General features: G+C 42.0%; 3 protein-coding genes and 1 long non-coding RNA gene across 5 annotated transcripts; 2 read left to right on the top strand and 2 right to left on the bottom strand.

Annotated features, from left to right (window-relative positions):
• Positions 1 to 282: 282 nt before the first annotated feature.
• tti1 (TELO2 interacting protein 1) lies at positions 283 to 26,452 on the bottom strand. Its single transcript, XM_033041610.1, has 8 exons — positions 26,391 to 26,452; positions 22,620 to 24,956; positions 14,422 to 14,586; positions 10,069 to 10,220; positions 8,514 to 8,654; positions 7,005 to 7,209; positions 5,170 to 5,257; positions 283 to 1,781 (listed from the first exon to the last, which is right to left on the bottom strand). The coding sequence occupies exons 2-8, from the start codon at positions 24,907 to 24,909 to the stop codon at positions 1,601 to 1,603; spliced, it is 3,222 nt and encodes a 1,073-aa protein (XP_032897501.1). The 5' UTR covers positions 24,910 to 24,956; positions 26,391 to 26,452; the 3' UTR covers positions 283 to 1,600.
• A 30-nt stretch (positions 26,453 to 26,482) lies between these two features.
• On the top strand, positions 26,483 to 58,475 carry rprd1b (regulation of nuclear pre-mRNA domain containing 1B). Of its 2 annotated transcripts, XM_033041611.1 has the most exons (8): positions 26,483 to 26,933; positions 33,523 to 33,652; positions 37,227 to 37,360; positions 42,433 to 42,597; positions 46,695 to 46,804; positions 48,801 to 48,927; positions 49,656 to 49,831; positions 55,354 to 58,475. In XM_033041611.1, the coding sequence occupies exons 1-8, from the start codon at positions 26,783 to 26,785 to the stop codon at positions 55,501 to 55,503; spliced, it is 1,143 nt and encodes a 380-aa protein (XP_032897502.1). In that variant the 5' UTR covers positions 26,483 to 26,782; the 3' UTR covers positions 55,504 to 58,475. The 2 variants fall into 2 exon arrangements, with proteins under 2 accessions (XP_032897502.1, XP_032897503.1); XM_033041612.1 differs by lacking the exon at positions 42,433 to 42,597 and having other exon boundaries at positions 26,501 to 26,933.
• Positions 40,652 to 41,139, top strand: LOC116986254. Its single transcript, XR_004415445.1, has 2 exons — positions 40,652 to 40,948; positions 40,994 to 41,139. It is a non-coding gene; the product is annotated as an uncharacterized LOC116986254 (long non-coding RNA).
• A 26,479-nt stretch (positions 58,476 to 84,954) lies between the features above and the next one.
• On the bottom strand, positions 84,955 to 103,174 carry LOC116986064 (protein-glutamine gamma-glutamyltransferase 2-like). The gene is made up of 11 exons (XM_033041244.1): positions 103,165 to 103,174; positions 100,889 to 101,068; positions 98,735 to 98,974; positions 96,194 to 96,312; positions 93,220 to 93,348; positions 91,538 to 91,715; positions 88,542 to 88,668; positions 86,105 to 86,208; positions 85,390 to 85,632; positions 85,077 to 85,141; positions 84,955 to 84,987 (listed from the first exon to the last, which is right to left on the bottom strand). Exons 1-11 carry the CDS (start codon positions 103,172 to 103,174, stop codon positions 84,955 to 84,957), a joined length of 1,428 nt encoding a protein of 475 aa, XP_032897135.1.
• Between the last annotated feature and the right edge of the window lie 18,722 nt (positions 103,175 to 121,896).

Here is a 121,896-nt window from a genome sequence, read left to right as displayed (position 1 = left end):
CCAGTAAAGTGCTCAAGAGAATTTCTTTGTCCAGAGAAGTTAGAAAGTGGAGCTTGCTACCACTTGAATTAATCGAAGCATATATTATGAACTACATAAACCTATGAGGAATTTAGAAATACCAAGAGGGGACCAGATGAAATAAGGTGGGAGGATGCTCATGTAGATAAATATATATCCCATAAACATAAATATAGTCTAACTGTGTTGAATGTTTCTTCTTGCGTTATATATTCAATTCCCTACATAATCTCTCACACGTTAAACAAATAAAGGTCACGCTTCAAACATTAAAAATCTTTATTAAAGTCCACAAGCTAACTTATGGAAATGCTTTTCCCCCCCCAAATCATGTACAATGGGGGTGAAGTCCTTTAACTTTGCAATAAAGTAATTTCTCTTTTCACCTCTGCGGCTAACATGTACTCATGCCCACACAATTCTGCTTTACTGCTGCCACCACCTGCTTGGTATTAGAATTAACATAATTGGATAAAAAAAATATTGGAAGATGCTGGAAGCCAGCTTTTTACAGTCAAAACTGGCATTAAAAGCAGAGCAATTATTAAAAACAAGCTGCTTTACAAAAGGTGTAGGAGTAACACATGTCTTACCACCTCGATCACTTCACCTTTTCTCAAGGCACGTGGGGGTTTGAGCAATCAGGAGAAATTTTCATAAACTCTTACTCATGTTATCTGGTGCACAGTTTAATAATTTGTAACTTGCCTCAAACACCAGAAGGGGCTGCTATAACATCCCTGTTTCAGGGTATCCTGAAGATAACCAACAATCTTGAAGTCAAGACATTTTAAGTGTGGAGCTACCAGATTTGCTGCGTTTGCAGTAAATGAGACAAAATTGCTGCATTAATGAATGGCAGTTTGTACTTAAAACTTCAAACTAAAAAAAAATTGTTAATCAGTATAGTACTTCCCCTCAGATTCTAAAATGTATCTATCTTTATGTAAGATGCTTATGTGAAGCAAATATTGATAAGCTTCTACAATAAATTATCTCATTATATTCTGCAGCCCCATGGATGATAATGATAAGTATCCTAAAGTTGGTTCAGTCGTTTAATGACTCAATTCAATCTCAACTTGAAGTTCCTTTAAGATCCTGAATGCAAATGCAAAGATTTAGACAAGGTTAGTGCTGTTACAAATATGTCAACCCATGCATACCTGCATGTTAATCACACACCTTCTGTATCTCGAAAGTGCATAATTTATTTATGGAGAGAGCCAAAAGGCAGCAAGAGAAGGCGTCTGGACCACAGTATTTCAGGTGCAGCTTCTGCAATAATTTCTATCCACTGAAATTGAACAAACAAGATCACTGACAATTACAATATGCAAAATCCTTCTGTGAGCCATTGTTGCCATGCATCACCGATGATCAAATTGTCTTTTTTGTAAATCTTTCATGATGTTGTTGTCAAACAAGCCAGGAAACAAGCCATTGGGACGAAATTATGCATCCTTCCAAAAATAAATGCTTGCCCTCAAAGGAATTAATACACCAACAAAAAAGTTGGTTGTTTGCATGATACTGAGAGCAGCTTTAGTTTCACACAGACATGGTAGCACAGCCCATGTCATAAATTATGCAGAAGTTGAACAACGTTATCCATGAATTCATTCCTTTGTTTACCCATTCCAGAGAGCTGGATGGGCGGAAGGCTAGTATGTGGTGGATTGTAAACATCTGGGCAATAAAGTTCATTCACAATGAGCCAAGTCGCATCAGGATCAACTTCAGCTAGATGGTAAAAAACACTGGTGAAAGAAAAGAAGATGTTATACATACATGAAAGATATTCTCATTTGATATCAAGCGCAATAATTTTATACAAATTAGATTGATGGTTTATTTCTACCAATTTTCTTATATTTGCTCAGGTCAGTGCCAAAGACTTATTTATTTCGGTCCACTCCTCTCTTACACCAGGCACTGAGAACAATTACTGTATCTCAATCTCGTGGAGATCAGCTAATTTGGCAGAGGCTGAAAGCTCCATTGCCCTCCATAATGTTTGGGACAAAGATCCATCATTTATTTATTTGCCTCTGTACCCCACAATTTGAGATTTGTAATAGATTTGAAAATCATTTTTATACATTTTGGTTTCACCATGTAGAAATTCCAGCTGTTTATACATTGTCCCCCCGTTTCAGGGCACCGTAATGTTTGGGACACAGCAATGTCATGTAAATGTAAGTAGTCATGTTTAGTATTTTTTGCATATCCTTTGCTTGCAATGACTGCTTGAAGTCCGTGATTCATGGACATCACCATTTGCTGGGTGTCTTCTCTGATGATGGTTTGCCAGGCCTGCATTGCAGCCATCTTTATGTTATGCTTGTTTTGAGGGCTAGTACCCTTCAGTTTTCTCTTCAGCGTATAAAAGGCATGCTCAATTGGGTTCAGATTGGGTGATTGACGGCCACTCACGAATTGACCATTTTTTAGCTGTGAAAAACTCCTTTGTTGCTTTTGCAGTATGTTTGGAATCGTTGTTTTGCTGTAGATTGAATCGCTGGCCAATGAGCTTTGAGGCATTTGTTTGAACTTGAGCAGATAGGATGTGTCTATCCACTTCAGAATTCATTATGCTACTACCATCAGCAGTTGTATGATCAATGAAGATAAGTGAGCCAGTATCTTCAGCAGCCATATATGCCCAGGCCATAACACCCCCACCACTGTGTTTCATAGATGAGGTGGTATGCTTTGGATCTTGGGCAGTTCCTTCTCTCCACCATACTTTGTTTTTGCCATCACTCTGATATAAGTGAATCTTCATGTCATCTGTCCACGACCTTTTTCCAGAACTGTGGTTGCTCTTTTAAGTACTTCTTGGCAAACTGTAACCTGGCCACCCTATTTTTGCAGCTAACCAGTGGTTTGCATTTTGCAGTGTAGCCTCTGTATTTCTGTTCATTAAGTCTTCTGCAGACAGTGGTCATTGACAAATCCACACCTGAAGAGTGTTTCAGATCTGTCGGACAGGTGTTTGTTTTTTTTTCTTTATTATAGAGAGAATTCTTCTGTCATCAGCTGTGGAGGTCTTCCTTGGCCTGTCAGTCCCTTTGCGATTAGTAAGCTCACCAGTGCTCTCTTTCTTCTTAATGATGTTCCAAACAGTTGATTTTGGTAAGCCTAAGGTTTGGCTGATGCCTCTAACAGTTTTATTCTTGTTTCTCACTCTCATAATGGCTTCTTTGACTCTCATTGGCACAACCCATGTTGATAAACAGCAATAAAAGTTTCCAAAGGTGATGGAAAGACTGGAGGAAAGACTAGGTGCTGAGAGCTCTCTTATACCTGCATTAAGGAGGCAACTAAGCACACCTGAGGAATTACAAACACCCGTGAAGTTATGTGTCCCAAACATTATGGTGCCCTGAAATGGGAGGACTATGTATAAACACACCTGTAATTTCTACATGGTGAAACCAAAATATATAAAAATGGCCTTTATTAAAATCTGACATGGCCTTTATAAAAACGTGCACTTTAACCACATGTGATTTTTTTCTATTACACATCTCAAATTGTGGAGTACAGAGGCAAATAAATAAACGATGGGTCTTTATCCCAAATATTATGGAGGGCACTGTATGTGTGTAGGAAACTGCAGATGCTGCGCATTCTGCAGATGCTGAGCATTCTGCAGTTTCAAGTGCAGTTTCATGCCACTTCAAGCAGGGTGCAAAGCCACCAAATTCAAGTGCAGTTTCATGCCACTTCAAGCAGGGTGCAAGGCCACCAATTTCAAGTGCAGTTTCATACCATTTCAAGCAGGGTGCAAGGTCACCTAAGACAGAGAGTCGTGACCTCTCCCTCCCCCATCTTGCAGAGACTGAGCCACACCCCACACTTCCGGGATTTATAGTCCCTCCCCCTGGAAGGGGCATGGCCTTCATGGCATGATTGACGAGAGAGAATCTCAACAATTTTTAAACATTAATAAGTCTTATTTTTCATCAATGCGAAAAATCCTATTGTCCTGCGCAGCGGAGGGGGACTCTGAGTAAGATGGCCAAAAATCACAGCCGTAAGTGGTAGCGTTTTTTCTAAAATGAATATGCAGTGCAAACAGGAAGTGGTCAAGATTTGAGTTTTAATTATATAGTAAGTAAGTTTTATTTATATAGCACGTTTTAAGTCAACTCGCATTGACACCAAAGTGCTTTACATAAATTAAATAATAAGTTTCCATACAAACCATAGAAAAAGTTTTAAAAAAAAAAAGAATAAAATGGACACATTATAGAGTTCAACACAAACGTCCCCCCACAGCAGAATCAAAAATTTCCACTGTGGGGAAAGGCACCAGAAAGTTAAGTCCTCTTCCTCTGTGAAACACCCGAGGTCGGGGCCCATTTGTGGCCTTGCAGCCAGTCCGATGATTTTCAGGGCCCTCTTGCCGTGAAGATGGAACTTCAGCGTCGGGTGAAACATTCCTCAACGGCTTGGAAAGTCTGGAGCGGCTGCCTCCTCCCCGGAGACCGCGGCACTCGTAGTCCTCAGGCCGCGCCGGTTGGAGCTCCGACCCTGGTGAACTCGATCCCTGGCTCTGCAGCGCACCAAATCCAGCGCCGCCCGCGGCCAGACGCCCGCAGCCCCAGCTCCGCGATGTTGGGATCGACGGCCACAGCGCTCCGGAGCTTACCGCACGGCGACCCGGTAAGGCATCGCCCGCTCCGTGTTGGTATCCCAGCGCTGCACCGCCGCCGCCGAAGCTGTAGTCCCGCCCGGTCCCGACAGGAAACGCCACTCCATTCTCGATGGTAGGCCGCGAGGACGGGGCGAAGAAGCAGCTTGGAGGGATGCTGCCTCTCCGACCAGGTAGGTGACTAAGAAATAAAGTTTCCCCCTTCCCCACCCCCCACATAGAAGACCTCCACTAACATTTTTTAACAGGACTTAAAATAAAATAAAATTTTAAAAAAAGTGTAGAGACGGACTGCAGACAGGCTGCCATACACAGACGGCGCCCACTCCTGCACATCCGCTATCTTGTCCAGGCAGTTAAGATCTTTGCAATAAGATAAATGGATATAAAAAAAATAAAGGCAATAAAAAGAGTATAGGGAAGCACCTCTCTTGTTGAAGGATAAATTCTTCATAAATTATTTAAATTTGTGATTTGTGGATTACCTGCAGGCTGCTTCCTGAAGTTTCCGTGGCTGCCTGCTGCTCAGGTATGGTAAACAGGTGCTAGCTACCACATCGAGGTCACTCTCACCTGCACAAGAAAATATGTATTTTTATCCCCTGTCAAGGTCAAAGCTTTTTTATGACACTTCAATATTTGACCAGATACTGGATATTATCATTTTGAAATTTTTTATATTTGGCACAATATCAACATCAAGGTCAGTTCCGATTTAGGATGACAGTTGATAACCGAAACCGATTATTGAAATTAAATAAGGTAATATGCTACATCGGTCATTCTTCTTTCCGCTGAGTGAAACAGCTAATGATCACCTGAAAGCAATAAAATGTGCAGATGCTGGAAATACTTGGAAGATCAAGCACCTAAATTGGCGTGAAAGAGGTTAACAACGACATTTCAGAATGGCAACACTTCATCGATCCAAAATGTTCACTCCGGAGAGTGTAACAGACATGTTTTTCTATTCATCATTTGCAGCTTTATCTGTAATCAATCCTGTTCCCATTGTGCAGCTAACTCAATGTTTAAATTTAAAAAAGTCACTCCACAGTTCAAGTATTTGTGGCGGATCAGATACCTGTTAGATACATTCACCTCTTAATCCCGGAGATAACATGTGAGTTTTATTTTAAATTGTAACAAAGAATTAGTACCTAATTAGTGGTGCATGCACAGCTACACAATGTTGTGTTCCCACAACTTAAGTGACAAGTAAACAACTTATTTTCTAGAAGGAAATATAATGTTGGTAACATTTTGAGATTTAACGTTAATGAGGAAAAAGACCGTGAACTTCTCTGAACATTGTCACTAATTTTGAAAAGGTATAACGGTCATTGATTAATATGGATTTTAAGAGGTAATCATCACTCTTTGAAACATAGTTATGAATAAGGATACGTTCAGAACTTGGGGAAAAGTACTATACTGCGGGGACACTAATTACCACATTAGGCAGGAGCTTGGAAGAGTAAATTGGGATCAGCTGTTATTTGTGCAAGTTCACATCTGTCATGTGAGAGCCATTTACAGACCAGCTATTCAGAGTCCAGCACATTCCAGTAAGGTGGAGACACAAGGATGGAAAGATAAGCGAAGCATGGATGAGGGAGGTTGGAAATTTGGTCAAAAAGACACAAAGCATATGTAATGTTTAGGAAGATGAAATAAGTACCTTTAAAGAATTTAAAGATACAGGGGAGAATTCAAGTGGGGAATGAAGAGGGCCAAAAGGAGCCATGTAATGTCATTGACGAAGGTAGGAAGGAACTGCAGATGCTGGTTTACACCGAAGATAGACACAAAATGGTGGAGTAATTCAGCGGAACAGGGAGCATCTCTGGATAGATGGAATGGGCGACGTTTCGGATCGAGACCCTTCGAATTAGTTTAACAAGAATTCTAAGGCTTTTTAAAAACAAAAGGGTAACTAGGGCAGCACCAACCAAGGATAAAGGTAATTTATGCTTGGAGTCAGAGGAAGTAGGCAAGGTACTAAATGATTACTTTGAATCGGTATTCACGAAGGACATGGAATATAGTGATATAATTGTGGTGTATATTGACACCCTGCAAAGGGTTGAGGTCCCGACCACAGGGGAAAATGGATGAGGACTGGCCAAATTGTGTGCCTTCCACCACAGTGATGGATGTTTGTGGTGTGATGTTTGTGTAAATTTTTATTGTGTATTGTGTGTTCTTTTTTTTATTGTACCGCTGCTGTGTGCAAGTGATGAATAAAACTTGATTGATTGATTGATTGACAAGCCATGGTTCAAGAGTTCAAAAATTTACATCAGAAGCACATACTTACAAAGTTCCAATTTCTCACATAGTTTTCCAAGGCCCTGAAGCACAGCTAATTGAAGTTTGTAGGACAGAGTGTGGCTATAAATGGGCCCAGCCTTGACACTGGCCTTGGCTTGACTTGCTAAAGATCTGGTCACGTTTGGCAAAATGTCTTTAGAAACTCGGCTCCTCAGGAAATCTCCACCAGTATCAGCCAAGGTGCACAGCACCTAGAAACAAAGGTGGAAACGACTCATCACCCAGGAAACAATCATGACAAATTTGACATCCAGAACAGACTTTAATATTCATTACTTTTCATTCATAGGCATGCAAATGGTTGGTAAAGAAGTCAGCATAAAACACCTGGAGTATTGTGTGCAGTTTTGGTCTCCTAATTTGAGGAAGGTCATTCTTGCTAATGAGGGAGTGCAGCATAGGTTCACAAGGTTAATTCCCGGGATGGCGGGACTGTCATATGGTGAAAGAATGGAACGACTGGGTTTGTATTCACTGGAATTTAGAAGGATGAGAGGGTATCTTATTGAAACATATAAGATTATTAAGGGATTGGACACGCTAGAGGCAGGAAACATGTTCCCGATGTTGGGGGTGTCCAGAACGAGGGGCCACAGTTTAAGAATAAGGGGTTGGCCATTTAGAACTGAAATGAGGAAAATCTTTTTCACACAGAGTTGTGAATTTGTGGAATTCTCTGCCTCAGAAGGCAGATTCACTAGATGCATTCAAAAGAGAGTTACATAGAGATCTTAGGGCTAGCGGAATCGAAGTGTATGGGGAGAAAGCAGGAACGGGGTACTGATTAGACAATAGACAATAGGTGCTGGAGTAGGCCATTCGGCCCTTCGAGCCAGCATCGTCATTCACTGTGATCATGGCTGATCATCCACAATCAGTACCCCGTTCCTGCCTTCTCCCCAAATCCCTTGACTCCGCTATCTTTAAGAGCTCTATCTAACTCTCTCTTGAAAGCATCCAGAGAATCGTCCTCCACTGCCTTCTGAGGCAGAGAATTCCACAAATTCACAACTCTCTGGGTGAAAAAGTTTTTCCTCATCTCCGTTCTAAATGCCCTACCCCTTATTCTTAAATTGTGGCCCTTGGTTCAGCACTCCCCCAACATCGGGAACACGTTTCCTGCCTTTAGCGTGTCCAATCCCTTAATAATCTTATACGTTTCAATAAGATTCCCTCTCATCCTCCTAAATTCCAGTGTATACAAGCCCAAGTGGCTCCATTCTCACAATATTTGACAGTTGCGCCATCCCGGGAATTAACCTTGTGAACCTATGCTGCACTCCCTCAATAGCAAGGACGTCCTTCCTCAAATTTGGAGACCAAAACTCCAAATGGTTGATCAGCCATGATCACATTGAATCAGCTGGCACAAAGGGCCGAATGGCCTACCCCTGCACCTATTGTCTATGTATCTATATATCTTACTTTGGTTTACATGAAATCATGCGAGGCACATAAATTCACCAAAGGCAATTGGTAGGAAATATCATTTTACCTTGAATGCCCTGAGGACAACGAGGGATTCATCATTGATCAATCTTTGTACCAGTGGATTCCATGCACGGTGTATCATTGGAAGCAGTTCATTCAGATTATTCTGAAGAACAATCACACACAGTTCCAAAACATCCAAGACCTGTTTTGTGTAAAAAGATTGTTTCAGATCACTAAGTGATGAGGCGGTTGGTTGAAAGAATTAGTCAAAACAGAGATACGCTATATATATTCATTGCATTTATCTTGCAATCAGAAGCAAGCACTTGCTATAAAGACATTTTTACTGTGCTCAGACAGGCTGATTGAAATACACTTGTTATATCTACGTTATGGATCCATAAGATCTGCTGGTTCAAATCTTCTGAATTTAAGTATTTTAAATACAGAAGTCCCAAGCTTATTGCCTGAGCAATTCCCACATTCTATGTTCAACTCCACATATAATTCAGTGGTGCAAGAATAATTTGCTGCATTTTTTTCAAGTTTTTCCTCATTTCAGTTCTAAATGGCCAACCCCTTATTCTTAAACTTCTGACTCATCCCCATCAGTGATACGCCCCACAACAGTGGTGTCGTCAGCGAACTTGATGATGGAGTTCGCACTGTGGTTGGCTACGCAGTCATGAGTATAGATATACACATTTCCACCAATACGAACAGACTATGGTCTGTGGATGAGGAAGTCGAGAATCCAGTTGCAGAGGGATGCGCAGAGACCCAGTTCTGCGAGTTTGGTAACCAGTTTGGAGGGGAGAGCATATACATTTTAATCAAGTCATGATGTTTATCTTTTACATGTACAAATTAAAAGTAAACCATCAAGACTATTAATTTCTGGACCACAATTCCAAGAAATGTGGTCAAGATATTAGAGGAAAAGCACCGCAATTTTGTATATTACACAACTACATTTTAATGGGGGATTCTAGTGGAGCTAATGCAGTGACATAGAGAATTTTGGAAAGGAGCAGTGGCCCCAATGCATGCTATAAGCCATAATTATCATTGAAGCATGCATGGCCCATAACTTTGCAGGCTCTACATGGAGAAAACGGTTTACGACGTGCTTCAATATATCTTAAGATACCATCCTCGTCTTTTGGTTTGCTGATTTTATGTCTGCCAACACCTCCTCCCAAACATTTATCCCAACCTCCCTTCCTGCCAGCAACCGATGTCCTCCAACCTGCTTGTTGGTCCACCAAAATTCAACTACTGAAAGCACCTCATAGTCACTGATCTATTTCTAGACTTGCAACTGACCAAAGCCATTCCTTAAGAAATGGAAACTATTTTAATTTTGAATAAAAGTAACTTAAAGATCAAATCATACTAACGACATGAGCGGGAAAACATACTAAATAATTTCATCTACATGGGGATTTTTCCACTCCCAAGTTATCTACATTCTCTTTTGTACAGAATCGCAGATGATGCTTGTTTTTACTCATAGAACCATCTTTTATGAGACGAAAAATAAAACCCTCAAAAGATACTCAGAAAACGTTTGAAAATTTTACATTCTATCTTCCAGGTACAGAAAAATACAAGACCTTCAGTCGCAGTTTAATGTTTTTGTCTGATAAGAGATGAATGCATCTTTCCATCACATCCTTGGCAATGCGAATATGTGCTGGTAGCTCTTTCTTCACATCAGGGGGGTCATAGCTAGCGTTGGAATCAGCTTGATTGGGAGTTTCACATTCTAAAACAGAGCAGACATACCAAAACATTTTGTTATATCAAAACATCAGCAAACCATTTTATAACAGTGACCATCAAATAAACCAGGCCCTGGTTTGAATATCGGACCTAATAATCCAGACAGTGGTAAATTTAAGATAATTGGTGTTGTCTTTCACATTAAGTTATAAATAAAAAGCAAAAAAGATCAAAACAGAAAATGCCATTCAGCAGTTCCAAAAACGAATCATTGACCTGAAATGTTATTTCTCTTCACAGATGATGCCTGACCTGCTCAGTGTTTGCAGCATTTGTTTTGATCTCAGGTTTTCTTAATTTGCAGGTTTTCTCTTCAAAAACATAAGATGACATTAATGGGCATCTCTTGGTCTTTGGCTATATGCACGTGTAGATCAACATTTAATGGGTTTATTCGCACAATATTTCAAAAGGATTTTCTAACCAAAGGACACAACCGTGCACATGAAGAGCATACATATAGGTTTCTGCTTAACTTTGTACTTTGCTAAAATTTAAAAAGTTTCGGATCTGAAGGGCTTCAAAGAGGTTTCCTTGGAAATCAATTTCTTTTGAGGCTCCAATTGCATCTTTCTTCTTCAAATTGCTCTGCAGTCTGCAGCTTCCCAAAATAACAATTTAAAATATTACATAGTTTAGGTGTAGAGCACAGCAAACCTCTGGACAGTAATGTTGGAGAAATTTTGGCATTTAACAGCACGGACGCTGACACTGCACTAAGAAATGAAAACACTTTTTAACAACCACTCATTCTCCTGAAATGAATTATTTTCCGTATTAAAATTGGGGTCTGAAGCAAGAAACTCAGGCCAGTTAGCTTAACTTCAGTTGTAGGGAAATTGTTAAAAGCTATTATAGAAAAATTAATAACCGCACATTTTGAAAAGTTCAAGGTTACCCGACCACGCCAGTGTGGTTGTGTGAAAGGGAAATCATGTTTGATCAATTGGAGATCTCTGAAGTAATACGAGTGAAGTGGATAATGGGAAACTGATGAGCATGGTAAGATTTTCTGAAAGCATTTGGTAAGTGCCACAAAATAGCCCCGAATATAATAATTATTGGTGAATTATTTAATTCACCAATAATTATTAATGGGTTGATGGGTTTGTGGTTAAGTTTGCGGACAATTCAAAATACGTGGAGAGGCAGCTAGTGTTGAGGAAGCTGGGAGGCTGTAAAAGGACTTGGACAGGTTGGGAGAGTGGGCAAAGAAGTGGCAAATGATTACAGTGTAGCAAAGTGTATGGCCACGCACTTTGGTAGAAGGAATAAAGGCGTAGACTATTTTCTAAATGGAGAGAGGATTCAGAAATCGGAGGTGCAAAGAGACCTGGGAATGCTAGTGCAGGATTCCCAAAAAGGTTAATTTGCAAGTTAAGTTGGCGGTAAAAAGGCAAATGCAATGCTAGCATTCATTTCAAGGGGACTATAATTTAAAAGCAAGGCACTGGTACGGCCATATTTGGAATATTTTGAGCAGGTTTGGGCTCCATATCTGATGAAGGACATGCTGACTTTGGTTTACGAGAATGATTGAGTTAACATACGAGAGGCACTTGAAGGCTCTGGGCCTGCACTCACTGAAGTTTAGAAGGTTGAGGGGGGATCTCATTGAAACCTACTGCATAATGAAAGGTCTAGATTGTGTGAACACGGAAAGGATATTCCCAGTAATGAGTTTAGAATTTGAGAGCAGTCTCAGAATATATATGATGTTCAAAATTTCTTAAGCCTGAGGGTGGTGAATCTGTGGACCTCTTTGCCATAGACAGGTGTGGAGGCCAAGACATTGAGTACTTTTAAGCTTGAGGTTGATGGATTTTTGATTAGAAAGAGCGTCAAAGGTTACAGAGAGAAGACAGGAGAATAGGGTTGAAGGGGAAAATAGATCAGCCATGATTGAATGGCAGGGTAGATGCGGTGGGTTGAATGGGTATATTTTGCTCCTATGTCTAGAAGATGTAATGAATAGTATGTCAGTGCTTCAGGCAACATATCTGGAGAGAAGGAATAGGTCACGTTTCGTGTCTGAAGAAGGGACTCGACCCAAAATGTCACCTATTCCTTTTCTCCAGATATGGTGCCTGGCCCGCTGAGTTACTCAAGTTTTTTGTGCCTAACTTCAAGTTCATGCAGACAGGATCTGGCCAGGAAATGAGAAATCTGTGGGTAACAAACCAGCGGATAGTGGCAACAATGAGTTGAGTTGAGACAATAGCAGACGAGTAACATGTTATGGAGGTGGAATGTGGTGGTCTTGGTGACAGACAATGTAGAAGTTAGAACTTCGGTTCCCAGTGATTTTGGTCTTAATGCCCATGGAAAAAGGTTGTTGGAGGCCATTAAACAAATTTCATAGCAGATTTCAATAGCAGTAATTTTAAAGATTCAGTTGCATGAAATCTCAACAAATAAAATGGCTTTCTATTTTATTAGTTGCTGCGTGTAGAGACGTGTTCAGCATCACTGTTTGAGAGCTATTTGGCACTGGTTTATTATTATCACGTGTACCAAGATACAGTGAAATGTTTTGTGTTATCCATGCAAATACCATTTGTGAGAACAACGGGCAGTACAAAAGAAAAAAAACAGTATAGAAATATCATATTACAGGTACTGAGAAGGTGCAGATAGCAAAAAGTGCAAGGGCCCTGATAAGATAGATTGGATTGGAAGATCGAGAGTTTATCCTTAGCATATGAAAGGCCTGTTCAAGTCTAATAGTAGGACAGAAACTGTTCTTGCATCTGGTGATACATGCCCTCAAGCTTTTATATCTTCTGATGGGAAGAGGAGAGAATGACCAGGGAGAAGAGAGACTGACCGGGGGTGTGAGTGGTTGTTGATTTTGTTGACTGTTTTCCCAAGGCAGCTAAATGTAGATGGAGTTGATGGAGTTGATGGTGAAGGGGTGAAGGACAAAGAAGCTCGGTTGCGTGACAGACAGGGTTACATTCACAATTTTCTGCAACTTCTTGTGGCTAATGTAGATGTCATACCAAGCTGTGACACATCTAGATATGATGCCTTTTATGGTTTTGGTGTTATTGCAGACACGCCAAATTTCTTTCTGAGAAAGTTGAGATTTTGGTGTGCTTTGTTGATCGTAGGGTCAATGTCGTTGTACCAGGACAAACTGTCATGATATTTATGTTTATTTATGTGTGTACTTCATCCTTTTTCATGAAGTCGATCACCAGTTCCTTTGGTTTTCTAACACCGAGGGAGAAATCATCTTGACATAATGCTACTGAGCTCTCAATCTCCTTTCTGTACTTTGTTTCTTCATTGCTTGAGATACAGCTCACTACCGTGGCGTCACCTGTAAACTTTAAATGCATTGAAAGCAAAATTTGGATGCATCGTCAGGAATGTAAAGGGAACTCAGCCTTGCAGGGCACCAGTTTAACAATTATCATGGAAGATATTTAATAAGTCGAGGAAATATTAAATCATACAGAATTTAATATTTGGTATAACAAAGCCTGTGCATTAACAAGCACTATATCATTCTGTTAGCACGATGTTCACTAAGTTTTGTATTCCCTCTCAGTAATCCAGAGTTAATGGAAAAATACTCTTCTGAAATTAGACTGAATGTGAAGGATGGTTGATATGTGAAAAAGACAAAAAGTAAGCTGATTAAGACACTGTGTGGGTCTGATATCGGGAATTCTCTCTACATCACATTGAACAAATCGTATGACATTCAAGAATGACTGCATAAAAATAACTTAAACAAATATGAAAGGTGGAAATAAAATGAGAAAGGAAAAGGCAGATTATTAGGAGGCACAATGAAGCAAAATATGATTGTAGAAATGCCACTGAACAGTTGAGAAGGGATTAAATAATTCACTAAAGTTGGGGGCTATTCAGTCATTGCATCCTACAGCTAATAGGTTAAATCATGGGAAAAGCTTGCACGTTTGAAAAAAGCTGACTGTTCATACAATCTGATTGAATTTTAAAGTAATTCCCAAAAAGATAATAGTCAAGCTAAAGCTCGCACAATATAATTTTTAGAGTATTAGCCTGCTACATAAACATGAATGGAGCACAGTCTTCTAAATGACAGGTGACTACTTTCACAGTGTGCCTTGAGGATTATTTTTTCTATTTTAGCCAGGATAAAATGACACACTTTCACTTTATGGGAAAGGTTTTGTCCAGAAAATTACCTGCTTGGTCCAGATCGATCCCTTCAATATCCCCCTCTGCTAGACGTTTTAGGTTCTGATATTGCTGGAAAAAGCACTGGATTTCTTCTGCTGTGGTATCAGATCTGCTGGCTTTATGAGATTTCCCCATTTTCTGAACAGGATCCATAGGTGGAAACCAGCAAGCTGTATTGTGGTGAACGGTTAATAGGTTATTTTATTTAATATTTCAGTAATATCTGACAAACTGAATTTATGATTTCTCAATTTTCAAAAGTCTTTAAGTGCCAAATAGTTAAACAGTGAAAAATATTTATCTTTAGATTCACATCTCTATAAAATTCAGCAGAGACTATCTGTAATGGCACAAGAGTTTAATAACTAGAGCAGGTAATATTATTAAAATGAGGGTATTCTATTTTCTATAAACACTCTTGATCAACAACATTAAAAATACTAGAAATGCAAAGACAATATGTTTAGGCATCGCCAACATCAAAAATTATGAAGGGACTAAATCACATGTGCTGCATCTGAGGAACAGGAGCATTAACAGATGTTACGTCAAATCTGTCAGATTAATGCGTAGGAAGGAACTGCAGATGCAGGTTTAAACTGAAGATAGACACAACAAACTGGAATAACTCAGCAGGTCAGAATGCATCTCTGGAGAAAAGGAATTGCTGACATTTTGGGTTGAAACCCTTCTTCAGATTAATGTAACAGGTAAATAAAGGAATAGCATAGTCTGATGGAATCAGCATGACACGTGTACAATTGTGGGAAAAGAGACTATTGGGCAGCAATGTGGCACGTGATGAGGAAACTTAATTAAACAGCTATAAACAAGATGCACTATCAAATATGGTAGGTTGTGACATTCATTGAGGAATCTCAAATAAAATGTGAACACAAATAATATTGTATTGTCTGGCCATTATGTTATAGCCGATGAGGAAAGAGGCTTTTGACAAACGAAAAGATGTCATCCAAAGATTAAATGACAATTGGTTTAGCCAATTGCAACAAAGGTGCCAGGATATCATTACTTTATCTATGTCAGAGGTTCAATAATCACTCTGAACGATAATCTTTCTGCTTGTTTTGTTAATGCAGCCTCAAGACCACAAAACCACACTTTAATAAAGGTGAAGTAAAAGCTTTACTTTTACAATTGGGGAAGAAAGCTTAGTAGGATAATGAAAAGTATATTCACATGCTAGGGGATAGGGATAGTGGTGACCACATGGATGAATGTATCGAGCTGCAAGTGATGGGAGCTTAAGGTGGTATAGGAATTCACGTTAAGAAACTTCCAGAAATACATCCAAAAAGGGCCGGCAATCCTAACTACATCCTCGTCCTTTGAAGCTTGTAACAAGCATGTACCTTTCAGAGACGGATCAAGAAAAATTATCAGTCACAATACAAGAACATCTCTTCTTCAAATAGTGCCTGTATATGCAAGCATAGACACTTTTAGTTTAATTGGGGGGAGGGCGGCTGGAAATATATTCACACAAATCAAAGGAAAGAATGCTCAGCTGTTGAAAAATGGAGTTAACCCAGAAAACCAGAGTTCCGCAGGGGTCATGCTGGGGCCGTTACTCTTCACGGTATATATTAATGATTTGGATGAGGGAATTGAAGGCTTTGTGGCCAGGTTTGCAGATGAAATGAAAATAGGTGGAAGGGCAGATAGTGCAGAGAAAGCAGGGACTCTGCAGAAGGACTTGGATAGGTTGGGAGAAGGGGCAGAGAAGTGGCAGATGGAATATAGTGAAGCAAAGTGTGGAGTCATGCATTTTGGTAGTAGGAATAAAGACATAGATTATTTTCTAAATGGGGAGAGAATCCAGAAATCGTAGGTGCAAAAGGACTTGGGACTGCTGGTGCAGCAATCGTAAAAAGTCAATCTGCAAGTCGAATCGGTAGTAAAGAAGGCAAACGCAATGCCAGCATGTATTTCATGAGGGCTAGAATACAAAAATGGGGATGTACTGCTGACGCTCTATAAGGCATTGGTCAGACCGCATTTGGAGTATTGTGAGAAATTTTGGGCACCATATCTGAGGAAGGATGTGCTGGTCCTAGAAAGGGTCCAGAGGAGGTTTACAAGAATGATCAGAGGAATGAGTGGGGTAACTTATGATGAGCATTTTGCCTGAGTTCGCTGGAGTTTAGAACAATGAGGGGAATAACCTCATTGAAACGTACCGAATAGTGAAAGGCTCGGATAGAGTGGATGTGGAGAGCATGTTTCCACTAGTGGGAGGCTAAGACTAGAGGACATAGCCTCAGAATTCCTATAGGAGATGAGAAGGAATTTCTTTAGTTAGAGGGTGCTGAATCTGCGGAATTCTTTGCCACATATGGCTATGGAGGACAAGTCAATGGATATTTTTTAAAGCAGAGATAAATTATTGTACGTGTGTCAGGGGTTATGGTGAAAAGACAAGAAAATGGGGGTTAGGAGGGAGAGCTAGAGCAGCCATGACTGAATGGCAGAATAGATTTGATAGGCCGAACGGCCTAATTCTGCTCTTATTATTTATGACCTTATGAAAACAACAAATACAAGCACACCTCTGGTGCCCCCATTGAGATGAGAAATTTCTGCCCATGAGAAATTTCTCTCTTAATTTTTTTGACATTATTGTTGCTTTCCTAAGCACATTATTCTCAACATTAAACTCCCTCAAAACCAAAGTCACAACTGAGCAACAGTCAACATTCATCTAAAGAGATTTTCAGCCACAGTGATCTGAAAAACAAGCTTTTATTTTACTCATTTAAAAAAAAAAAAAAAAGACGTCCTTATTTAAAGCCATGATATCCTACGACTTAAAATAAAACCACACATCTGGCTGGACTACTTTTCTGGTGGAGGTCAGGGTCACAGACATTCTGAAGCTTAGGACCCGTGGGATCATTCAAGGCAGCAGCTGTCTCTGCCATTTTCAGTTTGCCCCTCTATTAGGAAAATTATGCTGACTCTGTATTCAAGTAGACTATATCCATTGCAACATACACAGAAGCAGGTATTCATATCCTTGACTCTTTCCCCTCCACACTTAATTTTCTGACTGGAACACTTAGCTGCAAACAGAGTGTCTTTTGCACTAATGAAGAAAGAATCCACTTCCAATTCTTCAACAAGCAGACCAATAGACAATAGGTGCAGGAGTACGCCAGTCAGCCCTTTGAGCCAGCACCACCATTCACTGTGATCATGGCTGATCATCCACAATCAGTACCCCATTTCTGCCTTCTCCTCATATCCCTTGACTCCGCTATCTTTAAAAGCCTCTATCTAACGCTCTCTTGAAAGCATCCAGAAAATTAGCCTCCAATGCCTTCTGAGGCAGAAAATACCACAGATTCACAACTCTCTGGGTGAAAATGTTTTTCCTCGTCTCCGTTCTAAATGACCTACCACTTATTCTTAAACTGTGGCCCCTGGTTCTGGACTCCCCCAACATCAGGAACATATTTCCTGCCTCTAGCGTGTCCAATCCCTTAATAATCTTATATAAGTTTCACTAAAACCCCCATCATCCTTCTAAATTCCAGTGTATACAAGCCCAGTTGCTCAATTCTATCAACATATGACAGTCCCTCCATCCCGGGAATTAACCTCGTGAACCTATGCCGCACTCCCTCAATAGCAAGAATGTCCTTCCTCAAATTTGGAGACCAAAACTGCATACAATACTCCAGGTGTGGTCTGACTAGGGCCCTGTACAACTGCAGAAGGACTTCTTTGCTCCTATACTCAACTCCTCTTGTTATGAAGGCCAACATGCAATTAGCTTTCTTCACTGCCTGCTGTACCTGCATGCTTACTTTCAGTGACTGATGAACAAGGACCCCCAGATCACATTGCACTTCCCCTTTTCCTAACTTAACACCATTCAGATAATAATCTGCCTTCCTGTTCTTGCCACCAAAGTGGATAACCTCACATTTATCCACATTAAACAACATATGCCATGCGTCTGCCCACTCACCCAACCTGTCCAAGTCACCCTGCATACTCCTCACAGTTCACACTGCCACCCAGCTTTGTGTCATCTGCAAATTTGCTAATGTTACTTTTAATCCCTTCATCTAAATCGTGAATGTATATTGTAAATAGCTGCGGTACCCCACTAATCACTGTCTGACATTCTGGAAGGGACCCGTTAATCCTTATTCTTTGTTTCCTGTCTGCCAACCAATTTTCTATCCATGTCAGTACCCTACCCCCAATACCATTTTGCCCACTAATCCCCTATGTGGGACCTTATCAAAGGCTATCTGAAAGTTCAGGTACACTACATCCACTGGCTCTCCCTTGCCAATTTTCCTAGTTACATCCTCACAAAATTCCAGAAGATTAGTCAAGCATGATTTCCCCTTCATAAATCCATGCTGATTCGACCGATCCTGTTACTGCTATCAAAATGTGCTGCTATTTCATCTTTTATAATTGACTCCAGCATTTTCCCCACCACCGATGTCAGGCTAACTGGTCTATAATTCCGTTTTCTCTCTCCCACCTTTCTAAAAAAGTGGAATAACATTAGATACCCTCCAATCCACAGGAACTGATCCTGAATCTATAGAACATTGGAAAATGATCACCAATGCGTCCACAATTTCTAGAGCCACTTCCTTAAGTACCCTGGGATGCAGATCATCAGGCCCTGGGGATTTATCAGCCTTCAGTCCCATCAATCTACCCAACACCATTTCCTGCCTAATATGAATTTCCTGCATCACCCTAGGTCCTCTGGCCACCAGTACATCTGGGAGATTGTTTGTGTCCTCCTTAGTGAAGACAGATCCAAAGTACCTGTTCAACTCGTCTGCAATTTCCTTGTTCCCCATAATAAATGCACCTCTTTCTGTCTTCAAGGGTCCAACTTTGGTCTTAACTACTTGTTTCCTCTTCACATACCTAAATAAGCTTTTACTATCCTCCTTTATATTCTTGACTAGCTTACCTTTGTATCGTTTCTCCCCATATTGCCTTTTTAGTTATCTTCTGTTGCTCTTTAAGTTTCCCAATCTTCTGGCTTCCTACTCATCCTTACTTTTTTATACTTCTCTTTTATTTTTATACTCCCCTTGAATTCCCTTATCAACCAGATCCCCCTCAACACCCAAGAGCACACTTCATTCTCCCATCTTTGCAATATCCACACATTTCCTTTAGTTGAAGGTGTTGCTTGTACAGTGGTATGCACGTTTAAGAGCTTATCATAAAGATCACTTGCTGTGCTATCTGCTGAGGACAGCAAGAACTAATACAGTAGGTAATTCTGCACTCCAATCAATGCCAGTTACATCTTGACATTATGTAGAGAAACATGCCAACATTCCATATCCTCAAAGCTATAGTTCTTGCTCTTTGTCATTTTTATTATAAACAGGTGGGGTGATCTGCCACTGAGGAATTTTTTGCCCCTTCTCCAATATTTTTGCACTTGTTCAGTGACATGCTAGTCTGCTCAAGTCTCCGGAATGGATCTTAGTTTAGTTTATTATTGTCACAAGTTCCGACGTATAGTGAAAAGCTTTTTGTTGTATGCTATCCAAGCAAAGAAAAGACTATATACGAGCCATCCACAGTGCACAGATAAAGGATACAACATTTAGTGCAAGATAAAGTCTGATAAAATCCAATTAAAGATAGTTCAAAGGTGTCCAATAAGATAGTTGGGAGATCAGGAATGCACTCTAGCTGACAAGAGGACTATTCAATCGTCTGATTACAATTGGGAAGAAACTGTCCCTGAAATTGGAGGCAAGCGTTTTCTAACTTCTTTGTTTTTCCAAAAGGTTCCTTTCAGTAGTACTCCTTGCAGGAGGATTAAGGCATCGTACATGATAAAACAGACCACTCAAGCAGGGACATGCACATTGCCTTTTCACCAGCTGCACCACCAATTCTACAAGGGCACAGTTAATCATGGACTGCAATGTCAGTGCATGATACGCAATATCAGGTGGCTAGCAACAGCGATCCGAGGGCCATTAAGTGTCAGGAATGACCAGCCTAATATTTAGGACAAAGCTGAAATTGGTAGCAATGCAAAGAAGAAACAAATTATATGAACATCAAGCATCATATTGGAAGGACCCAAGAGTAAATATATCAATGTGGAGGATCTGTGGCAATGGGCAAGGTATAGGTTTTAATTGTTACTGAAGTAGGCCTCAACTTTATACTTTATGGCTTTGATGCGAGTGACTCATCTTGGAAGTACAGATGTGAAAATTAATTTAGCACAAGTTACATCAAAGCACATGTTTAAGTTACTTAATATCACTTTATGTGTAGAAACATGTTATTTCAAACAAAGAAAAAGGACCTGCAACAATTTCACAATGAATTTGCACAAAGCACCCAACTGCAATCATCAAAGGATTTTCCATTAAACTCCTTCACACTGTGTAGTTAAACATTTGCATGACAAAAAATGTCATGGTCATTGCATTTATTTTAAACCATTAAATTTAAAAGAACCAAAGTGGTAACCATCCACTTTATCTATTTCTACTATTAGTTCAATGTAGAGTACTATCTCTCTCTAGTGGCGAATCCACATATTGTCATTTGCATGCAATATTATAGATTAATAGACCAAGTGGGACCCGTTGGGTCCCTGTCACATGGGAGGCCTGGTCCCCCAACGCAACCCGTTCCCCAACTCAATATTCCACCACTCACCCACAGCCGACAACTGCGCAGGGGCTGCTCATTTCTCCTTATGCACCCTCCCTAGTTTTTAAACTTTAAAAAAAGGAGGGGGGGAGGGAGAGGAGGAGGGGGGAGTGGAGTAGGGGGGGAAGAGGAAGAAGGGGGGAGAGGAAGAAGGGGGGAGAGGAAGAGGGGGGAGAGGAAGTGGGGGGGAGAGGAAGAAGGGGGGGGAGAGGAAGAAGGGGGGGGTGAGGAAGAGGGGGGGAGAGGATGGGGGTGGGAGAGAGGAGGGGGGGGAGAGGGGGGTGGGGGAGAGGAGGGGGGTGGGGGAGAGGAGGAGAGGGGCGGGCTGCGGGCCCACGGTGAGTGGGCTGCTGGGCTCACGGCGAGCAGCGACCAAATAACTAAGAGTCGGGGGGGGGGGGGGGGGGGGTGACGTAACCCGCAGTGTGTGGAAAACAGTGCGCACAGGCCGCGCGAGCAGACCCACTGTGACGTCATCAACTAATTTATTTTCTAAGTTATTTGTAATTTTTGAATATTTTCATAAATAACTCGAGAAATAATGCATGAAATTTTCAGATAAGGCGATTTTTGACCACGGCATAAATCTCTATCGGAATATGTAAAAATTAGCGAGTCGTGTTTTCGAGGAGATGTGAAAGAGAGAGGAGGGGGGTGAGAGAGAGGTGGGGGGTGAGAGAGGAAGGGGGTGAGAGAGGAGGGGGTTGAGAGGAGGGGGGTTGAGAGGAGGGGGTGAGAGAGATGTGTTTGGTTGGGATAATGGTATGAAAAGAGCTACTGTTGATCCCATGGACGGAAATCCTGGGGGGTACATGGGGGACATGTCCCCCCTATGCTTTGAGAGGTGGGGGACAATACCCCCCATGTTTTGTCATCCTGCAGCTGCTCCTCCTCCAACTTCATCTATTGCATCCGCTGCTCTAGGTGTCAGCTGCTCTACATCGGTGAGACCAAGCGTAGGCTTGACGATCGCTTCGCCCGACCGCTCGGTTTGCAATAATCAACCTGATCTTCCGGTGGCCCAGCACTTCAACTCCCCCCTCCCATTCCGAATCCGCCCTTTCTGTCCTGGGCCTCCTCCATGGCCAGAGTGAGGCCTACCCTAAATTGGAGGAGCAGCACCTCATATTTCGTTTAGGCAGTTTACACCCCAGCGGTATGAACATTGACTTCTCCAATTTCAGGTAGTCCCTGCTTTCTCCTCCCCTTCCCAGCTCTCCCTCAGCCCACTGTCTCCGCCTCTTCCTTTCTTCTTCCCGCTCCCCCCCCCCCAACTCTCTCATCAGTCTGAAGAAGGGTCGCGGCCCGAAACTTCGCCTATTTCCTTCGCTCCATAGACGCTGCCTCACCCGCTCAGTTTCTCCAGCATTTTTGTCTACCTTCAAGTAAATGTATAATCTTTTTGCTTAGAGCAGTATTTAATATACACCATCTTAGTTATTTGGCAAGGCATGCACAAATTTACCACATTCTAGTATGTATATTTTACTCAATGCACACCACATACCTAAGGCCATTAATAGGGAGTGGAGGACAGTGAAAATTAGCTGAGCTTTTTCATTGTGATAAAGATCAAGTGACAAGAGCACATCCTGAACCACATCATCAACCAAAGGTAGAAAGCTGGCATCAGAATAGCTAAACATGACGCTGATAACACCGGGTGTATGAGGGTGCTGAACTAGTCTTCTCAAATTCAGTGAAATGGTGTTCACTAAATAGTCCAAATTCTGATTTATCAGTTCACGAATTGACTCATAGTCACAGGCTTGGCATATGTCTACCAATGTACCTCTGGCCATTTGACTAATAAGTAAAGTTTCAGCTCCAACCTTTTCTAACACTGGGTAAAGAGTAGTCATTAAAAGCAGACAGAATCCCTTATTTAACACTCGAGCAAAATAACCAATCCCTTCAAGTTGGATGCAGATTTGCCAGATATTACTGTTCATAGTATGAACTGTTAAAGTTGAGAATTGGGAATAACTGTGGAATCCTTCAGTAAAATCTTGATATCTTGGTTGGTTTTTATCAAGGCCAGCTTCATATTCGGACTCCAGACTTGTTACCAAATGCCAGTTGTTCATACTTGTATATTCCTCAACAATAGATGTGATGACTGCCTTAAAATCATCTGTACTAACTGGAGTTTCTCGTTCATGCAGAATACACACATCTAATCCAGCACTTCCCAGCAATAGTTCATTAATCACCAATGCAGCTTGTTTTCTGTACATTGCAGACTCTTGGTATAATTCCATAAAGTGATCCACCAGCAGATAGAGATTACCATAATAACCCAAAACCCTGCAAATCTGCTGAAGCAATGTAAATACACGTTCTTCGTTAAAATATTTGAAGTATTTTTTCTGTGTAGCCGGCTTGTCCAATGTTGAGCAGGGTGTTGGCTGCTGGAGACCTGCAGCTTCAGAAGTCAATTGCCTTTCTTCCACAATCCGCACATCCGTCACATCCAATTCTAGGATTTGTACCAGTGCTTTTGAAAGACGCCCAAGATGAACCGTTGAGTTAAGAACAACATTGACTTTACTGCCTAATAATTTTATGTAGCCAAGTAACAAGTTTAATGATGTCAATTTACTCTGGTCATCTTGAGTTCTCATGAGTCTTGGAAGGGCTGTTGCAAGTGCATGCAAATTATCTGATAGCACATCTGCAAAATCTTTGTTTTCCCACACCACGCACTGCTCAGAGACATGTCTCAAAACCTGAGTACATCTTGTTTGCACCTCTGGTCTCTCATCACCTACGAGTCTCACAAGAACCTCCAACAGATGGCTGATGGATTCCTTGAGTGATTTGTTACAGTGTGACAACAAATGATGAACCAATTCAACCAATTCTAACCGTACTTTCCAGTGTTGGTTGCCAGCAGCACAACTGCATAATTTCTGCAAAAGCACCTCTAGTTTGCTTGCAGTGCTATTTACCCATTCTGGTTTTCTGCAGATTACAAGTTCAGCATGTTTACTCGCTTTTGCAAAATTCATTTTCTTGTCATGAAGGATGTTGTTGGACAGTTGTTCATTGGCCATGACTAAACACACCACCTTATACCAAACTCTGATGGCATAGGTTGTTACTAAATGACCCTGTTTAACATCTCCAGAGATAATGCGCGTCATTCCTAAAGTGATCCCAGGCAAAAACGAGGCAAGTTGATTTCCAACCTGAATCAGTTCACTGTTGTCAAAAGAACAGTGCATTTCAGAACAATCACATTGCAAAATCAGGGTCAACAAACATTTCAGAGCAAGAATCTGAAGCTGTCTTGATTTTTCATGTTCAGCGATGGTTAAGAGCACTGAGATAACAAATCCTTGGACAGGTAGCATGTCTGGCTCATACAAACTTAGCACAATGTCACCATAAGCTGAGTGCAGTAGGGCATCAAGTCCTTTGACAGCAGCCATTTTAAGCTCTTCCGAGATTATGGTCAGCTTTCCATGGTTGCCTGGGGAGGACAGGCAAAGGGTCAGGTCAGAGAACAGCTCACAGAGGAGCTGCTGTCTCCGCACACATGTTCTAGAAATAATAAAATGAATACACTCCATGACAATTTGAAGAAATCTGTCTTGCTTTGGACCAGGTGTCTTCAGTGCAAATGTAAGTGGAAACAATACATACTCCTGCAGATCCTGTAATGCCGCATCTCCAACATTCTGCAGCTGTGACTGAAGGCACTGTACATTAGTAATGGTCTGTTCCTTCGTTATCTTAACACATATTGGACGCAAGGCACTAAAAGCCTCCTTTGGCGTGTCAAAGATGGCCATAATGTAACCCTTCTTGCCTCCAAAGCTTCATCAGCTGTTCTACCACCCTGTAAAATAAAATGTAATGTTCAATGTGTTGAGCATTTCATATTACAGAATTAGAAATTAATAACAAGGACAAATTTATTATTAAGCAGTTGTATTAGCTAGGTGACATTATTTAGAGTAGCATAACAAGGGTAAAACCAAACAAATACAAAACCACTGTTATACCAATTTGGAATTAAATCTTGAATTCAGATAAACAGTTTGTTGCCAAATGCTTCAGTTTCAATGTGTTCATGATTTGTATTTCTCGTTTCTATCTCTAACTGTATCCAACCCCTTCATCCCCAAGGTTCTCCTCCCTTCCACTCACGCACTCCACCTCCAACCCACTTTCCTTCCCCACACTGTCCCTCCAATCCCACTTCCCTACCACTCTCCCCTTTTACACTCCAACCTCCCCCTCCAACATACATCACCTCACCCACCTTCCCTCCCTCCCTCTTCCCTCCCTCTCTCTTCCCTCCCTCCCTCCCTCAACCCTGCTCCCCTCCCTCACCCTGCCCCAGCACACACCTCATCCTCCCCCCTCATACGCATCCCCTTCTTCCCTCTCTTCCCCACCCTCCTTTACCCTCTCACCATACCCATGCACACACCTCATCCTCTCTATTCCTCCCTCCCAGACCCATCCTCTCCCCGACCTAGCCTCTCCCTTTCTCCCCCACACCCATCCTCTCTCTCACTCACTCACACACACTCTCTCTCACTCAATCACACACTCTCCCTCTCTCACTCCCACACACACGCACGCGCGCATCGCGCACACGCACGCAAGCAACACGCACGACACACAACACCCACGCGCGCGCACACACACGCACGCACACGCGCACGCACGCACGCACAGCCACGCGCGCGCACACACACACTCACACACACCCACTCTCTCTCACACTCACTCTCTCTCACACACTCACTCTCTCTCACACTCACTCACACACATACTCACTCTCTTACACACTCACTCTCTCACACACACTCACTCTCTCACACACACTCACTCTCTCTCACACACTCACTCTCTCTCACACACTCACTCTCTCTCTCACACACTCACTCTCTCTCTCACACACTCACTCTCTCACACACACTCTCTCTCTCTCACACTCACACACTCACTCTCTCTCACACACTCACACTCTCTCTCACACACTCACTCTCTCTCACACACTCACTCTCTCACACACACTCTCTCTCACACACACACACACTCTCTCTCACACACTCACTCTCTCTCACACACTCACTCTCTCTCACACACTCACACTCTCTCTCACACACTCACTCTCTCTCTCACACACTCTCTCTCTCACACACTCACTCTCTCACACACTCACTCTCTCACACACACACTCTCTCTCACACTCACACACACTCTCTCTCACACACACTCTCTCTCACACACACACTCTCTCTCACACTCACACACTCACCTCGGTCCATCCCCGGCCACCCCATCGTTCACTCTCCGACTCCACTGCGCACGCGCCGATCGCGGCCGCTAGCTCCCTGCGCGTGCGTACTAACCTCGCTCGGCCCGCGGGTCCAGGCGGGGTTTCCCGCTCATCTCCCATCTCTCTCTCTCTCCCCCGCGCCCCACAGCCCCCGCCCCGGGTGGAGCCGCCATGGGCGAGGAGGCTGTTTCCAACCGCCGCCGCTCGGCCCCTCGCTCCGCGCGATAACCCCGCGGCGCCCGCGCCCTTTGACCTCCGAGGTGAGAGGTGACGCCGCCATTTCGCCAGGCGGGAGAGTTGAGTGCGAGGAAGTCGGTGGCCGAGAGACTCGGCGGCTGCTCGCTGCCCCGCTCTGCTCCTCCCGCAAGGAGATGTCCTCCTTCTCGGAATCCGCGCTGGAGAAGAAGCTGGCCGAGCTCAGTAACTCTCAGCAGAGCGTGCAGACTCTGTCGCTCTGGCTCATCCATCATCGGAAGCACGCCGGCATTATCGTGCACGTCTGGCACCGGGAGCTGAAGATAGGTGAGCGAATGGATCCCCGGTTAAGGGCAGCCCCGCCTCCAGTCTGAAGAAGCATCTCGACCCGAAACATCAGCCATTCCTTCTCCAGAGATGCTGCCTGTCGCGCTGAGTTACTCCAGCATTTTGTGTCTATCCCCCGTCCTCCCCCCATACCCTAACGCGCACAGCGAGCTCCCACACTTACACCGGGTCATCAGCCTTCATTTTAAGGGTGAACGGGAGGGTGAAGGCAAGAAACAAGTAGCCCTCCTCAACTCTGTCGGCCAGAAGGATCCCCACCCTATCCATGTGTAGGAAATACATGCAGATGCTGATTTACTCCGAAGATAGCCACAAAATGTTTGAGTAACTCAGCGGGACAGGCAGCATCTCTGGAGAGAAGGAATGGGTGACGTTTTGGGTCGAGACCCTTCTTCAGACCCATTCCGTATCTCCAGAGATGCTACCTGTCCCGCTGAGTTACTCCAACATTTTGTGTCTACCCAACCTACACATGTGCTCCAGAGATGCTGCATGAACCGCTGAGTTACTCCTGTTACTCTTTTCTTTGTAAACAATATCTGCAGTTCCTTATTTCTCCATTTGGCATATTACCTGCCAGGCCTCGTGTTGCCCCTCCTCTCTAACTGCCCTTCCTCTCTAACCCCCCCCCCCCCCCTACCCAGGGTCCCGATCTGAAACATACCCTATCCAGGTTCTCCTGAGCTGCTGCCTGGCCCACTGAACTACCCCAACTTCTTAAAGCAAAACAGTATATTTTCTGGGAGACGAAACTGAATGACTACGTCAGTGTGTCCCCCACCCTCACATCAGTCTTCCCGCGCCCCCACCCTCACATCAGTCTTCCCGCGCCCCCACCCTCACATCAGTCTGAAGAAGGGTCTCGACCCGAAACGTTGCATATTTCCTTCGCTCCATAGATGCTGTCTCACCCGCTGAGTTTCTCCAGCATTTTAATCTGACTACATACAGAGGATACTTAGAAGCACGGGCAGCATCTGTGGCGGAGGATTCTAGGTATTGGAATCTTGAGCAATAAATCAAACTGCCGGATGAAATCAGTGGGTCAGGCGGCATTTTTGTTTTCCAATTGCCTTCAAATCTATGGAGAAGGAAAAAGAGGGTCGCGACGCAAAATGTCACCTGTTCCTTTCTCCAGAGATGCTATGTGACCCGCTGAGATACCCCAACTTTTGGTCACCTATTCCTTTCTCCAGGGATGCTATGTGACCCTGTGAGTTACTTCCAGGTTCAGCGATCTTCAGCATCAGGATGGGGTGTTGCGATGGGGAGAGATTGAAGTTAAAATGTTATTCAGGTTACTGAAATGACTTAATCGATTATTTTTAAATAACTGCAAACACATCTTTTACTTCCTGTTGCAAAGATTAAACTGATACACACCACCTGTGACATCCCCTCAGTACTACCGTGGATTGTCAGTTCAGGTTTCACTCGAGAAGGATTTGGACCCCCCCCCGATAATCTTTTAACTTTTTTGAATGAGTGGTTTAGATGGATAACAACTGCTACTTGGTTGTATTCCAGTGTGAAACCATTACGTTTTATTCCTGGGTTTTATTGTGGTCCGACTAGAAGAAACCATTTTTTTAATGTTTGAACTGAAAATGTTTGAAATGGATATAGCCCAATTATTATATTAGCACATTGTCAAGCTGGTACTGTTGCCCATACTACACATTTCTGCAGTGGTGCCAGGATTATTGTACAACATTCTTGTGAAATAGAATACTTTTGAAACTAATGGTAATAAGTATATTTCAGTAATTCAATTGTAGAAATTACTTCAAACAAGTAATTTGCGTATTGTTATAACTGATGTGCTTGTGATGTAGTATGTGAGTTTCTTTCTTTAGCTTTGGAAATCTACTTGCATTGGTCTATTCACACCTTTGATGGGGGAGGGATGGGAAGAAAGACAACATTTCAGCAAACATCTTGGGATTCTATTTCTTGTTTCAACTATGACCAGAAAAAATGGAAAAACTAGGAACTGTAGATGCTGATTTTACATAGAGTGCTGGAGTTAACATTGAGACATTGAAAGAAAGACACAAAGTGACCTTCAGGAAGCAAACCTCTGTATGCAATGATGGTGCTGAAGAAGAGATGGTTAAAAACATCAAGTTCCTTGGATTAAATATCACCAGCAACTTGTCGTGGATCACCCATATCGAAGCAATGACCAAGAAAGCACACCAACGCATCTACTTCCTTTGAAGGCTTAGGTTGTTCGGCATGTCCCCAGCCACACATCAACTTCTACAGATGCGCCTAAAAAGCAGTTTATCAGGATGCATCGCAGCATGGGTTTAGGAACAGCTCCATCCGAGATCTCACGAAATTGCCGAGAATTGTGGACGCAGCCTAGACCATCACAAACCAACCTGCCTTCCATTGACTCAATTTACGGCAGCATAATCACGGACGAGTCGCACCCTGATCACTCCCTCTTCTTCCCACTCCCATCATGCTACAGGTACGGAAGTATGAAAATGAACACCTCCAGATTCAGGGACTGAATTCTGGGTGAGCGTTGTGCCAGCACAGAAGGGAGCCCCCAGCGAGCACTGCGCCAGCACAGAAGGGAGCCCCCAGCAAACGCTGCACCAGCGCAGAAGAGTACTCTTGGCGAGTGTTGCGCAACTGTGCTGTACCGGGCCCTGCCGCCGGTGCGGAGTTGACCTGGGCCGGGCCTGGCCACTGCAGAGCGAGGAGAGGCGCACGTGGCGGGAGAATCTTGCGGAGCGCTGCGGCCTGTGGAATGAGGACCCGTCTGATTGGTCCAGTTCACCCGCTGGAGACTGGGGACTCGCCCAGTAGGCCTGACTCTCCCACCGCGGTTGTGGACTCGTGCCGCAGACCGGAACCCGCCAGGTAGGCCCAGCCTGCCTGTCACAGACTGGGGGATCGCCCGCCATGGACGGAGGACCAGTGCTGTGAATCGGAACCCGCCCAGCTCGCCTGCTGCAGATTGGGGACCCAAGGGAACCGATCTGGAGGGCTGGTGAGCAGACTGGCTGCGGGAGTGAGTGCAGTGCCTCGACAGGGAAGCGGGCCAATGGAGGCCCCGCAGCTGCCTGGGGCTCGGTTGGACTGGGCGCTGCTCCAGGAGTCCAGGCATGTGTATCAGACATGGCCCACAGTGATGGAGCAGTGGAGGAGGACACCATGGCTATGCTTGGCCAGGTCGACCCTGCAATGCCGCTAGGGCAACAGATGATCAGATCAAGATCCCTACGCATAACAACTTAAACGTGAAAATGGCACCAAACAGGTGACTGTATTTCGTTTCAGAGTACTATTGCTTTACACGTACTGTATCTGAGATGCTTATTTAATACGTATCTAAGTGCTTATGTATAGTGATATGTACTGACTGTATACAAAAATGAATTTCACTGCACCTCGGTACATGTGACAAATAAAGTAGCATACCATAGTTTCTTCCCAGCTGTTATGACGCAACTGATTCATTCTACCAACAAATAGAGAGCAGCCCTGAGTTATTACCTACCATTAATCCTGTAGATTAGGTGTTTTGCATTTAACCAATAATAGTTATGTCCTTGAATGGGTCAACTGTAATTTTAAAATTGATTGAAACTGAAAGAATTGACATGGTGGATGTAGAGCTGATGTTTCCCCATATACGATAATTTAGAACTTGGATGTCACTGTTTAAAATTAATGAGGGACCCATTTAAGACATAGTGTGTGGGAAAGGACTGCAGATGCTGGTTTAAATGGAAGATAGACACAAAATGCTGAAGTAACTCAGCCGGACAGGCAGCATCTCTGGAGAGAAAGAATGGGTGACGTTTCGGGTTGAGACCCTTCTTCAGACTGATGTCAGGGGAATTGAATTGAATCCTTTATTTGTCATTCAGACCTTTCGGTCTGAACGAAATGTTGTTGCCTGCAGCCATACATGTAATAATAACAACACACAATAAACACAAATTAACATCCACCACAGTGAGTTCACCAAGCACCTCCTCACTGTCATGGAGGCAAAAGTCTTAGAGTTACTGTCTCTTCCCTCCTCTTCTCCCTCTGCGCTGAGGCGATACCCCACCGGGCGATGGTAAGTCAGTCCCGCGGTTCAAGCTCCGCGGCCCGGGGGTGGTCGAAGCTGCCGCCCTCCAGTCCAGCAGACGCAGCTGTTGCCACGGGAGCTCCGGAAAATAGGCACCAGCCTGTGCCCTGCGAGCTCCCGACTATGTCATCCACTGGCCCGCTTTCAGGTCGCTGCCGCCAGAACGCCGCCTCAGCCACCGGAGCACCGTCTCCGCCCCGCACCGGGCCGCCCACACGGCAGCGTCTCAGCCCCGCACCGGGCTGCCCCCACGGGAGCACCTTCCAGCTGGGAGCCGGTCCGCCCACACGGGAGCACCTTCCAGCCGGGAGCCGGTCCGCCCACACCGGAGCACCTTCCAGCCGGGACCCAGGCCGCCCCCACGGGAGCGCCTTCCAGCCGGTAGCCGCGCCGCCCGCACGGGAGTGTCTCAGCCCCGCGCCGTTCGCCCTCGCCGGAGCGCCGAGTCGTGCCGCTGCCCGAACGTCGCCGCAGCTCGAAGACGGCCAGCCTCGCTGGCTCTACCTCCGGATCCTCGAGGTTGGTCGCAGGTTGGAGGCCGCCAGCTCCGCCATTAGGCCTCAGCTCAGGCGGGGGAAGAGAAGGGGGATACGACAAAAAAGTCGCATTCCCCCGAAGGGAGAGACAGAAAGCCCTGTTTCACCCCCCCCCCACACATAACACCACCTAATAACCAAAAATTTAACTGAACTAGACAAAAAAAACAACACAAAAAAGTAAAAACAGACAGACTGCAGGCGAGCCGCAGCCGTTTCACAGCGCCGCCACTTCCGGAACTTCAGTTGGCAGTGGGCAGTACAGAGATAAAATGCAGTCGGAGACAGTAAGACTGGTATGAGGGAGGGGGATGGAGAGAGAGGGAAAGCTACTTGAAGTTAGAGATGTCATTGTTCATACCACTGGGGTGTAAGCTACCCAAGCAAAATATGAGGTGCTGTTCCTCCAATTTGCGCTGGGCCTCACTCTGACAATAGAGGAGGCCCAGGACAGAAAGGTATGGGAGGGGGAGTTAAAGGGTTGAGAAACCGGGACATCAGGTAGGTTTAGGTGGACTGAGCGGAGGTGTTCAGCGAAACAATCGTCGAGCCTGCGCTTGATCTCGCAGATATACAGGAGTCCACACCTGGAACAGCGGATACATTAGTTGAGGTTGGAGGAGGTGCAAGTGAACCTCTGCCTCACCCGGAAAGACCGTAGGGTCCTTGGATGTAGTCGAGGGGGGAGGTATAGGGACAGGTGTTGTATCTCCTGTGGTTGCAGGGAAAAGTTCCTGTGGAAGGTGTGGTTGGGGTGGGAAGGGATGAGTTGACCAGGGAGTTGTGGAGGGAACGGTCTCTGCGGAAAGCAGAAAGGGGTGGAGATGGGAAAATGTGGCTAGTGATAATGGAAGAGGGGAACCCTAAAGATTGGGGACTTCTCCGATGACCTGTTATGGAACACCTCATTCTGGGTGCAGATGCGGCGTAGATGGATGAATTGAGAGTAGTCTTTACAGGATGCAGGGTGGGAGAAAGTGTAGTCTAAATAGCTATGGGAGTCAGTGGGTTTGTAATAGATGTCAGTCGATAGTCCGTCTCCTGTGATGGAGACGATGAGATCTAGAAAAGGTAGGGAGATGTCGGAGATGGTCCACGTGGATTTGAGTGCAGGATGGAAATTTGTCGTGAAGTTGATGAAGTCAGTGAGTTCTGCATGGGTGTCGGAGGAAGTACCAATGCAGTGGTCAATGTAGCTTCGGTAGAATTCGGGATAGGGCCAGTGTATACCTGGAATAGTGATTGCTCGATGTACCCTAAAAAGAGGACAGGCATAGCTGGGGCCCATGTGAGTGCCCATAGCTAAGCTTTGGATTTGGAGGAAGTGGGAGTAGTCGTTGTTAAGGGTTAAGACCATCTCTGCTAGGCACGAGGAAGAAACTGCGGTCGAGGAAGAAACAGAGGGCTTTAAGACTTCCTGGTGGGGAATGGAGGTGTAGAGTGACTGAATATCCAAAGTAAAGATGAGGTAGTGGGAGCCTGAAAAAACGGAAGTAATTGACGATGGCTTTCTGCCCTGGGCCTCCTCCATTGTCAGAGTGAAGCCCAGCGCAAATAGGAGGAATACCACCTCACATTTTGCTTGGGTAGCTTACACCCCAGCAGTATGAACATTCTCTAACTTCAAGTAGTCCTTGCTTTCCCTCTCTCTATCCTCTCCCCCATCTCCTACCAGTCTTACTGTATACAACTACAATTTATCTCTGTCTGAAGAAGAGTCTTGACCCGAAACGTCACCCACTCCTTCTCTCCAGAGATACAGCCTGTCCTGCTGTTACTCCAGCATTTTGTGCCTATCTTGAGGGACTGACTAGCCTTGTTCTCCCAATTTTCATGTTTAAACCAACTGTTACCAATAGTGCAATTATGTTTGTTATCTATATGAATGTCTGTATATTTTACATTGACAGTAACTTTTTTCAACCACATCTAGCTAAACCAAGCAGGAAATTGACATTCATCTATCTGGCTAATGATGTTATTCAGAACAGTAAGAGGAAAGGTCCTGAATTCACCAAGGCCTTTGAAGGAGTTCTAGTGGATGCATTTTCACATGTTGCCAGGTATGGTTTTTAACCTAAATCAAAAATATTGACAAATGATGGGGGGGGGGGGGGTGTTTGTCAGTAGGAAGGAAGCTGCCTTGAGTTCCTGTCTTCCAAAGAAGCTGGAAATGTCCTTCTTGAATGCAGACTCATCTACTGAGGTACAATTAATCAATTTCCACAGACAGAGCTCTATATTGGAAACTAGACTAAGTGGCACCCGTTGGGTCCCAGCTTCACACGGGAGGGCTGGTCCCCCAACGCAACATTCCACTTCTCCACCAATTCCAATACACACACACACACACACACACACACACACACACACACACACACACACACACACACACACACACACACACACACACACACACACACACACACACACACACACACACACACACACACACACACACACACACACACACACACACACACACACACACACACACACACACACACACACTCACACACTCACACTCACACACTCACACACTCGCGCACACATACACACTCACATACACACACCATAGATATGACAGTAAACTTTCTTGAATCTACTCACACGGCTGAGTGCGGCCTCTCCACTGTGGGGCTTCCGCAGTCAGCAGCGCATCCTCAATCAGCGTGACCTCTGCACTTACTGGAAATTACGCAATCAGCGCGACCTCTGCACTCACCGGAAATTACGCAATCAGCGCGACCTGTCCACTAAGCGGAAGTCACGAAATGAGCGGGATTTTTGGACTAAACACAGTCGGACCTAATAAAACATTTATTCCTTCCAAACACAGTCGGACCTAATAAAACATTTATTCCTTCCAAACACAGTCGGACCTAATAAAGTATTGCAGTTTCAAGCACAGGCAGGGCAGCAGGCCAAACAACTCATGGCATTGTCATTTCATTTCATTTCCAATTGAGCATTGCACTTTCAAGCACAGGCAGGGCAGCAGGCCAAACAACTTATGGCATTGTCATTAAGGGCTAACAAATCATTTATTGCAAGTACATTGCAGGCTCACAGTTCAGTTGATTCACAGCTTAGAATGACAGTCGTGGCCTCTCCCTCGCGATCTTGCAGAGTGACTGACTCGCGTCCAGGCATCTGGGGTTTTATAGTCTTGCCCCCCCCCCCCCCCCCCCCCCCCCCCCCCCCAGAAGGGGTGTCACCTTCATTGCGGTGATTGACAGGTGATCTCAATGTTTTTTTTAAACACTCATAACTTTTTTATTTTTCATTGATGGGAAAAATCCTTGGGACTGGCTCAGCGGAGGAGGACTGAGTAAGATGGCCAAAAATCACAGCGAAACAGGGTAGCGTTTGTTCTAAATTCAATATACAGAGCAGGCAGAAAGTGGTCAAGATGAGACTTTTAATTATATAGATAAAGACGCTGCTATAATTATAAAAATTAGTGTGGTATATTAAGTGCAGTTATACTTAAGGAATGGCACTGATATTATTCAGTGAATTTACTTCACATTAAAGTGTGAACTGTGAAGATTCCTTGATGTATCACAGTTTTGCATTATTTTACATAGTCTGAAGGGCCTCGTTGGGCGAGAGCCTGTAAAGAGGTTGTCTTGTCGTGGTCGGGTCGTGACGCAGCGTGATGTATGGTGACGCGCGGTGTTTCCCTGTCGCCCCTGGATTTTGGAATGTTCAAAATCTAGGGACGACATCTGGGTGTCTCATCATGTCGTGCGCCCTGTCACACGCTGACGTATGCTGCCCCACGTATGTGATGCCTGGTTAGGGTTGTGTTTAGGGACCACAGATGGGCTGTAAAATATTCTTCCTTAAATACGTGGATTTTAAACATTAATATGTTAAAATTAACACAATAAAATCAATTGTGCAAATGAAAAGATGTCCGAGTCATTCAGTTTTATTCACAGATGTATTGGTCCGCTTCCAGATCCAATCACCTTCTCTAACTTTTCACAGGGATGGATTCAGTGAGTGTAGACTGAACTCCCCTCTCCCATCAACCCCTCTTCCCCCCTCCTGCCCCCATCCCTCCTTCTCCACTCCCCCCCTATCCTTCTCCCTTCCCCCACCACACCTTCTTCCCTTAACCCCTCTTCCTCCGTTCTCCCATTCTCCAACCCCCCCCCCCCCAAACCCCCCCCACTTTCCCTGACGCCCCCCCCATTTGTGGACCCAACCTGTGACAGCTAGATCCCACTAATAATACTGCTCAAAGATCACGTCCCTGTTTTAGTAACATTGACTATGAGATAAATGCAGGTATACATGCCCGCCCCCTCGCCTTGCTTCAAAATGGGTGGTGGGTATTTAGACTCAGTGGCCGGAGCGGGAGGGTGGCACTGGTACATTGACAACATTGCCTGTACCCAGTTGAAAAGCCCGCTGCCTCTGGGGGTTTGGAGAGATCATTGGAAGAGAGATCTGCCTCTGGGCCAACTCGTGGCCAACAGTTTAGTTCCCATGAGGAGCAGGCAGAACATTGGGGGTTCGAGTCCAACCCCTGGGGCCCCTGTGTCACATTTAGTTCAGGGATACAGTGCCCTTCGGTCCATCGAATCCGTACTGACTAGCGATCCCCCGCACACTATCCCACACACTCTAGGGACAATTTATAGCTATAATATTATAGGGCTAGGGTTAGAGTTTCCTCCCGCATTCCAAAGGTGCACAGGTTTGTATAAATTGTCCATAGCGTGTGTGGTATAGTGTGCGGGGGTCGCTGGTCGCACGCTGGGTCCACAAATGGCTTGCGTCGGGGTAAGTGGGGGGGGGGGGGGTGGAGAATGGGAGCAGGAGGGGAGAAGGGGATGTGAGGGGAGGGGGGGAGTGGAGAACGGGGAGAAGGGGGGAAGGGAAGAAGGGAGAGGAGATGGGTAGGGGGGAAGAGGGGAGGGGAGAAGGATAGGGGGGGTGGAGAAAGAGTGATGGGGGCAGGAGGGGGGTGGATGGGAGAGGGGAGTTCAGTCTACACTCACTGAATCCATCCCTGTGAAAAGTTAGAGACAGTGATTGGATCTGGAAATGGACCAATACATCTGTATATAAAACAGAATGGCTCAGACATCTTTTCATTTGCACAATTGATTTTATTGTATTAATTTTAATATATTAATGTTTAAAATCCATGCATTGAAGGAAGAATATTTTACAGCCCATCTGTAGTCCCTAACCCTGGCCATAACCCTAACCCTAGCCCTAAGGCTAACCCTGATCCTAACCCTAACCGGGCATCACCCGCAGGACAGCACACGTCAGCGTGTATATCGTACTACTTGATGGTTTTACGGGCGTCAGTCACTAACGCTCGCAGTCGCCGAATGAAAACGCAAAGTGGGACAGGCCCTTGTGAGATAGGCGGGCTTTGTAAAATCTTCTATACTCCTTCAAAAAAATCTTTTTTATAAAAATGTTAACAATTTAAGCCCAATTTTTTCAAACATTTATTCCAACATACATTAATTGCATTCTTTGCCAAACCTTACTGATTTGTCAATGCTAAATATGTTTCATGTGCCACACTACCTTATCAAGTGCCCCAATATTAGCCGAATTCACTCAAAATGAAAATGTTAACCTTTATTTCTCCTCTTTTCCTAGAGAATCTGAGCAAAGCTGTAAGAAGCAAATGGAACGAGTTCTGAACATATGGCAAGAAAGAGTTGTTTATGAACCTGACTTTATTCAGCAACTTAAGTTAACTGTGGATGAGTCCAGCAGTCCAGTTTCTGTAGGTATGTTCATCATAAATTGAAGTTAAAGTGGTTACCTTGCATGCAAAAATCTGAGTCGGGCATGTTGCCATTCTCGTAACCAGTATTTGGTTATATTAAACTGCTTGTTAACCTTTATTGTAAAGTGAGATTATACAATGCAGTTGCATGGGGACAGCTATTTAAACCAACCAGTGAGCCTGTTTAGAAATAATTACATTTGGTGTGTAAGTATTTAAGAAATCTTACTTGTATTTCTTCGAGCCAGATTCTGTGTGTTCATTATTGCAATGTCAGGAATATTTGAGAACCAGTTGTTCCTGGTCACAATCTCCATGTACATAGAGTTGTGGTTAGCAGATGACAGTCTGTTTGCTAATCTATCCTTTTAGAAGGAAACTGTGGAGCCAAATATATGATATCTTTTAATTTATAGTCATAATAGAATTGGGAATATTCTCAGGATAGGACTCCTAAATTTGTTGCAAGAAGAAATGGGAAAATTTACATCCTACATGTTGAAATGCTTCCCCCTACCAATCTCATTAAAGAAAATCAAGCAAGATGAAATACTTACCAAGAATAAGAAAACTAAGAGGAAAAAATACAATACTGGCATAATATGTTTTGTGGATAATGAAAAATGCCTAGGCATGGATTATTGCTTGTACAGCAGGTGGAGTTAATCAGGTAGACTGATTTCTGGACAAATTGGGACTTGGTAACTGATCAGTATTGATTTGCATAGGACTATTTGAGTACAATTGAATGGAAAATATTAGAGTTATTTTAATAATCGATTTTTAACTGAAACAGTATTATGTTAGCACCCTTTGCATGTTTATTTAAGTTAAAGATAATTGCAGAAACAGGTAAAGTGTGACGTGCTGTGTTATGAGCTACATACAGGAAGCAGTGATGAAGCCAGATGAAATGTGAGTTGAATATTATTATAATGCCTTTTAATAGTGATTTGGGTTTTAAATGCCCAACCAAGTAGATCTATCTTTAGAAAAAAAGGTTGTGTGGGGACACGCCATTAAACTATGGTAAAACAAGTATTTTAAACTTGTTATAAAGTTTATTTTGCACAATGAAGTTAAACTCCAACTTAAATTAAAGATTGAGCAAAGCCAATCTAATTGCATCCAGCTTGCCATTTATTCGATGTATTTTTTTTTTTTAACAAACCAAATACACTTTGTTGCTGTGTAAGGCTGAAAGAAGCACACAACCATTCAGTAATGTACTGGAAATAAAGATGTACTAAATTTGAAAGAATTTGAGAGCCTTTAATCATGATGGTTTACCGTAGTTTTAAGCTGCATAATTATCATAATCGGATGGTTGAATTGTTAATTGTGTTATCAAGCCAATAAATTAAGCATTTTTAAAAAAAAACACCCTGTACATGGAAGGGAAAAATATTCTTGGTACAACATTTGGATTTAACAATTTCAGAAATGATTTATTGGCAGCTAAAATGACTATCACAAATCCCTTATCAAAACTATTAAATGTTTAAAAAAAGTTGATGGGAAATCCAAAATAAATGTTATCTAAACTAGTGATTTGAAGCAAGGAAGTGAAGTGTGGGGATTACATGCTGGTGTCTATGAAGTTGCATGAACAATGCTATAAATAAAGTATTTGGAGAATGTGATGATGAGCTACAATTGACAGTAATATTTAATCATAAGATCATAAGGGATAGGAGTGGAATTAGGCTATTCAGCCCATCAAGTCGACTGCCATTCAATCATGGCTGATCTATCTCTCCCTTCTAACCCCATTCTCTTGCCTTCCCTCCATAACCTCTGATACCTGCACTAATCATAAATCTATCGCTGCCTAAAACATATCCAGACTTGGCCTCCACAGCCTTCTGTGACAAAGAATTACACAGATTCACCACCCTCTGACTAAATAAATGTCTCCTCATCGCCTTCCTAAATGAATGTCCTTTATTTCAGAGGCTATGATCTCTAGTCCTGGACTCCTACTAGTGGAAACATTCTCTCCACATCCACTATCCAAGCCTGTCACTATTCTGTATATTTCAATCTCCCCCCTCATTCTTCTAAACTCCAGTGAGTACAGGCCCACACATTTTCATCATAGGTTAACCTACTCATTCCTGGGATCATTCTTGTAAACCTCCTCTGGACCCTCTCCAGAGCCAGCCAATTCTTCTTTGGATATGGTGCCCAAAATTGCTCACAATATTCCAAATGTGGCCTTACCAGCGCCTTATAGAGCCTCAACATTGCATCCCTGTTTTGTGTGCAAGCCCTCTTGAAATAAATGCTAGCTTTCTTTACTATTGATTCTACTTACAGATTTGGAACCCAGCACCAGCTCTCCCAAGTCCCTTTGCACTTCCAATTTCTGGATTCTCACCCCAATTTGAAAATAGTCTATGCCTTTATTCCGAATACCAAAATGCATGACTCCACACTTTGCTACACTATATTCCTTCTGCCACTTCTCTGCCCACTCTCCCAACCTTCTTCGTCCGTCCTTCTGCAGAGTCCCTGCTTTCTCTACACTACCTGCCCCTCCACCTATTTTCGTATCATTCGCAAGCTTTGCCACAAAGCCTTAAATCCCCTCGGCCAAATCATTAACAGGCAACGTGAAGCAGCCCCAGCACCGACCCTTGCTGAACTCCACTAGTCACTGGCAGCCAAATAGAAAATCATGTGAGTTTTCCATTACTTTGTTGTTTAGAATATCCATCGCCTTCTCTCCATTATATTTATAATTATAATACAGAAAGTTAATCAGAAGGTTGAATTGATAATTGTGTTATCAAGCCAATAAATTAAGTAGGTTTGTAAAAACTCAATTTGCTTTGATATAACAGTAGTGTTAATTTTATCTGTACTTTGCTAAAAATAATGTTTTATGAATTGGTTATAAAAACATTATTGCTCTGATGTAACTAAAGATATAACAAAGAACTTACTTTTACTTGAAGTTATGTGTTACACCTCCATTTGCCTCTTATTTGGGAAATATCTTGGACTGTTAATGTTACTGTTCTGTGGTAAATGCTCGAAGGAATCCAATTGTTCAAAATATTGTAAATATGATGTGTCGGGTAATGCATATTAGTGTGTTTGCCTTTTCTGCTTGTCATATCATTCCAAATCAGGATTATTTCACTGAATAATGTATGCTATATTCATCACTTGAAAATTTTGGCACGGTGACGCAGCGATAGAGTTGCTGCCTCACAGCGCCAGAGACTCTGGTTCGATCCTGTGGGTGCTGTCTGTATGGAGTTTTTAGACCTTATAGAGCCTCAACATTACATCCCTGTTTTTGTATACAAGCCCTAACAAGCGAAGTATAATGTCATCGGGGCTATATATGAGTGATTTATTAATACTTGTTTCTTGTCAGAGTACTAATTTCTGAAAATCATGATGGATTATGCTGTAAATAGTTTGATCAATGGAAGAACAAAAAATATTTGATAACAATGTTTAACTGGAGCTGTGCTTAGTCATACATTGCTTTCCGTTTCACTGTCATTATTACTGCAAAATCCACTATACATTCAGGATAGATTGATAAGCTTTAGAACAGAGCTCCTCGAGAAATGTTTTGAAAGATAAGCCGTAACAATATTAGTAATTGAGATGAGAGGAGCAAAGTTATGTAACTTTGTTTTGAAAGCAAAGAAACTGGAGCTATAGCTTATATGGAATATTAAACCCTGATACCCAAAAGTACAGTTTTTGCAATAAAATGGTCTGACCACAAGGCATGATTATATGACTAGTGTAAAGCATTAAAACCCCCCCCACAAAATGCTGGAGTAACTCAGCAGGTCAAGGAGCATCTCTGGAGGATATGGAAAGGTGACGTTTCAGGTGGGGACCCTTCTTCAGACTGATGCTGATCTTGTTTTCTATGCAAGACATGAAGGGAAATCCTCAGCCCATTTCTTTTATGAATTTGTAATGCATGTATAATGAATTAAATTAAAGAAGTGGGGTTGGCTGTAGTTGAAACATACAATTGCTACAAAAATATGCACAACTGAATTGGGCAAGATGTGCAAAGGGAAGTAACAGAGGGAAAGACTGTTGCAGCCATTGTTAAAACTATAATCAAGAGCATTTGGTTTTATTTTTCCTTGCTTTCCCCTAAATATAAATATGTCTACTGTTGAATCTACACAGCATTTATTGAGAACATTGAAAGTTTTTCTGTATTGAACAAGCTAACTGTAATGAAATGTTGTCAAATTTCTCAATAAATTTGGACTGCTGTATTGAGACAGCAAACCGTATAAATTGCACTTCCATTGATATAAAATCAAACCGAATGCTTCACAGCCAGTGGTACTTCCAATCTATTTTATTGTCTGCTTTCACTGATTTGGATTTAGAAGTTGGCAGCAAATTCTGAACAAAATCGGTCAACAAACATTTTGTATGGCAAAGTATATTGTGGCCATATGAACATTTAAGTTCTCAGTATAAACTAATCAGGATTATTTCTCAAAAAATATTAGCAGCTACTTTGAACATTCAATACCATTGCCATCTTTTTCCCACGTTACTTAAACCGACAGAAATTGGGTGATCTGATGGGTAAAACAAGCAAGATAATTTTTATGTATAAAGAAGGAAATGCAGATGCTGGCTTAAACCGAAGATAGACACAAGAAGCTGGAGCAACTCAGCGGGACAGGCAACATCACTGGAGAGAAGGAAGGGTGGCGTTTCGGGTCGAGACCCTTTTTCAGACCGAAGGGTCTCGATCTGAAACGTCACCCATTCCTTCTGTCCAGAGATGCTGCGCTGAGTTGCTCCAGCTTTTTGTGTCTATCCAAGATCATTTTTATTCCCAATTATTTATCAGCTTAAGGCCAATAGAAATGCCTTGTGTTCATTTCCTGCCTTCCACCTTTTTTTGACATTTATACTAACTAAAACTTCCTGTGTATTTTGTATAAATTTCACAGTGCAATTTTTTTGGCTGATCTGCAGGATCAAAGAAGAATTTTATATGTACAGTGAAAGCTAATATTTTCTATCATAGTAATTACCTGCTGACAGCAAATTTAATCTTTGCAGACAATGCTGGTTCTAAAGTCGCACACGGTCATCCACCATCTTGCCCATCATCCCGTGAAAGGCAGTCTCAATCTAACAGAGTTCGTAATATTGAGATTGTGAAAGGTCATGAATCAGCAACATCTGACTCTACATCCAGCATCTCGTCTGAGGCCAGATATATAGGTCAGTTGGTTTCCAGAGAGCCTGTAGTACACCACCTCTATCTAAAGAAGATGGAATAATTGCATAAAACAGTTTAAGTTGTCTCTGACATGTGAAGTTCAGATGCATCCTAAAATGCTGTTTATAGAATTATTCTATCTTTTTTGTGAAGTTGGTTGTGACTAGATGCAAATTGATTAGTGTGGCTCAGGATATTAGAACTTAATTGGTGGTTAGGTGGTCTCAATTGATTTTAAGGATATTATTTCATTTATTTGTGTATTTTCATGAATAGGTTTTATTTTGTTTTAGCAGCGCTGAAAATCTAGTGGAAATGCAAAAACAGAAACCTTCACTCTTAATTTATTATGTGCAAATAGCATTGAAATCAAAGAAATGAAAAGAGCCTGACTTGAGATTTAGCCTGAGAAAGGACATACCAGAAAATACAGTAATAGTTTGGTTTGTCGTGATTTATGTGCACAGATACTGTGAGAAGTTGAATTAATGACCTAGTTATTCACACATTAGAGCTAGTGCTGAACCAACTGACCAATTAAATGATTAATTACAAAAACTTGAAGAATATGAAGAAATATTGGCGAAGTTGTAAAAGAAGAAAAGAATATGGTAAGTATATAGAGAGGTGGTGCTAACATTATACCTTGTGTAATTAAATTTCACGTATTTGTCATTTGTATTTTTGCAAGTGCTTCAATCAAATACATTTTCCGTTTCATCTGTTCCAGTGGGGAAGGAATAGGTTGAAATTGAGTGTTTCCCCCACAGGTAGAAAAGAAATCAATGAAGTAACTCAAACCATCTCATCCACTAGTGGATGATTCACTCCACATCCAGGTGCAGTGAGGTTGAACATAAAGAAAATGCTGGTGAATACTGGACCAGTCTGTTATAAACTTGCCTATTGTTGATTTTTTACAGAAGCATCCCTCACATTATCATTCATCCTGCTCATTTATGAGAACTTCGACTGGCATATAAATATGTTTACATTGGCTCCTGAGGTGGGGTGGGGGGGCTGGAATTTGTGAGTGTCTCAATCTTAGCACTTGTTCTGTTCCCCATTGGGTAGGAAGCACATTAGTGAAAGGTAGGTGGGAGCTATCACGTTATCAGGAATGTTCCTTTCTTAGAACACCCTGTGGGCCAGAAAAATCTTTGATTGTACTTTGGTCAGGTCCTCTTGCTCCATTTACCTTGTTTTTCTGTCCCCTTCTTCCCCCCCCCCCCCCACTTGATAACTACAGTTGTAACCTTCCCCACAATAGCTCTTATTTCTCTTGTTTTGTCATTGCTGCTAATCTGTCACTCCCATGCCTCAGCGTTATTCCAAAGTCCCCCAGCTGCTGCCTTGCATCATTGTTTGTCAGCTGTCCAGGTTATGAGTTCATCCAGATGAGAGAAAAGAAGCTAAAATACGAAATGTTTGTATCAACACATTACAGATGATTTGTGTTACTAATGCTGATGGAGTAACAGATGTTTGCCAGCATATTGAGAGATTTGTGCTAGTCAAATTGTACCATGGGGAATTTATTTTTCTATATTAGTTTAATGTCGTACAAAACATCGCACCTTCGACAAAACATAATTTGCTCCTTTATTGACCTCTCACCCAAGATTAGTGCCTAGATCTTGCAATAGCTGTGAGAAATATTCCAGATTACCACATCCAGTTTAGCCTGCACAATAAGATGGTTGTGAACAGTAAAGATGGTTGTGAAAGATTGCAGCAGGATCTAGATCGATTGGCCAGGCGGGCAGAGGAATGGTTGATGTAATTTAATACAGAGAAGTGTGAGGTGTTGCATTTTGGGACGTTGAACAAGGGCAGGACCTACACAGTAACTGGTAGACCTCTGAGTAGTGTTGTGGAGCAGAGGGATCTAGGAGTACAGATGCATGGTTCCTTGAAGGTTGAGTCGCAGGTGGATAAGGTGGTCAAAAAGGCTTTTGGCACTTTGGCCTTCATCATTGAGTATAATAGTTGGGAGATCATGTTGCAGTTGAATAAGACGTTGGTGAGACCGCATTTTGAATATTCTGTTCAATTCTGGGCACCATGTTATAGGAGATACTAGACTAAGTGGGACCCGTTGGGTCCCAGCATCACACGGGAGGGCTGGTCCCCCAACGCAATATTCCACCTCTCCACCAATTCCAATATTGGTGGCCAGTGGGCGGGGGCTTTCTGGAGCGCTAGTCTGGGTGTTGTGGGCTGAAGGGACTGGTTTCCAGAGGGCTAGTATGGACATTGTGGGCCGAATGGATTCTTGGGCTGGCAGCTCCGTCACTCAAGCCTGTTGTGCTAGCAGCTCTCTCACTCACGGCTGGTGGGCTGGCAGTTGACTCACGGCTATTCCTTGAAATTCCATTTCAAGCAGGGTGCAAGGCCACCAAATTCAAGTGCAGTTTCATACCATTTCAAGCAGGGTGCAAGGCCACTAAAGACAGCGAGTTGTGACCTCTCCCTCCTCCATCTTGCAGAGACTGAGCCACGTCCACACTTCTGGGTTTTATAGTCCCTCCCTCCCACCAGACGGGGCTTGGCCTTCATCGTGTGATTGACAGGAGAGAGAATCTCAATATTTTTTAAACACTAATAACTTTTATTTTTCATCGATGGGAAAAATCCTCGGCACCTGATGAGCGGAGGGGGACTCTGAGTAAGATGGCCAAAAATCACAGCCGTACGTGGTAGGGTTTTATTTCTAAAATCAATATAAAGCGCAAACAGGAAGTGGTCAAGATTAGACTTTTAATTATATAGAAGGCAAGGCAACTTTAATTAGGCAAGGCAACTTTAATTAGGCAACACAGCTTTAGCATTTCGAAACCAAAGGCCACACAGCTTTAGCATTTCCAAACCAAAGGCCACACAGCTTTAGCATTTCCAAACCAAAGGCCACAGCTTTAGCATTTCCAAACCAAAGGCCACACAGCTTTAGCATTTCCAAACCAAAGGCCGCACAACTTTAGCATTTTCAAACCACATTAAGGGCACTGACAGGTCAGTAAAACCACTCACAGTTTAGTAGACGTGTGTTCAGTGTTATTCGCAGCTCAGACTGCTTACCCCATCTTGCAAAGACTGACTGAGGCACTCAACACTTCCAGGTTTTATAGTCCCTAATGAAGGGGCGTGGCCTTCAGGAGAGAGAATCTCAACATTTTTTAAACACTAATAACTCTTTTATTTGTCATCGATGGGACAAATCCTCTTGTCCTGCGCAGCGGAGGGGGACTTTGAGTAAGATGGCCAAAAATCACAGCCGTAAGTGGCAGCGTGTTTTCTAAAATCAATATACAGAACAGGAAGTGGTCAAGATCAGACTTTTAGTAATATAGATATTGTCAAGCTGGAAAGGGTTCAGAAAAGATTTACGAGGATGTTGCCCGGACTAGAGGGTGTGCGCTATAGGGAGAGGTTGAGTTGGCTGGGTCTCTATTCCATGGAGCGCAGGAGGATGAGGGGGAATCTTATAGAGGTGTACAAAATCATGAGAGGAATAGATCCGGTAGATGCACAGTCTCTTGCCCAGTGTAGGGGAAGCAAGGAGCAGAAGACATATGTTCAAGGGAAAGGGGAAAAGATTTAATAGGAATCCGAGGGATAGCTTTTTCATACAATGGGTGGTGGGTGTATGGAACAAGCTGCCAGAGGAGGTAGCTGAGGCTGGGACTATCCCGTCGTTTAAGAAACAGCTAAACAGGTACATAGATAGGACAGGTTTGGAGGGATATGGACCAAGCGCAAACAAGTGGGACTAGTGTAGCTGGGACATTGTTGATTGGTGTGGGCAAGTTGGGCCGAAGGGCCTGTTTCCACACTATCACTATGACTTATTAAAATAATCAGCCATGATCACATTGACTGGTGGTGCTGACTCGAAGGGCCGAATTATTGTCTATTGTCTAAATCAACATTTTCAGAATTGACTGCTTTCCCAACATTTCCTTAATTACAAATTGCACAACTACAATAGTGGAGACCTAATCCTTGTGTGCACTCCAACTGGTGTTAACCAATTTACTCATTACCAGTTTGTTTAACTCTGTCTGTAAAGTATCACTAGCAAAAGCTCTTGTTTACACAGGAGAAGAGAAGCGAGCACCAAAACGTACCTATCCCATTGTTGAAGATGAAGAAGATGATGATTACAGAGTGAATTTTTCCCCTATTGATACTGGCACAAGTCCAATGTTGGTATGTATTTAATAATAATATCTTTTATTGTCATTGCACATATGTGCAACGAGATTTGGTATGCAGCTTCCATCCGATGTCATAACTTAAACAACTAATAAAATGTAGATTTAGATACCCCGAGAACATGGTTTATAAAAAGAACAGTAAAACAGTCTAAAGTGCAAATGTGTCTGTGCGACGTGACCATCCGAGGGAGGCAGTTCATGGGGGTGGGGGGCACTCAGCAGGGCCGGTTCAGAGCAGCTATTGCTCTGGGGATGAAGCTGTTCCTGAGTCTGGAGGTGCGGGCGTAGAAGGCCTTGTAACATCTGCCGGAAGGTAGGAGTTCGAACAGTCCATTACAAGGGTGTGAGGAGTCTTTATGGATGCTGACGGCCTTCCTGAGGCACCGTGTGTGGTAGATGCCCTCCAAGGCTGGTAGCTGTGTCCCAATAATCTTCTGCGCTCTGTGGACGACGCGCTGAAGAGCTCTCCTTTCCGCCTCCATGCAGCTGAGATACCACACAGATGCCATATGTTAGTATGCTCTCTGTCGTGCAGCGGTACAAGGTCGTCAGCAGCTGTTGGGGCAGACCAGTCTTTTTCAATGTTCTCAGGAAGAACAGTCGTTGCTGTGTCTTCTTGACCAGCGCAGCGGTGTCGGTGGACCATGTGAGGTCCTCTGAGATGTGAGTGCCCAGAAACTTAAAGCTTGACACTCTCTCCACACTGTCCCCGTAGATGGAGATTGGGGCGTATTCCCCATTATGTGTCCTCCTGAAGTCGATAATCAGCTCCTTGGTCTTGGAGGTGTTTAGGGACAAGTTGTTACGTGAGCACCAATCCGCCAGGTTCTGCACCTCCGCTCTGTAGTTTGTTTCATCGCCGTTGGTGATCAGCCCGATCACCGTTGTGTCGTCTGCAAACTTGACGATGGTGTTGGTGTCGAATACAGGAACACAGTCGTGTGTGAAGAGGGAGTAGAGCATGGGGCTCAGTACACAGCCCTGTGGTGTGCCGGTGCTCAGGGTGATAGTGGAGGACAGGTGCGGGCCCAGTCTCACTGCCTGCGGTCGCTCCATCAGAAAATTCAGGATCCAGTCGAATATCGGCGAGCTGAGGCCTAGCTGGTGGAGTTTGGTGGTGAGCTTGATGGGGATGACCATGTTGAAGGCAGAGCTATAGTCTATGAAGAGCATCCTCACGCACGTGCCCTGTCTTTCCAGGTGAGTCAGGACAGTGTGAAGAGCCACAGAGATGGCATCCTCTGTGGATCTATTTGCCCTGTATGCAAATTGATGAGAGTCCAGTGAGGCAGGGATGCTGGATTTGATGTGGGATAGGACCAGCCTTTCAAAGCACTTCATTGGTATTGGAGTTAGGGCAACCGGGCGGTAGTCATTCAGGTTGGTGACTTTTGACTTTTTCGGCACCGGCACTATGGTAGTGCCAAAGTCAAGTCAGCATTACAAATTATGCTAAAAATCTTCAGTGTATGTTGTAATTTTGTACAGGATTATTATATTATAAATATTGACGCATCCTAAATATTCATCACTGACTTGATATTAGCCCTTCCCAGGGATATTATACTATATTTATCCTCAAAACCAACATAACTCTTATGGTAAACAAGTAACAGAACTTTGTCAATAAAGATTTAATTTGTTTATTGACAAAGCTCACAATGTGTCCAACTTTTCATGTTCATCGACACTATTCTCAGAAATGTGCACATTGATTATGTGTATTCATCTATAATTGCAGTATATTTGCCTGTTGTTTGTGTGAAAGCTTGAATTCTTCGTCCAGTTTGAGTAGTTCACTATAGGCAATCTTTTCAGCATTTTTCTAACATCAAATTAATTTTGTATAATTGTTTCATTAGCATGCCGACTTAATCATTTATTTGTTTTCCTTAATTATACCTTCTGAATCTAAATATCTTGCTCTGCATACCATTAACTTTGTTTACACTGGCAAGTATACTCTTCGTGTATTCTTTTGTTTTAAGACTGAAAATCTGATTAAAGCTTTACAAGACTTGGAAAATGCAGCATCTGGGGATGCAACTGTTCGTCAGAAGATTGCATCATTACCTCAAGAAGTGCAAGACGTTTCACTCCTGGAGAACATTGCAGGTAGCGAGTGTGCTCTATCAATATTGATTGGGATGGATAATATGTTCTTACTATAGCATTGCAATTAATGCATCTCCTTTATAAAATTATACATAAGTTAACAAACCGTGATCACAGTGACCAATTATGTGAGAAATATGAATCAAAATCATATTGGAAATTAACATCCATTATTATCTACTAAAATAGAGTATTTTCGGGTATAATAGCTAGATGCACCCAAAATGTTCACCTGGATTACCTCTTGATAGTTGCTTTAACTTTTTCTTTTGTTTTAAGTTCATATAAATAATGAGCAGAAATAATTTGGAGGAACCTATTTGGTAGTTCCTTCCTTTCATTGTACTAATTGTACATGGACGAATGGAGATGAACACAAAACAACTTGAAAATCCAAATTTCTGGTGACTTCGACTAATTAAGTGGTTTAGCAAAGATTTATTATCACAACAAACTATAGTAAATGCCAAAGGTACTTTCTGCTCATCTGCAGTTCCTTCTTGAACACATATAGTAAATGCCAGATTGGTTCTCCACGCTTAAGTTGAGGGTTTTAGTTAAATTATTATTGTTGTTTCAGACATTCTATTATTGGTCCCCATATCTCTGAAGGCAGTTTTATTTATTCTTCCAGCCACAAATATCAAATTAACTTGCTGTTAATTTTCCTGAAACTTACTTAAAAATTCATTGTAGTATTGTTAATTTTGTCTGTTTCTTGCATGTAGATAAAGCAGCTGCGGAAAGACTATCAAAAATCGTTGATGAGGCTTGTTTGCTGTTAGCTGAGTATAATGGGCGTCTAGCAGCAGAACTGGATGACCGACGGCAACTGGCAAGAATGCTGACTGAATACATCAATAGTCAGAAGGAGATCCTGGGAGAGAAAGAGAAAAAGCTAGCGGTGGGTACCTTGTTCCCTCTAACAACCCTAATGTTTAAACATCAATCAGTGTCAGCCTAAAAATCCCCAGGGTTAATCTGAGCTTTAAATAGGTCATGCTTATTATACTTCATGTGCAAAACTGGAGATTATTTAAAATATAACTAAACACCAACTGCTGGAGCAACTCAGTGGGTCAAGCAGCATCTCTGGAGGGAATGGATAGGTGAGATTTCGGGTTGGGACCCTTCTGAAGATTGATTGAACGGACTCACTGAGCTCCTGCAGTACTTCATGTTTTGCTCAAGGTTCCAACATCTGCAGTCCTTTGTGCCCATTTTTGTTTCTCTAAGTGCATTGATCTTGAGATTGTTTTGAAATGCTACTTCGGAAAAGAGAATTGTGTGGTATGTGCTTGTAAATTTAATGCATCGTATTATTCTATGCTTTAATATCTTAACAGTTTCAATTAACATTTGGCAATCCAAGCAGGTGGAATGTAGGATAGTACAGATATTTAGGCCCACGATGTCTGTGCTGAACGTAATGCTAAAATAACCGAATTTTATTTGCTTACACATGGTCCATATCGTTCCATTCCCTGTGTGTTCATGTCGATATCAAAAACTTCTTTAACGTCACTGTTGTCTATGGCTGCACCAACTCCCTTGGCAGTTCATTCTGGGAATCCACCACTCTGAACAAAAAAACTTGCCCCGCATATTTCCTTTAAACTTTGTCCCTCTCACCTTAAGCCGATGCTGTCTCGCCTTTGATATTTCCATGATGGGAATCTGACTGTTTACCCTATCTATGCAGCTCATAATTTTATATTCCTCTATTTGGTCTCCTCAACCTCTGGCATTCCAGAGAAAACAGTTCAAGTCTGTTCAACCCAGCTAATATCCTCTAATCCAGACATTGTTCCAGTAAACCTCCTCTACACCCTCCAAAAATGTCGTCCTTCGTATCCTATGCAGCAACCGGAACTACATGCAATACACCAAATCGGCCCAACAGTGGAGCTATACATCTGCATCTACTGTACATGCTCCCATCAGCCGTCGCATACAGCACATAATCCTCCTACATTTTGCCACTTCCAACGGGATCCCACTACTAGCCACATCTTCCCATCTCCACCCCTTTCTGCTTTCCGCAGAGACAGTTCCCTCCACAACTCTCTGGTCAACTCGTCCCTTCCCACCCTTACCACCCCTTCCACAGGAACTTTTCCCATCAACCGCAGGAGATGCACCACCTGTCCCTATACCTCCCCCCTCGACGACATCCAAGGACCCCAATAGTCTTTTCAGGTGAGGCAGAGGGTTCACTTGCACCTACTCCAACCTCAACCACTGTATCCGCTGTTCCAGGTGTGGACTTTTATATATCAGTGAGACCATGCGCAGGCTCGCTGATCTTTTTGGTGAACACCTTCGCTCAGTCCACCTAAACCTACTGATCACCTGGTTGCTAAACACTTTAACTCTTCCTCCTATTCCCATACTGACCTTTCTGTCCTGGGCCTCCACTGTCACTGTGAGGTCAAAAGCAAATTGGAGGAACAGCACCTCATATTTTGCTTGGGCAGGTTACAACCCAGCGGTATGAACATTGACCACTAACTTCAATTAACCCTTGCTTTCCTTCGCTCTCCACCCCTCCCCTAGTTCTCCGACCAGTCTGACTGTCCTCCTGATAAAATTTTATCTTTGTATGCCTCATTGTCACTTTCCCCCAGCTAATAATGATCTATTCAACATTTTCTTTGACAGTCCCCTTTGATCTCTCGTTTTCACACCTTACCCTTCCATACCTCTCTTCCTCTCCCCTGACTCTCAGTCTGAAGAAGTCTCGACCCAAAATGACACCCATTTTTTGTATCCAGAGATGCTGCCTGTCCTGCTGAGTTACTCCAGCATTTTGTGTCTATCATCGGTGTAAACCGGCATTTGCAGTTCCCTCCTAAACATTGGATACTTGCCAGTCCTCCAGTCCTGCAATCTCCTCTAGTCTTTCAATAACCTGGGAGGAATCCCACCAGACCCTGGGGATTCATCTACCTTAATGCTCTTCAAGAGCCTCAACGCCACCTTCCCCTTGATTTCAAATTACCCCTGCATGTTGGTATTCTCCATGCTGATTTCACTGTCCTCCATGTCCTTCTTGTTGAATACAGATGCAAAGTACTGTTGGTACCTTGTCCTCAACCTATGAGGCCAAACAAAAATTCCTTCCTTTATCCTTCGTTACTCTTGTTTGTAATGTACGTACAAAAAGTGTTGGTATTTTCTTGAATTCTAATCACCAAAGCCGTTTCATGGCTCCCTTTGTCCATTTTGAGGTCTTTCCTACTTGCTTTATATTCCTCAAAGACCCTGTCTGATTAATATCTTCTTAAACCTTGCATACGATTCCTTTTTTTTGACTGTATTTGCTACCTGTCTGATTGTCCAAGCTTCTCTTATCTTGCCATCCTTATCCTTTGTCCTTTTTGAAACATGCTGATCCTGAATTTTGATCAACTGGCCTTTAAATGACTATTACATTTCAGACATGGAACTGCCCAATAACAACTGCTCTGAATTTACTCCCCTTAACTCGTACCAAATTTAGTATCTCCCCGCTATGTCTAGAATTATCCATATTGAAAAGAATCTTAAAACGTATGGAGTTGTGATCACGACCCCAAAATGCTCTTCCACTGAAACACCAGTTACCTGGCTCGTTTCCCAATGCAAGGTCCAGTATGTTCCCTTCTCAGGTTGGACTATCCACATGCTATTTTACGATACCCTCTTGGGTGCATCTGATAAATTCTGCTTTGCCTAAGCCTTTGGCATTGAGCAAGTCCCAGTCCATATTGGAGAAGTTAAAATCATCCAATATGAGGACCCTGTTGCTTTGGCAACTTTCAGTAATCTGTCTACATATCTGTTTCTCTATCCCCTTCTGGCTATTGGGGAGCCTAGAGTACAATACATTTGCAGTGATTGAACCTTTCTTATTTTTGAGCGCTACCCATACCCAATTAACCCTCCACTATGTCCTCTCTGAGTGCCAACGTGACATTCTCCCTGATTATCAGAGCAACATTTTATTGCTTCAATATTGCTTATTGCCCGAAGCAATGAAAATTTGTAACACAGAGCTGCCAGTCGTGTCCCTCTCGCAACCAAGTCTCCATAATGGTCATAAAATTATAGTTACAAACACTGATGCAGGCTCCAAATTCATCTGCTTTAACCACAATACTCATTGCATTGAAATAAACACACTTCACCCCATCAGCCTCACCACATTACTCAACCCCTCCCTCCTATCCTTGTGAGATTTAGGTTCTAACCTCTACCTTGCCATCAGTCCTATTTTCTAACCTACAATTCTAGTTCCCACCTCCCTGCATTCTAGTTGAAACACTCCTAAATAGCACTAATGAACCTCACTGCAGGAGTATTGTTCCCATTCCAGTTCAGGCAACTGTCCCACTTGTACAGGCCACCTTTGTCCCAAAGAAGATGCTGGTGGTCTGAAGATCTGTTGTATCATCCTATTTGTAATCTCACTAACACATGGCACTGGAAGTAATCTAGAGGGGTCCTGCTATTTAACTTTTTGTCTTAACTCCCGATTCACTCTGCGTCCTACCCATGTTGTAGCAATGTTACAAAATTTTGAGATTTTAAAAATCAAGTCTGTAATTTATCCCATCAGATAAAGCATAAAAATAAGTTTAATTTGACACCTAATTCACTTTCATATCTCAAGTATTTAAAAAGTTATGGCCATTTTCATACTCGGAAATGAGCATCTTGTTCCCTATTGATTTTCTATGGACATAACAAAAAAGCTGTGATCGTGAACAGTCAAAAGCCCATAACTTTCTTAAAAATTAAGAGAACTGAATGAAATTTTCAGTTATCATAGATTGAAGCATTCTGAAACAAATATAAAATAATCTTACTTGGATGACCTGAAATTAAAGCATATAATTAGTTAGTTACCTAATTGTAGCTAAATTCAGACTTCAATTACTAGATCTAAACATCTATCCATTTCTTAATAAATGATTAACATTTTTAAATAGCCTAAATGTCCAAATAATATTCACAAATAATTCACAATAAAACATGATTTTTAAATCTCATTTACATTAATTTATAGACCAAATGGAAGGAATTTAGTGCTCAATTGCTGTAAATAAATGCCCATTTAAATCAGCTTTCCAGTGGGTCCCTGTGGAACGCGCTGGTTTGGAACGTTCACATTGCGGTAGATTTGTGCCCCAAATGCCGAGAAAAATACTGCGGGATATAATGGGCCCAAAATGAGCTACTCGCAATATTAAACTTTGTATAAAGGGTTCTTTAGAAGCCCTTTTTAATGTAAAAATATACAGCCTAACTTCAGATATTTGCTTTATGAGCCCTGCGGTTGCTGGCGGTCGCGGGTTTAGAGATTGATTTTTAAACTACTATAACTATTATACGAGGCCTTTAAAACTAATAATAGCTTTTGCGACGGGGTCTTCCAGCGATTTTTCGTTAATAATTAACTAGGCTGAACATCTTCGATTTGAACAGCCTAGAGAAAATCGCGTTTTAAACCCGCCCTCCTCTAAACGGCGCCAAAATCGCGCACACCCGCAGCAGCAGATTTTCAACGACGCTTCAGGTAGGCTTTGCAACATACCTACATGTTGGTGTTGCCATTGTGCACAACGACTTCTGGCTGTTCAGCCTACCCTGTGAGAACGTGCAGCTGCTCTAAGATTTCCTGGACCCTGACACCAAGGAGGCCACACACTGTTTTGAAGTCTTGTTTGCTCCTGAATGTCCCGCTAACTACTGAGTCTTCTATTCTTACGGCCTTGTCTTACTTTGCCATTCCCTGCTGTGCCTCAGAAAGGTATACCTGTTTGGAAGGGGAATGGCCACGGATGTCCTGCACTCTGCCTGCTTCCTTTCCAGGTGGCCACCTCTATTCTGCCTGTGCCTTAGACATGACCACCTCACTATAAGTCCTATCTATGGTACTCTCTCACCCCGTGAATGAGCCTGAGGTGTTCCAGCTGTAGCTCCAGTTCCCTGCCGTGGTCTGCAAGGTGTTATGGCCGGGCGCACTTCCCACAACTGTAGTCCTCGCGGACACTGGACGTTTCCCTGACTTCCAACATCCTGCAGGAGGAGCATTGCATGCTATCACCTCCCATTTTTACTGTGCTAAGGTCAATGAAGAATTGCACGAAAGAACAGACTGTACTTTATCCTGCCATCACCCTTTGCTTATTACCTTCGCTGAAGCCTCAGAGCCAAAGCCTCCACACTTACCCTCAAACATCACTTAATTTCAACACAGCCATTCCCTGGTGGCCACTCTGCTACAACCTCATTTAATTAGCTGCTGTATCTCTCATTAAACTAATCAAACAGCTCCTTGTTAAAACTGACCCATTGACGCTCTGTTCCTCCTCTGATCGTTGAAATTTACTACAGAGGATTATTACTGTTCAATCATAACTTTCAGTTTTTCTTTTCTAGGAATATAAGCAGAAATTGGCTCAAGTTACACAAGTTCGGAAGGAGCTGAAGTCTCATATCCAGAACTTGCCAGACTTATCATTGCTTCCAAATGTTACTGGTGGTTTAGCACCACTGCCTTCTGCTGGTGACCTTTTCTCCAGTGACTGAACCTGTACATTTGTCTCGAGTGTCAAACCACAATACCTCCACTGTGTGCAACGTTTTGATGGAGTGGACCTGGGATATACAACAGAACTAAATCAGCAAGGCCAAACTTTTAAGGCACCTGTGTGCAAAATGCATTAGAGCTGTAGTAACCCTAACGTGATGGCTTACAGCAGATTGAAGAATATGGAGGAAAATAAACACTATTCAAAGTCACTGCTGTTCATCTACAAGTTCCAAACACACTTCAAGTCTAAGAACAGGGATGATGGAAGCTCTAATCAGGATGTCAGGTGACATCTATTGCGATAATGTGAACCAAATAAACAACATAAGCTGTTTGCATGAGTCCATAGTACAGAACCTCCTTATTTTATCAAGCTTTAATATTTCAGGAAATTGTTGGTAGTGATGATTGTGCAGCATTGCTGGTTGCTTCTATGCATTTCTTAATTGCATCGAAATGTGACATGTTAAATGCGAATTTCACCTGATTTACCAATCACTTTGCCCTTTTAAGCAAAATTATCTACATTTTTTTTGTGAATGTCCCTCCAATTATATGGAAACTCAAACTTTAACCATGACTACTAGATAACCTGCAAGTTTCTAACATTCTGCTGGTGTTTTCAAAAAGCTACTCCTTCCAGTTTACATTGAGAGCACAAACCCTTTCATATTTAATTCAAACATTGGCTATTCATAAAGAAAATGCCATTTCATTGTTGAAAGTGTGACTACCAGTACAAGATGAAGAATTATTTCAAGGCTTTCCCACTGGGGCTTTCAATAAACCTGACAATACTGCTATGTCTTCAGTGACACATTCTGACAGTATTTCGGGCATCAAGCAATTTGTCGAGGTTATTGCTGAATTTGGTTTTGTACCGTGGGCTCATAACTCTGCTATGTTAACTATAATAAAGTCGGCTCCATTTCAAGGTTTGTATTGCATGGCTGTACATTATGCTGTGTCCCACCTATTTGATGGAATGGAGTTAAATCAATGTAAACCAAATTGCTTTTTCAGTAATTTAAATCCAAAAATTATTTTTAAAAATGCCAATCTAAATTAAATCTTTTTAGTCATATAAACTAAAACTTGATTTTATCTTGTACCGGACATAACTTTTTGGAAATAATCCTTATTTTAAGTTTGAGCATTTTTGAACCTGCTATATAGAAGCATTGTAACCGATGCTGAAGTTTAGCCCATTACAGTAAGAAGGTCTGAGAAAACTTTTTTTTTTCGTCCTAACTTTTTATTAACAATTCGGTTAAAACCGTACTTGTAGAAAAGATTTTAGCTGAGAAGCACATTATTGCAAAGTAACATAATGCCATGATAAATATGCAAGCTTTTGCTTGAATTCAAATGGATTAAAAGCTTGTACATTTAATGTTAATTATTTTCCCATTGGATTTAGCCCAGCAGTAACTGACAATGATTTAAGTTAAAAAAAAAAAGATTTCATCCACCATGGCCAGGTACTGTAATAAATTTCCTTAGTCATGGCAACATCACAATCTTTACTGTTTGACGATTGCTGAAGTTGTATGAATGCACTTAGATGCATCTTTATTGGGTAAGAAACATTGCACACAAAATTGTGCATGGTATTTAACGCATTTTACATTTCAAGGAAAAAAGTGTCCAGATTTTACAGTGTAGGTACTAAGAAGGACAGTAATGGGATAAAATCTCTACAGATAGAGATTCAGAAGTAGTTACATCTCAGAAGCTTCAATATTAGAATGTAAACCTCAAGATGTAACACCTGACTCCAAGTTACAACTTTTACCTTCAGACAGTTGTTGCATTAGTATTAGGTTTGGAGGATTTAATTAATTGAATGGAGCCTTCCACTTCGCGTCTCGATCATCACTAATCACCATCTGATTAGATATATAAGCTGGAAACATTTGTAATACAGGAATTTCTATCTGGCAATGATGAAAAGTGCAGGCCACATAGAAACTTGCATTGATTTGAGAAAAGAACAAAATGCTCTGTGGAATATCGAATTAGTCTGTACAGTTTACATTTTGTTTGTGGAAACCGCTTGGGACTATCGCACCACACAGACTACATAGTAGTTCATTTATTTTAGAAAGGGCTAAAACCCTCAAGGTTTGACTATCTAACATCAGCTTGGGTATCTTGAAATAGTTCTTTTTCCTTATGATTGAAAGTTGATAGTTTTCTGGAAAATAGTTCCTGTCTTTGCAATCAATATAAGGATTATAGTTTAACATTTTAAAGTGTATTCTTCAAAGATCACTAATTTCTATGAGTAACCAAATTATTAGCATTTGTAATTTGTTCCAAGAACTTGTATATAACCTCAATGTCTCCTTCACACACACATACATGCAATAATTTGTCAAACTTTCTGTCTAAATAGTAACTTGAAAATTATGCTTGGTAAGGTTGAGGATTAGTCATTTTGCAAAATCTACCTTCTCCTACTAAATAGGAAATTCTCAAAGGTAGTATTTGCACAATTTATTCTGGGGAAGCCGAGTTACTGCTGTATTTTCAATATTGGCAAATATGGCAATTTTGCACAAGGTTGAGCATCTGTCAGTGAATGATCTCTGTGTAAATGCGTAATATTCTCAGGGGAATTGCATCTTTTTGTCTCCCAAAGCAAGTGTACTATGTTGGATTTATCATCTTTATGGTCAGCTATTTATGGTTTCTGTTTCAAATGATTGTGTCATGGTACCAAATGTGGAAGGTTGTTTAATGTGCAATGAAATGCAAAGCAAATTGTAGTGTTATCATGTAATGTAACACCCTCCAGAATATGCCTTGTCAGTACCATGCATAATTTTCACAGGTCTTGTGAAATGGAGCATTCTGAAAAAGGTTATTTGTTTAGTTTGTGGGAATCTTCTCACCGTACAAATGTGCAGAAACCTTTGAATGTATTTGTAAGAAGCCTTAATAAAACTAGAAATATTGATAGAAACCAGATTGCCAGCAAATATATAAAGGGTTAATGTTGAATATAGAAAAGATGCCCATCCAAACCTGTCCTATTTGTGTGCATTTGGCCAATATCTTTCTAAACCTTTCATATCGATGTACCTGATCAAATGACGTTATTGTACCAGTTATGTTACATGGCAACTCATTCCATACACCCACAGCCCTCTGTGTGGGAAATGTTGCCCCTCAGGTCCCTTTTATTTATTTTATCGCCTCTTACCTTAGACCAATGCCCTCTAGGTCTCGATTCCCCTATCTTGGGAAAAGTCTGCATTCACCATATCTGCTTATGACTTTATACACCTCTATAAATCATCCTTCCACTTCCTGCTGTTGAAGGAGTAAAATCCTATCCCTCCCTATATCTCAGGCCTTTAAATCCCAGCAACATCCTTATAGATCGTCTTTGCACCTTATTTGTCTTAATGGCACCTTTCCGATAGAAGGGTGACCAAAACTGAACAGAATATTGCAAGTGCAGCCTCACCAACATATTGTATAATTGTAACATAACTTCCCACAGAACGTTGGTTTCCCTGACTTCCCACATCCTGCAGGAGGAGTGCACCAGCACCCTAACTGTCATTAACTGTAAGAATCTGCTTTTTAATAAACAATAGGTGCAGGAGCAGGCCATTTGGCCCCTCGAGCCAGCACCACCATTCACTGTGATCATGGCTAATCATCCACAATCAGTACCCCGTTCTTGACTTATCCCCATATCCTTGACTCCGCTGTCTTTAAGAGCTCTATCTAACTCTCTTGAAAGCATCCAGAGAATTGGCCTCCTCTGCCTTCTGAGGCAGAGAATTCACAACCCTTTTTAAATCACAAAGGGTTAAAAAAAATGTCAGGAAGAAGTTAGAGTTGCAGTTTCAGCATGCTAATTGTGGAGGTGAGACATTAGTGAAGCAAGTTGATTAGCTGGAGATTGTTGCAGCAAATAAAAGGGAAGTCAGTCTAGCGGACTAGCCGTGTTGAAGGGAATTGCCGTGCGGAGGGAAAGTGCATCTTGAGGCTTTGGCTCGGGAGAGTTCGGAGACATGCAGGATCATGCAATGTGCTGCAGCTGCATGATGTTGGAGCTGGAGGACCCTTTGGTTATTCCTGGTGACCACATCTGCAGCAAATGCTGGTTGATCGAAGAACTGAGACTGGAAGTGGGCAACCTGGAGTCTGAGCTTCAAACGCTGAGGCACATCAGAGACAGGGAGAATTACCTGGATGCTGTGTTTCTGGAGGCAGTTACGCTTGCTAGAGTAACTGCTTCCAACCACTACGTGGTCCGTAGTGACATAAAGAAGGTGACTGGTAATGTGGCAGGCAGGGGAACGGAGGTGAGGACTGAGTTAGACTGTAGGAAGGATGAGCAACCTGACCAGGGCATTGTGGTTCAGGAACCATTTGAGAGGGAAGAAAAACTTAGTTGTCATTGGGGATAGTATAGTCTGTCACGAGAATCAAGAGTCCTGAAGGCTGTGTCGCCTGCCTGGTGCCCTAGTTTGGGACATCTCGTCTGGCCTGCAGAGGATCATGAGTTGCGAGAGGAAAGATGGTTCTCGTAGTCCATGTGGGTACCAATCCACTTGAACCCGACTGGAACCAAACTCCTGGCAAACCGTATAGCCAGGGCTATAGATAGAGCTTTAAACTAAATAGTGGGGGAGGGGGGTTAACAAATTGGAAGTGTATGTATGTGGGGAAAGAGATGGTAGGAAATGTTACAGAAGTCTCCAGAATTAACAGGACGGAAGTATAGGGGATAAGAGTACGGTCAGGTAGAATCGGGACCGGTGGAAGAGGGGAGGAGAATGCCAAATTTAAGATGTATTTGAATGCGTGCAGTTTAAGAAACAAAGTAGATGAGCTTGTGGCACAGTTAGAAATTGGTAGGTATGATGCGGGAATTACAGAGACGTGGCTGCAAGAGGGTTGGAGCTGGTAGGCTGTGGGCCGAGGAGCTTTATTCTGCAGTTTCGTGACCCAAGTCACCAAACTACATGAAATTTTCACATATTGTGTAAAAATATTTATATAAATCACCCCTGAAACTCGACTTGCACATTTTTATTAAATTAGAGAAAAACCGGAAAAATGTCGGGAATTTTTTAGTCCAATCAAAGCACATTTAACATTGAGTTGTCTGCCAGTTGGCCAATCACGCGCTTTGTTTCAGGCTAGCACACAAAATGGCTGAGGGGGCTTCACAGATGCCTGTTTTACTGGAGATTCCGATGTGTTGTTCTGTGGAATAAATGTCGTGGAAACTTGCAGCAGGTAATTGTATTTAGTGGGAAAAGCATTAAAAAGGTAAGATTAAAGTCTGAATTTACGAAAATCTATCTGTATGGACTTTAATTAATTTAATTGCACCATTTTATAATGTGAATAAATTCATTCATTCATTCCTTATTCATTCATTCACTCACTCATTCATTCATTCATGAAATTGAGGGCCTAAACTATAACACAGTCAATTAAACTTCAAGCCAAAGCTGAATTTGGTGGCCTAGCACCCTGCTGAAAGTGGTATGAAACTGCACTTGAATTTGGTGGCCATGGATCCAGCTTGAAGTGGTATGAAACTGCACTTGAATTTGGTGGCCTTGCACCCTGCTTGAAGTGGTTGGAAACTGCACTTGAATTCGGTGGCCTTGCACCCTGCTCATAGTGGTAAGAAACTGCACTTGAATTTGGTGGCCTTGCACCCTGCTTGAAATGGTAGGAACATGGATTTGAATTTGGTGGCCTTGCACCCTGCTTGAAATGGAATTTCAAGGAATAGTCATGTCAAATGCCAGCCCACCAGCCGTGAGTTAGCTGCCAGCAGATCAGGCTTGAGGGACTGAGCTGCCACCCCAAGAACCCATACCAGCACTCCAGAAAGCCCCCCCACTGGCCACCAATATTGGAATTGGTTGAGAGGTGGAATATTGCATCGGGGGACCAGCCCTCACGTGTGAACATGGGACCCAACGGGTCCCACTTAGTCTAGTACATACTAAAAATAGGTGGAGGGGCAGGTAGTGAAGGGAAAGAAGGGACTCTGCAGATAGTAGTGTCGCAAACTGTGGCGTCATGCATTTTGGAAGTAGGAATAAAGGTGTAGATTAATTTCTAAATGGGAAGAATCCAAAAATCGGAGGTGCAAAGGGAATTGGGAGTGCTGGTGTAGGATTCCCAAAATGTTAGTCTACAAGTCGAATCGGTAGTAAAGAAAGCAAACACAATGCTAGCATTTATTTCGCGGGGGTTGTATACAAAAACAGGGACGTAATGCTGAGACTCTATAAGGCGCTGTTCAGGCCTCATTTGGAATATTGTGAGCAACTTTGGGCACCATATCTAAGGAAGTATGTGCTGGCTCTGGAGAGGGTCCAGAGGTTTACGATAATGATCCCAGGAATGAGTAAATTAACACCCTTTTGTTTTCTTTAATTCTCTGGCCTTTGCCCACCTATCTGCTAACGTTAGCCCCCCCCCCCCCCCCAGGCTGAGAGCAGGCCTGCACACAAAGTTCCAAATTCAATCAGGCCAGTGGCTTATTATAAGGTCTGTTGAGATTCTATGAGGCTACCTATGCTCTTTCTCAAGCACATATACAGACAGACATCAAATGATGGCCTTGTCAATAATATTCATAATCCATGCAAGAGTTAAGAAGAAACGCAATTCACATTGCTTACCGGTTCATGGAATTTGTATTTTACTGATTCATCAGCATCTTTTGAGATTTTTTCTACACAGCTCAGCAGAACAAGTTGTGACATTAACTAGACTCTACCCCTCCCTCTTTTTCATAACCTTAACAATAACACTGCACGTGTTGGCCGCCCGTGTTTCTTTTTCAAGATGAAGTGTTCTTCACTTTGACAGTAATAAAACTTGATTTGTTAAAGTGCCAAATACTTATCCTTAAATGCGCAGGCATCTTGTTGATCAGCCTGTTTTATTTTTCTCTATGCAGCCTTTGTTTAGAGGTCTAATGCTGCAGGGGAAGAGCCAGGATCACACTAACTGCTCCATGAATCTTTGCAAGTTACAGCACTGATCGTATGCTCCCCTTCCTTCTGCACTCACGCAATTGCTGTTCATTTTGTTACTTATTAATAATTAAATTTTACCACCCAAAATGGGAAAATATCGTCAACCGCAAAACCTTTGATTATTACAGTTTGACAATGGACGGGATTATTAAAAAAGTATTCAAAATTACAATGTTGCAGAAACTGATCCCAATACAAAAACAAAATGCTGCATACACAATGGATGAAGCAGAATTTGCACAGAGCGAGAGAAGGGGGTTTAAGATACTAGATCATGCCATTTTTCTCTCAGCAAATTCATCGGGAACCCTTGGCTGGTTGCAGGACGTGTGGTCTGTATGGAAATATGGAATATGTTGGAGGTTTCATCTCCGATCCTAAGTATAGGGCACCCATAACCACCTGCATACACTTCTGATAAGCCCCTTTAGCTTCACGGCACCCAAGGCTGGTGCATATCCTGCAGCCTCGTTGATTGGAAGGAGTCACTGATGTTCACTTAAAGGTAAGTAAAGCTAAGGTGTTTCTCGACAGAGGAAAGTGAGAACTGGAGGGTGCCATTTAGCCTCCAACATTATTCCAGGATTCAAGTAAATCATGATCTTTCTAAACCTAAAGAAAAAGGGAGATTGATCATGGTCTACTCATATCTCAGAATGGTGCCAAGGGGCTAAGCATGTGGCAGCATACCATTGTGGACATAATGGGGTGAAGAATGCAATCCCATTAAGCATGTCTAGCTTTCCCTAGAGGCTGCATATAAAGTTCCAAATTCAATCAGATCATTGGCATATTAAGGGTCTGATGATGTTCTAAGAGGCCACCTATGCTCTCTTTCTCAAGCACATTTACTAACAGACATTAAACGCTGGCCTTGTTAATAATATTCATAACCCAATGTAAGCGTTAAAAATAAATAAAATTCAAATTGCTTATTGGTTCCAGGAATTTGTATTTTACTGATTAATCAGCATCTTGGCAGAATTTTTCTGCGCTGCTCGGCAGAACACTTAAGTTTCATTAACTAGACTCCACCCCTCTCTTTCATAACCTTAAAAGTAACACTACACATGTTGGACACACATGTTTCTTTGTCAAGAGGAAGTGTACTTAGAAACATAGAAGCATAGAAAATCGGTGCAGGAGTAGGCCATTCAGCCCTACGAGCCAGCTCCGCCATTCAATATGATCATGGCTGATCATGTAAAATCAGTACCCCGTTCCTGCTTTTTCAGCATATCACTTGATTCTTTTAGACCTAATTGCTAAATCTAACTCTCTTGAAAACATCCAGTGAATTGGCCTCTACTGCATCCAGAGAATCGGCCTCCACTGCCTTCTGTGGCAGAGAATTGCACAGATTCACAACTCTGGGTGAAAACGTTTTTCCTCATCTCAGTCCTAAATGGCCTAAGCCTTATTCTGAAACTGTGATCCCTGGTTCTGGACTCCCCCAACATCGGGAACAGTTTTCCTGCATCTAATCTGTCCAATGCTTTAAGAATTTTATATGTTTCTATAAGATTCCCTCTCATCCTAAATTCCAGTGAATACAAGCCTAGTCGACCCATTCTTTCATCATATGACAGTCCCGCCATCCCACGAATTAACCTGGTGAACCTATGCTACACTCCCTCAATAGCAATAATGTTCGTTCTCGAATTAGGAGACCAAAATTGCACACAATACTCCAGGTGCGGCCTCACCAGGGCCCTGTTCAACTGCAGTAGGACCTCCTTGCTACTAAACTCAAATCCTCTCGCAGTGAAGGCCAACATGCCATTAGCTTTCTTTGCTGCCTGCTTACTTTCAGTGACTGATGTACACCCAGGTCTTGTTGCATCTCCCCTTTTCCTAATCTGACACCATTCAGATAATAATCTGTCTCCCTGGTCTTGCCACCAAAGTGGATATCCTCACATTTATCCACATTATACTGCATCTGCCGTGCATTTGCCCACTTACCCAACCTATCCAAGGCACCTTGCAGCCTCATAGCATCCTCATCGCAGCTCACACTGCCACCCAGCCTTGTGTCATCTGTAAACTTGAAGATGTTACATTTAATTCCCTTGTCTAAATCGTTAATATTTATTGTAAATAACTGGGGTCCTAGCACTGAGCCTTGCGACACCCCACTACTTCACTTTGACAGTAGTAAAACTTGTATTGTTTATCAGCAGATTTATCAGGAACCCTTGGCTGGTTGCAGTATGTGTGGTTGGTATGGCAATATGGAATATGTCGGTCTCCACGCTGATCCGTGACTCACCATGAAGTCCTGGGCATCCGTAACCATCTGAACAGATGGGCTGCATACACCTGATCAGGCCCTTTAGCTTCTTGTCACCCATGGACAGTGCATCTACTGTAGCCTCTTTTATTGGAAGGAGTCATGATGTTCACCCGCATGTAAGTAAAGCTACGGTGAATATCTGCAGAGGAACGTGGGAACAGGAGAGTGCACCTTAGCTTCCAATCTGGGATTGAAGTAAATCATGATCTTTCTAAACTTTTCTGTCCTTGGCCACCTCCATTGCCGGTGTGAGGCCACATGCAAACTGGAGGAACAGCATCTCATATTCCACTTGGGTAGTCACAACCCGATGGTATGAACATTGAATTCACCCTTCGTTTTCTCCCCTGTAACCCACATCACCTGTAGCCAGTACCCCACCCGGACACACCTATTTCTCCACTCCCCACCCCCCTCCACCTACATTCCTTTCTCTGGCTTCACAATTCGCAACTCTTTTTTGTCTCTGACCTCTGTCCAACCATCTGCCCATCTAAAACACCCCTCGCCTGTGCTAATCCATTACCTGGCACATTATGTCCTTTCCCTCCTAGCTTTCTTCACCTCCCCCCCATTCCGCCCACCCTTTCCCCTTGCCCACAATCAGACTGAAGCAGGGTCCGACTCGAAACATCACCTATCCATGTTCCCCGGGGATAGAAACATAGAAAATAGGTGCAGGAGTAGGCCATTCGGCCCTTCGAGCCTGCACCGCCATTCGATATGATCATGGCTGATCATCCAACTCAGTATCCCATCCCTGCCTTCTCTCCATACCCCCTGATCCCTTTAGCCACAAGGGCCACATGTAACTCCCTCTTAAATATAGCCAATGAACTGGCCTCAACTACCTTCTGTGGCAGAGAATTCCACAGATTCACCACTCTCTGTGTAAACAATGATTTTCTCATCTCGGTCCTAAACGACTTCCCTCTTATCCTTAAACTGTGACCCCCTAGCTCTGGACTTCCCCAACATCAGGAATAATCTTCCTGCATCTAGCCTGTCCAACCCCTTAAGAATTTTGTAAGTGTCTATAAGATCCCCCCTCAATTTTCTGAATTCTAGCATGTACAAGCCGAGTCTATCCAGTCTTTCTTCATATGAAAGTCCTGCCATCCCAGGAATCAGTCTGGTGAACCTTCTCTGTACTCCCTCTATGGCAAGAATGTCTTTCCTCAGATTAGGAGACCAAAACTGTACGCAATACTCCAGGTGTGGTCTCACCAAGACCCTGTACAACTGTAGTAGAACCTTTCTGCTCTTATACTCAAATCCTTTTGCTATGAATGCTAACATACCATTTGCTTTCTTCACTGCCTGCTGCACCTGCATTCCTACTTTCAATGACTGGTGTACCATGACACCCAGGTTTCGTTGCATCTCCCCTTTTCCTAATCGGCCACCATTCAGATAATAGTCTACTTTCCTGTTTTTGCCACCAAAGTGGATAATCTCACATTTATCCACATTATACTGCATCTGCCATGCGTTTGCCCACTCACCCAACCTATCCAAGTCACCTTGCTGCCTGACCAACTGGTTTACACCAGCACTTTATTTCTTTTTTTACATCATTTTCAATTTGTGTTGTCATTCTTTTTTCCATAAAAATGCTTTTAAAACAATTGCACAGATACAGATAACCAGGTGGGAAAACTTCAGTTGCTGGAAATTGATACAAGTTGCTGAAAGTCAAGCAGCATCCACGGAAAAAGAGACAGAACTGATGTTCCCGGCCGCTTAAGGGCTGGTCTTCTGTAAAGAATGTGATAGTTCTGTGTATTTCAGCAATCTATATTGCTTTTACTCTTCTCTATGTTTTTCATTTTGTTCAGTTAATAATTTAACTATTTTAATTATATAAATGAAATTCAGCAATTTCTAAAAGTCTCTGGTCATCAGAGTAATTTTCAAATCATGAAAAAGCCTTGAATATCATGAACTGTCAGGAGATCATCAGGATAGTTCAGTGGCAGAGCTTTTGTTTGCACCACCTAACACAAAGACACAAGGGTATTTTTATTGCCAATGCACCAGAACCATGGATGTGTTACTTGGCTTAGTTCAGTTTAGAGTATGCAGCTTGGAAACTGGCCCTTCAGCCCAATGAGTCTTCTCTGATCAACGATCACCCGTACACTAGTTCTATCCTACACACTGGGGAAAATTTACAGAAGCCAATGAACCTACAAACCCGCACGTCTTGGAGATGTCGGGGGAAACCTGGGGCACTCGGAGTGAAACCCACTGGCCACAGGCAGAACGTACAAACTCCGTACAGACAGCACCTGTGATCAGGATCGAACCCAGGTCTCTGGTGCTGTGAGGCAGCAACTCTACCACTGTGCCACTGTGCCGCTGCAGCTTTGCAATCACATTAAATAGAACAGCACAACGAATAAATGTACTATAAATTACAAGTTCTAGGTAAATTAGACATTGGTAATGCAAGTTGAAGGACATGGTGCAATCTTATTTGCTGCTTGTGTCTCTCTGTGCTTCATGCATGATTGCAGTGGGGAAGGCCTGAGCTCGTGGGGAGATAGATGTGTGGCCTCAAAAGGCTAATATAGACACGGGGATTGTGGGGAAGGTGCACAGCATGACATAGGGCGAGTCCAACACAGCCCGGCACTCGTTCTTCATTTAATGGCTTTCCATCAGGATTCTAACCTGAAATGTGTAGGAAGGAACTGCAGATGCTGGTTTAAGCCGAAGATAGACACAAAAAGCTGAAGTAACTCAGTGGGACAGGCAGCATCTCTGGAGGGAAGGAATGTGTGATGTTTCGGGTCAACACCCTTCTTCAGTCTGAAGAAGGGTCTCGACCTGCATTGTCACCCATTCCTTCTCTCCAGAGATGCTGCCTGTCCCGTTGAGTTACTCCAGCTTTTTGTGTCTATCTTCTGACCTGATTTCTCTCCTCACAGACAATTTTCAGCAGTTTTCTATTTACTGCTTCAGAGAGAACCTCCCACCTTTTACAGGGATTGACATGGTCATCTGAGTCTTCTGTTGCAGAGTGGACTGAATAACTAATTCACTTTCTTCCTTAAAATATTAGCAATGGAGACATTTAAAGAAGTGAAACTTGATAAATCTATAGGATTATGCACTTTAGTAGTAATGGTAGATAGTTGCCTCATTTTGGAAATGGTTCATGGTTGAAAGGTATTTCTTCATCAGTCTGAAGAAGGGTTTCGACCCGAAACGTCGCCAATTCCTTTTCTCCGTAGATGCTGCCTCACCCGCTGAGTTTCTCCAGCATTTTTTGTCTACCTTCGGTTTTTCCAGCATCTGCAGTTTTTTCTTAAACAATCTATAGGACCTGTTGACTTATGCTATTGGGTAGCTGAAGGTAGCTGCAGAGATAATGGGCTGGATGGATAATTTTCTAAAATTGCTTAACTTGATGACATATCCCACAGATTAGATGATAGCAAATTTAGCCATATCAACTAAGATTGGACAGAGAGAAAAATTAGAGACCAGTTTGATCAACATCAGTTGCAACAATATGTTAGAATCTAGTATTTACAAAAAAGGTAACAAGGCACTAAGACAATAGGATGAAGACACAAGGAACTGCAGATGCTGGAATCTTGAGTAAAACAGAAAGTGTGTAGAACTCAGCAGGTCAGGCAGCATCTCTGGAAGACATGGATTGGTTAAGCACTTTGGTAGTAATGGGAGATAGTTGCATCATTTTGGAAATGGTTCATGGTTAAAAGATATTTTTAACCAGAGGATTTCCTTGAACAGTAATCACTGAAAGTTAGCCATGCAATTAAGAAGGCAAACCATATGTTAACTTTTATTGCTAGAAGATTTGAATACAAACGTAGAGCTACCTTAGCCCCATTACATAATATCCTGGTGAGAATGTATGTGCAATATTGTGTGCAACTCTAGTCTTTTCCAGAGAAGGGTATGCTTACAATAGAAGGAGTATACCCAAGGTTCAGCAGTTTGATTACTTGGACAACAGGTTTGTTTTTAAAAAACGATTACCCAGACTAGGGCTATAACCTTCAGATTTTGAAAGAATTCAAGGTGATATCTGAAATGTACCAAATTTTTCCTTGATTTAGCGCAGTTGATGCTTGATGCAGGGAAAAAAGTTGCTTTCCACCTTTCTTCTACTTTGAGACTTTACTTTTTCCTTATTTCTCTAAAAGGTTTCCTCTCATTCGTTCGAAGTATTGTCTCTATTAAAATGGTATAATGTTGTAAAGCAAAGCGTAATTTAGTTTTTAAAACAATAACTCATATTTGGCATGGGTAGCTCATGCCCCAGTGGTATGCGTGCTGAAATCTCTAAATTTAAATAACTTCCACCTACTTCTGTTCTTCTGTTCCCGCTTGCCCCCTTCCTCCATCCAAGTCATCTAACCAGTTCCACATTTCACCACATTGTATGCCTCTTGAGATCATATCTTCCCAAGCCACCAATGGACCTTCATAAGTTCATAAGTTGCAGGAGCAAAATTAGGCCATTCGGCCCATCATGTCTACCCCGCCATTCAATCATGGCTGATCTATCTTTCCCTTTCAGCCCATTCTACATATAGACAATATAATATTTAGAATATAGCAGAGGTCGGAAGCACACCATTGAAACCCGTGAGTTAAATGGGAAGACACGATTCTCTAGGCAAATAACTGATGTTAGCGTTGAAATATAGAAACAAAGAATTGTATATGCTGGTTTATACCAAAGATAGACACAAAATGCTGGAGTAACTCAGTGGGTCGGGTAGCATCTCCAGGGCACCACCCTGCTTGAGGTAAGCTTGTCAGCTCTGGTTGCTCCTGCTCTTTTCTCGCCACCAGCTCTTCAATCCCATAGCCTACTTTCAGTCTGAAGAAAGATCCCAATTTGAAACATCATATATCCTTTTTTTCTCCAAAGATGCTACCCGACCCACTGTTACTCCAGCACTTTGTGTCTATCTTTGGTATAAACCAGCATATACAATTCTTTGTTTCTACATTTCATAGTTTAGTTTAGAGATACAGCATGGAAATGTGCCCTTTGGCCCATGCTGACCATAGATCATTCCTTCACACTAGTCCCGTGTTAGCCCACTTTCTCATCCACTCACTGCACACTAGGGTACAATTTATAGAGGCCAATGAACCCACAAACTCGCACATCTTTAGAATGTGGGAGGAAACCAGAGCACTCAAAGGAATTCCATATGGTCACAGAGAGATCATGCAAACTCCACACTGATAGTACCACCGATAGTCAGGATTGAACCTGGGTCTCTGGCACTGGGTCTGTGAGACAGCAGTGCTCCCAGCTGTGCAACTGTACCACAAAGTAATGCCCTTAATAATGAATGTACTGAAGTCTGGTTTCTTTTTATTGGATGCAACTTATTTAAAACTATCCTTCCTATAACCATTATACTTTAATCAAAGTAGTTTGTCTCTGTCGCAAACATGCTCCGAGTTAGATTAAACTAAAACATTCTGACAAATCTTGCAGTGGCACCTAATCTGGGACGAGTGAAACCTTTTACTATTGATTACAAGAAAGAAGACACACACTTCATTGTTTGATCACCAGTAGATCATGTTCTCCCCGTGACCAAGTGGGTTTCCCTCGGGTGCTCTGGTATCCTCCCACACTCCAAAGCCGTAGAGGTTTGTAGGTTAATTTGGCTTTGATAAAAATTCTAAATTGCCCCTAGTGTGCAGGATAGTGTTAGTGTTCGGGGATTGCTGGTCGGCGCAGACTCGGTGGGACGAAGGGGCAGTTTCTGCACGGTATCTCTGAACTAAACTAAATTAAGGCTCTGTTTATTCACAATAACTCGGTGCTCCCAATTTAAAAACCACCTCCTTGTGTCCGATTTGTGTCAATGGCTCTTCATTCATTATTCTCTGTAGCTTTAGCCCATTAACTAGCTGATCCTCTAATTGGGTTATTTTATGTAAGCACAAATCGTTGTAGTATCAATCCATAGTTCGCATTCTCCAGAATCACCTTCCTTAAACCTTTTTTAAATCTTTGTGGTTTGGTCACTGATCCTATCCTCGACCTTAGGGAAAAGTGACAAACTAAGGATTTTAAAGAGAGTGTGTAGATTGGTTATTTCCTACTAGCCAATTGTAGTGCTTGTTAGTAGTTGCTCCGCCCAAAATACATTTTATATTAACAAGAGCTTGCCTACGCCATTCAGTATGAGTAGCTGCTCGGAACTGTACTGTCCTGCAGATCAATGGTGTAAGTAGATTTAATAAACATGTGTTGTATCTTGATATGTGTCTAACTCGACTCATTACATGGTGTCAGAGAGTGAGTCTTACCTACTCCGTTGACGTTTATCGTGTTTTTTCTTTTTTTAATTTGTTTATGTGCCTGTTATCTCTATCATGGCAAACTCGTCTCACCGTCCTCGTTCTCTGACCTTGGACTCTGACATTGCTGAACGCTGGTGTCTTTTCAAGCGTGACTTCACTCACTATGTTCGCATCGTTCATCGCAACGACCCTCATGATGTGCGTGCTTCTGAATTACTCAACGTAGCTGGCCCAGAGGCAATGAAATCGTGCCGACAATTTAAGAAAACATTCATATTCCTTGTCTTCCAGGATATTCTTCTTACGATTCAAATTCTTTGTAAATGCCAAATGTTTATTCCCAAATTATTTATCAATTAAATGATATTGTCAATGGGGTAATTAGTGCTAGTCCAAAGAAATGTGGAATTATTTCACATGAATCAGCTTTATTTTCTGCATTGAATACAATTGAATACATTGATTTAAAAGAGCTCCAAAGGCCCGGTTCAAGTGTTTTCCGTGAAGGTCAGAGAGAAGCAGCAGCCAGAAACAGCGAGAGCGAGTATTGGCTGGAAGTAGGTGAGTCAGAGAGAAAGAAGAGAGAGTTAGATAGAGCTCTTAAAGATAGCGGAGTCAAGGGGTATGGGGAGAAGGCAGGAACAGGGTACTGATTGTGGATGATCAGCCATGATCACAGTGAATGGCAGTGCTGGCTCAAAGGGCTGAATGGCCTACTCCTGCACCTATTGTCTCTTGTCTAATCATTACAATGTTCAACTAAGCATGACACTGCAAAAGCTAGATACCTGCATAAATCACAAAATATTGAATATTTGCTAAAAGGACAGATTTGTGGATAAGAACATGGTGATGATCTCTAAACAGAAATAGTATTGTCATTTTTATCCACTACCCTTCAGCAATATGAGATTCTTTACTATACAATGAAATTAAACCCACAATTTAATTTTCCCGAAATTTTGGTTAAAATCATAATCTGAAAATGTATCACAGAAATAACATTTCGAGAAACACAGGTGTTGGAGAGTGCAGTCGGTGAAATACTCCAACATTAAAATCATTATAGTGTCCACAACATATTCCTAAGTATAGAGGCCTAAGTATTTTCCCCAATTTAGCACATAATTCTAAGAGTTGGAAATTGATTGACACAATTAAACAGCGTAATACATGTTTTCAGTGAGCAAAACACAGTCGCAGATGAGTAATCTACCCAGAAATTGGACACAGTTAAGTTCAATTTCTCACCAATAAAGATCATCCTAATTCGGTACATAATTATTGATACAATGGAAATCACAGCAGGTGCAAGAAAAGAGTTATAAGCACCCTGATTAATATTGATTTAATTAGCTTACAATTGCGCAAATGGTTAATATATTGCAACTTTTGTTAGCAAACATATGGAAATATTTAAGAGTTAATCAGGTTAACTTAGTTGACTGTGATATTCAGGAATCCTTTCACATCCATCATTTCATCACAGTCCAAATCCACCATTAATTTTTGTGGTCCTGATCTCGTGGGGGTGAATTGAATCGTTGTTTTAAATACTTCATTCATATTTATCTCCTTTACCCTGGAAATATCCAAAAGCAGTATCATTGGTTAAAGAAGCAATCTCACAAAACATGTCAGTTATTGAAAGAACTTAAAATTATTCTGTTGCATAGCAATAAACATTAATGACCTGGAGAAATCTCAGCAACACCAAACTTTTATTAATTTATCCTTTTATCTCCAGACCATTTCTATGCAGAGGCTTTATGTAAAAGAAATAATACAAGGAGATACTTAGACTGGGTTCCAAAGGCTTGGTGAAAGAGAAAGGATTTTTAAAGAGCAATTTGAAATGAAATAAGAGGCCTCATGTGAAAAATGACCCTGTGATTTTCAAGGGGAAACCAAAGGCTTGATGAAAGGGAAAGTTTTTTTTTTAAAGAGCAACTTGAAAAGAAGTAAGAGGATTGGGAGCATAGTGGTAAAGCTTCACATCCAATGCTTCAAAGTAGACTATTATCTGAATGGTGGCCGATTAGGAAAAGGGGAGATGTAACGAGACCTGGGTGTCATGGTACACCAGTCATTAAAAGTAGGCATGCAGGTGCAGCAGGCAGTGAAGAAAGCGAATGGCATGTTAGCCTTCATAGCAAAAGGATTTGAGTATAGAAGCAGGGAGGTTCTACTGCAGTTGTACAGGGTCTTGGTGAGACCACACCTGGAGTATTGTGTAGAGTTTTGGTCTCCTAATCTTAGGAAAGACATTCTTGCCATAGAGGGAGTACAGAGAAGGTTCGCCAGACTGATTCCTTTTTTTTTTTTATTAATTAGAAGTACGGTAAGTTACAATAATACACAACACATATGTCTTAATACATTTTTTGTACCGCTTCATTTTTTGAGCTTTAAGAAAAAGATAGAAGTAAAGGAAGTAAGGAAAGTGCGCAAGAGTCGTGAAGGTGCAAGGGAGTGTTGAGAAAAGAAAGCCCCTTAGAAAAGAAGTTAGAGAAGGAAGTAAAGAAAGAAAGTAGACCCTAGAAAAGAAGGAAAAAGAGAGGAGAAACAATCGCTCTATTATAACATTAAACTCCGCAGAAAGGGGACTACCAACCAAGTCTGTTTTTGTTGGGTTTTTTTTTTTTTTACCCCCCATTGCCAGATCCTGGCACCTTTTATCTATTTATTTATCTATTTATTTATTTATTTATTTATCTGTTTATTTATTTATTTATTTATTTTTTAAATTACTGTTGCACCTTATGCTTGTAATAGTTCCAAAAACGTAGACCACGTATTTTGGAAGTGGTCAGCTTTGCCTGCTAAGAGGAATCTCATCTCTTCCAGATGTAGTGTTTCAAACATATTTGATAGCCACATTTTTATTGTTGGTGTAGGCGCATTTTTCCAGAATTTAAGTATGAGCTTTTTTCCCATTATTAGCCCGTAATTGAGTAAATTCTTCTGAAACACGTTTAGTTCAGGGTTACCTTCCGATATTCCAAAAATGATCCATTCTGGTTTTGGTACCAGTTTTATTTTAATTAATTTTGTAAAGATATCAAAACCAGAATTTTTGGATTTTTGTACAAAAAACAAAAGAATGCGCTATGGTAGCTTCTTGACACAGACATTTATCACAGATGGGTGAGACATTAGGGAAGAGTTTATTTATTTTAGTTTTTGAATAATATAATCTATGTAATGTTTTGAATTGGATGAGATTATGTCGTACGTTGATCGAACATTTATGCATCTGTAGTAAGTGATTATCCCAGCTCTCTTTTGAAATTTTTATAGCTAATTCTTGTTCCCAGTCTCTTCTAATTCCATCAGTTGTGGGTATTTCTATGTTTAAGATGATGTTATATAGGTACGATATTAGATTAGCTGATTCCGCCTTTGTCTTCATTGCTTCATCCAGTAAGTCGGTAGGCATATTATGATAGTCTTTTGTATATTTTTTCAGATAATCACGAATTTGAAGATATTTAAAATATTGATTATTTTTCAAATTATATTTCAGTTGTAGTTGTTGAAATGATAGTAATTTTCCCAATTCATACAGATCTCTGAGCGTTTTGATTCCCATTCTTTCCCATTGTATAAATGATTTGTCTATAATTGATGGTTTAAACGATGGATTATTAACTATTGGTATTAAAAGAGATAGGTTTCTTAATTTTGGATTCTGTTTTATTTGTTTCCATGTTCTAATTGTGTTATGTATAATTGGATTTTTATTATAATTTTTGTTATTCAAATGTATTGATGAGAGGATAGTCGCTCCTATATTACACGGAGAGCAGTCCTCTCTTTCCATTACAATCCAGTCCACCTGCTGGGCAGAATTGTCCAGCAGGTGAATCATGTTTTTAATATTTACTGCCCAATTATAATACATAAAATTAGGGAGCGCTAGACCACCCAACTGTTTTCGTTTATTAAGGTGTGCTCTTTGTATTCTATGGGATTTATAATCCCATATAAAATTTGTAATGTCTGAGTCCAATTTTTTGAAAAACTTTTTTGGGAGATATAGGTATTGATTGAAATAGGTATAGGATTTGTGGTAAAAAGATCATTTTTATAGCGTTTATTCTGCCTATTAGGGACATCGGAAGTGTTTTCCAGAATTTAATCAAATTATTTAGTTTCTTAAGTAAGGGATTATAATTGGCTTTAAACATATCATGGTAGTTTCTAGTAATTTCAATTCCCAAATATTTGAATTTTTCTGTGGCTATTTTAAAGGGGAATTTCCGGAGGTGTGTTGAGTCTTTTGGTTTTATCGACATAATTTCACTTTTGTTCCAATTTATTCTATATCCTGAGAAGGATCCAAAGTCCTCAATTAAATTTAAGATGTTTGGTATACTAATTTGTGGTTTTGTGATGTACAGTAGTACATCATCGGCGTATAAGGATATTTTGTTATTTGAATATTTTGTATTATAACCATAAATATCCGGGTGTGTTCTTATTTTTTCAGCTAGGGGTTCAATTACCAAAGCAAATAACAGCGGTGATAGTGAACATCCTTGTCTATTGCCCCTTGATAATTCAAATTTCGTGGATAGTATATTATTAGTTAGTATTCTAGCCGTGGGTTTGTTATATAATAATTTTATCCATGCGATGAAGTTCTCTCCCATTTGGAATTTTTGCAATACTTTAATCATATAATCCCATTCTACTTGATCAAACGCTTTTTCTGCGTCCAGTGAGATGATAGATAACTCTTGGTCATGAGATTTATGTGAGTGCATTATGTTAAGCAAGCGTCTCAAATTATTGAATGAGTGTCTCTTAGGTATAAATCCTGTTTGATCCTCATTTATTAGTCTACTAACATACCTGCTTAGTCTTCTGGCTAGTGTTTTAGCTATTATTTTTTGATCCGTATTTAACAAAGCAATATCTCTATATGATCCTGGTTCTTCTATATTTTTATCTTTTTTAAGTATTAATGTGATCGTTGATTTTGCTAGTGTTTCAGGTAAGCTTTGCTCTTTAAAAGCATATGTATACATTTTCTGTAAGCGTGGAGTAACTATGTCGTAAAAGGCTTTATAGAATTCATTACTGAATCCGTCTGGTCCTGGTGTTTTCCCGTTCTTAAGTGTGTTTATTGTGTCTTCTATCTCCTTAGTAGTAATTTGTGCTCCCAGTTCCTCTTGTTCCCTCAATTCTAATTGAGGGAGGTTACAATTATCCAGAAATTCTGAAACTTTATTATTGTCTATTGATGTTTTAGATGTGTATAGATTCTGGTAAAATTGAGCAAATCTTTTATTGATATCCTTGGGTAGTGTTAATAATTCCCCTCTATCTGATTTAATCTTTAGTATTGTATTCTCTTTTACCCGTTTTTTCAATTGGCGTGCTAGAAGTTTGTGGGGTTTGTCCCCGAACCAGACTGATTCCTGGGATGTCAGGACTTTTATATGAAGAAAGACTGGATAGACTCGGCTTGTACTCGCTAGAATTTAGAAGATTGAGGGGGGATCTTATAGAAACTTACAAAATTCTTAAGGGGTTGGACAGGCTAGATGCAGGAAGACTGTTCCCGATGTTGGGGAAGTCCAGAACAAGGGGTCACAGTTTAAGGATAAGGGGGAAATCTTTTAGACCGAGATGAGGAAAACATTTTTCACACAGAGAGTGGTGAATCTCTGGAATTCTCTGCCACAGAAGGTAGTTGAGGCCTGTTCTTTGGCTATATTTAAGAGGAGTTAGATGTGGCCCTTGTGGCTAAAGGGATCAGGGGGTATGGAGAGAAGGCAGGTACAGGATACTGAGTAGGATGATCAGCCATGATCATATTGAATGGCGGTGCAGGCTCGGAGGGCCGAATGGCCTACTCCTGCACCTATTTTCTATGTTTCTATCCCCGGGGAACATGGATAGGTGATGTTTCGAGTCGGACCCTCCTTCAGTCTGATTGTGGGAAAGGGGAAAGGGTGGGCAGAATGGGGGGGGGGGGGGGGGTGAAGAAAGCTAGGAGGGAAAGGACATAATGTGCAATGTTCTATGTTTCAAATCGCCAATGGTCCGGGTTTGATCCAGACCTCTGTTGCTGACTGTGTGAAATTTTCATGTTCTTCCTATGACTGCTCTTCCAAGGACTGTGTGAGTTTCCCCTTTGGATGTTCTGGTTTCCGCTGACATCCCAACAATGTGCACTTTGTTAGATTCATTGGCCTCTGTAAATATGCCCAGCCTGTAGGTAAATGGTAAAAATGGAGTTGGAGGGACGGGGGAAGGAGTTGATGGGCGAAATATTATGTGGGGATGATAAAATAGGGCAAGAGTAGATGGATGGTTGATAGTCAACTTGGAAATGGTGAATCGAAGGGCCTATTCCTGTGCTGTAGGTCTTCTAGAGGTTATGGGAGGGATTTCTGAGCTAAGGTCCTCAGAAACTGATAGTGAAATTGCCCAGGTGAAATGGTTAAATCGAACAAATAGCCAAAGATCAGAGCTGGAAGAGTTCAGAAACCTCAATGAATAACATGACTGGTTAAGTTCATAGGAATACAGAGGGGCAATCCATAGGAACACATTTGAAAATAAGGAAGAGAACTTTAATACTTAAACACTGCTGGAAGAAAAATCTGTATCTCCTGACCTCCGAGCCCTGTGGGAGACTTCATAACTTTCAAAAACTAAACAACCTTTTCCAAACCCCAAACATTTAATTTCTTTGAAATTGTGAGGACCCATCTTCCACCACGATTCATTTCCTATATTTACCCCAACACCATCTATATCTTTAGCGCTCAGGAATGTTTTATTTGTTTGAAATTATCTTTCTTTCCTTCTTTCAGCTCTACCATCACCCACCAATCACCCCAACCATCACCTTTCTAATGTCATTTCCTCTGGACATTTTTCAGGAGAATCTTGGACATGGAACCATAATACAAATATAAAGTTGTGACTGGCATTGTCCATAAATTTGTGGAAGAGCAAGCTACGTTGTTTAGTTTAGAGATACAGCGTGGAAACAAGCCCTTCAACCCACCGAGAATGCACTGCCCGGAGACCACCGGTACACTATTTCAATCCTATACACTGGGACAATTTACAGAAGCCAATTAATCTACAAACCTGCACGTCTTTGGAATGTGGGAGGAAACCGGTGCACCCGGAGGAAACCTACGTGGTCACAGGGAGAACGTGCAAACTCCGTACAGACTGCACCCGTGGTCAGGATCAAACCCAGATATCTGGCACAGTAAGGCAGCATCTCTACTGCTGGGCCACTGTGACACCCCCATTCAATGTTGAATATAGTAGATTTAACTTTCTCAGGATTTGGGGATTTAGCCATGACCTTGTCTAAAAGCAATTTAATCTATCAGGTGCATTATATCACTTGTTGTGTCACAATGTTCTAAATCCAATGTTTCAAGTGGTTGGAAACTAGAGAATCCAGCCAGACTACCAAGGCTTTTCAGTTGATCTTTACAGGAAATGTGTGCTTGTCAGCGCTTCGAGGAGACAGTTTGGTTAGGCACAAAGACATGACCAGTCTACTAGCACCATTTATTATTCTACATGAGGAATAGACACTTAAGCAATAGTGGAGGACATCTGCTGCATGTGGGAATATTCTACAAAATCAGTTTGGCATATTTTAACCATCAAACTGTGTGTAAAAATATAATAGTGCATTATTAATTTATTCCCAGTCATTAAAACATATTTGCATCCACTGGTGTTACTGTTGATTCAACCTAGTGTAGATATACCTCCACACTAAATCTAATGTATGATCAAACCTGTCTTCCTAATCAGTAAAAATGAGATTGAAATAACAGTAAAATTAGATCATTCATTTGATTTCATATTAGGTATATCTAGGTTGAATCAAGTATTACTATACAGATAATGGTCTCATTTATTGACATTGTTCATAAGGTCCCAGACATGGAACATAAATGATGTGTGTGATATTGGTTCAAATATAGAGGCTTAAACCAGAGTCAGACATAAACCCTGATCAGCCAAGACCGAGAGATTTCTTCTCTGATGAACCCGTTAGGTTGTTATATGAATCCAATTATCACATTTTTGCATCAGGTTAATCTTATCTGCTTAATATATTTCAACTTCACAACTTGCCTTCAGTAGACTTGAACTTGAAACTTAAATACGGTGAGGTTATTCAATTGGACAAACAGAAAACACTGACTACATCTGAGCTGCAAGTTATGCATATGCAGAAATAGGCAAGTTCACCTTTCACTTGATAAATAAGGAATCCTATGTGTTCACTGTATGTCAGAGCAAGTTGAATTGTTTTCCGATTTCACCATTGCACCTGCCTTTCGGAGACTAAAAGATCCCAATAATGTGTTGCATAATTCAAGGGTTGCCAGAGTAACTATTTGCATTCAAAAAGCAAATAATTTATTTGCTCAAGAGTGTGTTCAGCAACTAATTCTCTTTCTACTTACTTAATCTGTTCCTTGTCTTTGATCAGTCCCAGTCCTTCGATAGTGAAGATACAATTATGCATTGATACAGACAAGGGATTGTGCAAACCGATTTCAGCAACAAGCTCACGATTCACATATGCGTCCCCTAGGGTCTGAGGAAACAAATGTGTTAGATGCTGTAATTATTCCCTAATCCAGGCGATGGAAATGATTTGAATTCATGATACATAATATGGCCATGTCCCGAGTAGGAGATTTGGTGATTTCAAGCAAGATAAACCCTAAGGTTAAAGATTTCAAAAGAATAAGGGAGCAATTTGAGATTGTTCTCTTAGTAATTTGGAAACTTAGAGCTTTTAATTGCTTTCCAACCATTAGCTTTTCAAGTTCATGGCAACATTTTGGACTGAAAACTCACAATGGCAGTGGTTACTGAGAAATGTGTTTGGAACTCCCCTCCCTTCAGGAATGCTCCTTTCTGGGATCTTCAGTGATTTGAAGTGATTCTACCCACTATACTTATGAGAAGGGGACCTTTTTCACTATGAGTTTATTCACCTGAATGCAGTCTGTTTGCAGATGGATTCTAGTTTGAGCAAAAGGGAGGGGAGAGGAGAAAAGATAAAGCAAGAGCAATGAAGAATCCTGGAAAACAAAGGGGTGGAGGAGCAAAGGGGACGGTGATGAGGGCAAGAGGTGAAATGGTGCTCACAGTTTTAACCATTGTTTTATGAATGAGAACATTATCTGCAAGTGGTGCTTTGAGATGGATGAGAAAAAAAAGTTACAAAACATTGACGAGGGAGTGTCTAAGAGGGTAAACTTTGAAGAAGAGAAGAATGGCAGGTAACATTTTTGGCATGATAAATCAGCATAATTACTAACAGAGACAATGTAGTCATTGAGTTAGAGATAGAAATGGGTCCCAACAGTCCACTGAGTATGTTGAACATCAAGCACCCATTTTATCCAAATCCTACACTACCCCACTTTATGCTTTCCACATTCCCATCAATTACACCGAAACCCATGATTCTACCACACATTCACTCATTTGGGGCAATTAACAATTACCATTTACCTGAATGTTACCTACAACTTGAATGTTTCTGGGAAGTGGGTGGAAACCAGAGGAGGCACCAACATAGTCTTGAGGAGAAACTCCACACAGATAGCACCCGAGATCAGGATTGAACCCAGGCCACTGTAACCTTGAAAGCAGCAGCACCACTCACTGTGCCTCTGTGCTATTCCCAAAAGGAGAAAGGGAATGGAGTAAAGAATTCCTCAGAATTACAGCGTTAAATGCAGCTGCATCTGATACTTTAATTTGCCTGAAATTACCAAAGAAAATCCTGACCTTTCTCATTTCATTAAATTACGAATGAAAATAATCCAATTGAATTTCATCATAACTCAGATGTGGTCTTATGTTCTAAAATGAAATCTTAAAAAAAAAGTTATTTCTTTGAATAGAGGTGAGTGCAGCCATTGAATGCCATAGAGAGAGTGAAATATTAATGTACATAGACTGATCAATTTTAGTGTTTGCGGTGAATATATAGTTGACGGTTTGTTGACGATTACTACCTTTATCATGATTTCAGGACTGATTACAGAAAGATCTTTCATTGCCAATCCTTGTTCACGTGTTTTTAAATCATCTGCCAATGCTATCAGCTTGATTGTACGATGATTTTCCAGGAGATAGGCAAACTCTGAGAAGGGTATGTCTAAAGGCACTGTTGCAGCTGAAGGAACAATAAGAAAACAGGGAATGTTAAAAGGAATTCTTAGTTTATACAGAAAAGTTATTACACATATACATATAATGTCTGTACAATCCTCAAAGCTCTCACAAGTAAGTAAGATCATTGATAGGCAAAAACTTTTGCATCTCAGACACTGCCCTGAGGAATCCACTGGATCTCATAGTCCTGCAGCATGGAAGCAGGCCCTTTGGCCCAACTCGTCAATGCCAGCCAAAATCCCCTATTGAAGCTAGTCCCATTTGCCTGCATTTGGATCATATCCCTCTAAACTTTTCCTATCTATGTAACTGTCCAAGTGTCTTTTAAATGCAGTTACAGTATCTGCCTATATTATCTCCTATGGAAGCACATTCCATAGAATCACCATCGTCAGTCATTAAAATCCCCCCCGTGTTTGTATTTAATCTTGTCCCTCTAACCTTAAACGTATGTTTTTGATTTCCCTACCCTGTGTAAAATATTCTGTGCATTCACCTCGTGATTTATCTCATATCCAACACTTTCAGGGAACTATGTACCAGCACTCCATGATCCCTCTGCTCTACAACATTCCCCAAGCCCTACCATTCACTGTGGAGGTGTTTTTACTTCCCAAAAAGCAACACCACACACTTATCTCCATAAACTCCACTAGCCTTTCTGCAGCCCACTTGCCCAGCAGATCAAGAGCCTGCTGCAATTTTTGAAAACCATCTTCACCACGTATGATACAACCTACTTTAGTGTCATCAGCAAACTTGCTATTAATGTCTTGTACATTCTCATCCAAATCATTGACCTTCAAAGAGAGCCTCTCCACATCTGAACTACGCATACTCCACAATTTGAGATTTGTAATGGAAAAAAATCACATGTGGTTAAAGTGCACATGGTCAGATGTTAATAAAGGCATTTTTATACATTTTAGTTTCACCATGTAGAAATTACAGCAGTGCTTATACACAATCAAGAATGTTTGAAGCCTGCGATTCATGGACATCACCAGTTGCTGGGTGTCTTCTCTGGCAATGCTCTGTCAGGGCTGTATTGCAGCCATCTTCAGCTTTTGCTTGTTTTGGGGGCTAGTCCCCTTCAGTTTTCTCTTCAGCATATAAAAGATATGCTCAATTGGGTTCAGATCAGGTGACTTGGCTACTATTGACATTTCTTTAGCTTGAAAAACACCTTTGTTGTTTTAGCAGTATGTTTGGGATCGTTGTCGTGTTGTAGAATGAACCGCCAGCCAATGGGTTTTGAGGCATTTGTTTGAACTTTAGCAGATAAGATGAGTGTATCCACTTCAGAATTCATTATGCTACTACCATCAGCAGTTGTATGATCAATGAAGACAAGTGAGCCAGTACCTTCAGCAGCCATACATGCCCAGGACATAACCACCACCATCGTGTTTCACAGATGAAGCGGTATGCTTTGGATCTTGGGCAGTTCCTTCTCTCCTCCATACTTTGCTCTTGCCATCATCCTGATATATGTTAATCTTCGTCTCATCTGTCCACAAGACCTTTTTCCAGAACTGTGGTTGCTCTTTTAAGTACTTCTTGGCAAACTGTAACCTGGCCATCCTATTTTTGTGACTAACCAGTGGCTTACATCTTGCAGTGAAGCCTCTGTATTTATGTTCATGAAGTCTTCTGCAGACAGTGGTCATTGACAAATCCACACCTGACTCCTGAAGAGTGTTTCTGATCTGTCGGACATGTGTTTGGGATCTTTCTTTAGTATAGACAGAATTCTTCTGTAATCAGCTGTGGAGGTCTTCCTTGGCCTGCCAGTCCCTTTGCGATTAGTAAGCTCACCAGTGCACTCTTTCTTCTTAATGATGTTCCCAACAGTTGATTTGGTAAGCCTAAGGTTTGGCTGATCTTTAACAGTTTTATTCTTGTTTCTCAGTCTCATAATGGCTTCTTTGACTTTCATTGGCACAACTTTGGTCCTCGTGTTGATAAACAGCAATAACAGTTTCCAACGGTGATGGAAAGACTCAAGGAAAGACGAGGTGCTGAGAGCTCTCTTATTCCTGCATGAAGGAGGCACTTAAACACTCCTGAGCAATTACATACACCTGTGAAGTCAAGTGTCCCAAACATTATGGTGCCCTGAAATGGGGGGGGGACTATGTATCAACACAGCTGTAATGTCTACATGGTAAAACCAAAATGTATTAAAAGTACCCTTTAATAAAATCTGGCAATGTGCACTTTAACCACATGTGATTTTTTTTCTATTACAAATCTCAAATTGTGGAGTACAGAGGCAAATAAATAAATCATGGGTCTTTGTCCCAAACATTATGGAAGGCACTGTATATCCAATCTGTTGAGTGAATCTGGGATCCAATCTGGGAGTGCTCAGTTGGCCGTAGACAGAAACAAGAAGTCGAAACACAATCTGGATACAACATGAAGAGCTGTGGGGGGATTGATGAGGATAAGCATAGCAGGTGGAGATATATATTGCATGTGATGGGCAACAGGAAAAATAAGAGAGAGAATATGTAATTTGAGATTTGAAGTAGGGAACGTGTGACAGACTTGCAAATATATAGGCTGTTGAAATACAGAGGGATTGATCTTGGATATGTAATTCCGTGTTGACTTTACGTTTCACCAGAACTAGTTACTAAATATTATAAATTTGACAAAGCCTTTTAATTTCAGGAGTCATTCTGATGTCATGACAAGTACAATCAAATCTTATAGCAGATTATCTGTTAAAATAACAAAATAAGACAGGCATTTTGGGGTGGCACAGCGTCACAGCGTCACAGTGACACAAAAAGTAGTAAATACTGCCCAGTCCATCATCGGCTCTGACCTTCCTTCCATCGAGGGTATTTATCGAAGTCGCTGCCTCAAAAAGGCTGGCAGTATCATCAAAGACCCACACCATCCTGGCCACGCACTCATCTCCCTGCTACCTTCAGGTAGAAGGTACAGGAGCCTGAAGACTGCAACGACCAGGTTCAGGAATAGCTACTTCCCCACAGCCATCAGACTATTAAACCTGGCTCGGACAAAACTCTGAACATTAATAACCCATTATTTGTTATTTGCACTTTATCAGTTTATTTATTCATGTGTTTTGTAGTCAATGCCTATTATGTTCTGTGTGCTGAAGCAAAGCAAGAATTTCATTGTCCTATCAGGGACACATGACAATAAACCTGAACTTGAACTTGAGTCGCTGCCTTACAACGCCAGAGACCAGAATTTGATTCTGGCTATGAGTGCTGTCTGTACAGAGTTTGTGCGTTCTCCCTGTGACGACATGGGTTTCCTCTGGTTGCTCCAGTTTCCTCCCACACTCCAAAGACTTTCAGGTTTGTAGGTTAATTGCCTTTGATAAAATTGTCCCTGGTGTGTAGATTAGTGCTAGTTTACAGGGCGATTGCCGGTCAGTGGAGATTCGGTTGGCCGAAGGGCCTATTTCCATGCTAAATCTCTGAATTCTAATGTCTCTCTAAAGGCATGATGCAGGTAAAGTGGTGATTTCATTACCTTCGTTTTTATTAATTGCAACTTCGTCCACAAGCAATTCCTTGAATGTTGTTGAAACCTCTCCAGTATATTTCAGTATCTGAGCATTAAGATGAAGTTTGCAAACCATGTTCTCCAAACTGTTATTGGTGATATGCACAAGAGCATGAATATCAGATCCGTGGACAACTAATTCATCAGTTTTCATTTGCAATTGGAATTTCTGTACTGGTGCAACTTTCAGTTTACTTCTGAGCCGAGCTTCATTAAATATTTGTCTTTCTTGTTCAGTCCCTAAATATATTGAGAAAATATTGGGTAAAGATTCAAAAGTATAGGTAGAAGTCATTAATTCATTTACTAATTTTGAAATTACGAATGGGTTCTTAATCCCTGATTAATTAACAATAATGCTTGAACTTTCAAATCTCAAATTTCAAAATGCCATTTTTCAATTTTTTTTATAAACCATGAAATTATGAAGTATTATGATATAAATAAAGTAGTAAGGAACTTTAAAAATAATATTTTTGAATAAATACCCTCATGAAACTTGTAGTCATTTGTGATATCGTCACGATTATTGGAGCCACATGTCTTGGTGCTGATGAATTGGCCCACATGTCTAGTTTTAACAGATGTGATTTGTTTTGTGCCATCCATGCCACGTATTGAAGTGACAATATCTGCATTGACCTCCGCATAAATAAACGGAACATCATACTTCATCTCCACTGCCCCTTCTTTGATTGCTTTAACTGGAGCAGGTCCACAGCAGTAAAGAGCTAAAAAGCAAGGAAATGATTGAAGAAAGAAAAACAACAACAAAAAACCCCACAATTTAACCAATCTCTTCCAGAAACTCAGACTGCCATATGACAACACCAGAACCTACTCAGTTCAATGGAATCAGGTCATTTTATGCTTTACCTTTTCTGCCGTGCCATTGTGTTAAAATAGTTGTTAACTCTCACCATTGAAAGCAGAAAAAGTGGCATGGGTAAACTCGGTTTTGGAATTTATTATAATATTTCATTACCTAAGAGACATATTCTTCTGAGAAGCTAATAGTACACAACAAAGCGTAGCAGCAATACAGCAGTAATTATGTCACAATTATGAAAAAGGGAATGAAATACTTGATTATTGTTTATGTTGTAAGGCTTTGCAATTAAACGATGTTTTGAACTTTCACTATTTACTGATCATTATATTTATAACCTGTTCAATGAACTATTATGTTATTTCAGTCTTTACCTTGACTTCTCTCCTGTGGTGTTGGGTCCACTGCCTGCCAACCATCATAACCTGACTTCAAGTCATTTCGGGCCATCCAGGCCTCTATCCAGACATGGAAGTTCCTGCAATGCAGGAAGAAATGTGTTTGTCAGCTTCATAACAGCAACAAATACGGATGGGTTGTTGATTCATCTGTTGGTAATCACCTGCCACCGCTTCTGTGGTTATTACAACTTTCATTTCAGTAAAAGAAAAATGAACATTTATTCTTACAACTTCAACATCAATGAAATGATTCCGTCTTTATCCCAACATATTAATACCTATTCCTCATGATAGCCATCCAGAAATATCAGGCAACTGAACCGTCCTCTCACCAACCAGAGATGGTCCTGACCGCCCATCTACCTCACCGGAGATCTTAACACTGTTTTTATTCAAACTTTATTGGACTTGATCTTGCACTAAATGTTATACCCTTTGTCCCTGGATGCTGAGGACAACTTGATTGTAATCATGTATAGTATTTTCACTGACTGGATAGCCCGCAACAAAAAGCTTCTCACTGTACCTTGGTACATGTGTCAATAAAAAACCAAAACAAACTAAACATATTTGTGTAGGAAGGATCTGCAGAGTTCACGCTGATGATCCAAGGCCTGGGCACTGAGCCTGGCTGTGAGGCCAACAGCTGCTGCTCCTCCAGGCACGCAGGGAGGGAAAGTAGCGGCACCCTCGAGATAGTGGGGTGATTGAGGGAGAGGAGGGGGTAGGGCGGGAGAGGAGGGAGGTGTGGGGGAATAGAAGGAGAGGAGGCAGTGGGGGAGGTGAGGAGGGACAGTGGAGGGGATAGGGGAGGTGGGGGATAGAGGGATGGGGGAATTGAGGGGAGGAGTTATGGAGAGAGGGAGGGAGTGACTGAGGTTAGGGGAAAGGAGAGGGAGGGAGAGGTGAGGGAGGGATGGGGAGGTGAGGAGGAGAGGGGAAATAAGAGGTAGGGTGCAGAGTAAAAGGTGGGAGTGCTGGGGGATGAGGGGAAATGAGCCACGCCTGTGCAGTTGGGGGCTATGGGTGAGTGGTGGAATATGCATTGGGGGAACGGGTTGCGTTGGAGGAATGGGTGAGCGGTGGAATATTGTGTTGGGGAACGAGTTGCATTGGGGGACTAGGCCTCCCCTGTGACAGGGACCTAACGGGTCCCACTTAGTCTAGTAGCATATAAAAGGCACCTGGATATGGATAGGATTGAGGGATATCGATCAATGTGGACATATGGGACTAACTTAGATGGGGCTTCTTGGTCGGCATCAACAAGTTGGGCAGAAGCTGTTTCAATGCTGTAGGACTCCATCACTCTACCACTAATTCGAGGACAATGCAATGTGCATTTTCTGATTATCAAAGATGTTCACCAGCCAAACAGACCAACTGTTCAGGAACATTGCTTGATAAAATGAAGTTGATTGGACAAATAAATGTTGTTTGACCACTTTACAAAAACATCTACAATAAGAATTGTATACTGGTGTTGGGAGCAAAGCCCATGTACCTGTTAAGCCAAATGCAGAATTCAAAGCCTAAACCAGTATTGTAAGTGGCAAAGGCTCAACTGGAGGAGAGGTTGAACAGCATGTTGACCAGGCCATCACAGATGGATTGGGTATATTCCAGTACTGTGGCCCAAAAAGCAAGCACAATTTTATGGATGTGGGGGTTGACAAAGATAACATACATGCAAGTGTGATATCACATAATACATTGCGGGATCTTTCTGCAATGTTGTGCAAGTTTGACCTGTCCCATACATAGACAAAGAAAGTCAACACTGCCTAAAATCACCATCCACGGAAGCTTCAACCACTTATCAATCTGTTTTATAGCATTAAGGCATTCACCCATGATATTACATGTCACCATGGATATGATATTAAAGGGAATTCAAGACTGTCCACAAAACCATGTTAACCACTTCACCATCATTGCCACGGCAATGTAAAATCACCAAATTCTTGAAGAAGTATCTGGGGGTTTCATCGGCAGAAATGTTCAACTCAGAACGTTAAATACACATTTTTACAGAGAGAAATGGACTTATTGAGACCAAAGATGGACCTTGACCTAAACAGCCAACAGACAGTCAAAAAAAAGGTAGCTATGGCTGGAATATGAAAGAACTTCACTGAAAGTCAGTGAACTTCAATCCACTGGAAGAGATCAATAACAGGGACCAAAAACATATTCAATAAAGGCAAGGTCAGCCATTATAACAGTTCTTATTTCCTTCACGACTCCTCAAACATAAAAAAAAAAATCCTAAATGCCTATGCTATTTTTTTTCAATTTATAATTAAAACGTACTTGTTGTCTGTTCCAATAGTTTTTACTGTATTCATTTTAGTGATAACAATGGCAATTACTCATATTTTAAACTTTAATAAACACTAGTTTGACTCACCACACACTTTCACCGCGTATTTTCCCAGATTCATCAATTAGTTCTTCAATTATTAAATCGCCATTTGTGTCATGAGCAGAATTAAAATTTGTGACAACACGAGAAGGAATTCCTAAGCACCTCAAGACTAAAGAAATAAACAAGGAACATAATTGAATAAAGCTGCAGAATCAACCACTGCATCTTAATATTTGGTCAGTTAGGATATAATTCTCATAATCTTATCCTAGTGTTTAGCATGACTAATTCAGTACAATTGAAGTACCTATAGCAGGCAATAAACAAAACCAGCTGATTATCTGCTCTAACAATTTTGGTTTGGGATAACTCATTGTCACAAGATCAGCAGAACTCGCTGGATCACCTCAAAAATGTAATATCTGGAAAAGCTTTGACACCTAGCAACGTGTTTGAATTGGATATTGCACAGGGGAATATCAACATTGGTTCAGGATAATTAAACCTTTGTGAAATTATCTGAAATGCTTTCCAAGTATTCATGTAAACACTTTTCTCTGTCTCCCCACCACTCTTTTTACCTTAGAATATTTAATTGTATTGGTCAAACATAATTTACTTTAAATAAATCCATAGTGACTTTCCTTTCACTATGATTCTATCAGCGCCTGTTCATTTTTCTGAATACTTCAGTCTCTCATGAGTGCGGCATCATTTAACAAGATCATGGCCGATCTACCTCAACATCATTTTCTTTTTGTTTTCTCATTGTCCCTATGACTAAGCAGATGTTCTCCAAGTGCTCTAGTTTCCTCCTACATCCCAAAGGCATATGAGTTGGTAGGTAAATGGACCACTGTAAATTGCCCTTAGTGTGTAGATGAGTGGTAAAATCTGGGGAAAGTTCATGAGAATGTGGGGAGATTAAAGAAAGTGATTATTGGAGAACTGGAATAGGGTGAATGATGGTCAGTGTGGACTCGATGGGAAGAATGGCCTGTCTCCCTGCTTTATCTCTCTGTGGCCCTTTGGTGACGAGCTTGTTTATGTTCCTTACCACAGTCCCACTTAGTTTTGTATAATCAGCAAACCTAAAAATATTCACAGCTCCCTTGGACTCCTCACGTAAATCATTGCTGGAGATTGTGAATAGTATCAGTCCCAAGCCTAATATCTGGAGCTTTTTACACGGAAAGGAAAGGTTGAGGGGATATGGGCCAAACACAGCTACATGGGACCAGTTTATACTGAGTTGGATGATCAGCCATGATCATATTGAATGGCGGTGCAGGCTCGAAGGGCCGAATGGCCTACTCCTGCACCTAATTTCTATATTTCTATGTTTCTATGTTTCTAGATGGGGCATCTTGGTCAGCATGGATGAGTTGGACCGAAGGGCCTGTTTCCAAGGTCTATGGCTTGATCTGCAGTACCACTCTAGTCAACTATTCTCTATCCACACTGGTATATAAATCTCAATTCCACTATTTCTCGATTAGCACCTCGCGTTGGACCATACTGCGAACGTCTTGAAAATTGAAATATGCTTGTCAAACATGATTACATTTTTCGCAATCCATTCTGAGTCTGCTTAATCACGCTGTTATAGAACCGTAGAGCCATACAGCATAGAAATGGGCCCCTCTGCCCACTGAGGCCACTGACCCATTTGCACTAATCCTGCATTAATCCCATTTTTCAATTCCCCTCCATTTTGTATCCTCACCCTCCTTTTTACTGCTTCTCAATTACATACTGGTGGCAATTTGTAATTTGGGAATAAACAAGAGCACCTGGCAGAAACCTAGAATTGTCATTAGACCACACAGCTCTAATGTTTTAAAACCGAGTATATTTTATGTGTCACGGCAGATAGTGGTAGTGTAACACAACACGAAACAGGCTCTTTGGCCCAATTCATCAATGAAGATCAAGAATCCCATCTCCGCTCATCCCATTTGTTCCCATTTGACCCATATCCCTCAAAACCTTTCCTATTCACGTGTCAACCACTTCCTTTGGCAACTGTGCCTGGATATCACTTTCTTTATTTTCAATTCCAGCAAGTGAGTTGATAGCTTCCTCTTTCCTCTCTCCATACTTTCATCTTTGGTGGACTCACATCTGGAAATATTTTGGATGGTGAAAGGCAGACTACCTGCCATCTCCACCTTGTTCAAAACTCTGGGATATGGATATTCCACTCCTTGGGGTTTATTATTTTCCAAGCTCAGGAGGTTTGCCTGTGCTTTTATTTTTTATACACTTACTTATTTTACTTTCCCATTTGCACTGTACCAGAGGTTCTTCAGTATGACTCAAGGCTTTTTTTCCACCCAGAGAGTTGTGAATTTATGGAATTCCCTGCCACAGAGAGCAGTGGAGGCCAAATCACTGGATGGATTTAAGAGAGAGTTAGATAGGGCTCTAGGGGCTGGTGGAATCAAGGGATATGGGGAGAAGGCAGGCACGGGTTATTGATTGGGGACGATCAGCCATGATCACAATGAATGGCGGTACTCACTTGAAGGGCCGAATGGCCTCCTCCTGCACCTTTTTTCTTTATATTTCTATGTATTTGTTTAATTCCTGGTGACACAGCATGGAAATAGAGCCTTCAACTCACTTTGGCCACACCAACCGTCAACTACTCATTCACAACAAACATACACCATCCTCATTCTACTCTCCCCCACTTTCCCATCACTGCTAGGAGGGCAGTAAATAGTATACACTGACGCATCTGGAGGAAATCCACACAGTGCAACTCCACACACAGTGAACATCCTCATTTCTCTGAACCTCTCAGGCAACAGCTTTGCTCTGTGAGAATATGTTGCCCTGACATTCTTCTGTCATTTCCTTACATCTCATTATAAATTCCCCTTTCTTTGTTTACATAGGTTTACCCTTGTTAGCCTCTCCCTTGTTTCATGCTTATAAATGCATATGTGATAATCCGTCATACTTGTACCAGTCTCTTTTACATTCCCATAGAAGGTTGAGAAATAGATTCACTTTCAGAACAAAATCCGTACCTGTGCAAGCCACTCCTGCAAACACCCAGCACTGCCCGTAGCGAACTGCCTGACCGTCTTCTCTATACCATTGGTTAAGGATTGCAACACTTCCATTCCATGACCAGGGATACGTGCCATCAGTAAATGGTTTATTCCATTTGCCATAAAGTACCCCTTTGTCATCATTAGAATTCACCTGAGAAAAGAAGAACGGTGAATCTGTAGAAGTGGCGAAGCTGGTCGTGCAGGATGTGAACATATGGTTACTGCTTTCCAGCTCTTCATTAAACATTTCCTATCAAAAATGCCAAACTCTCCCACATCCCTCTGGACAAAGAGGGCACCTCATCCTCTTTAAAATGGACTAATTTTTCTTCCCTTGGCCATCATTTGTAAGGGCATCACTCGTCCACAGACCACAGAGGCAGCCGCAATGAAGATAGCAATAAAATAGTGTGATGTTTTATTCAATTATAACATCAAGCCTTGAGCAAAGAAGCAGCAAGCTTGAGAGGTCATTTCTCACACGATACTTAATTTGTTTAACTGCCTGAATTGTTAAAGAAACACTAGAGAAATTAAATCATAAAGCATGAACAATGAAAATGTGAATGCAAGAAATTTGAAGTTAGGGCCAGAAAGAATAGCAATGAAAACCAAAATCAAGAATTTGGATAGTTAATTTGGAACTTGTTGCGAGTACTGCTATCCACCGGGATGCAAAAACGTTAGAAATTAAAGGAGAGGTAAAACATTGACGCCTTGTGTCAACTCCACTATTCAATAAGATCATGACTGATCATTTAGCATAGCGCCACTTTCCTGCTGAACAATCCCTTCACCTCGACTGTCAAACATGGGAGAATTATGTGTAGGAAGGAATGGCAGATGCTGCTAATACTGAAGATAGACAGATAATGCTGGAGTAACTCAGTGGGACAGGCAGCATCTCTGGGTAGAAGGGATGGGTGACTTTTCGGATCAAGACCCTTCTTCAAACTGAGACTTTTGTATGATTCAAGGAGATCATCTTTTATTACTCCAAACTCAAGAGTGCAGCCCCAGCTTCCGTCTCTACAATCCATCAGGTGAATTCTCAAGATTGAGACCATTTCCATTTTTACCGTTGCAGTTTCTTTCAGTTTTTATACTTGACAACATGCAATTTTGTTCTCCATTTAATGTTCTTGTCTGGGAGTAGGATAGGAGTGGGTGGAGTAGAATTGATAACAAAAAGTAAAAGGGAGAAATAAAAAAGGATGATAAGAAGAAATAAGAAAGAAAATGAAAAGGCATGGGAGAGAGACCAAAGAGATAGTGATAAATATATATGTAGAGAAGGAATGAATAAGAAACAGAAAAAGAAATACTTAGGGAAAGAACATTCAGGAATACTATCAACAATATCTGACAGATGCTAATGCAAAGTGAGTTAAGGTTGACATCACAAATTGGTACTGAGGCAGTTCTGTAAAAGGAGAGTGAAGGATATTCAGGGACCTCTTGCTGCTTCACCCAATGGGTTAAAAGGCAATTTAGACTAACCACATTCTAATCTCTAACTACATTCTAATAATGTTGGTTGCAATCTTGTTGAGAGTTTGTCGATACAGACATCTCACTAAAGCATAGACTGGAACCATCACAAGTCATCAACAATTCATTCTTAGCTATGTCATCTTTGACATTTCATTGCTCACCATAGCTGACACAACTCTGCAGATATAAACAGGGTCATTTCTGCGAATAATGTCCTTTGCTGGATTTTGGAGGAATTTGAGATTTTTATCCAATATCTTCAGACAAGCATCCAAAACGCCTTCTTCAAACTGAAGTAGAAAAAAAAATGTCGATAATTCTGTGCCTAATGTTCGAGAATTGATCAGTGATAACAACGTATTAATAAAATTATTGGAAGAGCAGCAATTAGATTAAAAATGATCCTCAAATATAGGTTGACTCTTAATTGCTGGAACATTCATTGATGTTGTGGAGATTAATTTGCTAGTGCATGGCCATTCTCTTGACTGATGTTCCTACCCTCTTCCTTCCACCCATTTTCCCCCATTACACTACCCAACTAAACCAATTCATCATCAATCATACTGCAGGGCACAATTGGATCAATAGATAATAGTTCTTTCTTCCCTCTCTCAGGTGTCACATCTTATCCCGAATAAAATACAATGTCCACATGTCCTCGGTTTTCAGAGTCTGCAACAGGAAGTGTGAATTACAACCAGCTAGCTTACCCATGGGCGCACTTTGCCCTCTTTTATCAGTATCTCTTTGCACTATTATCAAAACTTGCTTCAAAAGCCCAAAGGTTAAATCTTGGTGAAATAAATGTAAATTGAAGATATTTGACTTCTGGGGTGGGGAGGGGGGGGGGGGGGGGGGGGGGGGGGTGGGGAGGGGGGGGGGGGGAGGAATGGGTTGTGTTGGTGAAACGGGTGAGTAGTGGATTATTGACTTGGTGGAACGGGGCCCAACGGGTCCCACTTGGTCTAGTATATTACTAAAACTCTCATCTTGGCGTGTTGGTTTGTGCTCGTGCTTTTCATGGCCTGAACTATGCCAAAATGGAACACGATAGCGCTTTAATTTTAGGACCACCTTACTCACCATTGTCCTGTGGTGTGGTGTATCATGTTTAGTTCAGATTGATGTTTTATTTTACAAGTTATTCACATTTTTAACTTTACAAAATCCCAATTTGAGAAAACGTTCTTCCCTCGGCACTGGCAGTTACAGATATATCATCACAATGGGATTGTAGCCCTGCCCGCTACAATGTTGCAATCCCAGGACACTGCTTCCTACCAGCCCCAGCAAGTGCATGTGCATGTGCATTTTTTAAAGTTTAAAATGCGGAAGGGTAAATAAGGGGAAATGAGCAGCCCCTGCACAGTTGTAAGTTATGCGTGAGTGGTGGAATATTGCGTTGAGGGAACGGGTTGCATTGGGGGAATTAGTAAGTGGTGTAATATTGCCTTGGGGAATGGGTTTGTGTTGGGGGACCAGGCCTCCCGTGAGGACTATGGGTGAGTGGTCGAACATTGTGTGGGGGAACGAGTTGCGTTGGGGGACTATGCCCCCCATGTGAAAGGGACAAAACAAAACAAAAAACACTTTGAGAACAATAACTTGACAGATGCTGTGACAGTTCATGGGAGATTCTGGCAGTTTCCAGCTATAACATCACAATGGGATCTCACAGTCCTCCAATCACAATGGGATCTTATTTACATATGCTACCATGTCTGACAATGACACCACAATGTGATCTCAGCTGCCAATCAACAGTGTTGGGATCAGCTCTTAGGAGAGGTAGGGAGGGGAGGAGAAGAAACATTATTTAAACATTGTGTTTAGTGGGGGAGTGTGAAAGGGGAGAGGTGAGGGAGGGAGTGACTGAGGGTAGTGAAAAGGAGAGGAAGGGAGAGGTGAGGGAGGGAGTGGAGGAAGGGAGGAGGAGATGGGAGAGAAGAGGGAGAGTGAAGACGAGGGGGAAGGAGTGTATGAGCCACGCTTGCGCAGTTGGGGGCTATGGGTGAGTGGTGGAACATTGCGTTGGGGGAACGGTTGCGTTGGGGGAATGCGTACGTCACAATCTCATTTAGATTTCTTGGGAGGAGTTTTTTCATTGTAAGGGTGGAATAGGGGAGAGGTTTCATTTACTCAAAAAAAAAAGTTTTTTTCCTTGTGTCATTTCCATAATTTTCCTTGTGGGGGGGGGGGATGGGATGGGGGGTGTTGGTTTTCATTGTGGGGTGGGGTGTAATAGGGGAGTGGTTTCATATCTCCACCCCTACAAAAAAGATTCCAGAACTTTTCTCCGACGGTGAGTGGTGGATTATTGCGTTGGGGGAATGGGGCCCAACGGGTCCACCTTGGGCTTGTAACACATGAAACTGAGGTGTTAAACAATCAAATTTCTAGTCAATGGTAATTTATATATTAGAACACAGCAAAAACTCAAGGCATTATGCCTTACAGATGGTTCACACATTGGGAAGGGTAGGAATATTTTGTAGATGATGCAAATGTATTAGAATACTTCAGTAATGCGAGATTACATTTGTGCATTAGCTGGAGAACTGATGGTTTTCTCATTGGAGTGGAATTTTTTTAAGAATTCCTGTAAGTGGCATTTAAAGTGTGCTGAATTTATGCAACGTTTTTAAATTACTGAAGTGTGGCCAGATAAAACATGATTGGTAAAACATACAGTATTTAGATTACACTCCTGATGGGCTGGTGAAAAATGGCGTAATGGTAGCTTTGAAAATGTGCTCTCCTTCCGTGCAGTATAAGGGTGATAAGCTAATAACACAATACTGTGAAGGCTGCAGGATTTTATAATGGAAAGGTACTGTATTCATGTAATGTAAATGTATAATTGTTGTAGCAGGATGAATGGATTTCAGTGGTTCACCAGCTATGGGGATGAGGAACAATTGGTGCAGAGGGCTAGGAATGAATGAACGACAATAGGGCCTACAAGAATGAATGTTTAAATGTGAATTATTGGTAGATCAGAAGCCAACACAAGGCAAGGAAATAACAGTAATAAATGAATAGTGCAAGTTCAAATAGAAGCAATAGATAGATGAAAGTTAGATCATTTGGTCATCAGACTGCAATGGTAATTGATCAAGGAATTACACATACCTGTCCAAAGCTCCAGGGACGAGCTAGAATACTGTTAATATTACCATTAAAGATGAGTCCATTCTGATTCATTATATATTCCTGTCGCTGGTCCTCATTGTTCAGAAATACATCATCCTCTGACAAGGTAAAGCAATAACTCTGCAGTCTTTTGCAATGTGTGTATATACATTAAAACAGCTGGCACAAAAATTTCATCAGGGTCATATTAGCAAATTGATGTTTCAAAAGCATTGAAAAATGTATCTGTTAGGATCATCAGATTGACAGAAAATAGGCATAAAATGAATCAGCGAACCTATGTTTAAACTCCAATGTAAATATCCAAAATGAAGAATTTTAGCACCAATTGCCAATGGTTTGTATCTCTGATGAGTGATAGCTGCAGGACAGAGGTCTGGGTATATTGGAAACAAGGGCAGGTTTTTCAAACATATAAAACAATAGGAAGTCTTCATCTGTAATGTAAGATGGAAGCAGAGATAGGGTGGGACCACTGTTTAAAATACAACTACCTTGCAGCTGTAGTTTAGAGCTAAGGTAGAGCTGTAGAGGTGAGGCTATGAAAACTAACCAGGAAGCTGTGTGCATGACAATTCTCTAGTGAAGACGTCTGGGTGCATGTCGATGATAGATTTGGGGGTAGACATCAACATTTCACAATTAATCTGACAAGAGGAGAGGGAATTAAACAACCACGACCTCCCACTTAATCCACCGACTGAGCCGCCTCACCCCTCTCTCTCTCCTCCTTATATTGGCTAAATTCCCTCTCCACTTTTGAAATGGGGACAAAATGTCAACAATCCCTCCCCCCACTACAGATGCTGCTCAACCTGTTGAGTTCATCCAGCAGTTTGTGTTTTTGCTTCAGATTCCAGAATGTGCACTCGCTTGAGCCGCCCATTGAAGAATCACAATTCCTCACCCTAATGTGCAGGCATATTGTTGCAAAAGCATGAACATGCACAATGTTGTATGTGTTCTATCTTAGATACGGAGACAGAGCAGAAGGCAGGTACAGAATATTATTGGACAATTACAGTCTGGGACCAACAATCTGCTGCCAACTTTGCCTTCACCAAGAGTAAAAGCATCATGAATTTGATGACCTTTTTCTATGTATTTTCTATTATCTATTGACTGAGATAATGTTGAGAATCTGCCGAGAGATCTATCTCTTGTAGGCATTGTGCACTTACAAGAGTGCATTGCGTAGAGTGTAATAAATCTTGAGGCATCAAGGCTGAAGAGTGATTTAATGACAAGGCAATCTATTGTTGAATTTAGTATGGTCTGGTTATGTTCAGTAAACATAGTTGCTCGGATTTTTATGCACATGTACAATGTAAGATTATTTAGAATTTAAAGCAAATAAACAGGCTAAATTATTCAATTATTGAGGCTTCTTAATTTTATCTTTCTATCCCATTGAATTCTCTCAGCATATTCTTCCATTTCTTTCCCCTTTATATGTTTATTTGGCTTCATCTTGAAATCACCTATAGCAAGGGTTCCCAATCCAGGGGGTAAATTTGTTGATTCTGGATTTGTACATATTTTTTCTCATTAACTGTCTGTGTTCATCATTTGTGGAGTCTTTTAAGTTCCTGGGAACCATCATCTCCAAGGACCTTATGTGGGGGCTACCATTGACTCCACAGTCAAAAAGGCACAACAGAGGATGTACTTCCTACGGCAGCTGAGGAAGCACAATCTGCCACAGGCAATGATGGTCCAATTCTACACGGCCATCGTATAGTCTGTCCTTATCTTCTCCATCATGGACTGGTTTGGCTCAGCCACCAAGCACGACACCTGGAGGCTGCAGTGAATCTTCCGATCAGCAGAGAAGGTTATTGGCTGCAACCTTCCCTCCATTCATGAACTGTACACGGCAAGGGCCAGGAAGCGAGCGGGCAAGATCATCTCTGACCCCTCTCACCCTGGCCACAAACTCTTTGAATCACTTACCTCTGGAAGGCGACTCATGACTGTCAAAGCTGCCACAGCCAGACATAAAAACAGTTTTTATCCACGAGTAGTTGCTCTACTCAACAGCCAAAAATCTGTAGCCTCCCTTTGATCTGGTATTTTGTTGGTTCACATGCTTGATCAATGGTGTTTTATCATTAATGTTTTATTATTATTAATGTTTAGTGTGGGCGGAGCACCAAGGCAAATTCCTTGTATGTGAATACTTGGCCAATAAACTTAAACTTACTTACTTACTTAAAGTTGCCGGGTTAAACAGGACGAAAAAGGTTGGGAACCCCTGATCTATAGTCTTCACTCCAATTGCTTTGTGTGCAAACGAGTTCCACATTCCCCCCATTCTCGGTGTAAATAAATGGCTTTTAGTATTTTTAAAGCATTTCTTAATGACTGGAATATGGACATGTATTTACTTCTGGCCATAATACAAAACACCAAAAGGTTCAACGTGTTTTTCATGAATTACATAAAGTTGGCCATTTTTGGACTAATAAAGACCCTCTGTAATAGACAACATGCTATAAATTATTTTAATATGATACATACCTGGGCACCATGGGTTGAAAAGCACGACAAACTCTCCAAGTGTGGACTTCAAGTACTCCTGTCCTGTGGGGTTCAGGAGAGTTAAGGAGTATCTCCCAATCTTGGCATTTGGTGGAGGGAACACAGCCAAGACCAATGTGGTTTCAGTGGTGGAAACAACTTCCCCACTCCACTGCTTTGGATTCATTGACTTGAGTTGAAACAGGCATTTGCTTCCAAGTGATTCTGAAGTCATTGGCCCTAACATAGGATAAGAAAAAGTTTGATTTAAGTCCACATGTGGGTGGATTGTAACTGTGTGGTGACAAATCACCAACTGTTTTCCCAAGAATCTCCTTCCTTTTAAATTGAACAAAATAAATTAATCAATTATATTTGAAAAAAATAAGGTGTATATAATGTTTTCACGAAGGAACTGCAGATGCTGGAAGATCGAAGGTACACAAAAATGCTGGAGAAACTCAGCGGGTGCAGCAGCATCTATGGAGCGAAGGAAGGGGAGGAGACAGCAAGGGCTAGCAAAATTGGGAGAATTCAATGTTCAGAACATTGAATTCTCCCAATTTTGCTAGCCCTTGCTGTCTCCTCCCCTTCCTTAACCCTCGAGCTGTCTCCTCCCATCCCCCCGCCCTCGGGCTCCTCCTCCTCCCTTTTTCCTTCCTCCTCCCCCCCACCCCCCGATCAGTCTGAAGAAGGATTTCGGCCCGAAACGTCGCCTATTTCCTTCGCTCCATAGATGCTGCTGCACCCGCTGAGTTTCTCCAGCATTTTTGTGTACCTAAGGTGTATATAATGTTGAGTTTATCCATACCAAGATATTCAGAATAACTTAAATGCAATATCAACATTTTTCATACACTAATAATTAAATTATATATTTAATATACCAGGATATTTATTATTAATTGGTCCGGACAACATTCCAGGGTAATTGTGACCACACCAGCTAATTTGTTTCCATACGTGATAATTTCAAATTCAACAGATTTTAGAAACCAAAGTCTGTAAAGGTGATCATGAACTTCCAAGGATCATTAGTTGTATGGATGTCACCAGAGATCACTGCCTGATCTGTGCTATATTTGACTAAAGACTCTTTACAGACTACTGAAATGAAAATAGGTTATGGATATGCAACATACGAGTGTCTTACCATTGATATTCAGATACCATTCTAGTACATGATTAAAAAAAGACTCAGGAGCTAGTTTAGTATCTTTCTTTGCCTAGATATAGACTGTTAGCAAATTCAATGAAAATAAACTTTTACAAGCATTGGTCAACAGGATCTGAAGAAATCCAGGGGAATATATTCAGGTGAGTTGGGCGACTAATGTTGGAAGAAATGGAAAAGTTGGAAATTGAGGACTAAATGCCAACTCTTTACCTGGCCACCTCTCTGAAGTTAAGCATATATAAGACACTAAGAGGTGAAGAGGGGGGTGGGGGGGACACCTGAAAGAGGAATACAAAATTATAAGTGGCATAGATCATGCGGATAGTGAGAATTTAAATTTTGTTGCCATAACAGAAAATCCAGAGGGGGTTGGTTTAAGACAAGGAGTAAGATGGTTAGAGGGATCCTGAAGAAAAAGGAAAATTCACCCTGAGGATGTTTAGAGTTTGGAACCCACTGACTGAAAGGGTGGTGGAGGCAGATAGTCTCACAACATGTAAAATGTATCTGGAAGAGCTCTTGAAATGCCAAACCATGGAAGACTATTGACAATGTGCTGGTGATCAGGATTAGTACAGATAGATGCTTGGTGGTCTGCATGGATATGGTGAGCTGAAGGGTCTGTTTCCGGCTATATTACTCCAGTACTATGATAGGATGTATGGGTTTACTTACACCAGGACTGGTTGCCTGAAGTATTAGAAAATAGGAATACACAGAACTGGCAATTCAGCACTCCCCTCAAACCAGTACCAAGATTGGATTAGACTATGATCATCAGTTCATTTATCCTTTCAGAAGAGTCACTAACCCTCATAATGAAGTCATCATTGCACAACTCAATTAGAAACAACATGTAATGGTATCTTTTATATATTTGTCGTGTTTTACTTTTGTCACAGAAATGCTATACCAAATGTTATACTTTGTTTTTAAGTTGAAGTTCAAACCTCCCTATTTCATTCATGACCAATTACCTGTTTCCACGGAAAACACAATGTCTTTGTGGTCTATGGTAAATTTATCCTTGTTCACTTGCACTGTGATGTGGAAGGCTTGTCCTCGTCTGACGATTAGTCGCTGGGTGGACATCACATCAGTCCTGTGCGCCTGGTTATTCTTCTCACATTGTAAATCAACGGCGTATTTCACGTCAGCTATTGCAACAGAATCAGTATGAGAGGCAAACAGGCAAGATTAAAGAGAACTGCAATCTGCTCCATTTTATTTTATGACGATAGAATATACTTACATTGTTGTTAGATTATTTGGGGCATAATATTTTATAGACTATTATTATTTATCTCCCACTTCATCCCATTACACACTTAACTCCCATAGAGTGGTCAATAGTTAAGAGTTTCTTTCCAATAGAATGATAGAGACAAGAAAGATGGATTTCAGAAGCAGTTAGAATCACCAATGAGGTGTTATGTGAGGGATTTAAAACATAGTAGTTGACCTATTTGACATTGGAAAGACTCTCCACACCCATAAATATTGTACAATATATTATCTTTCATGCCCTGACCTCAGTATTTCATTTATTTTATTGAGAGGATCAGTACTTCTGAATGATACAATGCTGTAATTATTTATCGTGAGACCATTGCATCTACAGATAATGCTACTGTTGCCAGCAATATTGAATGTGGTTCTGTTGACAGATTGAATCATTCCAGTTGCTCTGCAGTTTATTCTTTGGTGAGAGAATTCTTCTGTGGGAGTGTTTGAAACAAACGGATGAGTATACTGAGATAATAATCTCGACATAAAAAAAACATTCCCTCATATTTGATCACGTAACCTAATTCAATGTCAACATGACAAAACAACCTGTGAATATTGTCTTTTGGATTTTAGGCATCCTAGCGAGATCTCTCTCATTCTTCTAAGATTTATTGAGACCATTTTCACTCAGTTTTTCATCTCAAAACAATATGTTGAAATGATATTGAACTGAGTTTGAATCTGGTGTATTCTCCTTCATACATGGACACCCAACTGGACTCAGCTCACCAAATAATGTCTCAAATGTCTTCAGTAAGACATAATTTTCTACTTTAACTATTTGACAATAAAAGAGCAGCATATCATTTACCTTCTTAATTGCTTAGTGCACATGTACATTCACTCTCTGTCTCTCTTGACCAGCAAGCACCAGCCTTTCCTTACCTCACCATTTTCTGGTTTGTCACCTTTCTAATGAAAACATTTTTCTATTCCTACTAAAGTAAATAACCTTACTTAAGTCCACATTAGTCTCCACCTACCATCATTGGAGCACACAATTTTATCAACTATAATTATTTATCTCCTACTTCATCCCAGATTTTTCATCAGCCTAACTTTGATAATGAACAAGCTTAGAGTGCTAGAAACTGCACTATAGATAGTCTATTTCAATTGAAAATCAGCAGAATTAGAAATAACCAGATGTGGCATTGATCTATCTTTTAATAATTTATAATTAATATGCTCCTTTGAAATGAAGGAAGATGATTAAGTAAACGCCTGTCTATGGAATGCTTCTTCTCCCATTGTCCGTTCCCAACAATGGACAAATACAATGGAGGAGAGACGAGGAAAGACACCTTGACTCTGCCTTGTCTTGGTGCTTCATTTATGAACTAGAAAGTCCTTGCTCAGATAATGATGGATGGAGATGTGCTGGAGACAGCTGAAGATTTCATTCAAAACAACACAGTTTAATGGATATTAGGTTGAGGTATTCTAATTCTCAAGAGGTTAATCAGATGTAGCTTTGAGAAGGCGTGAATTTGCTACCTAAGGGATTCAGGGAGAAGCATTTTCATGCAAAAGAATGTTAAGAATATCTGTTTGCTTGAGCCACCTTACAGAGCAGTGATAGAAACAGAATTTATGAACAAAGCAAAATTTTAAATATTGACAAAAAAAGCTGGGGGATGAGATTTTGAATGGCTATTCCAAAACAAAACATGCGGTAAAATAAGCTGGATATACTCTTTCTACATTAGGAAGGTGGGTCTGTAACAAAGTGTCCATAGGTATCCCTTTCAACTCCAAAAAAATGTTTGACTATTCTTCAGAAATGTTTTATAAATGTACGCCTATCTGCAATTTAAAAAATATTGCTTCAACATAGTAATCTTCCTAATGCATCTACAAAGCAGTAAGTTTACTCAATGTTTACACAGTTTTTTCTATTCTGCCCCACGGTCTACCCCTACATCCCCTCACCTGTAAAACAAAAAGATTTGTTTTAACTTACATGACGCCATGGTTCTATCAATGAAGCGATCCTCCGCTCTGCTGCTTCTTCTGATTCACTGACTCCAAACAAAGCCTACCAAGATTTATACTATGCTCAACGTCTTATGATTGGCTAGAACGTTTTTGGAAGCTGCCGTTGCCTATTATCTAATTTGGCCAAAAATTAATGTTGTCCAACTTTTCTGCCTGCTTACAAGCATGACATCATCAGGAACAACTGAATGATTCATGCTAAGGACGCTGTGCAAACACTTCTCCTACTCTGCCTCTACAAGAATGGGATTGAACCCGTGCTTGGGATGACCTTGCAATGCCTTGCCTGCAGATACTCCTATAACCGTAGCAGCTTGCGTTTGTATCTGCTTGCATCTTCTCCCACTGATCCAGCAGAGACTGCCGCTGTGATGTCAAACTGTATGTAGAGCGGAAAGGGAAGGAGCTTGTGCTTCCCAAACCTCAAACACAAGAAGTTCCAGAATTAGTCTCAAATTAGTTTTCAATATATTCAAACTAGTTTTCAATATATTCAAACAGATTTCAATATATTCTGATTTTTGTTTTTTTACTTCTTCGCTTTATTGTTCTACAGGGTCATTTCTCTTTCCATTAAAAGCGTGAATCCCAGGTATGTGCATTTACCTTCATCTGCCCTCAAACCTGCAACCTATGGCCCATCACATCTGCACCAACTGTTATTTTCATCTACGCACGATGGCAGCCTCGCTAACTGCCTGTCTCGTTCTTTTCTTCTTTTGTTGTTTTTAATTTGTTGTTAAATGTATGTTTTAGTGTATCTTTAGTTTTGTATTATGTGGGGGATGGGGGAGACTTTTAAAATATTTTTCCTCAAAGGAGATGCAACTTTTCCCATATCGTATCTCCGTCCACACTGCGGCCTGACATCGTGGAGCTGGTGCACCCTTTGCTGGGGATCGACTTTGTTATTGCCTTCCATCACAGTGCGCTGCGGTGGATGTTTATGTTAATTTTTATGTAGTTGTGTGTCTTGCTTTTTTTTTTTGTATAGCTGTATGGCAAATAAAATTCCTTGTATGTTCATACATACTTGGCGAATAAATTATTTGTATCTTGTATCTATTAGTCCCATTTTCCCGTATTAGGTCTTATCCATCTATCTTTGACTATTAAGTATCTAAATCCCTCTTAAATATCATGATTGGTTTAGGTTAGTTTAGCTTGGAAACAAGGCCCTTTGGCCCACCGAATCCGTGCCGACCAGCGATCCCCGTACACTAGCACTATCCTACACACAAGGGACAATTTACTATTTTTACTGAAGCCAATTAACATACAAACCTGAACATCTTTGGAGTGTGGGAGAAAACAGGAGCACCGAAAAACCCACACTGGTCACTCAAAGAACGTACCAACTCCTTACAGACAGCAGCCATATTCAGGATCAAACCCAGGTAACTGGCACTGTGTTTAAGGCAGCAACTCTACTGCTGCGCCACCGTGCCAAGGTTGTGCCAAGATTTTGCATCACTTGGGGTTTGCGTCAGGATGAAGGCCCAGAATCAGCAAGTCATCTCATCATTCTGATGGAGGTTGATACTGGTATCCTAAATGCCCCGCACTGGCAGGTATTTTTCATAAAATCATCAAGAATCATCATAGAAAAATGTAAGAAAACACAGTGCCACACAGTAACAGCACAGCTGCATCACAATCATTGCTGCTACTTCACAGTTCCAGCTGCCCAGGTTCGATCCATGCCCTACAGTATATGTGAAGCTTATGCCTTCTCCGTGAGGTCTGTTTTCCTCACACATCCCAAAGAGAGCTAGTGGTTGTTGTGAAATTACTCGGTGCAAGTGGCAGGAGCACTGGGGAGAGCTGATGGGCAGGCACATGGAATCGGACAGCGGTGAATAGTACCGCTCTGCTGGGAGCCAGGACATCTGATGGGCTGAATGGACACACTGTCTTATAATAAGTATGAACTTATGCCAACTGGTTGAAGATATAAGATACGTATTGCAAATCGTTGCATAATAATGTTTTCCAGCTTTGACTTTTTACTGAAACCTATTTTGTTTTCAATGAATTCTATCCAACTCACTGGTTGTCAGATTTGCAAGATTGCAGATGATACAAAAGTGGGTGGTATTGCACATAGTGAGGATGGGTATGAAAAATTGCAGCAGGATCTTGATCAGTTGGCCAAGTGGGTCATAAGGTCATAAGGAATAGAAGTAGAATTAGGCCATTTAGACCATCGAGTCTACTCCGCCATTCAATCATGGCTGATCTATCTCGCCCTCCTAACCTCATTCTCCTGCCTTCTTCCCATAACCTCTGACACCCATACTAATCAAGAATCTATCTAACTCTGCCTTAAAAAATCCACTGACTTGGCCTCCACAGCCTTTAGTGGCAGAGAATTCCACAGATTCACCACCCTCTGACTAAAGAAATTCCTCCTCATCTCCTTCCTAAAAAAACGACCTTTAATCCCGAGGCTGTTACCTCTAGTCCAACTCTCCCACTAGTGGAAACATCCTCTCCACATTAGATATAATTAGATATAATTTATTGCCACACAGCCAGGCTGGTGGAAATTTGGGTTGTCTGCAGCGATACAATAATAAAGAACACACAACCACAATAAAACTGTAACACAAACATCCACCACAGCATTCATCACTGTGGTGGAAGGCACACAATTTGGCCAGTCCTCCTCCATTTCCCCCCCGTGGTCAGGACCAGAGTCCAGTCAGTCCAGGATCGGCTCTTCCTCACCGGAGACCGCGGCTTTAAGTTGTTGTAGGCCGCAGGCCGGCGGTCAAGATTTAAAGTCCCCGCCGCAGCCAGAAGCACCGTAGACTGCAGGGCCGGCGGTCGAAGCTCCCCTCCAGGGGTGATGGTAAGTCCATGCCGGACCCGCGGTAGAAGTCGGCCGCGGGCCGGCAGTGATGGCTTCTTCTTCCCCCGGGTCCCCAACGTGAGATCCCGGGCTGTAGACGCCGCACCAGCTGGAGCTCTGCAGACCGCGACTTCAGGCCGCGACTTCAGGCTGCCGGCTGCCCCGGGCCAGCGAAACGGAGCGCTCCCCTCCAGCGAGGGCTCACCCGCTCCACGCCGAGAGTCCACGCTGCGCCCGCCGCTGAAGCCCCAGGCGCGTTTCCGGGAAAGGCCGCGTCGATCCTTGATGTTAGGCCACGGGGGAGGCGACCTGGAAAAACTCGCCTCTCCGTGGAGGAGGCGACCAAAGCGGTTTCCCCCTTACCCCCCCACACCACCCCCCACACAAAACACACAAAGAAACATTAAATACAGACTTTAAAACATACTAAAAAAATAAAAAAAAGTTGAAAAACTGACGAGCTGCATGACGTGGCTGCTGACAGAGCAGCGCCCCCTACCTATCCACTCTATCCAAGCCGTTCACTATTCTGTACGTTTCAATGAGGTCCCCTTCTCATTCTTCTAAACTCCAGCGAGTACATGCCCAGTGCTGATGAACACACATCATATGTTAACCCACTCATTCCTGGGATTATTCTTGGAAACCTCATCTGGACCCCATCCAGAGACAACACATCTTTCCTCAATATGATACCCAAAATTGCTCACAATATTCCAAATGCAGCCTTACCAGCACCTTATAGAACCTCAACATTACATCCCTGTTTTTGTATACAAGCCCTCTTGAAATAAATGCTAGTATTGAGTTTGGTTTCTGAGGTTCAGAAATGGTTGATGGAATTTAATACTGAGAAATGTGAGGTGTTGCATTTTGGGAAGTCTAACATGGGCAGGACCTACACGGTGAATGGTAGGGCTTTGGGGAGTGTTGTGGAGCAGAGGGATCTAGGAGTTCCTTGAAACTTTGTCACGGGTAGATAGGGTGGTCAAAAAGGTTTTCAATACATTGGCCTTCATCAGTCAGAGAATTGATTATTGGGAGGTCATGTTGCAGTTATGTAAGATGTTGGTGAGACCACATTTAGTGTACTGAGTTCAGTTTCCGGCACCATGTTATAGGAAAGATGTCAAACTGGAAAAGGTGCAGAGATGATTTACGGGGATGTTGCCGGGCCACGAGGGCCGGAGCTATAGGGAGAGGTTGAGTAGGCTAGGACTTCATTGCATGGAATGCAGGAGGATAAGGGATGTTCTTATAGGGGTATACAAAATCATCAGAGGAATCGATCGGGTAAACGCAGAGTCCCTTGATCAGAGAAGGTGAATCGAGAAACAGAGGACATAGGCTTAAGATGAGGGGGGGAAGATTTAATAGGAACCTGAGAGGTAGCTTTTTTACACAAAGGATGGCGGGTGTATAGAACAAGCTGCCGAAGGAGGTAGCTGAGGCAGGTAATATCTCAATGTGTAAGAAACATTTAGGCAGGTAGATGGATAGGATAGGTTTAGAGGGACATGGCCCAAATGCAGGCAGGTGGGACTAGTGCAGATGGGACATGTTGATCAGTGTGCGCATGTTGGGCCAAAAGGCATGTTTCCACGCTGTATGACTCTATGATTCGATGACACTGCAAGCGATCAACTCAGTTCCATGATGTTACATGATGTTACAACTTACAAAGCTTAATTATAACTGAATAATGACCGAGTGTATAGCATCATTTTAAAAGGAGTATATTTCAAAGGAGAAAAATATAAAGGATACATGGATACAATAGACAGGCATCAAGTAGGAAACAAAATGCGATCCACCATTTAAATGGAAATGAGTGTATGCTCTTTTATACAATGAAATGGATTTTAACATAGCACAGCACAATACAGCACTTCAAACCACAATGTCTATGCTGAACATGATGCCAAGACCACTTCTTATCTCAATGTGCATATTCCAGTTCACCTCCATACCTGCATATCTGTGCCTATTCAAAGGTTTTTGTGATGCCCATACCTTTGAGCTGGAATGGCAATTTCTATATTGAAGTAGAAGATGCCAGGAACATATTCGAGCCAGTGCTTCATTACATGTGACCCCCTTGATGTGAAAGTTATAGGATATGTGTAGCAACTTCAGATCAAGCACCATGTTCATTTAATAAAGCTCGGGCAGAGCTTGGTCACACAGCTGAACCCCATGAGGATAGTGATCAAGTTTATTTACACCACTTTAATATAGACTGGAAAATGTGTAGCGTTTGTTCTATAATAGGGACACTAAACTGGCCCAGACCCAGGGCAATGCCTCTTTTGATCACTGGATATAAATTCTCTGCGTCACACATGCTTTCTCCAGTGGAACGTCTGAGGTGACTTTGGAAAACTCGTGAGCTGATTTGCAACGTATCATTTTGGATGGTTCCAGGCAGAATGGATTGCGACCGGATTGTAAGGGAGGTTGTGTTTTCCAAAGGCCTCCATCGACAAATATAGCCGGCGGCTTTCCTGTTCAGCCACACATCAGGTAGGGAGACTGCCTATTATAATTAAATGAGGGTGGCAAGATTAATAACTCTATCCTGAAGTTTTCTGACAATGTTTTTCCACAGTCATCAGTTTCCCATCTATCTGATAATCATGTAAGCTCATTAATGATAATTTTTCTGTAATGCGTCACCTATTCTTGTACAGTGCTTTGTGCGGCAGTTTATATGGACATGAACATAAGGAATAAAAGCTTGATTTAGTCTCGAAATCCTTTTCCCAGTCTTTAGACTAGAGAATTCTAAAGATTTACTATGTTTGGCTGAAGTCAATGTTTGTGTGAGTTTAATCACTTATCAGCTCCATTAATTTCTCCAATACATATGTTTAATTTTAACTTCTGAAAATCTCCAAGCTCCTCGGTCACTCCACACCTGTAGTTCTTCGCGGTATTTTATATCAAGATTATAATAATATTTGTTTAATTCTTCAATCATTTCTTCATACCCCAATATAATTTCTCCTGTTCAATACTTCAATGGTTCCTTTATTATCATGCTTACCAAGGTACAGTGTGATTCATTTTTTTGGACATAGATCAGTAAGATTATTGCCATGCAAAAGTACAATCCTTGTGCATAATGCATATAAACAGCCCACTGAGTCTATATGCAATCGTTGCCAGGGTTTGCCCAGCTGCAGCTGGCCATAAAAGCTTGTTGCATCCATTGCCTCCATCCTGTCGTCCACGAACCTGTATCCTTCTCCTTGCCCGGACTGGTTCCACATTCGTGCTCCTGGGGTGCCTCCCGCAGCCGACCTTGAAGGCGCAGAAGGTGAGATGCTCCGGTACTTCCTACCATCACTTGTCCAGCATCTGTCGCTGACTCCCTCCCCCCTCTCTCTGGTTCCCGGTCCTCGGGACAAGCAGGGGCCGGGGTCGGTGGCTTCCCTCTCCCGGTTCCCCGGCAAGCGAGCCAGTCCTGCTGTTGACGTATGGCCACAGCTCCTGTCTCAGTCCGTAAGTGACTCTCATTAGTTTTCCATTATACATGGCTATTTTTTATGTTTCGTGCTCACCACCTCTTTTCCATTTCCACTTTTCTAATCAATGCATTGGTCCCCCCTTGTTGAACTTTGAAACATTACCTATCTTCAAATTTACCGTTCATTTGGTTCATTGAATGTCTTTCCTTTGACCCAATGTTGTCATTAACTTTTCTTGAGAGACACCATTCAACTACTTTTCTTACAAGACCTTTATGCCTTAAAGGAATTTTGTAAATCATGTATTAATTCTTTGAATGTTGGCCATTCTTTGTCTACTGTCATATCTGTTAATGGAAGCTCTCAACCAACATGACCAACTCACTATTCAGACATGTGTAATTTTCTTTGTGCAAATTTAAAATGCTGTTTTCATATTGAAGCATTTCAAACACTAAAGTACTCCTTGTATTCTAAATGCTCTTTAATTACTGGACAAAGAACATGTGCCATTATGCTATTATCATTATTAGCCCCAGGAGACTAGCGCAGGGTCATCTTTGCATAAGTGCTCTGCAAGGCAGACACCCAGCCTGTGTTTGATTTCTTCATTTCAGTAGAGACCGCATTGTGAGCACTGTGCACCTTACTAAATTGAAAGAAGTACAAGTAATTTGCTAGATACACAAAAAATTATGTACTTCGATTTTCCAGCATCTGCAGTTCCTTCTTAAACAAGTAATTTGCTAATTCATTTGAATAGTGTGTTTGGGGCAAAGGAGAAAGATAAAAAGGCAGATGTTGCATTTCTTGTGCCTTGAGAATGGGAGATGATTGTTGGTGCAGATGGAAGAACATAGCTTCCGTCGCCCCCCATGTGAGGTTGCTCTCCTGAAATGTTAATTTATAAATATTAATTCAATATTAATTAAATATTGATTTCCTTTGGACCTGGGCCAAGTTAATAAAATCAAAATGAGAAGCATTATTTACAAGTTCACAAGTTATAGGAGTAGAATTAGGCCATTCGGCCCACCAAGTCTACTCCATCATTTAATCATGGCTGATCTCTGCCACCTAATCCCATTTCTTGCCTTCTACCCATAACCCTTGACATCCATTCTAATCAAGAACTTGTCCAACTAAACAGGCATATTAACTCAAAATGGTCAATGGTTTTTTATTATCATGAATACATGGCACAGGGAGATTCTTCTTTTTTTGCATGCAGTTCAGTGAGATTATTGCTATATCTAAGTACAACACCCAATGAGCACATGAAGCAAAGAAATAGCCCACTGAGTCTATATTCGCCAGGTTTCATTAGGCCTGTTGCAGCCGTCGCCTCCATCCAGTCATCCCGTGAACCGTCATCCTTCTCCTCGCCCATAACCACTACTGCTTTAGGTCAACATTTTTGCTGGATAGACATAAACATAGTTCTTATATGCAAATTTAAAAAAAATGAAACATCTGAAAATAAGTGGACCTGGGCCAGGTTAATGAAATTAAAATGAGAAACAAAATTTAAATAGATGTATTAACTCGAAATGGTCAATGGTTTCCCCTTTGTACCAAGGCATAGTGCGATTCTTTTTTCACATGCAGATCAGTGAGGTTGTTGCCCCCCATATGTACAATACCCGATTAGCACATAATGAAAAGGAACATCCCACTGAGTCAATATGCAATAGCCAGGTTTTGCTACTGGTCATCAAGGCCTGTTGCAGCTGCCACTTCCATTACGTTCCATGGACGTCCTAAGGCAATTACTGTGCTTTTGTATGTAATTAATTGTGCTTTTGTATGCAATTTCTTCTATGTAATGTCTTATCTTTTATCTGGACATTGAGTCTGTAATAAAAAGTAAGTAAAATGCCTATCCCTAATCAGCTTCTCTCATATGTAAGGCTCACTGGTTTATAATTAGCAGGCTTTTCCTTGTAGAACCTTCGTAGAAGCAAATCATATGGCACCCTCCAGTCATTCGGCACCTAACCCGTGTCTAATGATGATTCATATATCCCAGCCAGGTCTCCTTCAATTTATTCTCTAGTATCCCACAGTGTCCTTGGTAGATACAGTGCCCGGGCCTGAGCAGATATATCGAAGGGCACCATAGGATGCTAGAGAATAAATTGCAGTAGACCTGGCCAGGGATATATGAATCATCAGAGACCTAGATACAGAATTAGTTTCGGGAAGGAATCAGAGGGTGGGGGTGGAAGGTGCTGTTTAGTTGAAATCAACAATTCAGAGGAGAATTTACAAGGCGTGATTGGAGAGCTTGAAGATGATTCGGTTCAATTCAATGATACATTACTGTCACATGTAACTATGTACAGTGAAATCCTTTGCTTTTGCATACAATGCACAAAGTGCGCAATGAATCACCATGTATCTGGCGCCGACAAAGTTTCAAAGCACTCATTAGAATCCCGATGGTCCCTGTTGTTCTCAGCCCGCCTCCTCCCCCCCACCAGGTCCCCCTTGGCCTTGGCAGCCCGACCACCTCTCCGCAGCTTGGCTCCTCTCCCCCTCATGCAGTTCACCAGTGAACCGTCCCTCTCCTCTCTGGTCCTTCAGTCTTCGGACTCCGGTTGGTACCCCCCGGACCACCTCTTTGTCCAGTGTCTGCCGGTCCGACTCCCTCCTCCATCTGGTTCCTGGTCTTGGGGGGGGTGAGCGGAGATGAGCCTCGGACCACGCTAGGCGTCCTCCGTGTCCATTGACGCCAGTATCTTGGGTCCGAGTTCGGAGGTGGCTCCTCTCGAAAGGCTGTGGGGCCCGATGCTAAAGTAGGTGGTATTGTAGACAGTAAAAGTTATCAAAAATGACTGCAGGATCATAATCAGCCGTGCATGTGGGCTAACGAATGGTTAATGGAGTTTAATGTAGATAGGTGTGTGTGTTGGATTTTGGGGTCAAACAAGGGCAGGACCTTCATAGTCAATGTTCAGGCCCTGGACAGTATTACAGAGCAGAGTGATGGAGGAGTACAGGTAAATAATTCTCTGACAGTGGCATCACTTGTAGATTGGGTGGTAAGGAAGGCTTTTGGTACATTGGCCTTCTTCAGTTGAGGTATTAGGTATTGAAGTTGGGACAATATGATACAGTTGTACAAGGTGTTTAGTGCGATCGCATTTGGAGTACTGTTCAGTTTAGGTCACCCTGCTATGGGAAAGAATGCTGTGAAGATTTACACGAATGTTGCCAGGACTTGAGGGCCTGAGATAAAAGCAAAGATCAGGGAAGTTAAGTCTTTATTCCTTGGCATGCTGGAGGCTAAGGGATGATCTGAGAGAGATGTATAACATGGATAGGAATTGTTTAGAGATATATGGACCAAAAGCAGGTGAAGTTAATTTAGATGGGGCATCTTGGTCAACACTGATGAATTGGGCCGAAGGGCCTGTTTCCATGCTGTACGACTCTATAACTTTACGACTGGAAAAGAATGGGCTAATTATGGACAGGCAGCATAACTTTGTATATATTAGGTCATCACTTACTAATTTGATTGAGTCTTTTCGAGGAGACGATCAGCCATGATGGAATGGTGGAGTAGACTTGATGGGCCAAATGGCCTAATTCTACTCTTATTCCTTATGACCATATGCCCTTCTGACAGTAAGGGTGATTGAAGTGGGTAAGGCAGTGTATGTTGTCTACATGGATTTAACTAAGGCATTTGATAAAACCCCCATGGTAGGTTGATCTAGAAAACTAAGATGCACAGGACATGTGCAGCACACATTTTGTGGGCCAAAGGCCTGTTCCTCTGCTATATTTTTCTATGTATTATGTGGAGGAAAACCTGTAGACATAAGAGACTGCAGATGCGTGAATCTGGAGCAAAAAAATATTATTTGAGGAATGCAGTGGGTCAGGTAGCTTCCGTGGGAGAAAAGGATTTGTAAATACTTTAGGTTGAAACCATGCTTTACGGCTGTGAGTGTAGAAGGAAGATAGCCAGTATAAAGAAGGGCAAAGGGGGGATGAGACAGGGGTAGCCACATAGTAGATGGAGCCAGGTGAGTTCGGGGATGATGGTCAGATGGAGCTAAGGGGGGCAGAAGGGAGCAGGGTGTTTGATGCTGATGGAAACAAATAAAACTTTAGGTGGGTTATGATCTTGCCCTTTCAAGGTCAGTCATCTAGACTGCAATGACACTGCCCTTGTGTGCGGTTTTGATAATATGGTCAAGATTGGTGTGAAATTAGTGGTTCATAAGTAAAAGGAGCAGAATTAGGCTATTCGGCCCAACAAGTCTACTCTGCCATTCAATCATGGCTGATCTTTGGGACCGAGATGAGAGGGACATTTTTTGCACAGAGTCTCTGGAACTCTCTGCCACAGAAGGTGGTTGAGGCCAGTTCATTGGCTATATTTAGGAGGGAGTTAGATGTGGCCCTTGTGGCTAAAGGGATCAGGGGGTATGGAGAGAAGGCAGGTACAGGATACTGAGTTGGATGATCAGCCATGATCATATTGAATGCTCGAAGTGCCGAATGGCCTACTCCTGCACCTATTTTCTATGTTTCTATGATCTATTTCTCCCCCCTAACCATCCTATCAACAACTAGAGAGCAGTGCTGAACTACTATCTCAAGTTCAAGTTCAAGTTACATTTATTGTCACATGCACCAATTGGTACAGTGAGATTTGAGTTACCATACAGCCGTACGAATAAAAATGAACACTATACACGATAGAGTTTAACATAAACATCCCCCCGCAGCGGAATCAACGTTTCCCACTGTGAGGGAAGGCAATAAAGTTCAGCCATCTTCCTCATTGTTCACCCGTGGTCGGGGCCTTTGAGCCCTCTGCAGTCGCCGCGAAGACGGCCCGATGTTAAGGCCCTCTCCCTGGGGTGATCAAAGCTCCGGCGTCGGAATGGAATTCAGTGCTGCACCGCTGCTGAAGCTCTGGCGGGTCCCCGGCGGGAAAGGCCGCGCCAATCCAGTTGGTAGGCTGCAGGGGGGGGGGGGGGGGGGGGCGAAGATGCGACTCGGGGAAGAGACGCATCTCTGACCAGTAAGTGGCTGGGAAACTGTTTCACCCCTTACCCTCTACCCCCCACATAAAAAAGACCAAGAAACCTCCAAAAACATACTTTTATACAGACTAAAAGTAACAAAAAGGGTGAAAGGACAGAAAACTGCTGGCGAGGCTGCCGCATGTGGCGTCACCCGATGATCTCATAGGAGACCCTTAGATCATCTCTAATTGAACTAGACTTTACTTTGCAGTAAACACTATTCCCTCTGCCATGTCTCTATACACTGTGGATGGCTTGATCGTAATCATGTACAGTGTTAGCTGGCTGGTTAGCATGAAACAAAAGCTTTTCACTGTACCTCAGTATACATGACGATAAACCAAACTAAACTAAACATTCCCTGCAATTATTTCGATTCACAAGTAAACATTTTATGTTTAACTGAATGCAAAACTGATTATTTTTCAAATATTGCAAGCTGTAACTCTGTTTTGCAACAGGATGTTTGTCTGAATCATTGATGACCTAGTAAACAAGGTGTGCAAATTTACTGCATGCAAAGTGAGGAAGATGCGAGCTGAATTATTTCAGGATTAACAACCTGAATTAAGTATTAAGCATGGTTTTGTCACAGATAAACACCTTCTTGTGAATTTTGCACTGTGATAATCGCTAGCTAATTGTTTACAGTGTTACATCGCTGAAATGTTAGCGCAAAGAAGTCATTTGGAGCCCTTAGACAGGTACCAATCAGTTGCAATTGAGGTTGATCTGGATCTTTGGGGCTGTTGGGTGTGGGTGAATGCGTCTTGGGGTCCAGGAGTAGGAAGAGAAAGGTCATCTATTTGGTTGCTGACTGAAATCTCCAGTGGAAAGAAGGAAATTGTTATGTTGTGTAGAGTGAGATCCAATGGTGAGGATGCAAAGAGGATAGAAATGGGTCGATTCTCTGAGGAGTAAGGTCAGAAAAGAAAACATTTGGCATGTTTCAGCCAACAGCTTCTGACACTGCTTTCAAGAACCATTGGGCTGCCTGGGCTCGCTAGTGCACCTAACAAGTCGGGAGAGGGGTCAGAAGGCAGGGTTCTAAACAAGCGTGGAGACGGTATGACTCGGGGATGGGTCGGCAGGTCCATCCGCTATATCAGATATCTGCTAAAAGGAGGGTTTACTGTTTTGCCTTTGGAAAACATTTAGGAGAGAAGATTAATTCTTTCACGATGGAGGAACATGACCAGAAAGAGTGCTCGCCACTCGCAATGCCACCTGTGGCCACTCAGAGGACTTCAACAGACCTCACGTAATTTTGCATCGATTATAGGATGGGGCGGACCATCTGTTGCTGGAAAATCGGTGTTCAACCTGTATTTTCATTAAATATAAATGATCTGTTAATTTTGTTTGATTGTAAAGTAAGGTTATTTATTGGAAAACTCGTGCCTGATTTGTCACCATACAGTTATCCAGATGTGGGCTTAAATTATGTTTTTCCTTATCCAAATTCAGGGCCAAAACTTTCAGGAGCATCTGGGACCAAAGTTCTGTTTCATCTCAGGTCAATGTATCCAGGGCAGTGGAGTGCGAAAGTTGTCTCCAGCAGTGTAAAAACATTGGTCCAGGTCATGCTCCCATCACCAAATGCCAAGATTGGATGATATAGATTCTCTTCCAAATATTGCAAAGGCATGGGCTAAATCAGGATCAACTTGTGGAGTTCATCTTACTCCTCAACCCATGGTGCACAGGTATGCATAATTTGAATGCCAATTTTACATTTGGTGAATTTGAAGCACATGGCTTGAAGTTTATGGAATTCATTAAAAAATTGATGAACTCTGGCATTTCACACCATGGCCAGAATTAACTGTGTCCACCTATGAATTGTCATAACTAGGCAACGTGTACATAAAATGGTCATGAAGAAATGCTTTAAGGGTACCACGAAAAGTTCATTGTTCCTGTGAATTAAATATGGAACGTTAACCAGGGCCGGTTTTAAGCCGATTTGACCGATTGCCCCCAATTGGGCCCCGCGCCTAATGGGGGCCCCGCACTAATGTTCCGTATTTCGTACGGAAATACGAATTCTCTTTGTTAAATAAAGATTATATTTTTTAATTCGCCATGCGGATTTTTTTTTTAAACGACCATGTATAACAACCGCTGCACGGCCATCAGACACAAACGATTTGTTAACTAGTACTGTTAGCACTTCTTAACATGAAGTTGTTAACAAGTTGTTATATCAATCTGCATCCATCCACATTCCTCAGTAAATGTTATTGTGTTTTGAATGAGTATTAATGACGCCGTGTTCCTTTGTATAAAATTCACGCGGCGTCATAAATACTTGTTTAAAACACAATTACATTTACTGAGGAATGTAGATCGATGACACATTGAGAATTTCTTTAAACTCACCATCATGAGTGAGGGCCCCGGACCGCGAGAAGGGGCTTCTTCCTGGTGGGCAGGTTAGTCATTCACCTACCGACCCACGTTGTGTCTCTCTGTGCTTTGCTCTCTCTCTCCCTCCTTCTCTCTCTCCCGCTCCCCATCTCGTCTCTCTCTAGCTCTCCCACTCCCTCTCTATCACCCTGTCTCCTCAGCATTCCCGGAATCATTGACGTTTAGCGGTAGACAAAAATGCTGGAGAAACCCAGCGGGTGAGGCAGCCGCCTTGACCGCTGAGTTCCTCCAGCACTCTGTGTTTTTTGTTTGGCTCTGAAGTTGAAGGTGGCTCAGCGGGACGGGCATGGGCTCTGGGGAGAGGGTTGCGTTTCTGGTCGAGACCCGTCTTCAGACAATCACAAGTACTCTCACCGACGAGAGTTCAATTCAGTCTGAAGAAGGGTCTTCTCTCCAGAGTCGCTGCGCTGCCTGTCCTGCTGAGTTACTCCAGCTTTATGTCTATCTTCAATTTCAGAGAAATACAATTTCTCACGGGGGGCTTATAACGTCTCTAAACCCCTCTGGGACCCTCTGAACACCTCTAAACCCCGTCTATCCCCCCCCCCCCCCCTATTTCCCTCTACAACACTTCTGAACACTTCTAAACCTATCTGAAGCCCTCTAAACATCTCTAAACCGTTTAAACCCCTCTAAACTAGGAGGCTACAAGGTGACTTGTATAGGCTGGGTGAGTGGGCAAATGCATGGCAGATGCAGTATAATGTGGATAAATGTGAGGTTACCCACTTTGGTGGCAAAAACAGGAAAGTAGACTTTTATCTGAATGGTGGCCGATTAGGCAAAGGGGAGATGCAACGAGACCTGGGTGTCATGGTACACCAGTCATTGAAAGTAGGCATGCAGGTGCAGCAGGCAGTGAAGAAAGCGAATGGTATGTTAGCATTCATAGCAAAATGATTTGAGTATAGGAGCAGGGAGGTTCTACTGCAGTTGTACAGGGTCTTGGTGAGACCACACCAGGAGTATTGCGTACAGTTTTGGTCTCCTGATCTGAGGAAAGACATTCTTGCCATAGAGGGAGTACAGAGAAGGTTCACCAGACTGATTCCTGGGATCTCAGGACTTTCATATGAAGAAAGACTGGATAGACTCGGCTTGCACTCGCTAAAATTTAGAAGATTGAGGGGGATCTTATAGAAACTTACAAAATTCTTAAGGAGTTGGACAGGCTAGATGCAGGAAGATTGTTCCCGATGTTGGGGAAGTCCAGAACAAGGGGTCACAGTTTAAGGATAAAGGCGAAATCTTTTAGGACTGAGATGAGAAAAACATTTTTTACACAGAGAGTGGTGAATCTCTGGAATTCTCTGGCACAGAATGTAGTTGAGGCCAGTTCGTTGGCTATATTTAAGAGGGAGTTAGATGTGGCCCTTGTGGCTAAAGGAATCAGGGGGTACGGAGAGAAGGCAGGTACAGGATACTGAGTTGGATGATCAGCCATGATCATATTGAATGGCTGTGCAGGCTCGAAGGGCCAAATGGTCTACTCCCGCACCTATTGTCTATGGTTCTATGACTGCGTCCAACTGCTGTCTGGTTCGTTGATCGGTTTGCTAGATGTGAACTATTTTGGGAGAGAAAAATGCTCACGGCAGACCAAACGTGTTAAACAGAAATTGGTCAGATATTGAGCTTTACACAGTGAGAAATCATGTGAAATAATCACTGAATTTTAAATGAATGTACCTGCATGTTATACTGTTTAGTTTGGAGATACAACCAGATAGTCTGGTTGATACAACCAGTTTAGTTTGGAGATACAACCAGATAGTCTGGTTGATACAACCAGATTAGTTTGGAGATACAACCAGATAGTCTGGTTGATACAACCAGATTAGTTTGGAGATACAACCAGATCCACTGAGTTCGCACCGACCCGCGATTTTTGTTACAGATTTGACAATTTTGTTTGGCGGCCAATCAATCGTTGTCTCTAAGGGGGTTGCATCCAATCACCAACCAGCTTGCTTTAAAATTCCCGTCCAATCACAAATAGATCTCCTCCCGTCCAATCAGCCGCTGTCTCCAAGGGCATTGTGTCCAATCACATAATGCAGTTTAATGGTAATTAGCTGCTACGGTAAAGGTTGGAAGCAGCGGAGCTACTGACAGTCAAACGGGAGGGAGCAGGAGAGATTCACACAGTGTAGAATCCATCACACCCTAGTGTACAATTTCATAATATATACTAAATAACTGGGCTGACACACCTTGGCTGGGAATCTGGGGTTCACCAAAATTGTTCCCAATTGGGCCCCGCACCCCCTAAGGCCGGCCCTGAGAGTAGGGGCCCCGCCATCAGTTTTCTAATTGGGCCCCGCAATTCCTAGCACCGGCCCTGACGTTAACATAGAAAGCAATCATGATGAAGAGTATGGAGGAAATCAGATAAATATCAGGGAGAAAGAGACTAAAGGAAACGTGGTAAAAATGCAGTATTGGGACCCATATCTGAGGAAGGCTGTGTTAGCATTGGAGCGGGTCCAAAGGAGGTTTATGAGAATGATCCCAGGAATGATTGGGTTAACATATGATGACCGTTTGATGGCGCTGACCTATACTCACTGGAGTTGGGACGGATGAGAGGGGACCTCATTGAAACTTAGCGAACAGCGAATCTCAATCCGAAATGTCCTACCCCTTATTCTTAAACCGTGACCTCTGGTTCTGTACTCCCCCAACATCGGGAACATATTTCCTGCATCTAGCTTGTCCAATCCCTTTCAATGACTGATGTACAAGCACACCCAGGTCTCATTGCACCTCCCCTTTTCCTAATCTGACACCATTCAGATAACAATCTGCCTTCCTGTTCTTGCCACCAAAGTGGATAACCTCACATTTATCCACCTGGAGTGAATGTGGAGAGAATCTTTCCACTAGTGGGAGAGTTTAGGACCAGAGGGCATAGCTTCAACATAAATGGACGTATCTTTAGAAAGGAGATGAGGAGGAATTTCTTTAGCCAGAGATTGGTGAATTTGTGTAATTCATTGTCTCAGATGGCTGTGGAGGCCAAGTCAAGGGATATTTTTAAGGTGGAGATTGACAGATTCTTGATTCTCAATGGGCCGATAGGCCTAATTCAATTCCTGTGTCTTATGATCTTATGTAAAATTGAAATAAGTAAAATAACATTATACCAGCATTGAGTCATTAAATACTGCCATGATTGAATAGTGGAGTAGGCTTGATGCACTGAATGGCTTAATTCTGCTCCCATGACATGCACTTATGATTTTTTTTTATCACCATCATGCCCTCATCGACATCACAACCAATACTTTGAAATGGGGTTTTTGGCATTGGTCCAACAATCATTTAAAAGACCATGCCACAAGTCAAAGCTTTGAGAAGTTACTGAACATCTGTCATTCTTTTTTTAGAGACGAGATGTCATACATTGGACTCTGATGATATCTGAGTTAATTAGTGTTGGTAGCATGGGCTCACTGAATTTTCTTTTTTATAATTTAATTCATTCTTTTTTTCACTCTTTTCTATCCCTTTTCATTTTACTCCTTCTTGCATTCTTCTTGCTCTCCTGGTTTCAGTTTTATTTTTCTTGCTCCATCTTTCTCTCTTTCTTTCGTTCCCTATACCTCATCAAAAGGTGCTGCAACTGGTTCTGAATCAATCACCTGAAGACTCAGGTAAAAGGATGCTGTGATCCCAGTTTGAGATGGCATGGATATTGATGGCTTTGTAGATTGAGCGCAAAGCCCAACAACATAGAAATCCAACTAAAGAGCAAGGATGCAAGAGTGACTGAAGTAAAGGTAATAAACATCTGATGAAAACCTGTAATTCAATAACTTTATGTTCACATCTATGTATTGAATGTCTAGTTTTAGTAGCAACTGGACTGTGGGACTCGTTGGGTCCCAGTCACAATGGGAGGGGGGGGGGGAGGGGGGGAGGAGAGGTGTGTATGTGGGCGGGATGGGTTTGCGAGTTGGGGGGAAGGAGGGACGTGGGGAGGCGGGTGAGGGGGGGTGTGTGGGTGGGGTGAAGGTGGGTGTGTGGGTGGGGTTGTGGGGGCGGGGGTTGGCGTTGTGGGGGGGAGTGGTGTGTGGGCGGGGGAGGGAGGGAGAGAACTTGGAGAAAAGACAGGGTAGAGCTTTGAGGGAAGAGAGTGGTATCACGGGGGAGGGTGGCAGGAGCCAGCGAGGTGGACCAGAGGGGAAGGGGTTGGTGGTGCGATGGGGACTGACAGCGGGCGCTGGTCGCTTCACTTGTTGATTTCCTCCATCGGGATCAGTCTCCGCTTTCCGTTTGGCGACTCCGACTCCGTACCCAGTTGGGCTGGGCCAGGTTGGATTGGGCTGGGCTGGGTCGGGTAGGGTCGGGCTAGGTTGGGCCGTTTCCGGTCCCTCCCTCCGAAAATTGCATCCGGTTGGAGAATTCTGCTGGCCATGCAGAGCCTCCCGCAGCTGCAGTAAAGACACGATGGCGCAGGAAGGGGCGGACCATCCCGCGGTTGACAGTAGAAGGGACCAATCTGCGCGCGCTGAATGGCAGGAGAGGCAATCAATCCGCGCACACATGGTTTTTAAGATTTTTAAACCCCAATATTTCTTACCAGCTTCAACTGATCGGAACAAAACGGTGCAATTGCAGTACAGGTGGACGGTGAGTAAGCTGGCAAAATATCGTTGTGCGCAAATCGTTTTTGCGCAAATAGAATGACTGCCAAACCGGAAGATAACAAGATCAGAGTTTTAAGATCCTGTCCCACGAGCAAGCGACTGCATGCGGCAAGCGCGACCTAACGTGGTCGCTTGAGCCGTTCGGCCTCGTGGGGCCGGTCCCACTTCGATCGCCGGAACTGTATGGAGTTGTGCGGAGCAGGTCCCGACATCGCGCGGGGCTCCGAAAAACTGACACTGTCC

Source organism: Amblyraja radiata, chromosome 23 (assembly GCF_010909765.2).
Source record: "Amblyraja radiata isolate CabotCenter1 chromosome 23, sAmbRad1.1.pri, whole genome shotgun sequence".
NCBI lineage: Eukaryota > Metazoa > Chordata > Chondrichthyes > Rajiformes > Rajidae > Amblyraja > Amblyraja radiata.
Note: the sequence above shows the minus strand (reverse complement) of the source record. Positions and strands in the feature narration are given on the sequence as shown.

Bases quoted from the DNA above. Each gene is read 5' to 3' on its own strand.
- tti1 (XM_033041610.1), bottom strand. From the start codon at position 24,909: ATGGCCATCTTTGACACGCCAAAGGAGGCTTTTAGTGCCTTGCGTCCA. The intron at 10,221-14,421 runs GTAATTTTCTGG...GCTCTGTTTTAG, and splicing joins GATCGATCTGGACCAAGCAG to AATGTGAAACTCCCAATCAA. The intron at 1,782-5,169 runs GTAATCCACAAA...TTCTTTCACCAG, and splicing joins CTTCAGGAAGCAGCCTGCAG to TGTTTTTTACCATCTAGCTG.
- rprd1b (XM_033041611.1), top strand. From the start codon at position 26,783: ATGTCCTCCTTCTCGGAATCCGCGCTGGAGAAGAAGCTGGCCGAGCTC. The intron at 33,653-37,226 runs GTATGGTTTTTA...CTCTTTTCCTAG, and splicing joins GCATTTTCACATGTTGCCAG to AGAATCTGAGCAAAGCTGTA. The intron at 49,832-55,353 runs GTGGGTACCTTG...TTTCTTTTCTAG, and splicing joins AGAAAGAGAAAAAGCTAGCG to GAATATAAGCAGAAATTGGC.
- LOC116986064 (XM_033041244.1), bottom strand. The intron at 98,975-100,888 runs GTAATTGGTCAT...ATCCTATGTTAG, and splicing joins TGTGTTTTCCGTGGAAACAG to GGCCAATGACTTCAGAATCA. The intron at 84,988-85,076 runs GTACAGAAATTC...CACCAATAACAG, and splicing joins GTAAACTGAAAGTTGCACCA to TTTGGAGAACATGGTTTGCA.